This window comes from Limanda limanda, chromosome 4, assembly GCF_963576545.1.
Source record: "Limanda limanda chromosome 4, fLimLim1.1, whole genome shotgun sequence".
Taxonomy (NCBI): Eukaryota; Metazoa; Chordata; class Actinopteri; order Pleuronectiformes; family Pleuronectidae; genus Limanda; species Limanda limanda.
In genome coordinates this window covers 19,171,529-19,299,559 of record NC_083639.1, presented here as the reverse complement: position 1 = coordinate 19,299,559, position 128,031 = coordinate 19,171,529, and the positions used below count along the sequence as shown (strand labels likewise).

General features: G+C 42.3%; 3 protein-coding genes and 27 non-coding genes across 30 annotated transcripts; 1 reads left to right on the top strand and 29 right to left on the bottom strand.

Moving 5' to 3' along the window:
- Positions 1–13,065: 13,065 nt before the first annotated feature.
- On the bottom strand, positions 13,066–22,130 carry ppp4r2b (protein phosphatase 4, regulatory subunit 2b). Its single transcript, XM_061070169.1, has 9 exons — positions 22,028–22,130; positions 21,237–21,318; positions 20,727–20,897; positions 17,263–17,356; positions 17,136–17,173; positions 16,955–17,029; positions 16,688–16,828; positions 16,270–16,580; positions 13,066–14,645 (listed from the first exon to the last, which is right to left on the bottom strand). Exons 1-9 carry the CDS (start codon positions 22,059–22,061, stop codon positions 14,275–14,277), a joined length of 1,317 nt encoding a protein of 438 aa, XP_060926152.1. The 5' UTR covers positions 22,062–22,130; the 3' UTR covers positions 13,066–14,274.
- A 2,909-nt stretch (positions 22,131–25,039) lies between these two features.
- gxylt2 (glucoside xylosyltransferase 2) lies at positions 25,040–42,963 on the bottom strand. Its single transcript, XM_061070168.1, has 7 exons — positions 42,496–42,963; positions 33,967–34,165; positions 32,382–32,513; positions 29,939–30,190; positions 29,473–29,596; positions 27,462–27,634; positions 25,040–26,309 (listed from the first exon to the last, which is right to left on the bottom strand). Exons 1-7 carry the CDS (start codon positions 42,804–42,806, stop codon positions 26,133–26,135), a joined length of 1,368 nt encoding a protein of 455 aa, XP_060926151.1. The 5' UTR covers positions 42,807–42,963; the 3' UTR covers positions 25,040–26,132.
- Positions 42,964–45,288: 2,325 nt separating this feature from the next.
- Positions 45,289–45,360, bottom strand: trnae-cuc (transfer RNA glutamic acid (anticodon CUC)). The gene has a single exon. It is a non-coding gene; the product is annotated as a tRNA-Glu (tRNA).
- Positions 45,361–46,332: 972 nt separating this feature from the next.
- On the bottom strand, positions 46,333–46,404 carry trnae-cuc (transfer RNA glutamic acid (anticodon CUC)). Its single transcript has one exon. It is a non-coding gene; the product is annotated as a tRNA-Glu (tRNA).
- A 972-nt stretch (positions 46,405–47,376) lies between these two features.
- trnae-cuc (transfer RNA glutamic acid (anticodon CUC)) lies at positions 47,377–47,448 on the bottom strand. Its single transcript has one exon. It is a non-coding gene; the product is annotated as a tRNA-Glu (tRNA).
- Positions 47,449–49,638: 2,190 nt separating this feature from the next.
- Positions 49,639–49,710, bottom strand: trnae-cuc (transfer RNA glutamic acid (anticodon CUC)). The gene has a single exon. It is a non-coding gene; the product is annotated as a tRNA-Glu (tRNA).
- Positions 49,711–51,900: 2,190 nt separating this feature from the next.
- On the bottom strand, positions 51,901–51,972 carry trnae-cuc (transfer RNA glutamic acid (anticodon CUC)). Its single transcript has one exon. It is a non-coding gene; the product is annotated as a tRNA-Glu (tRNA).
- A 5,076-nt stretch (positions 51,973–57,048) lies between these two features.
- trnae-cuc (transfer RNA glutamic acid (anticodon CUC)) lies at positions 57,049–57,120 on the bottom strand. The gene has a single exon. It is a non-coding gene; the product is annotated as a tRNA-Glu (tRNA).
- A 972-nt stretch (positions 57,121–58,092) lies between these two features.
- Positions 58,093–58,164, bottom strand: trnae-cuc (transfer RNA glutamic acid (anticodon CUC)). The gene has a single exon. It is a non-coding gene; the product is annotated as a tRNA-Glu (tRNA).
- Positions 58,165–59,136: 972 nt separating this feature from the next.
- On the bottom strand, positions 59,137–59,208 carry trnae-cuc (transfer RNA glutamic acid (anticodon CUC)). The gene has a single exon. It is a non-coding gene; the product is annotated as a tRNA-Glu (tRNA).
- A 972-nt stretch (positions 59,209–60,180) lies between these two features.
- On the bottom strand, positions 60,181–60,252 carry trnae-cuc (transfer RNA glutamic acid (anticodon CUC)). Its single transcript has one exon. It is a non-coding gene; the product is annotated as a tRNA-Glu (tRNA).
- A 951-nt stretch (positions 60,253–61,203) lies between these two features.
- On the bottom strand, positions 61,204–61,275 carry trnae-cuc (transfer RNA glutamic acid (anticodon CUC)). The gene has a single exon. It is a non-coding gene; the product is annotated as a tRNA-Glu (tRNA).
- A 1,029-nt stretch (positions 61,276–62,304) lies between these two features.
- Positions 62,305–62,376, bottom strand: trnae-cuc (transfer RNA glutamic acid (anticodon CUC)). The gene has a single exon. It is a non-coding gene; the product is annotated as a tRNA-Glu (tRNA).
- Positions 62,377–63,348: 972 nt separating this feature from the next.
- Positions 63,349–63,420, bottom strand: trnae-cuc (transfer RNA glutamic acid (anticodon CUC)). Its single transcript has one exon. It is a non-coding gene; the product is annotated as a tRNA-Glu (tRNA).
- A 972-nt stretch (positions 63,421–64,392) lies between these two features.
- trnae-cuc (transfer RNA glutamic acid (anticodon CUC)) lies at positions 64,393–64,464 on the bottom strand. Its single transcript has one exon. It is a non-coding gene; the product is annotated as a tRNA-Glu (tRNA).
- Positions 64,465–66,648: 2,184 nt separating this feature from the next.
- trnae-cuc (transfer RNA glutamic acid (anticodon CUC)) lies at positions 66,649–66,720 on the bottom strand. Its single transcript has one exon. It is a non-coding gene; the product is annotated as a tRNA-Glu (tRNA).
- A 2,159-nt stretch (positions 66,721–68,879) lies between these two features.
- On the bottom strand, positions 68,880–68,951 carry trnae-cuc (transfer RNA glutamic acid (anticodon CUC)). Its single transcript has one exon. It is a non-coding gene; the product is annotated as a tRNA-Glu (tRNA).
- A 972-nt stretch (positions 68,952–69,923) lies between these two features.
- Positions 69,924–69,995, bottom strand: trnae-cuc (transfer RNA glutamic acid (anticodon CUC)). Its single transcript has one exon. It is a non-coding gene; the product is annotated as a tRNA-Glu (tRNA).
- Positions 69,996–70,967: 972 nt separating this feature from the next.
- On the bottom strand, positions 70,968–71,039 carry trnae-cuc (transfer RNA glutamic acid (anticodon CUC)). Its single transcript has one exon. It is a non-coding gene; the product is annotated as a tRNA-Glu (tRNA).
- Positions 71,040–72,008: 969 nt separating this feature from the next.
- trnae-cuc (transfer RNA glutamic acid (anticodon CUC)) lies at positions 72,009–72,080 on the bottom strand. Its single transcript has one exon. It is a non-coding gene; the product is annotated as a tRNA-Glu (tRNA).
- A 972-nt stretch (positions 72,081–73,052) lies between these two features.
- On the bottom strand, positions 73,053–73,124 carry trnae-cuc (transfer RNA glutamic acid (anticodon CUC)). The gene has a single exon. It is a non-coding gene; the product is annotated as a tRNA-Glu (tRNA).
- Positions 73,125–74,092: 968 nt separating this feature from the next.
- trnae-cuc (transfer RNA glutamic acid (anticodon CUC)) lies at positions 74,093–74,164 on the bottom strand. The gene has a single exon. It is a non-coding gene; the product is annotated as a tRNA-Glu (tRNA).
- A 972-nt stretch (positions 74,165–75,136) lies between these two features.
- On the bottom strand, positions 75,137–75,208 carry trnae-cuc (transfer RNA glutamic acid (anticodon CUC)). The gene has a single exon. It is a non-coding gene; the product is annotated as a tRNA-Glu (tRNA).
- Positions 75,209–76,177: 969 nt separating this feature from the next.
- trnae-cuc (transfer RNA glutamic acid (anticodon CUC)) lies at positions 76,178–76,249 on the bottom strand. The gene has a single exon. It is a non-coding gene; the product is annotated as a tRNA-Glu (tRNA).
- Positions 76,250–77,221: 972 nt separating this feature from the next.
- On the bottom strand, positions 77,222–77,293 carry trnae-cuc (transfer RNA glutamic acid (anticodon CUC)). The gene has a single exon. It is a non-coding gene; the product is annotated as a tRNA-Glu (tRNA).
- Positions 77,294–78,261: 968 nt separating this feature from the next.
- trnae-cuc (transfer RNA glutamic acid (anticodon CUC)) lies at positions 78,262–78,333 on the bottom strand. The gene has a single exon. It is a non-coding gene; the product is annotated as a tRNA-Glu (tRNA).
- Positions 78,334–79,305: 972 nt separating this feature from the next.
- Positions 79,306–79,377, bottom strand: trnae-cuc (transfer RNA glutamic acid (anticodon CUC)). The gene has a single exon. It is a non-coding gene; the product is annotated as a tRNA-Glu (tRNA).
- A 969-nt stretch (positions 79,378–80,346) lies between these two features.
- Positions 80,347–80,418, bottom strand: trnae-cuc (transfer RNA glutamic acid (anticodon CUC)). The gene has a single exon. It is a non-coding gene; the product is annotated as a tRNA-Glu (tRNA).
- A 2,194-nt stretch (positions 80,419–82,612) lies between these two features.
- On the top strand, positions 82,613–124,877 carry shq1 (SHQ1, H/ACA ribonucleoprotein assembly factor). Its single transcript, XM_061070167.1, has 12 exons — positions 82,613–82,680; positions 84,340–84,506; positions 85,423–85,487; positions 90,028–90,156; positions 90,292–90,455; positions 90,543–90,655; positions 90,755–90,852; positions 96,867–97,024; positions 97,559–97,612; positions 103,743–103,866; positions 109,131–109,251; positions 119,837–124,877. Exons 2-12 carry the CDS (start codon positions 84,364–84,366, stop codon positions 120,507–120,509), a joined length of 1,842 nt encoding a protein of 613 aa, XP_060926150.1. The 5' UTR covers positions 82,613–82,680; positions 84,340–84,363; the 3' UTR covers positions 120,510–124,877.
- Positions 84,058–84,129, bottom strand: trnae-cuc (transfer RNA glutamic acid (anticodon CUC)). The gene has a single exon. It is a non-coding gene; the product is annotated as a tRNA-Glu (tRNA).
- Positions 124,878–128,031: the final 3,154 nt, after the last annotated feature.

The following is a 128,031-nucleotide window of genomic DNA, read 5'->3' as shown; positions in this document are numbered from 1 at the left end:
GTCAGTTTACTGCCTGTGATTCAAGTCAGATCAAGAGAAAGGTATCAGTCAGTCAGTCAGTTTGGCTGGCGTCAACATGAAACAGTCCAATCAGCAGTGAATCCTGCTCTCCACACATAGAAGACAACAAAGCTTTGTATCTTTTCTTTCTTCCTGTGGTCATGGCTGCTGTTCCTTCACATTGATGTAACATGTTTCGCTTCATCATGGCTTACTGTTCTTCTCAGCAAGAAAAGAGGCCCATCCGTGTAAAACCAAGATCTGACAGCACACTGTGTGGTTTATGTTAGTGAAAGTTGTTAGTGAACATGGCATGAGGCCCCCTCACATGGCAACGTATCCTTGCTGAGCTAACGGTTTATTTATCTGACTCCAGTCTCCTACCATCTGGTGGAGGGACCTCATACCCTCAGTCCCATATGATCCTGCAATTATCACTTTAGTGCATCATTACTGAGGACAAAGGCAGCTCCATGTCTCTTCAGTCATCAGACACATCTTTTGTGTCTAATGAGGCAACAACAATTAGGGCAGCATTCAAATATATTTGGGGTATTGTATTCACACTCAAGTACTTCTACAAACTCAGGAGTATGACATGCTAATGTTTTTTTTTAAACATCGTACAAATAAATATGAACTATTTTAAATCCTCACTTGTAGTAACACAACTATTCTACGGATAATTTTACCATCTTTCATGGCCCACAACCTGCTGTTTAGGGTTTCTCTATTCACTGCACACTGCCTGAAGCAACAAATGGCACAAAGAAAAACATAGATTGAGAATAGAGCATTTAGCTGCTTACAAGATATTTCTCTCAGAAGTTTGAATAGACTATATATTGTATATAAGGATGGACATATGTGTTCTAAAATGAGTAAAAAAAGTATTTTTCTCGAAGAAGGTTTCTGTCATTTTTGATGGTTACAGTGTAGGTCCAAGTGCTCATTTTTCCTGTAAGTTTGCTTCAAGTAGCTATTTGATGCTTTAAAAAGGGGGGGGGGGGTCATGGTTGACACATGAGACTGACTCACGATCACTGAGTCAGTTGGGACTCACTACTGCATAGACTGGCTCCAAATGTACAAGATGTTGGTATCCAAAGTGTTTTGGTCTAATTTTTGGATAGTGGAAGGAAGTGTAGACTTGTCATCCATCTTTAAATACAGTCTCTGGTAGAGACCAAAAACAGAGCAAAAAGAGATTGAATATGGGACTAAAGGTCATCAGGTTGCCAGAAACACACCTCCGAATACATGCTAATTTTGTTCTTCTACTGCTGGATGTGTAAATAAGCTGTTCTTAGCTAACATGTTGGTCACTTTCAGCTTCTTTCACCACTGTTGAGTTTGCTTCTTGTTCTGTTGCCCAACAACGCTGTGATTAGATGAACTGCAAGTCACAGACAAATAAAATAACAGTAAAAACTAGAGCAGTTAAGGCCAAGTTGTATAAACCTTCAGTTCCTACAATGGATCAAGCTCCCAAACCCCGTATTCTACACTTCCCATGATGCAACTTGAGAACATATTTCATTAGACCCTGAATACCAGATTAAAGGGTTAACAGAGACATACAAATAAATAAATCAATAAATGATAGAATTGTACAAATTTAGAGTCTACAAATTAAAATTGTGGACATTGTCATTCTTGGCTAAGTACTTAAGTAAGTAATACAGCAAATTGACTTTGACATCTTCACACAATGTTGCAGGTTAATCTGTTGTTCAGCTTTGACTAGAAAATGTTCCTTTCATCTGTTTAATGCCAAAGGCCTGTAAATACCAACATACATTCAGCTTGTTTTAGTTTTCAGGTAGTTCATGATTTCATCCCGTCACATAAAGTTTGCATCAGTTAAGGGGGATGATTATGATAATGAAAGCAGCTTGGGGTGCAAATTCAGCTTTTTCCTCCATGTCTTGTCATTTTAAATTGATTACTCCTCCTTTAGTTTGACTGAACCCCAGCCTTGTGATTAATGTCTGGCTACTCTATACACAGTACTGTATTTTAATGGGAGATAAAAATATGGCATGCAATGCAAACAAAAGGCTCCCATAATCAACACTGGGACGTCCACCTGCCACCACAGACCGACAGGAGATTAGTCTATCACATATTTGGCTTTGCTATCCTCATGTATTTGTTTTATCTTTGGGATAAAGGTGGACCTCCCCCCACTGGTCTGGCCATCCTGTGTTTGAGCCGGAGAGCAGAACTCATCGCTTTAAATGTCAGAGCGGAGAACAGGCCGACATTCCTGTGTACTCATACATTAACTGATAAGGAGGCGCCACTGCTGCCTGTGAGTAGTGCTGATTCTGATGCTGTTTCACAACAGAGACTAAGATGCACCAAAGGGCTCGTAGCTGCTTAACAAGCCTGGACAACATTTTCTGCATTGCTTTATTTACCATCAGAGTCAAAACTCATTTTGACAGGTGACATCAGGAACTATTTGTGGCCCAGGTTGTTGTGCCTGAGTTTTTGCATGACCTACATAAAAATAAAAGAAAATCTTGGAGGCACCACAATGCTCCGGCAAGTTCAGCAGATGTGAAGACTGTGTTAGCACATCTCACATCTCAGATTAAAGAGAACAAGCTGCTGGATAAACAGAAAGAAGTGCTGAACCACATATTCATGTTCTCGCATCAGTCAAAAAGGTTGCTTTTAGATGTAGAGGCATGTCCTCAGAGCATTTAAGTCTATGAACTCTGAATATTTTCTTGCTCAGTTTTATTCCAAAAAGGTGAAATTAACAATAAACTCAGAGCTGCATCTAAAGAAATACTGCTGATGGGAAAAATGGAAAATGAAATGTTGCAAAATGTGACTTTACATGAGACAATGCATTTCTAGCACTCATCACTAAACCACATGCATAAGCTGATATTTGTTTTCAGAACAGCCATTCTGACCATGATTAGCATGACTATTCCATAGTTTAAGATACTGGTAGTAAGATTACTGTGATAACCCTGATATTTAAAACAATGGATTTATTGTCTGGTGAATCAAATTGAAGACAATAATAAACTGTTCTTTAAATTATCATAAATTCAATTATGGTTCAAAGACATCCCTAAAAGTATGTGAGATGAAAACTTAAAAAAGCATTATACTGAATGAGCTTTTGACTGGGACATTGCAAAGCCCAAGTGCTTATGAACAGCTCTTTGAAAACTGTAAATTTCTCTCTTCTTTATCTTTACACACTCTATTTTACTGATACCTTCTATTCTGTAACACATGGCAACAGTGAACTACTCATGTCTGATCAGCTGATATGGTTTTAAGTGACAACTGCGTTTGTATTTTTGCAGCGTTTTATCACTCTGATTTCAATGCAGAACAATGTGTTTGCTAGTAACTCGTACGCGACGGCCAGGATAAATGAGTCTCCAGAGGTAACTAAATATATCTTGTATGTAAAATGCATAATAAAACCCATGAGCTTTTCTGATTTATCACAAGTACAAGATGGAACAACACAGAAACATTACCGTGATTGATGGCAGGATAGGAACATTTTGTTTTCCTACGAAAGATGTAATAAAAATGTGCCATGGCCTGCACAACATGCACAAACTCATCTTAACAGTAATTTAGGTATATAGATTTATGGGGAGTAAAGAATTAATTATGGCCATTAACATACATTCCCCCTCTTGTCAAGCCAAACCATCATAGTTTACACGGGAAATGACTCATCTGTCTGTGAAAACATGATAGTGTAGTTTCAGAATATGTGTGTGCCATGTATGTGATAACGAAATCTTGTCAATCTTTCGGAGTACTAAGTATTTCATAAAGAAGTACAAGATGTAGGTTATTGTTTCAGGAAAGCAATCCTAGGGATATTGCTGAATGAAACTAAGGCAAAGACAAGGGATAGTTCTATTGTCTTTGGATTATTTGTCATTTGAATGGAACAAAAATACAAAAACACGCCTACAATAATGCTAGGATGTTGGTGCTTTGAAATAGTGCTAATTACAAAATGCTAACAAGCTTACAGGGCTAACATGTGGATGTTTAGCAGTAATATTTTTGGTAAGCCATCCCCTTGAGTTTTTGGTCATAAACTTTAAACTTTATACGAAATTTAAAAACTCTAAAGAGAGCCAGAGCCGGGTCTGTAGATAAGACAGAAAGTGATGATTGAAAGAGAGAGATGAAAAACAGAGTCTGACGTGAAGGCAAGACAGAAAGTATGACTTGAAAGTTCAAAATCCCCATTAACGTTAAGAGACCTTCTGTTACAAGCATACGGTGGCACCATGATTATCTGTAGCCAGGCCTGTATGTAAGCTGTCAATGCTTCTGTCTTTGAGGCGTCTCGCTGCACTTTGAGTTAAAGGTCAGCACAGGCAATAAGACAGCACGTATCCTGTCAGCTAGAGCAGCAGGTACGTCACCTTCAACATAACCACACACAGGGATAACCATCAAAAATGAAATGACATAACACTGTGGATACGAATGAAGCCAGAAATATAATTCCTCTCTCAACAGCATTATATATGTTTGTAATAAACACTGTATTCACGCAATACCTTAAAACTTACTCTTTTTGTTGAATTTAGCTTGTCTCAGCTGCCTTCATTTTTTTTCCATTCGATGTAAAATGCAAGCCAAACTCTTTGAATGCCAAAGACATAAATGTCTCTAACTACGTATTTGACCCTTGCGTGGTCTTGTTAGCTTCAAAGAACCCATTGCTTGTGTTTTGTTTATGGCCGAGCGAAGCCATAACTCACAGCGGTCCGTCCTCCCACAGCTCGTCCCTCCCTGCTCAACTTTTCTCACAGCGCAGTTTCCTGGGTCAAATCGCATGAACCTCCGTGGCTCCCTTTCTGCAGATTTATTGGTTGACAGCTAATTTATCCATTATATACATTCCAAATTTAAAGGCTTCGGTCAGCAGGGTGGAGGCAACAGAACGTGCAAAAGGAGAAAAGGAGAACGAGAGGGGAAAACATGCCGTCCTTCCTCTGTACCCCCGCATCTCCCACTAGATCCAAAGGATTTATCTCACCCCTGTGCCAACTGCATGAGCGCTCATGTTCAAAGAGTGAGAGTGAGGATAACACCTACATTCTGAAGTGTTAGGTAAAGCACTGTCACAACAGGCTGACTGCATGAGTTTAGAAAAAAGGAAGCCAGACTGGAGTTTCAGACACAGACACACAAAAAAAACCTTGGAGCCAACGTGGGTGTAAATTTTGGATCATCAGAAAATACTTGTCTACCTCTGTTCAAATGTTGAAGCAACTTTTTTGTACAGACTGCGCTAAAGCTGCACAAAGCTTATCAGCGTCGACCGCCAAGACATAGTTACACCATGTTACTCAGTGTAGAGATTTAGAAATCACAACTATGTCAGAGGTCTATTTATGGACGAGGAAAATAAAAGGAGATACAGCATGTTAAATGGTGACAAATTCTAGACATTTTATTCAACCTTGGACAGAGCCAAGCTAGCTGAAGTTTTCTCCTGCTCCCAGTCTTGGTGTTTGCAAAAAATGAGATTGTAGAAGTATAACGTAATTTCACCTCCTGGCCAAAGGTTTGCTTTTGAACATGTCCACAGCGTTTAAAAGACTGCAACGATTCATTTTACTTATTCCAAATAAAAAATTGGCATTCAACTGCGAGTCTGCATATCTGAAAGTCCTACAAGCAACAATGTAATGTGCCGCATGAAATGATTGTGGAATGGTCCATATTTTCAAAGAATCCCCCCACTGGAGTGAGGAATTAGAGTCTCAGCACGACAAGGTGTAATTGAAAGACTTCACAGGCATCACTTTCAGATGCAGAAAGAAAAAAACATGCTCAAACTACCGTCTAATTATAATAAAAGTTTTTCACTGGTATAAAATGAACACAATATTCATACAGTATATCAGCACTGTCTCCCTCTTACAGGACAGAAATGTGTTCATGTACGGTATACAGCTACATCCATACACCACGTTTTCGTCAGAAAAAAGACATCAACTCTGCTACAGATACACCTCGAATCCATGCTACGGTACAGAAAGTTTGGAAACTGCTGACCCCGTTTTAGTTCGGAAACTCTGGGGCTGCATTTTAGTCTGGATGGGCAGAACCCGACACGTTTGGAAACAATGACAAAGACACTGACAGCTGCTTGCTGATTGGGTCTGTTTGGTCATGATGTAGCCTTCACTGATTCATTAGGTCCCTATCACATGAGGCCCAATTGACATTAGCCTCAAATAGCAGTGTGGAACGTAACATGTTGCTGACCCAGTTACAAACACCAGTTTTTTTTATTATAATATGTATAAGAGACGTGTTATTATTTTAGCAATCTGTTTGCACAGACACACACACATCTACCTGTTTACAACAGCACGCACAGGCCCAGTGTACATGAGTGGTCATGTGATATGCGTTTTCAGGTATGTTATTATCGACGAGGATTAAAACGGATACAGAGCCAAAATGCTTGTGTGGACAGGGATCATTAATGTAACAACAATAAAACGTACTAGTATGACACAGTACTACAGTATTGTCTAACTTTGCATGTGTGCTGCAGTTTGTTTGGGCTTTTATTGACCATTAGAGGTTTAGTAGGATCTCTAGAGAGTATGAGGTAAGGCTGAAGTTCACATATTAGGAAGGCTTGATTTTTATATTTAGATGCTCTATACATTTTTACTATCTTGATCTTGCTTATCCATTTATAATGTATGCCATGATGTAACACAAGTAATTCACGTCCTGTCCACGTAATATGCTGCATGGTCTCTAGACCTCGCAGCCATGTGAAGGGCTTGGTGAGTAACTCTTCTTTACTGCCTATTGATTTAGAATACAACAAGCAGCTGTAAATGTGACATGAGGTCTGTTGTTGTGTTGAATGAACTGCGCTTATGACTCACAATTTTTTTCCGGCCTCCCACAGCAGCAGTTTTCCACCATCCGAGGCAGGCTACATTTCAACTTTATGTTCCTCCGTCTGAAAGACAGATCAATACAGTTTAAGTGGCCATCTCAAAAGAGTCTATTTCATTTTGCTGGATTTGAGGGGCTTGAATAAATAAACATTAACTGTGTTTAGTGCAAAAGAGCCCTGTAACTTTCTTATTTATTTATGACTTTATTTTGTCAGACATACTGGAACCACAGAGCTGAAAAATTCCAGCTCTCATTTGGACAGACAGCAGCAGCTCAGACAGACATTTCCCAATGTGCCTCTCTAGTGTGTTCTAACAATCCATTATCATCTTCATTGGAAAGCATCTAAGCAACTTGCCTTCTCAGCTGCAGGATGCACATCTACAATCCCACTCAACAGCAGTGTTGCCGCACACACATACAACTGCTGTAATTGCATCTTTATTATTCCCCCATTCACACTTATTACATCCCTGGGCAAAGAGCTGGTCGCATCTCTGGAAAAGGCCTCTGAAAGCCTGGGGCTGATATAAACAAGACTCTTCAGTGCCATTAGACTGAGTGGCTGGGGGAAGCAAATGGGCGCTGTGCTGCCAACACGGTGAGTTAAGTCAATTAGTGTACTTCATTAGAGTGTGGTAAACCTGCAGAGAGGCCATAACCTGATGAATACTGGTCATGTTTCCTGGTTTAGATGGATATTTTAGTATGGACATAAATAAAATGTAAATGTTGACACTGCTTGAGCACCAGAACAATGAAGAACTGGCGGGTGGTGGATGAAACCTGCCATCAGTGAGCTCCCTCAATGAATTAAAGATGTTAAAGAGTGGGTGTCACATTATTTCCTCCAACTTCACAATGGCAAAACAGAATTTCTTCTTTTTGGTGGTCAATCTTTTACAAATAATGTATTCCTACTCCTGCCATAGACAACATACATTATGATCTGCATTTGTTATGGCTTCTGTGAGGCTGAACATCCTCACCATGACAGTGCTGACATACTGATTTTTATCAGGTACAATATAACCCTGTTCGCATCTTAGTTTAGCATGTTAGCATACTACCATTAGCTAATTCAGTAGTTCAATTTTGCATGTGATATCTGTTTCAAGGTCCAAGCTCTGTTTTTTTTAAGATGTTGCAGTGCTGTGTCCCTTGTTGTAATGAACAATATCAGATGGTTGCATAGATTAAATATGATAAATCATGATAAATAAATCAATCAAATGTTATTTCCATAGCCCATTGTCACAAATCGGTTTGTCTCATGATCTTAAAAAGGTGCTTGTCATAATTCTGTCAGACTCTATACTCTTGAATAAGGAGTTTTGGGGGTTTTGTTGGACAGTTCTAAGTATGGACTCTTTTGGTTATTTGACTTTTACCTGTGATTCCTTGTTTTCAGATTTTCTTTCATTCTATGTTTCATTCCGGGCTAAGATTTATGTTTCATTCTGTGTTTCCTGTTTTATTTCGAAATTCTGATCTCCCTCGTGCTTCTGTTACATTTACTCCCTGCCTTTGTGCGTTTCCCTCCAGATGTATTTCCTCGTTTTGTTTGTCCTCAGTTCAGTTTGTATTTAAGTCAAGTCCTCAGTTCTGTCTGTGTACAGTTGTCTGTGTAGTTATGAACCTAGTCACTGCCAGTTTTGTCTCCAGTGTTCTCAGGTTGTTTTTTTTCCTGCCTTGTTTTCTTTTCTTGAACAGTTGGAGTTTTGTCCTTATTTGGAATAAATTGAATTGGATCTGCTTACTGCCTTGCTCCTTCATGTTGGGTCCCCCTTGCTCTCCACACAAACCTTGACAATGCTCCACCTTAACCCTCATAAATAGTAAGAAAAGAACTGGCAGAGAAAACATGTGTAAACCTCAGAGAGAGCCACATGTGAGGGATCCCTCTCCCAGGACAGACCGAAGAGCAATAGATGCCACTGCTACTCTAGACTGTCTCGGATGCTTGTTTGCTTATTTACTATTTGTTCAACAGTATTTCTATGAGCCTGAGAAGGAGTGTTTTAATGGACTTAGGGCCCCCCAGGCAAAATGTATCTGTGGCCGTACGTTGAACCATGCAGAACCCCCCTGACCACCACCATCACCACCAGCCAAAGAAACACGATACTGAGCCAAACAAATTCAATCCTCAGCAATAGTTTTATCATCAAGGTAATGCATACTGTGCAAAGAACAGACCCCCTCTCCCTGGCACATTAGACTTTTTAAAATTCCAAACCTCTAAAATTGCCTTGTTTTCAACCACAGTGTGGTTGCCGTCTCCTGTACATAACATTGAATTTAAGGAGGTTTCACTAAATTGTATTTGCTGTAAACATCTGTACTCAGGGGCCCCATCCCAGTTCAGGGCCCCAGGAAATTGCTTACCCTGCCTCCTTCCACACTGCTGTCATCCCCCCTGGCAGAGCTACAACCAGCATTTTATTGCTAAACATAAATGTCACCACTTTATTTCATGTATGCTGTCTGGAATGAATTTCTCAGCTTGGCACACATGACAGGACTGCAAGCCAAACTGATAAGGAATGATACAGATAGTCTAAATCAAAGCAGTCCTCCACTTACTTCCTCTGTGATGATGCCATTCGGACAGAGAAGTGGAAATTCAATAGCGTCCACGTCCCGCTGAGAGTCCCGCCCCCCCCCCTCACTGAGCTCCTCAAACATCACAATAATCCACTATTTCTTCACTGACCGTTTCAGAGCATTGCATAGTATTTCTCACTGTACCCACTTTGCTGAGCGGTTCTTGTGAAGCCTGTCTGGAGGCCTCCTGCGGTGGAGCCTCCCTGCTGCCTCCGTTTTTAGGTGTGCTTGATGTTCTTGAAGTGGAGGTAAATAAATATCCCGCCCTCCCAGACTTTGCCAGTGGGCCAACACACTCAACCGTATCCCACCCACTGCTGTTTGCCATTTTGTCAGAGTGGCTCAGAATGCTTCACCCTGCTGTGCCAGACAAATGTAACTTGACATTGGCACCAGGCCCACACCTGATCCAGGACCTGGACATCAGTTTCTGACTTTGTTTATTTTCTCAACACATTGCATTGCCTTAAAATCGCCATTTTCTAAATCATTCCAGTAAAAGCTTTTATTTCTCCTGTGAGAAGTGAGCACGTGGGACTTGATCTGATGTCTGTGGTTTATCAAGAGCTGTGTTGAATGTGTCACAGGTTAACTCCAGCAGCAGCAGCAGCAGCAGACACTAACATTCTCCTTGGCATCTGGAGAGTAAAGAAAAAGACGGCTATGTCATCTTCAGCTCATTCACAAGCGTTCACAGGCAGCGAGCTCTGACGTCCCCTCACACTAAGACAGGGAGACAATATAAGACACGTGTGGGTTCATCCTGCGGACAGAGCTGCACAGGGATGAAGGAGGATGCAGTGTCTGTGTGGCTTTTTCAGACAGCACATAAGGAGGCGCACAGCGTGTGTCACAGCCTGCATGCATTCACTGGCAGGAGCATGATGGCTCGGCCTGCATTCTGATTTCAGGGGCCACGTTTGGTCTGGCTTGGAAACTAAACAGTACCCTCTATTGGATGACAGGAAGACTGCGCGTGGCCTTGCCTGACCCAATCAGAGAGGACATGACTGGGAGCTCTCAGTCCTGCTCGGCCACAAAATATTTTCAAATCCCAACTAAGAGAGTAACTTCTGTGTTATAATCACTTTCTTTAAGATTTCATGTATTTCGTCCTTTAATCCTGTCAAAGTCATCGAGGGGAGAGCTTCCACTTAACTCGATGACTCAAGACTATTAGTGTGATTTGTTCTGCGCTGCATGCTGACCACACTTCCATTAAAAAGTTCTTCTCTGGAGGCGGCTGCTGATGCATGAAACCCGAGTGTAACGCCTCACAGCGGCCAAGAGGGATTTGAGGGGGGACCCGAGCCCCCCAGGGGTCCGCTGTCGGGGGGCTCTGGGAGAGAGTTTAATTTCATAGTTATTTTACTGACTGGTCTGATCAAAGACTTCAGTTCACTCACTGCAGCTTTCACTCCAGCTGCTATAGAGACATTTATAATATCATACCTGCTAACAATTTACAGTTGTGAGACAGAATTTTTGTAAGTGTAGATTTTTTCAAAATACATGTAAGGAAAAACCAAACACAGATTAAAAAAAATCGATATTTTTTCATTTTCAAGATCAGTTCTGTTGGGATATGAAGCTAATTCTATGCACGTGGTTATGTTCTTTTAGACACTTTTGGTTGCTGTGTAAAAATGTTATCCCCTGCTAATACAATCCTGCTCCTCGGTGCTACACACACAGAAGACATTTAATATTAGGACCCAAAGCAAATTATTTAATTGCATTAATGAGAAATGAAATAAGAAGTAACTGTGATACAGTGTTAATTGCTTTTATAACAAGTTTGAGCAGTCAAGAGGACATCTCTGGACACCTGATGCCTCTAATAAAAGTGTGTGAATCCTTTAAATTCATGAGGCTGGGGTCAGATTAAAAATAATTTGGTGTCGTGCAGCTTTTTAATATCCCTCCTGACCTGGCATTTGTTTCCCCGGAGACAAGTCTTCAAAGGCCACCATTTTAAAGCACCGCTGCGTGGATTAATGCAGTCCACCTCTTATTTCCTCTGAGAGCCTGGGCAAATTTCAGCAGTCAAACGACAGCAGTGACAGGTGCTTTTGTAAACTGACCAACAGGAGCATGATTTTGAGCCGAGCTGTTCAAGGGGACATGAAAAGTCATCTTTATTTTAATGGGCTATGCTTCGCCCCTTTAACTGTGACCAAAACCATGTAGCAGTCGCTGAGCTTTTACAAAAGCTGCCTCCTGAAAAATCTCCAAGTCAAATTGGCTGCCTTCATTAATTTTCATACATGGTTCCTCTGTCCTCTGTGTGTGACACAGGGGAGGGATGTGACAACAGTCGTGCTGATGGGTTCATTACTTCCATTAATAAGGAGCAACTACCCAGAGACGCTGAGAGAAAAGCCTTAAACAAACCTTTATTCTTTCAAATGCAAATAATTTCTGTGAGTGCATGTAATTGTACTGCATATTATGTTTGTAGGGAAGTAGTGTGCTGCTGGAGATCAAAACTGATCCAGACAAATTATTCCAGGAGGATTAATGTGGGAAATAACTTGTCAAAAACAAGTGCAGCTAATAATAAAAAAAGGCTGTTACCTTTATGGAATGTTACTTCTGCAACAGTTTGTGAAATCAAAGTACATCTCAGACAAGTGAAGTACTTTAGGTCCCAATTCCCAAGTCTTAAGTGTGTTCACATTGAAAGTGACTGAAAATTCACTTATTTTTGAATGCGTTAATACAAACTTTAATTAATTAGTGTTATATTTCCTAGTGTTAATATTGCAAGTTTACTTTTACTGATGTATTTTGAGTGTCTTCTCTCTGCTGCTTTAACATCGCAGATTTGACTCATATCATATATATAAATATATATAGAGAGAAAGAAAGAAATTCTGAGCAGCATGGTGGTGTTGGATGGCACTTAATTGTTGACCCTAAATTGACCATAGGTGTGAGTGTGAATGTTTGTTTATGTATATTTTAACCCTGTGATCTGCTGGCACCTTGTTCAGGGTGTTCCCTGCCTCTAGCTCAATGTCAGCTGGGATTGGCTCCAGCTCCACAAAGGATGAATGGTATAGATAATGGATAGATTTGTTAAGGGGCAGTGGTCCAGTTGGACATCCTTTGATTAACTTGTATCATTATCTGGAAAACCAGTATGTTGTTGCAAAACAAAAAATGATGGAACAGGCATGTGAAATTCTGAAAATATCTTTTTCATGGCAGATATTCTGAAGCACTGGTCGTTCTAATGACATCAAAGAATCTGCTTTGTTACGAGTCCCAGCTGCTGTTCCAGTGAAACTGTATAAAGCATCAGTTCACTGGAAGTTAGTTCCTGCATAACAATCACAATTGCAGTCATTAGTTACACATGTGCTTTTCAGCTAGGAGTCAAAATGTCTGTTTGACAACTGATGAGACAGCTACGGTATCCAGCAGTGTCCAGCATAATATAACACTATTAAAACTAATACTGCAGATAAATGAGATGCTGTGTGCAAGTAAGCAAGACCACCACGCATAAAAATGTTAACATTTATTGCTGATTCTGAATACCGCATTGAAAGCAAAAGCATTCAGAGTATACACAGAAATTATACAATTATATATGGTTTCACAAAGGCAGTGAACACATACTGTATTACAATCTACAAAAATCTACTTTACAGAAATTTAAAATCCTAAATATCAAAAAGTACAGCTGCAGAAAACAGGTGTAGAACTGGAACCAGAAACTGCTCTGGATATCTGTCGGTGAAACAACATGGTGACATCACGATACAAAGAAAGCAGAGGTCATCTTTGTACTTACAGCTGGTTTTGGAAACTACAACTGGCAGACAGAAAAAAAAAAAAAACATACTCCAAAAGAACTCATTGAATTGAAATGATTTTTTATAAATTATGGTGGTTTTATGCATCCAAAATATATAATTTTACAGAGGACATCTCTACAAGGTAGCATGTCATACTATTGTTCAGAGGGATTGGTAGTGTATCTTTGCAAAAATGTGGTTAAAATAATATATAAGGACACATTGGAAAAAAAGGTCTTGCATCTCACATTGATGGAGGTAAATTTTAAAACAATCAACAGCCTGGTGGAGGCTTGGTGGAGTAACAACATAGTCGTGGTGGGTGGGGTGCGGTGCGGGGTTAGGTTAAGGTCATTGCTTGACTAAAGAATATTCTACATGTGCTTCAGTCAGGAATTGAAATGGTGGCTGTAGCTCATGAGTGAACAATTTCATAAATAGTGAGGGCTGGTATGGCTCTGTTCTGATCCTGGTAGTGTGGTACACCGGGCTTAAAGGGTACAAGACCTACACCACCAATCGTGTCACGATGTCCCAAATGGCTGGAGAGAGTGGCTTTAGAACCAGACCACCACAGCACTCAAACAAACCCATAGAGCGCGAGAAAGAACAAAAGAAAATCCAGCCGACTAACTCGAGGCTGCCGAAACAAACCCCTTTTAAGGGTAAAATTAAAAATACAAGATAAGAAGATCAATAAAATATTCCAGTAAAAAAAAAAACCTTCAAATGAAAATTTATTTCTATGCCCACATCAAATGCCAGGTAGCCATTTTGGAGGAGTGTCCAAAAGAGGGACGAGGCGTTCGTCTTGCGTACGAGGTGCAGTTATCCTCAATCCCAGTGAGAGTCTAACTGGATTCAAGAACAAGCTGGTTTATGGTCACACACGGCTGCAGGGGGGGGACCTTGCAGTCTAGTCCTGCTCCATAGGCTCATCGGTGGTCCCAGTGTTCAAGGTGGCACTTTCCATGGCGCCCTCTGTGGGAGGTTCAGTTGTACTGCTGGAGGGAGCAAGAGCAACGTCTTCCCTGGTCGCTTCGGCACTATCCTCTATGCTACAGCTGCTACCACTGCTGCTACTGCTGCTGCTCACTGGGTCACTGTTGCTCTCCTCGCTGTCCCTGCTGGTCTCGGGGCTCTCCAGGACGCCTGCAGGTGCCTGCTGCTCGGTCTGATCCATGTCGCTGGCCTCGTCCTGGGAGCCACAGGGCACCTCCCGCTCGGCCTTCCCCCCCCCCTCACCCGAGCCTGCACACACCTCGGCATGCGTGCTGCTCGTAGGTTCTGTGTAGGAAAAGTGGAAAAGTGTTAAATCACAGTTGGGTATGAATCGTTTTAAGGCTATTTGTAATTTCTATCAACCTCAGGAGAATTAACGGACTGGTTTGGTTGCCTTCTTATCAGGCAACAAAGTGACAAGAAAGATGATATAGTATTACGTATTTTTGGTTTTAATATTTACTCTTACACACGTTTCCCTTTATTACTGCACAGATGCCAGATTTAATTAAAATTACACAAGTAATTAGGTCCAGAATATGACGAGGAAACATTGAGTGTTAAGATCATCTATGCCTCAGTACGAAGACAGCTTTTCAACTGCAACCACATTAATGTAAATGCATCAAGTCTAGTCCTAGAATCTACCGTCAGTCTGTGCATCTGATATAAGATACTAAAATAAAGACAATGGGGATTTAAACATCTGTGCTGATCTTTAGGCTCTGAAGCACATTTCCCCACAACAGCAAGAAAGAAAAAACAGTCACAGTTGAACTTGTGCTTGTTTTTACAGCACAAATCCCACTGAACTACAACATACAGCTGCCTTTTATAACACTGAAATCACTTGTTAAGAGCGAGTCTTAACCATACTGCACCTCAGAGACTAATTGTGATATGTGAAACATCATTAAGTCATTAATGTCATTAAGTCCAAACTTATCCCAGGCTGTAGATCAAGGAGACTGGGCTGCCATTTGTAATCGCATGAAAACCCTCAGGTCTTAAAGTATTGTTTTAGAGAGCATCTTTATTCTGCACCTAAGGTCTTGATGGGTTAAGCCAGTGGTTCCCAAATGGTGTGCCGTATGATTTTGAGAGAAATGTAAATTCTGATTGTTGCAATACTTCTACATAATAACAAATGCACCAAATAAGAGGTTTCCTTTGCACAGTTTACAGCTTCGCACAAATTTCTCAATGAAGAGGTTGGTTAGATTACATTATTGCTCAAATCATAAAAGCTTTGTTACCAGCTATCTACAGTCACCATTCACTTTTCATTCCTGGTTGCTGCACCTGGTGTACTGGTGTGTTTACTTTCCGTAGATAAATATGTAAATACTAACATACCTAGCGATGCAGAGTAAGTGACATTAGTTATAATTTCAATGAAACAATTGTTTTTTCAGCCCAACTGGTAATGATGGCTTGATGTCATGCCCTGTCACATTGTCCTCACTGTACACAAGTGATGTTGCTAATGCTTCACTGGCTCTAGTGGGAAAGTGTTAATGTATGTTTCAGATCTGAGGAAAAAACCCTAAAAGCTACTTAAACAAAACCTAAAAATGAAAACATCCTAATCAGATGAGATGGTGTAAAACACAGTGTTCACCCTCGCCTTTCTGGAGGTTTCCCTTACTACTCGACATTACAATTGGAATTTCGTTTTTTTAAAACTGCTGAGATATATACATCTACCACTGAGAATAACTGGGTTCATCATCCTGTATTCCTATCCTACCAGTGGTTTATATTTATGCCAACATTAAAGCCAGTGCATTTGTAGTATTTGTTTTTCATAACCTACTATGAACCCAGCTTTTCAAAACTATGAAGCCTCACATACCATTAACCGACAACCGGTAAAAGACATGAACGTGTAAGGGGAAGAAAAACCTGCCTTGGTCCTCAGTAGAAGCGGCACTGCTAGAAGCTTCATTGTCCTTGCTGTACCCGACCTTCTCCTCATCTTCCTCCTCCTCCTCCTCTTGGACCATGGCTTCTGCCTCTTTTGACAGACAGGAGGCATGCGAGGGCCTCAGTGTGTCCCCGTCCTGCTCTTCCTCTTCATCCTCATCATCCTCATCATCATCATCCTTGCTGAACTTCAGTCTCTTCACCTCCTGCTGCTCAGCTTCCATGTCCTCCTCTGTGTCTGGGTGTTTGTTCTTCACCGAGCTCCCGGGGGAGGATTCAGATGCCGAAACCTCACTGACAAAAGAAAGGAGAAGCAGGTGAAACACAGGTGATTCCAATGAGTTTATTTATGTTGAAGATGAATAATTCATTTTGTAGCTGTGTTGTGGCTCCTGACATACCCGGAGTCTTTGTCGTCGTCTGGCTCTGTGTCGAGGTCTTTGTTGTCTGTGCTGTCTGGCAGACCATTAGCTGCTAGTGAGTGTGCCAGAGACACCTTCGGTCGATTCAGCGGCCGCGGAGTTCCTGGACCGTTGACTTTCCTAATACACAGCAGACAGAGATTTGTTTTGAAAAGAGTGGGACAAGGCAATATAAATAACAAAATTATCATACAATGCTATATAAAATGTACAAATGTTAAAATCAAGGAAAAAATCTGTCCGAACCTCTCTGTAAAAGCAGATGTGTTCCCAGGGAGCATCACACCATTCATTCTATTGATGGTACTGCATCCATTTTTCCTGCACGTTGGTAAACAAAACAGAATTCTCAACCCAATAGAATACATCATTCCCAAACTTCAACATTATAAGTTATCATCACATTTTACATTATCATGTCACTTACTCTGAGGTTGGATGTACACAGCTTACCACCATTACATTCTAGAGCAAAACGAGAAGAGCAAAAATGAGTGGCAGAAAGTGTCATTGTTATATGAGAAGAAATAGCATCCACCACTGTTTAGACGTACCTTCTCCACCCCCCGAAGAAACTTATCTATTCCTATGTAGTTCCTCTTCGGTTCTGTAAGCAGCTCACACAAGCGTTGGATCGTAAACGGGATTCTAAAAATAAAGTGCAAAAGAGTCAATACACAGCAAATACAAAATGTATCGTTCAGGTCGATTTCTACTCCCCGAATGAGTATGAAGGAGAGTGATCACAGGTCCATTATATCTGTTGCCATCAGGACTCCACAATCTACACCCCTGCAGTACATTTCATTTTGTCTTATTGTAGACAGATGGTGTCAGACTCAGCAGTTGTACACCAGAATATCCCCTTCCAGGATCAATAAAGTTGTATCTTATCTCACTCATCTGCTCGTCTCAGCTGCTTTCAGACATGCACTGAACTCCAACACGGAGTTTCTGGGGCTTTCTCCACCCGTCACCCAAGTATTAAGTCAGCAGAAGCAAAAAGTTTCCGGAAATTTACCGGAAACTTTCCATGGGAAGTTAAGCTCGGGAATTTTGAAAAAAAATGAATACGCAAATAAAACGCTGAGCAATAAAAACATCATTCAAAACTCTATTTTAAAAGATGTTTGGAATGCAGCACACACTGCATGTTGAATTTCAACCCTCCACTGTGCATTCTTCCATCACATGCACAGATAACTCCCAGCATCCTTCACACTACAGCAGGGCTATTGAGGCCTGCTGTAGTGTGCAGGACTAGTCAGGTAAATTTCGATGATATTACTGGGCAAAATATATTAGCATGCTGATTGAGGATTGTTCATCCATTCATTTATCCATCAATTGTAAAATATTTTAACAGACGATTCCAATAGTTTGGCTAACTATTTATATCTCTGGCATTGCATTAGTGTTTTTTTACAAACTTTTTTCTCATCTTATTCTACAGAACAATGCCACGTGCACTATCTCATGTGTGGAGACATTTCACCCAATCCAATGTAGAAGGAAAGGCTGTGTACATTTGCAAATACTGTGCAAAGACCTATGTTAAGAATGACACAAAGATGCAGAAGCATATAGTCAAGAGCCCAAAGTTTCCTCAGGGCTCAAATCAGCCTATGACAAAACAAAATGTTTATATTTATGTCTGTATATGACAAGGTAAATACAGTTAGTATAAATTACCCACAACATTTCCTGTTAGTTCCCGTATATTCCTGTATATTCCCGTTTATTCCCATGGAATGTTTCCAACTTTGAATATTCCCGGAATTATGCAACCCTAGTGAGAACACAGCAGGAGCTGGATAAGTGACTGTAAAGTAGGGCGGCACGATATTAGGGAAACATGCGATAATGTTGTTGAATATTGCGTTGACTATATGAGCGATATATAAGCGGTGTTAAAGGGATAGTTCACCGAAAAATGAAAATTCCCTCATCTACTAGCCACTATGCCGATGGGAGGGGTGGCTGAATTAAGTCCACAAAACACTTCAGCAGTTAAACTTCAGGGGTCTACTTTGTTGCAGCAGAATCCAATACAATTGATGTCAGTGGCATCCTCTTCTTCAACACTGGAAGTGGACTTTTAGGCTTAAAACCCGGTGTAAATGACCTTGTTTCGAGTCGAATATGATCGTCTGTGCTTGTAGCCACTTTGATGACACCACACAAGCAGTATGGAGGGACATTATATTTTCTCCTGTTTTATTACCTCTGATGAAGAGGACACCATTGACTTCAATTGTATTGGATTCTATTGCAACAAAGTTTACCCTTTAAAGTCTTTCTGCTTTGGTTTCACTGCTAACATAGACCCCATAGAGTAAGTAGTCTATGCAGACACTGGGGTGTGTCTATTTAATGTCTATTTTTTTATAATTCTTTTACACACACACACACACCACCATATTTTTACCCAGTTTGAGTTTGCACGTGTCTGATCACAGTGTGTGTGTGTGTGTGTGTGTGTGTGTGTGTGTGTAAGAGAGTGAGGATCGATCAGGATGGCTGATGAACTTGCTTGCTGCTCTGAAGAAAGATTTAACACATTAGAAAAGTATGGATCATTATGTGATGATATTGTGGCGTCATTTTAAACAAATCAACGTTTTTTTATATAATCAACCGCTCAGAGTGATTAATTTAACCCTGGATAAACTTGATCACAAGAAGTTCCCACCATAGAATTTAGTCGGTGGAAGAGGCGGTGGCATGGGATTTGACAGAGCTGCCTCACAATTGTCTATTTTCTGTCTACTCTCCTTATGACAATGATTCATCAAACAAAAAACCTGTCAATGATCTGTATAATCTTTAATTTATTATCTAGGGCAGCAAGGCTCCATTTGATTGGCCAAATATACTGACATGCAGAGTGTTAATGCATGGCACATGGAGCACCACTTATCACAGTTCAATCTGTCTTTTTTGTAATACTAACAGCTATATTGTGCACCTGGGTGGGTGATATGGAAAAAATATCGTATGACGGCCATTTTTTTCATTCGATATTGATATATATCACGATATGTAATCAAATCACTATTTGTGTCATTTTAGCTTCCGATGGTAAAAAAGATTAGTGTGCAGTATTACCGGTCTTTGTGGGAACATGCTTGCGACACAATTTGCAGTGCACATTACTAAGCTTCTTTTTGGCCTTTAACTAGCCAAACTATCTCCACACTACCCAATTCCTCAGACCCTTCTTTTCAACATTGTCTTTGTCTTTTGAGTCTTAGGCTGTGTCTGTTGGGCTGTCTTCTTAAGTAATGTTGTCGCTCAAGCTTTTGTTAGCATTTTCTGTCTGTTTTTTAATCTTGCTCCCACTCCTGAAGTACTTGTGTGCACGGCTGCAGTAGCCCAAACATGAGCACGTGTGCTGCTACCGGCTGCTACTCCTACGCTTAGAGTTGTGTGCATCAACATAAGCTGGCATGTGGCATGTGGCTGTAACTCGTCTACAGCCACCTGATTGGTTCTGTTCTGCGCTATTCTCATTACCTCTTCCTGTTCTCTGTAAAAACATGAATAAAATGAGTTCTATCAAAGTATCGACCATGTCTGATATTTCTATCATGATAATTATGTTTATCGTTTTATCACTCTTGGCTGTAATGAAAAGTAGAAGCAGAGGTTGTGAACCCAGAAACAAAACAAGTTGATGGAAAACCAACAACAAAAAAAAAAAAGGGGAAGCAAAACTTCCCTTACAAGGGAGAAACATAGAGAGAGGACTTCACGTCATTCCTCAATTGGCCCAGCTGTGACAGTTCCTACATGTGAGTGTTTCAGCCCATTCACTCAGAGCTAGAAAAGCAGCAGTCATAACACATAATTAACACTCTATATTGTAGACTACACATATGTGTAGCAAACAGGAAAGCTATCCACAGAGTGTCTTTATCATGGGGAACCAAACGCATTCAGTGTGACAGCTCAATTTTTCCAGTCAGCTTAGTATAAACTGCTCTATTGAAATGTACTAATTTAACTCGGCACCTACCCATTATATCCCGTCACTATCTTCAGAATTCTCTCCTTCATATCTTCAAATGGAATTGACTCCACGTTGGGATTTGCAGGACCTCTTTGCTCAGGTGCTGAGGCTCTGAAGTCATCCATCACATTCTCCAATTTAAACAGGAAGTAGTTCTTGAATTGGGACCATTGCACCCTAAAGGACAAGTGTAAACACAATGGGGCTTTTGAAATACAACATTAGAAGACGGGACAAAATATAGAGCTAAAAAGCCAGGCAAATATCATCAAAGGAGTGACACTCGCATCATGACAGTCCACCACCACATTTAGAATGAAATGAAGTTCTGTTAAGGAAATATGAAATTACTCCTGAACTGCTCATCTAAATAAGCTATCCTTACATTTATAATAATAAAAACTCCTCCCAGAATTAACTAAACGTGTATTTGCTTGTGTGTGGCAGTTATAGTGGGACTAGATGTAGTAGTAAGGTTGGAAAATTGCATCAGGCCTTCCTTCAATGTTCACTTACATGGTCTCTCCAGTCTTGGCAACATGACATAGAAACTGTTCCAGAAGAGGACATGCCTCCTTCTTTGCCTTCTTCTCGAAATCTGCTCAGAGAGAGAGGACCACACAAACACACATGGACATAATGTTACAGTCAGACCAGAGGATAACAGATCATTAGACTTAGCTTCAGCCCCAGTTTGGAGAAGTGTGCTGTAAAGCCCTGAACACCTGCAGTGGCTTCCTCCTGAAGCGAAACACTCGCAGCTCGTCCGCACGTCTACGGACACATTTGGGTTCAAGGCTATCATAATGCCTCGTTAGTTATTTACACAACGTAGTGGGCTACAGCTGCTAACAATCTTGCTAGGTCGCTTGCTAGCCAGCTGGAACTAGCCTCAGTTTAGCACACTGGCTAGCACACTAAGTTAGCCGCAACAGCGTAGCCGGCAAACGGTCTCAGTAGCCGGTGACAGTGAGCAGCTACTTCCTCCCAGCCACCGCTATCCGTGAGAAAACAGTGGCAAATAGAGAATAAATACACAATCGTTAGGTGGATGTAATAAAGAGAATATCTGTATATTTAGTGAGCTTTCGTGGTGGGCCAACGTTACTAACAGACGGCTAACCGCTGCTTCCGCCAAACCGCCTGTACGGTTAGCATAAGCTAAAGCTAGTTCTGAGAAGCAGCTAGCGACGTTAGCCTGCGAGCTCCATTCCGTTTATTTTGTCACTGTACAACATCTACGGAAGAACACTTGAGACGCATCGGTCGCGACGACGAGAAAACCTGCGGGAACAAAGTGAAGTGACCTCTGAGCGCCTCTTGAAGCGAGTCAATTTCCATCACGTCGTCGCCCTCTGTCAGTCTTGTGGATGTGAAAAGCAGACTGGCGGCTAGCTGCGGCTGCTAAGCTACGATCTCACAGGCGGAGAGGAGGGAGTATTTTAATATGGCGCCGTGAGGTCACTGCCTGTTCAGCTGCACACAGGACACAGCAGCTCCACTCGTCTCAGGACTGACGGAGGATACACACCAACAGCGCAAAGGGAAACATACAACTACGAACACACAAGTTTAAAAATGACACACTATAAAAATATAGAAACACACTCTCTTCTTTCAAATATAGTACATATACCACATATACATATGTATGATAAGCAAAACAAACATCATTCATGTCTTTGGCAGAAAAGGCTTCAAAGGATGAAGACTTACTGTTTCCATTCTGTGTTTTTTCTTTTAATTTCTCAACTCCTTTTCTTTTTATTATGTGTTCTTATTTTGTATAAAACTAAAACTATGAGAGTTTTTTAATATATTTTATGGGTATCAGGCCCGAGGCAGCCTGGCAATCTCTACAATCAATGAAGTTTTCATCCCTTAGCCATCACATCTTAATTTTGTCGGTATTGATATTACTCCAGGTATTCTTTTCAACATCCCAGTAATTAATAACATTCCTATTTTATAGTATTTGTGATATGCTTTTGTCCCACTGTGTGGATTCCATCAAATTGTTCTTTCATTTATATATATATATAACAATCCATTTCTCTGTCTTTATATAAATATAATATATATATATATAATTTTTATATTTTTATATAAATATATTATATTATTTATATATCAGAATCAGAAGTATTTTATTGCCAAGTACGTTTACACATACAAGGAATTTGCTCTGGTTATTGGTGCATACAATGAACATAGAAACATAAAAACGCAATAAATACAACATACATAGGAGAGCAATAAAAAATAGGAAACCAGTATATAATTACTCACTGCTTACTTCTTATTTACTCACTTTTTACCAATATTTATACAAAGTAACATTTATTTTGACATAAACATTTCTGAATAAAAAAAGATAAAAGATATAAAAAGTGAAGTAAAAAGTGAAATGCTAAATGCAAAACAGTGAACAGTGTCCTATTATATTTCTATATATAAGTACATTTTCACCACTTTCTAACTATCTGCAAATTTTGGTAAGAAGTTGAGCATGGTAAAACCCTCAAAAAGCCAATTCATTTGCCTGAATAATAATAATAATAATAACTAAAATTTCTAGGGCTGCAAAGCAGCACTGGGTGGGCCCGAGCACATGCATTTTGAAGCATGCTTTTTGTCTGAAAAAACAAAAATAACCAGTTCTGAGAGAGAAAGAGACGTGACCTTTGCAAGACATAAAGTTTCCTTTGATCTAGGAAGACTGAAATCAAAGGATTCATGGTCCATATATGACCGCGTTACAGAACATCGTCTTTTAATGGCGTGTAATCAAACTTTGACGCCACGCCACGGTCACACCGTGTGAAAAAAAAAAAATTAGTCGAACAGTTTTTATCTCCATCTTGTTGTGATGACACTCATCTCAATTTGAAGTTGATCCGATGAAAACCCTGGTACAAGTACATCAAAGTAAAAGTGTGGAATATGGCCATAATGGCCACTAAATGCAAGATAGCAGGCTTCCTGTTGTGTTTTTCCAATTGCACCTAAATACTTTTTTTTTTGTCTGGTCATGATACACCTGTATATCGATTTTTGTGAAGACCGGTCAATGTGAACACGTTCCAGGGGTCTCGGGGGGCACCGTTGAGCCATTTTGCGGCGCCTATTGAAAATTCCTTCAGAATACGTCAATTTTCACCACTTTCTAACTTTCTGCAAATTTTGGTAAGAAGTTGAGCATGTTAAAGCCCTCAAAAAGCCAATTAATTTGCCTGAATAATAATAATAATCCTTACAATAACAATAGGGTCCTCCCTGACCTTTGATCAGTGCTCGGGCCCTAATAAATTTATATTGCACGGTATATATGCAAAAGTCTCTTTCTCTTAAGCGCTGGTCCTGAGTTTGTGTTGCTGTGCACAGAACTGACTGCACTCTTCTGCACTGAGGCTTCAGATGTTGTACCTGGATTCCGCTGGAGCCCCTCTCCCACTTGGGGGCCCCAGCAGCCCCTAATGCTCCTGCCACTACAGAGACCACTTAGGACTTCACCCTCCACATCTGTTTCAGTTGTTCTTCTCGGTCTTCTTGTGCTCCTACTTCCTGGTGCTGCTGTGAGCTGGGAATGCAACATTTATCCCCACAGCCCTCTTCTGCTCCTAGTTAACCACCACTGTCTCTGGTTGGTTAGCCTGCAGCTGTTTGTTAGTCTGGAAGTTGAGGTTCCACAGGATCTTATCTCTGTTGTTCTCAACCGCTTTGGGTGGTATGTCTCAGCAGAGATGTCCCTGTCTCAGCCTGCATCTTACATCCTGCCACTATCTGCTGGACTGTCTCATGGGCTTCTTTGCTCAGCCTGAACCTTGAGTCTTGTCTGCTCTGGAACCTGAGACTATGATCACAGTCTCTGTGCTGTCCTTCAGGCTGGCTTTTTGTTTTAACAATAGTAGGATTTCTCTATGACAGCCACTTCCTCTATCTGTCAGTGATACATCCAATGCATGGAGTCTTCCAATCTGCTTTGAAAATCATCAATCATTTACTACGTTATTGTGCATTTCCAAAGGTCTTGTAAGGACCCAGGAACTGAAACTAGGATTAAAGGACTAGATTTGTTTAATAAACCTGAAAGGACAGAATTGAGGGACTTTGTAACAACCGGTACTTATAGTGGTACATTCAGTTTATATCCAGTTTTAAAGCATTGGTAAAAAATATTGTCACAAAAACATATGAAACCAGAAGGTGGACATTCAAAATGCAATAATTATCCCCATATTGTTTTTTCCTAAAATACAGTTTTGAATTGCATTCCAATGAATTGCATATTTGTGTTAAAGAGGCAGAGGCAGACTCCGGACATTGCATTGTTTTATTTCAGAAACACGAGATGACTGTTCAGCCACTTTCAGTTTCCAGTTTGAATCATTTGATAACTATAGACAATTCAGCCACATTTAAAGTAATGCTGCTAAAACATATGACCCATGTGTTCACAACATACTTTATTTTACAAATTAAGATACCCACTCAACCACACACGTCTAAACCACTCATTTTCATATAATAGCAAACATGGCAGACATGAATATATGGCACATAATCTGCTGTAGAATGTCACTTCCCAAACGCTAGCACTTTTGGTATTGATTCAGTCTGACAGTGCGGCGTCTCATGTTGTGTGTGTACAAACAACAGTCCAGTCCTAATATCATTCTTGAAAGTGCATTTCAACATTCTGTGTGTAACATGAAAGTCCATTCTTCTCTGTTGACCTGTATTCAATACTGTCAGTGGCATTTGGCTCCTGCAGAACAGAGCAGTAACACACAGCTCCTCTCATTCACTCAGGCTCATGGTTCAAGTTATTTGCTGGTAAAACATTCACATGATTTTTAAAGGAGTGGTTTGTGAATTTACTACTCTCGGTAGTAAAGCGTTCCAAAGCCCAAAGTTGACCTTGTTTTGGTGGATACTATATTCATGAGGAAAAATAAGGAAGACAGATATTATTGTGAAACACTGGATTGACAAAAGCATTCTTTCACTTTCGCTTTCACACTTGAGATGAAGACCTGATGCTAATAATAATAATTCTTGAAAAATAATCCATTGTCTTTTCCTCCACTGTTACTTTCCAACATTCTCTTTCACTTCATCACCACTCATATAACTGGGATGAACATCATAAGACGGCAGTATGTGAAACCTATTCTACAGCATCACTGACCAGCACTGCATGCTTCTGTGTGCACAATAGTCTTATTCCCCACACCATCACAAGAAGGTCATATTGCTCATAAGACCATTTTTCCATGAAGTGTCATGTGTTGAATACACTGAAAAGGCTGAGACGCCAGTCCTGTTTGGGAGATGCTGGTTGGACACAAAATGCACAGCAGTCCTTGGCATTGTCTGAAAAAAAACAGAGGAGTCCTCTCTCTACATCTGTTATTGTCGCGGTCTGATTTGTTTGACCACTTTCTCCTCAAACATCTTCCTCATGGTCTTCTCTATCTGCTTTAGGAAAACCTGAGGGATTCTGCCGCACAGGGTGTTGACTGTGTCCAGGAACTTGCTCTGGATGGGGTAGAAGAGCGACTGAAACATGTTGTCCTCAAAGGGAAACTGCGAAGACAGAGACATCAAAGTTCTGTGTCAGTTCTGCCCCCAGAGCTGCTTCATTTCATGATTGGTTTTAAATGAACATATCACATAGTTTATACAAATTACTTCAACAGGGATGGGGTAGGGTGGCTTCTCTATTAATCATAAATTACGACACAGCTCATCTATAAGAGGCTTATCTCCGCAGAGCAGGGGGGAAATGACTCTACTCAAAGAGCAAACAAATTCTAAATTTAAAAACTGACCCAGATTGTTAAACGAGCAAGAGAGAAAATTCTCAAAGCTGCTCTTTTCCTGAGCTCATGTCTTTAAAGGAGCAGGTCAACATTAGCACATTTTTGGAAAATTTGCTTCTTGGCCTGGCAGAGTCAGATGAAAATAAATCACAGACAAATTCAAAAAGCCATTGGTATATGTGTCTTACTAAAATAGCAATATATTGTAAATTTATTATAATCCATTATATTAATCCTCTAATACACAACCTCAGTACTCTTTAATACCTTATAGGGCCAAAATGTAGCCATCTTTTAATGGCTACCTCCAGCATGACGATGAACCAGGTCGCAAAACAAAGGTCTCTTGGTTTTAATGAATATAAACATGACGTGAATCCTGTGGAACACCATTGGGATGTGGTAGAACAGGAGCTAGGCAGCTTGAATGGGCATCTGACAAATCTGCAGAAGTGATGTGATGTTTTTGCAGTCTTTACATTCTTGTTTTTTACATTGTCGCATTTAAGTCTTCTTAACTCTTATTCTTAATTTCTGTGATTTCTGTGTGTGCCTACGGCCCCTGCGGTTTCATACCCTTTTATGGGCAGTGGACAGACGTTGACCAATGCTAATCAGGAATAACTGGGACTTGCTTTCAATTTTCAAAGACACACGTGTCTGCATTTTAAGAACACGTCATTTATGTGATGTCGAGTTTTTCTTCAGAACAAATTAGAGAAAAACTCATTAGAAGATATTGGTAAATGAGGCCCAGTGTTAGTTTGGTGTTCCTAATAAAGTGCTCAGTGAGTGGACATAAAGTATATACACAACTACATCCACCTTGCACTGGGTTTGGGGTTTCAACAGAGGGCGCTATGCATCAGTACCACTTTGGGCCAGTGAAAACTGAATATCTTACTGGAATACTTACATCATGTATTGCATCATAGACTACTTTGAAGGCCGGCTGCTTGTCGTCATGGTAGACTCCGCGGTTGCCGTGGAGGATGGACACACCCTCCTCTTCAGCCCCTTTACAGTTACTGCCGTACATACAGTGATCAGGCCTGTAGTTCCACTGGCAGGGGAAGATGAAGAGACACTCTGGAAAAAAAGAACACAAAACACAAAAACACACAGTTATAGATCTGTTGAAACTTTCATTATAACTCGAGAAAATTCCAATGAGATTGCCAGGACGGCAAAGTGACTACAGTGGCTTATACATTTTAATTAAAGTGATTCCTCAGTTCACAAAAAAAAATCTATGTTGAAATTCTGAACAACAGCAGACAACATATCTGTCCTCACAGTAAACAGGGGTTAGATTCAAAACGCTTTCTTTATACGTAATGTAACCCTTTTCCTCATTTCACAAAGTACCAACATCAACCCGACTGCATTTGAATGACTGGAGAATATAAGATTTGTCAAACAAACCGTCTGTGTTGATTGTGAGGAGAAAACTCAAATATCCAGCCGGAAAATAGTAGAATATGTATGCACTGCACAGCCAAGAGCATATGCTGTCCCGCAGTGGATCTATCAATATGAAAACACTGTTCCAGAGTATCACCCCATTCATTCTAATGAGAGTTTCTCTCACAGTGTGAAACCCTTTTTCAGGTTTCTGCACTCTGCTGTTCAATGAGACTTTCTCTGGCTTCACCTGTCTGACTGGTCACACACATGTATAACACAAAAAACTATGTAATATGCTGAAGTATAACATCCTAATGGTTCAGTGGACACATTTACATGGACACCAATATGCTGATATTAAGCTGATAAAGACAATATTCTGGATAAGACACTGCCATATAAATAGACATTTTTGATTATTAGGACGAGTTGACTTAAAAATGACATGAGTCATAATCAGACTACGCTCTGTGACAGGCAAAGAAAATTCTATTTGCAAACTATACATCATGATCAAAACGTCTTTATAGCCCAGTCCAGTTACAGGAGTCTGTGTCCAACAAATTAACAGGGAAATCAATATAAAGAAAACAGAACAGAGAACGGAATATGGACTGTTAGGAAAAGCGGCATCATTCTCTTATTTATGGTCTCTCAGTCTGAATGTTTCCCTCTAATCTCATTTAGTATTTACACTAAACAAAGACAGTGAAAACCTACTGATCTGTTTACACTGTGAGATGCCTATGAGCAAAGTAATCAACTACCAACTGCTCCAGTGCAGCAGCTCATTGACTGAGGGTGATTAAACTGCACCTGCTCAGAGGGAATCTGTATTTACTGTAAGTATGAACATAAAATCTGACTGTCTGCATAGTTGCTCATATGAAGTTGCTCATTTGAGCCCGTTATATTGATACATCCTGATCAAATATGGGACAAATTACCTGACCAAAAGTGTCAAAATTAACTTAATAAATATACAGTTGTTTTTCTTACACTTAAAACATCACGAATCAAAACGCCAGCTCCATTTTATTCCCCATTTATTGCGAGGAGGCTTTCATATGTTTCCCTGATTGTCGAACAAGCCAAAAACGGTTCAGAACATTGTTTATGAACTGATGTGTCTTCCTCTGGAGACAGCATCGAGCTGAAAGCTATACCATGTAAAACAAACACAGTGTTGTCGAGCAAACACCAGCGCTGCCAGCTCTGCCGATGGCTCTGATCACTTAATGCCCACATCTGGCTGCTGCAGCTGGAACTTGTTTTGCCACTGAAGCGTGCTGCCACTTATGGCCACAGTGTTTACTGATCAACATTCATAGTGTAGGCTGGTATATTTAGAGTAAATAAGATGTAATTTATGCAAACACATTGACCTTTTGTGACACAAAGGTGTGTAGACTGGAATTTAACGTACACAGCTAGATGTGGTAGTTTGACTATAAATAGCCTTCATTATGCTTTTGCATAATGTGTTTCCAGTGTGCTCACAGTATATAACATGAATTCACCTGGGTTGTCGTGGAAGATAATGTTGAGCAGGTCCTGGTCTCCCCACGTGATGTGGTTCTTGTACTTCTGGTAGAGTGGATGTAGAAGATCCTCCCACGACAGGCCACTGGGGATCATACTGTTCTGAAAAACCAACAACAACGTTCGCTTGAAAAACAGCTCGAGAGCAGCCTTCTCCTTTTTTTTCTTTTTCAAAAACACATCATCAAAGGAGGAGCACATTTATATTCCAGCTTCCATTTGCAATCTGCTCGCAGCAGTCGAAAACTGGAGAGCTGCTAAACTGAGTTCCGAGGGCACAAGTCTGCGATGGTAGCGTGGTAATCAGAAAGCTTCAATCACAGCCCACTCAGAGCACTCAGCCTGTGTGAGTTCACCTCGGAGAGAAAAAAACCCTTTAGAATGCAAAAGAAACATCACAGCTCACTTCAACCGATCACAGGGAGCAGAAATACGACTTCTTACTTTGAACAGTGTGCCGCGGATCCTGGTGAGATTCATCAGCATGACACCGGAGTTCACCCCCGTGACGCCGTAGAAAGGGTGGCGTGCGAAGCGGCTGTACCAGCCAATCTTGGGGACCTCGTGCTCTGGAGCCATTGCTGCGAGCTGGCTGCTGTTAAAGGACTTCAGGAGGCTCCAGATGTCATCCATGGGCCGCAGGAAGAGGACATCTGTGTCCACATAGAGCAACGAGTCCACGTCCTTCAGGATGACCTGTGAGCACAAGCACAGGCATCAGCAGAATATTTATGACAAGTCTCCCATCTACAAGAACCGGGATGGACAAGATTACATGATGTAACACCCAAAAATTAAGTTACATGAACAAAAGTGCTGTTGGTACACACTCCCCGTCTGCACACAGCTTGCCAACAGCTTGCTTTCCCAGACAGTGACTCATATATTAATAAATCATAACTATAAAGTATGCAAAAGCATCATGAGGTTCACTTAAGCTCAGATCATCTAAATGTTTAAATGCAGATGAAGTAAGTTAAAAAACACAGCTTCAGTATTTCGGCAGAATTAAGAGTCGACAGCGCAGCTAGCAGCTCTGTGAGGCCGGTCCTCAGTTAATAAAACTCATCCTGAGGAGACCATGCATGTCTTTACACTACAAATGGTGGACAGTTAATAAGACCAAACCGAAATGTCAACCTCACGGTGACCTTAGATCAAGTCCACCAGATATTTGTTGAGATACTTCAACCTGGATCAGAGAGGTATGGCTAAAATAGAGCTAAATCAGCAAAATTTGTAGAAGGTAGCTGTACTTAAAATAAGAAAAGAATAGCAAAATTTTCTCTCTTTGTCATACTACACCTCCCTAGTTGCATAAAAAAGGTGGTTTTAACACTAACCAGTCAAATATTAACAAATTAGACCAAAATTTGATTGTGGAAATGTTCAAGCATTTCACAAAGAGTCGACAACTGAACAGTGTAGTTCATTGATGTTTATGACAATGTTGTGATTCACAATTTCTTTCTGATGTCAGTATCGAGACAGAGGTGGTCTGTGGAAGAGCAACAAACATTTAGGTTGTTGAGATAATTACTTCCAGTATCAACTGAGGTATTGAGCTATGACTTCAATGCAGACAAATAAAGTCTGGCCGAGATAAATATAGTTTTTATTTACTCCAACACTGCCAGGAAGCCAGTTTTCTGAGTGAAGAAACTTTTAGAGTTTAAACCAAGCAAAATAACTACCACTATGGTATAATGACAGAGTGTATTATGGTTATCTTCATAGTTTAAGCACATGCTGTCACACAGTGTTCCACTCACAATTTACCATTTAGAAAACGCAGCACAGACAGAGCTCCAGGCAGCCTCTGTGGCCGAGTTGGTACAATTGTAACTCGGTCGATAAAGTCTGGTGTGCTCAGTTTATACAGACAGAGCTACTGGGAGTACTGAACTCAGAGATAGTATTTGTGCTATGAGCTACTACTACTAATCCCAACAAGTCCAAACAGAGCAGCAGACCAATGTTTCAACAACCTAAAAATATGTGTGCACAGCTGTGTAATAACAGGTAATGAGGACTCTGTGTGAAGGAACACAGATTTTTCTGTCAGTATAAATGGTGCTTGGCAAATGGTGTGGTTGCACTAATGGATTGTAAACCACAAAACAGACCGGACGTACTAATTAGCTTCAAAGTTCCCTTAAAGCTCTTAACCTTTACACTAACTGTGGTGAAACAGACCAGATAAAGCATGATCTTTATGGAATCCTCAAGGTTCAGAATATGTGTGTACTCAAATTAATTGCAAAGATTACATATTATCGCCGTTTGCTGCATAACATGAATAAAACTTTAATGCATTAACTCATACTTAAACATGATTTGAGTCGCATTAGGTCGAGTTTTGTGGGCAATGATGGTCAAAACAACAACTCCTATAATCCCACACTGCTTCACCATACCATATCCAGTCCACTCTTTACATGATTTAATATAGAGATAAAAAGACTAGGTGGTTCTAATTAAGTGAATGGAAATTGTCCATTGATTGCCCTGCAGCAAGGGAAAAAAAACTATGGATCTATCTGACCTGCAATATGTTCATTAAATGCATAGTAAGCTAAGTGCTATTTCAATGAACCTAAAAAGGCAAAAGAAAAAGAAAATCAATAGCCAGGCACAACCTCCACTTGATGAAATTACTGGAATACGTCCCTGGAGACGGCTTATTTGTTAAGTAAATGAAAAGGTGTGAAATTACCACCTAACACGCCGATACTTAATTAGAACCATACGCCAGTAAAAGAAAGGGTAGGAAAATGCTGTTTGACTAGAAATGAAATAAATTAATGACATTTTTTTCTGAACCCAAGCTAATCACGTTATGCACGGTGACGGTGGATGTGAGAGGAGATAAAAGCTGCAGCCTTACGGGGAGGAAGAGTCTCTGAGCAGCGCAGGGTTTAAAGAGCTTCTTCCACTCGTCTGCGTTCCCCACGGAGAAGGTGATGGGGTAGATGGTGTACTGGAACCTGGCGGAGATGGAGCGGGGCCACTGCTTCAGCTGGAAGTAAAGCAGCATATCACACTTTATAAAGAGGCAACGTCTAATGGAATTCTTACCCCTGTAAACAATCATTATTCTGAAAGCTAATCTCTCTCTCCTTTCACAGAAGTATCAACATAAACTAGACCATAAATCCGGCCATTTAAAAGAATGAAGTCTGGCTCTGTGTTGAGCCGGTGCAGCTGCCAGCTGTTGTTTTATTTAAAAACCAACAGTCTAAACAGGGGGAGACACCCTCTTAGGCTACATCCACACTAAACTACATTAGCCTTTGAAAATTCAACATCTCTGCTACGGATATGTCTGGTGTCCAAACTTCTTAGAGTTTAATTAGATGCTGCATTTTAGTTTGAAACTCCTAAGCTGCGTTTTGGTCTGGATGGGCAGGAAATGAGACGCTTGCTGATTGGCTCTTTTGGGTCATGATGTAGCTTTTTTCTGATTCGTCAGGTTCCTAACACATGAGCCCCTTCCAGAAGACAACAACCAGCAGTAGTTAAGTGTTGAAGGCATCGATAATCAATTACAAGCATTGCTAACCCTGTTGTCTTTACTAACAGCTGTTCTGCAATAACATTCTAGCAATCTGTGTAGACGGGGTAAGGAGGGAGATTAAAACTGATTCGGAGCCAAATCACTCGTGTGGACAGAGATTTTAGTAAAATTTTAGTTTGAAAATGCTGCTTTCAAATGAGAAAAAATAGTAGTATGGATGTATTCCTTAAGTCAGCAGAGTATCACTAATAGATGCTGAATCCCTGTGAAATCAACAGTTCACCCGTTTGGCCCTGAAGAGAGTGAGAGTGCTGCGAGCGGTTGGTGAGGTTACTGCTGACAAGGACGAGAGATCAAAAGAGATTGCGACCAACCTTTTCTAAAACACACATCACGTCTCTTCACACTGCCTCTCGACATTAGCTCCCTGCTGCACGTGCTCTGTGTTATCTGGGCCTTGACTACCAAAAAGTCCCATCTTCCACGGGGGGAGGATTTTTCCACACATGGAAATAATTCACGTGCGCTTGACAGTAAGTTCACAGGTTCAGGGTTTGGATTCAAAGCAGTTTAAGGTGCCGTTTGAGGTCCATTAATTGGAGTCACTTTAACACACTGTTAGTTACCGTATCAGTGGAACTAATCAAAAACATGCCAGGCACCTCTTTAAAGGTGACTTTGAAGTGCACAGAGAAATTGCGGGGTGTCCTGGTGATATATTACTTCCCAGCCTTGAGGTAAAAACATTATGTGTCTGTACTGGGAGGAGTCGCGGAGGCAAAGTTAAAAGTGCTCTGATCCTGATGTCATGTATTGCAATGAGAGCGGATGCTTTTTACATGTGCTGCATTAAATCACAAATCAGAGCGTCCTCTAAAGAAGTGCACACTGAGAAGAAAGTCAGTGCTGTATTTAATCAAGGACTTCAGGCTTTAGTCTACTGAAGTCTTCTCACCCTTTCTTCAAACTGTGGGGCCAAGGGGTCCTCTGCAAAAATGTGAAACTTGATCTTCTTGAGGCTGAACAGGAGGGCTGATTTGACCATGGTCAGGGTCTCATCCAGACGATTCCCACAAGCCACCACAGCCAAGTGCATGAACTCCTCAGCCCGAGTGCGCCTCATCACAGGTCGGGCCACGACACTCCGTTGTTTACTAGAAGAGACATAAGCAAATAGAGATGTAAAGTGCAGTTAAGAACAAGGGAAAGAAAGAAATGTACAGTAAAGTAATAAACTGTACACTTTTACAGTGGTATGTCTTCTTTTCAACTCTTTGTAACAACAAGGGAAAAGGGATAAAAAAAATTGGCTTCATTTATCGAACAAATCATGTGCAGGATGTGCAGTTTTCTCCACCCAAAAGTACTGTCTGTTCTAAATGGGCCAAGGCCATGTGTGTGGGGGGGTATAGAGGGGGATCGGATCTGCTGACAATCACTTATTCTACAAACCTTGTTTCCATCACTCATCGCTTGTAAATTGGCTGCGTAGCTTGTTAAGAGTAATTTGTACTTGGCACAACAGATGTACTGGACTTTACTGGAGTCAAAACATACAGAATAAAAGTACTGAAAGATGAATGTAATCTGAAACCTACATGGACTTATATGGGATTTAGAATTTCATGTTACAGCTTTGATAATTCTTGTTTGATTAAGACAACAAATTCGGATATTTTATAGCAATATAGAACGCATTTACTTGTACTTTTTTTATACAATATACCCAAAGCTACACAGCAAGACAGCATGTTCAATCCTAAAACGTCCTGACACTGTGGTGAAAAAGCCCATAAAACAGCACTTGAACACGATGGGATACTAAAACCCTCCTCTGAAACTGCAGAAGGTTATTAACGTCTTGCATGTCTTCGCTTTGAATCTTTAAACTTACAAAACCTTTCATTAATCACCCTCATTGCAGAGATGTGTCGTGCTTGTACTTAAGATCACATTCAAACCCAAGGCACCATTTGTTGTGGATGCATGGTTCAAGTGGAAAATAATTTGTCGTGCACCATTCATACTTAAATGACAATAATAGTAATGATAACCTCTATTTGTATAGCACCTTTCATACAAGAAATGCAGCTCAAAGTGCTTAACACACAATACAAATATAAATATAAATTTAGCATCCTAACAAGGTGACTACTGACTACTGACAATTTCAATGAAGTGTTTCAACAAAGATCTGCTGCTCCCCAACATGCATTTACGTGGTAGAATTAGTAGTAGGTCTGAGCTATCCGGGCAATAATAACAATTTATCAGTCCCTATTTTGATTTATTTTACTTTTTTGTTTTTTATACTTCAGCCTATACAGCTGTTTTCCTCCAAAACAATCTTAAGTCATTTTATATAGACGTTCCATAGGAAAAATCACTTTAGTTCAACTTTATTGTAATAAAGTATTACATTCATAGGCCTATTAATTGGTAATTGGATTATCTTGAGCTAACATCCCAAATCAGAGATAGTACAAGGTTAAGCTCTAAATAGTGATATTATGTGCTTAACTGAAGAGTTCAATACCAACTACTGTTCACTAGGGTAAATGGTCTGTTTTATATATCCACTAGCTGGCATATTAACGAGTGTTAATATGTAGTAAAGTAGCAAAAGTACTTTACATTGCATGTAATATTCAATGAATGTAGGTAATAATGAAAGTAATAAGCTACAGCTCACTAGATACTTGTAAGTTGATAAAGCTGAAGATATCCCCACTTTTAGCTGGTCAAAAATGTTTTTAATACTGTAAGATAGCTTCTTCTGCATTTACAATATATTCATAAGAGTCGTAAAAAATGCTAAAACAACAACAATGTAGCACTGATATGATGCCTGCTAAAGTTGGCTAATAGTGGTCACCATAAAATGCTGTTCATATCAGAATAAATAAGGCTTTAACAGAAATAGCTCAAGAGTGTATTGATGTGAACAAGAATCCCAATGAATCCAGGTTGAGGGCTCTCCATAGACGCATCATTGCATGAATAAATAGAAAGCCTGTATTCATCCAAACTGAACACAGATTGGGGGATATAGCAAAGTATACTTCCATCCAAAGGCATCGAGTATCAGAGCATAGCAGCACACTTGCCAACATGGCACTGTTGTATATTAATGGCATGTCACTTCATGAGCATGTCAGCAGTGAAGACATTCATTTTGGACTTTATGAGACAAGGGACACATTCAGGAACATAGCCCATTCCCACACTCATCCTGCTGTTAGATAGATCAGGTGCAAAGTCAAGGACGTCTCAGAAAGACCTGACAACTGAGCCTTCGCACAATGCTCAACACTATCCATCCACACTGCCACACACACAGAACCAATTCTTCTTCTATTCTACCTCACTGTGCAAATTCCCATCAGACTTTGTTCTTCCATGCTCAAAGGCAGAGCGGTCATTCATGTGATGTGAAAACTTGCTCTCTGTGCAGCGATAGTGCTGCTGTTGAGTTAAAATACACTCAGTGGTGCAGAATATCTCCCACTACGATAACACACATACAATAGCAGAGCCTCGAGCTATAGGGCCAATATTATCTTCATGTCCTCCACACACGTACACACGCTACATGAAGCTGGCTGTAATAACATGTTCAACGTAAATATTTTCATAGCCCGAGGGAGAGAAGACAAAAAAGAACAGAGAACCTTTTGTTTCAGCGTGGAGCGTTTACTGGGAGCACAGTGGGAAGGCAAATGGTTTTACGTCTAAAGACCGCGCCATTCCTAAAGAAAATGGATTTCCTCTGAGCCTGGAGGAAGCAAAGAGTCAACCATAAAATGGATGGGAAGAGAAAAAAGTGAAATTTGACAGGTGGGTTACAGGGCAGTCTCCAAGCGTGACACTTCGTTTTCTGCTTGGCTAAGGGACAATGATGAACCGCAGATTAGGATGAATGAGAAGGTGCTGAGAAATCTGTCCGCCATGCTTCAAAGGCCGATGCGCTGTCAAGGTTGTTGAACACACATTCCTATTTTCCCCTCCACAGAAAACGCAATCCATATCTCCCACACAAATGTATTTATATTGCATTTAGTCATGCAAAATAGCTGCCCTGGAAATGATTTCGCCATGAAATTGGATGACAAAACAAAAAAAAGGGAGAAATTCCTTTGTTGTATGAAGCCTGGGCTGCAGACATGATGTTCTGTGTCATGGCAGTGCTCCCCACATCTGGAAGCAGTCAGAAAAAGCTCAGAAGAGGTACCAAAAGAATGAGTGCATTACTGGCTGCAGTGCAGAGTAAGCAAAAAAGAGGCCCACAAAGGACCAAGGGCGAGCCTTACAAATGATAGCAGGAAAGAAAAAAGTACATGTACATGAGAAAAGAGCAAAAGAGTACATTTGAGGTATCATATAACAGGTAACATATAAGTCATTTGGGGGAATTGTATCAAACTTGTACTAGTTGGAAAAAATGGATATCAAACAATAAGCTGCCATCGTGCCCTTCCTCTTTGTGTGAAGATTCTCTGTTTCGTAACAGATATTTCTCCAGACTGAGCCCAGATCTCACGTGATTGTTCGTGAGCATTTGATGACGTGGCCACAACCAGAAGACTAAAACTGCAGACAATCTGTTTTTCATTTACGTTACCCTGCTCGGTGATCTGCAATCATCAGGATGTCCAGCTAAATCACCTCAACCAAAAATGCCATATCAATCCAATTCATAATTCAGCCAAGACGGGCTGATGAAACCTGTTGAAATTTTGTAGGCACGTTTTAAAAGAGAGTTACTTTGATTTGCCTGGATTGTGTACCAAACAAATCTGATCTACGGTTCAATATCCAATTTCCTTTGGCTGATTACGCCCCGTGAACAAAATAATTACTGTGGAATTACGAAAATAAACTCTGAGGGCCAATGCTGCATGGTTCTTGCTCTTGCTCTTTGCAAACACGTGCAAACTTGGAAGCCTTTGCAGCTGTGTAGCATGTGGACACAGCACATGCCTCCCAAATTCAAATCATGCAACCTGCCAACACTGGCCGATCATTTTAAAAGATTGATTCATTGGTCAATTGTCAATAACTGATCCATTACTTCCCTCTTATTTGTCCTTCTCAAACACAGATTAGTAGACAACCAACATATTTATACATACAAGAAGATCGAGGACACAAGCAGAAAAAGTAAAAGTCGGAACCAAAATGGTCACGTTCTGCTTTTCCTGCTTTCTTCTTCTACAGCAGCCTTCCCACGTTCATGCAGTAAATCTATCGAGTCAAAACCAGAAGGGAAAGCTTCTGCAGGGGCACAGTTGTTTTCTGTTAGCTACACTCTGCTAGACGGCCCCTAGACGTATGGCTTATAAAACGAGTATTGTCAGTGTGGCAGAAGCAAATAAGAGTTTTTAAAGAACAAAACACACTGGTGTTGTCTCAACACCATCAAAGTGTAAATATACCCCACCGTCTCGTTTACTACGGTCCACAGAAGTCACCAGGACACCAATGATTTTTCAAATTTGCTCAGACTGGAAAATCCCAGTTACTGTAGCATAAGTGATTCATTGTCTCCAGGGAAACTAATGTGTATGCTATGGTTGTCAAAACATACCCTGATTGCTTTGTGAAATAAATGTGTTACACTTTAGAAACTATCATTTAGAAACTTTGTTTCTTTCCCAAGGAGGATACTCATCACTAAACAATCAGTGGAGTATCAGATGTAAACTGTGTCTCAAAACCGTAGAACCGAAGTTGGATATGTCCCAAGAAACATGACCAATCGATCTATTTTGCAAAAGGTCGTCAACGAAACACATCCTCTACAATGCCTGAGCCTCCCTTTAATGTTCTATCATGTTTGAATTCATGAGTCAGCTCAGAATAAACCAGAATAAGCTCCAAAGGTCCAAACACGGACAACAGACTGAACTGTGAACTACAAAGCAACAGCACCACCAGGTCTATGGTCTGCGACTTCTTAACAGCAATTAATCACCAACTATGTTTCCTTTCAATGAATTTCTTTAATCTATACATGCCACAGATTGGTTACAAATCATCAATTATTTTCCTTGTTTTGTTCCAAACCCCAAAATAGGAAGTTTCCAAACATATCTTTAACAGAGAAACCCAACTACAAAGGCTAATGTTTGACATTTTGCTAGATAAATTACTTTTAAGTGATCATACAAGTTGTAACTGAATTAGTTTCAGTGGCTCAGCTCTGTTAACAGAAACTGTTATTTTCATCCTTCCAGGGAAACACTTTGGCATGATTGGTCACTTTCTAAGCTTTGGCCTTCAAATCCTGCTTTACAGCCATGTTGGCTTTTACCCAAAGCAGACACTCTGTCTTTCTAGACTCTCCTTCCACATTATTCATGACTCATCCACCACTAACTTAAACAGTTAGTTAGCCAAGATAAGACACACAAGTGCTGCTGATGAGGCTCACACAAGCAGCCTCTCTGGCCAGGATACACAGGCGAGCAGGGAGATTTCACGCAGCGCGCCGAGAGAGTGTTCAGTCATGTACGATGACATTTTTACAGGTATGCATAATGCCACTGTGAGAGACAGACTCTTTTACTGAGAGGAATAACTATACAAGAAGTGACAGGCCAGGGGATTTGTTTCAACACAAAGTATCAACAGTCATCTAATCCTGCAGATGCAGACGGTAATTCCAAGTAACAAAGCAGACAGACGGTTTACGTCTGTATTACTCTGCATCTGCTGACAGTAATGAAGGGATCACTGTGAAGGAATCTGTATCCTGCACGTAAAGACTGCCAGTTTGTAAATTACGGTTTTATATCATTTTCCAATGTATTTATCAGCAGTCAATATTACATACATTTGACCAACATTGTCATTTAATATGTTGATATGTTTTATCAACTGATTATTCCTTCAGCACAAGGCCTCGATTTATCTGTTGGCAGATAAAAATTGGCTGATAAGAGCCTTTCCTGTTCATGTTTGCTGATATGACAACAATTACAACAATGCAGAAAGGATGAGATTATATCTTATGTTTAAAATGTCTGAATTCACGTTCTTTCAGGATTCATAGTTCCAAATCATGGTTTTAAAACATTTAAATTCTATGCGGTTAGGTTCTATTTAAAATCTGCAAAATCTCACATTTTTGATTCTGAAACCTGAAAAGTTTGTGGCATAGTACTTGATAAATGACAATTAATTGTTTCAGATGATTTGTGCTTGATTTGTTATGGATTAGTAGACTAATCCTTTGTCTGGTAGCCGGAGCTCTTCCTTCTATTTTTGGACACAGGAAGTAGTGTGAAGTGTCAAGAGGAAATGATATGATTAGGAAAAGCAGGGATGTTTGTCCATTAAGCACGCCACACAGGAAATCTGTCCGGTGCTCTGATTTGCAGATGTCCACAGTGTGTGTCAACAGATATGAGAGACATAATTAAAAGGCTTTCCCCAAAGTCACAGTTTAGCTCCCTATTTATATCCATTCCCGTGATGAATATTAGTATTGACCACTTTGCCAAGGCTTGTACGTCTCCAACCTGAAAACTACATCCTATTGTTCAGATTCCTCTGATTTTTATTCTCGGCAACAACAAAAAATGATCAGATTATCTCGGGCAGAAAAAGTTCTTGGAGGCTCTAGCCACATGCGTGCTTCCACCAATTGCAGCAGTCAGTCTTGAGCGTTTTCCAAAGCGGTTAAGTGTTTTCTTTCTTTCCTTTTTTTTAATAGCTACAGCCACTGGTGACCCCTTCCACCCCATTCCTCTTATCAGCGCTTAGCACACACGGGGGATTGTGGTTTCTGAGAGGACGTAAAGGTCCTTCCTCTATGTAACGCCTTGATGGCCGTTATCTACCGAGCAGTGTCCCCATCCTCCCCAGCCGGGCTCTGGAGCAGAATACATATTACCGGCTGCTGGCGGAGAAGGTATCTCCGACAACCACACTGTGGCTGCTGTGGCATGGCTGGCATTCGACCGAGGAGGAAACGCAGAAGGGATGTGTGAGGCTGAAATTAGAAAAGCGGCGAGACACAACAGAATGCTTCCATCCTTGGACAGAAATAGCACCTGACAGACTCTTGCCTTTGCTTGAACATTTGAGGAGACTGTGACAAAACGCTGTCTTCATCAGATCATCTGTCACAGAACAGCTTCACTTTTCAAACAGAAAAAAAGGAGAATCACACCTGACGAGCTCCTCACTCCACCACAGACACGTTTTGGCAGACTTTGACGCGAGAGCAGTCAACAGGATGGGTTTCCTTTTTGTGTCGCTTCCAATATCTCACAGATGCTGCAGTGAAACTATTCGGTGCATATTTACTAGGGATAGGGGAAAAAATCGATTCTGTTACAAATCGCGATTCTTGTGAATGACGATTTTAAATCGCCAAGCATTTTTAAAAAATTAAAAAAACATATTTATTGGTTTATATGGGGGGGGGGGTATATGGGGGGAGCAACATCACCCCAGAGCATGTTGACCAGTTCTTGTTTTTGCACAAGAATCTAAATATACCCAAGCACTAGCTTTGCATCTCCTACATGCAAACAACAATAGCCTACTTTTTGTTTATTTCAAAGTTTAAATTTTAAGTAAACTTTTATTCATTCTATTTAATTTACCTTTTATTTATTGTTTAAAAGTAGCCTAAGTGGCATACATTTCTTAATCTGTCAGTTTGTGTGCAGTTGACAGGGGCTATACAATAAAAGGGCACATTTTTATTTATTTTCTCTATTGGCTGCCCGGCAGTCATTAAGTTAATGTTAATATTTGAAATAAAACTTGTAAAGCTCTAAGTGAATTTGACTGTGTTGTATTGAAGGTGTGATTCAACATTTATCCATGGTCCAGTATTTAAAAAAATAAATAAATAACCAAAAGAAATCGCAGGAAATCGTACTATCGATCGCAATACTTACAGAATCGCAATACATATCGTATCGCCACCTAAGTATCGTGATAGTATCGTATCGGGAGGTCCCTGCCGATTCCCGTCCCTAATATTTACATCTATATTAAACATCCATTTACGTCTTTCAAGGTGACCTTTGGTAAATGGGAGGTCAGAAAATAGAGGCCTGAAACACCAAGGGTCAAATGATCCAGATTTAGAGGTCAGGTGATGATTTATCATTCTGCTGTGCTGCTGTGAGAATGGTGCCAACATTTCCAACATAATCACATTAGTCATGCTCCCTACTCACATCTATGCCACATATTTAAGCAGCCTCCTGATTATAATGATTCACGGAGCATTAAACCAGAGGACAGACAGTGGGTGTAAAACGCAGCCGAGCAGATGCACGTATGCAGGATGTGAAGTCTATCTGTTGACAGACGAGGCGTTTGTGTGGAGGAAGCATGAAACACTGACACTAACTAGAGGAAAGAAGCAAAGAGGAGTAGTAGATCTGCTGTGTTATTAGGCAGAGACGTGTAGGAAAAGATCACGACAGACAAGAGAGAGAGAGAAACTAACTCGGCTCACCTCTTCACATGCACGCTGCCGCCTCCGACCAGCGCCTTCGCCTCCCTCCGGACCCCGGGAGGATCCTCCCTCCGGACCCCGGGAGGATCCTCCGGGCGCACGCCGACTCCCGCGGCCGCTTTCCCGGCAAACTTCGCGGAGACATCGCGGCCGAGTTGAGCGGGCGCCGGGGAAGTCCTGCGGTCCTCCTCCTGCTTCTGCACAACTTCTTTCAGCAGCGGATCGAACGCGGCGTTGCCCCCCAAAAAGTACAAAAGTAGGAAAACTCCGAAGCACACGGCGATCACAACTACTTTGCAGTGGATCCGCATGGTGAGAGCGACTTGTTGCGGGCCGAGGAGGCAGCCGGGGGCCCGCTCATGTCTGCGGGAGAGGGGGAGCAGCCCGGGCGGACATTCTCTTCCCGTCCATCGCTCGCATTTTCCCGCAGATGATGATGGAGAGGAGCTGCTCACCGTCCATGGAGGATTACACAGGGGAGGCGTGGCCTCTGCTGCTTCACCGTAATGACGGGACTGTTAACGCACGACCATATTGTAATAACTACAGGGATGGATTGTCTGCTAAATTACATTTATCTTATACTGTATTTTTTTACCTACTTCATTTTTGTCTATGTCATACCTATAAAATGACATGGACAGCTGTGATGTCTTCATTAAAGTGATATCTTTTTTACCCATCAGTTTCTCACACAAGGAGTCGTATTTCTTCTGCCCTCAAGGCCAGCATAAGTATATTATAAGTTGCTTTCAGACATGCACTGAACTCTGGAGAATCTCTGGAGGGTCTGTAAGTGAGAACACAAATGTCCGAATGAGAGGCTCCACACTTTCTATGGAGTTTCTCCTGCCAGCTCCCTAGTAAGAAGCAACCTCCTCAGAAAGTCCGGAGGGAATAATGCTGACATACTCCACAGGTCACGTCTTAAAATGGAGATAATGTTCTAGCAAACAAATGGCATAGTGAAAAGTGGCTGGGTGTCAGCGGATATTATTAAGAGTTACAAGTAGTGAACAACAACCTCTAACTAGCAAGATACTTACCTGAACTAATTCCCTGAAAATGGTGATAAAGTCGTAAATACTTCAATTAATGATTTATGAGCTAAATGTGTTCACTGTTAGCAGGTATTCTAGCATCACTGCGATATTTCTCTGCACTGACTTTTGAGAAGGTTATTAAAACAGTGACTTCTTTCAGGTGACCATTCACTTAGCTTGAGTCGGTGTCAGACTACTACATTCTTCTTCATGAAGACAGATTTATTGCTTTATTGTACAATCTTATCTGTATGACACGTATCGACCTGGAACCCCATCATGTAGTAGAGGAGGTTGTTTAAGACATCGACTTTCAGCAAGCTACAAAGCACTGTCATGTTCTCTCCCCATTAGGCTCACACACCATTTACACCCCAACTTCTGTTGACCTAATTTCTCATACAATAGCAGGATGGATCTATGACTTACAGGCATCATCAGTCGTACACACCTTGACTCAGGACCTGTCTACTTAATATATGTAGGCAGTTGTATTCCAATTCAATAGATTAATTCCCTGACCGGGAATCAAATCAATCGGTTCGCTGCTCCTTCACTGCGAGCTCAACATTCATCAAAATCCCGACTGTTTGCTGTACTGGCTCCTAAATGGTTGAATGAGCTCCCCATCGACATCCAGACATCAGAAAGTTTACACATCTTCCGCCGCAAACTAACAACACACCTCTTCCGACTATACCTTGAATAAAATAAAAAATTGTTAAAAAACTAAAAAATTTTGAAACTAACAATTTAGTAGCACTTAAGCGGCACTTACTTATAGCACTTTGTAGTTTTGCTTAATTTTGGAAAAATTGTACTTTCTTGATTCTTGTTGTTCTGGGTTTGTACCCACGGGGTAGAATGCACTTATTGTAAGTCGCTTTGGATAAAAACGTCAGCTTAATGAAAAAAAATGAAGTGGTCTTACATAGTGTTTTAGCTAAGAAAATGGCATCGTGAAAAGGAACCTTGGATGCAGCCAGTTGATGGGTAACAGATGATATCAGTAAAGTCAAAAGCAGTGAAAAGGCAACAACCTCCAAATAACAAGAAACTCACTTGATCTAATGACTTAAAGAAGTACTTACGCGAAGACAGATTGTTTGAAGCAGGAGTGAAAGAGGACATCTTTGTCGACATAATATAACCATCATGTAAAAGACGAGCCTGTTTAAGATATCAACTTTAAGCAAGCTACAATGCACTGTCGTGTTCTCTCCCCATTCAGCTCACAAACCATCTACACGGCAACGTCCGGGGACCTTATTTCTCATAAAATAGCAGGATGGATCAATGAATTCCAGGAATCATCAGTTGTTCACACCTTGACTCAAGACCTGTCAATTTAACATATGTAAGCAATTTTACTCAAAGTATTCAATAGATTAATTCCCTGACCGAGAATCGAACCCGGGCCACGGCGGTGAGAGCGCCGGATCCTAACCACTACACCTTTACTCAGGTGACCCCAATAACCTGCCCATTTAACATAACTGACATGGATTGTGCATAATCTGCGGCGGATTCATTCTCACCTGGATGCTATCTTGTGTTGGCAAATTTGGCTTTTATTGACAGAATGCAATAGTTTAGTTCCGTGACCAGGAATCGAACCCGGGCCTCTTACCACTAGACCATCAGGGACATGTTGCTTACTACTTACTACTCATCATTCTTTCACACCTTGACTCAAGACCTGTCAATTTAACAATGTAAGCAATTGTATTCAAAGTATTCAATAGATGAATTCCCTGACCGGGAATCGAACCCGGGCCACGGCGGTGAGAGCGCCGGATCCTAACCACTAGACCATCAGGGACAGCTGGCATGCTCACGAAGGCAGCTGGTCAGGAATTTCTGGCCTTTAAAAGGAGCAGGAGTTAAAGTACCTCCAACTACTTCTAGCGGTGGTGGCAGTGCCCAGAAACATTGCTCGGGTCATGTGAAACTGTGAATGGAAGACCGGATGGGCTGTGTATGAGAACACAAATATTCGAGGGAGAGGCTCAGGATTTTCTCTGGAGTTTCTCCTGCCAGCCCCATATAAAAAACCGATGATATTGTCTGAATGAGCCAATGTGAGAAAAAAGCAATTCACACCTTTACTCAGGTGACCCCAATAACCTGCCCATTTAACTTAACTGACATGGATTGTGCATAATCTGCGGCGGATTCATTCTCACCTGGATGCTATCTGTGTTGGCAAATTTGGCTTTTATTGACAGAATGCAATAGTTTAGTTCCCTGACCGGGAATTGAACCCGAGCCTCTTACCACTAGACCATCAGGGACATGTTTTGATGGTTCGAAAGGCACCTGGTCATGAACCTCCGGCCTTTATAAGGAGCAGGAGTTGAAGTACCTCCAATTACTTCTAGCGGTGGTGGCAGAGTTCAGAATCACTGTTTGTGTTCCTGTGAAACTATGAATGGAAGACCATAGTTTTAATTATGAGCTTTCTAATAGGTTTCCATCACTGGCAGACATGTTTCCTCCATCTGAGTCCATTACTCAAACCTTTCACTTTGTACTACGAGTTGTACAGAAGAACAATGCAAACATTCATGTTTCTGCACATGTTGTAACTTCTGCAGGGCTTGATCTGTGGAAGCTGTGAAATTATCCCATGAACATTCTGTAATTCCTTTAGTATTCACCTACCAAGGGACAGTCATCAGAACATTCTGTGATTTACTTACTACTCACTACTCATCAGTCGTTCACACCTTGACTCAAGACCTGTCAATTTAACATATGTAAGCAATTGTATTCAAAGTATTCAATAGATTAATTCCCTGACCGGGAATCGAACCCGGGCCACGGCGGTGAGAGCGCCGGATCCTAACCACTAGACCATCAGGGACAGCTGGCATGCTCACGAAGGCAGCTGTTCAGGAATTTCTGGCATTTAAAAGGAGCAGGAGTTAAAGTACCTCCAACTACTTCTAGCGGTGGTGGCAGTGCCCAGAAACATTGCTCGGGTCATGTGAAACTGTGAATGGAAGACCGGATGGGCTGTGTATGAGAACACAAATATTCGAGGGAGAGGCTCAGGATTTTCTCTGGAGTTTCTCCTGCCAGCCCCATATAAAAAACCGATGATATTGTCTGAATGAGCCAATGTGAGAAAAAAGCAATTCACACCTTTACTCAGGTGACCCCAATAACCTGCCCATTTAACTTAACTGACATGGATTGTGCATAATCTGCGGCGGATTCGTTCTCACCTGGATGCTATCTGTGTTGGCAAATTTGGCTTTTATTGACAGGATGCAATAGTTTAGTTCCCTGACCGGGAATTGAACCCGAGCCTCTTACCACTAGACCATCAGGGACATGTTTTGATGGTTCGAAAGGCACCTGGTCATGAACCTCCGGCCTTTATAAGGAGCAGGAGTTGAAGTACCTCCAATTACTTCTAGCGGTGGTGGCAGAGTTCAGAAACACTGTTTGTGTTCCTGTGAAACTATGAATGGAAGACCATAGTTTTAATTATGAGCTTTCTAATAGGTTTCCACCACTGGCAGACATGTTTCCTCCATCTGAGTCCATTACTCAAACCTTTCACTTTGTACTACGAGTTGTACAGAAGAACAATGCAAACATTCATGTTTCTGCACATGTTGTAACTTCTGCAGGGCTTGATCTGTGGAAGCTGTGAAATTATCCCATGAACATTCTGTAATTCCTTTAGTATTCACCTACCAAGGGACAGTCATCAGAACATTCTGTGATTTACTTACTACTCACTACTCATCAGTCGTTCACACCTTGACTCAAGACCTGTCAATTTAACATATGTAAGCAATTGTATTCAAAGTATTCAATAGATTAATTCCCTGACCGGGAATCGAACCCGGGCCACGGCGGTGAGAGCGCCGGATCCTAACCACTAGACCATCAGGGACAGCTGGCATGCTCACGAAGGCAGCTGTTCAGGAATTTCTGGCATTTAAAAGGAGCAGGAGTTAAAGTACCTCCAACTACTTCTAGCGGTGGTGGCAGTGCCCAGAAACATTGCTCGGGTCATGTGAAACTGTGAATGGAAGACCGGATGGGCTGTGTATGAGAACACAAATATTCGAGGGAGAGGCTCAGGATTTTCTCTGGAGTTTCTCCTGCCAGCCCCATATAAAAAACCGATGATATTGTCTGAATGAGCCAATGTGAGAAAAAAGCAATTCACACCTTTACTCAGGTGACCCCAATAACCTGCCCATTTAACTTAACTGACATGGATTGTGCATAATCTGCGGCGGATTCATTCTCACCTGGATGCTATCTGTGTTGGCAAATTTGGCTTTTATTGACAGAATGCAATAGTTTAGTTCCCTGACCGGGAATTGAACCCGAGCCTCTTACCACTAGACCAGGGATGCCAGGGTGAAATTGGACAGGGGGCCAGATTTTTTCAAGCAAGACCTCAGGGGGCCGGATTACACTTTCGGACTGAAAAGGCCAAACACTGACTCAACACATGGATAGGTAGGTTATTTGAAATTATTCATGAAGGCCTACACATCAATAAGAAATTGCATCGGCACCAAAATAGCCTCACAATGAGGCCTAAAATTACATAGCCTAAAGCAGGAGACAGTTACCCTCTAAAAACGTTACATTTTCCTATCCATGCAAGTAGCCTACATTTATAAATTAGAAATGCAACAAAATAGACTAGGTGCCAACAAAACACATTTCCTATAAATAACACAAGTGTAAACTGTTAATTACTTTTATTATATTTATTGAAGGCTTGCACATGAAAACAAGTCAATGCAAAATAACGCCAATTAAAAGAAGGCCAGGCCAAGTAGGCCTAAACGAGTCACAGAAAGAAAGCGCCAGAATAAAGTAGTCCAACATTAGACCATGTGATTGAATATCCAGTAGGAATTAGTAAAACAAAACGGTTCTTGAAAAAATAGGCAAATATGAGCTATCTAAAAACTAAAATGACTCAATAACAGATGAGGCACATTAACTTTGCCAGTCATCACCAGTCACCAACCCATATTTCCACACACCCATGTGCCTTTAAGGCACTAGCCTGGCTATCAGTCAACCCCAGCCCCTTTTATTCCCTCCCCCCCATATCACAGTGGAAATTATAAAATATATCATACTCTCTGTATATTCTTTGTATACATAAGTCTATATACACATATTTATACATGTGTACATGTTATAATTACTATTATTATATCACTATTACTATTCGGGTCATGTGAAACTGTGAATGGAAGACCGGATGGGCTGTGTATGAGAACACAAATATTCGAGGGAGAGGCTCAGGATTTTCTCTGGAGTTTCTCCTGCCAGCCCCATATAAAAAACCGATGATATTGTCTGAATGAGCCAATGTGAGAAAAAAGCAATTCACACCTTTACTCAGGTGACCCCAATAACCTGCCCATTTAACATAACTGACATGGATTGTGCATAATCTGCGGCGGATTCATTCTCACCTGGATGCTATCTGTGTTGGCAAATTTGGCTTTTATTGACAGAATGCAATAGTTTAGTTCCCTGACCGGGAATTGAACCCGAGCCTCTTACCACTAGACCATCAGGGACATGTTTTGATGGTTCGAAAGGCACCTGGTCATGAACCTCCGGCCTTTATAAGGAGCAGGAGTTGAAGTACCTCCAATTACTTCTAGCGGTGGTGGCAGAGTTCAGAAACACTGTTTGTGTTCCTGTGAAACTATGAATGGAAGACCATAGTTTTAATTATGAGCTTTCTAATAGGTTTCCACCACTGGCAGACATGTTTCCTCCATCTGAGTCCATTACTCAAACCTTTCACTTTGTACTACGAGTTGTACAGAAGAACAATGCAAACATTCATGTTTCTGCACATGTTGTAACTTCTGCAGGGCTTGATCTGTGGAAGCTGTGAAATTATCCCATGAACATTCTGTAATTCCTTTAGTATTCACCTACCAAGGGACAGTCATCAGAACATTCTGTGATTTACTTACTACTCACTACTCATCAGTCGTTCACACCTTGACCCTAACCCTAACCCTAACCCTAACTCAAGACCTGTCAATTTAACATATGTAAGCAATTGTATTCAAAGTATTCAATAGATTAATTCCCTGACCGGGAATCGAACCCGGGCCACGGCGGTGAGAGCGCCGGATCCTAACCACTAGACCATCAGGGACAGCTGGCATGCTCACGAAGGCAGCTGTTCAGGAATTTCTGGCATTTAAAAGGAGCAGGAGTTAAAGTACCTCCAACTACTTCTAGCGGTGGTGGCAGTGCCCAGAAACATTGCTCGGGTCATGTGAAACTGTGAATGGAAGACCGGATGGGCTGTGTATGAGAACACAAATATTCGAGGGAGAGGCTCAGGATTTTCTCTGGAGTTTCTCCTGCCAGCCCCATATAAAAAACCGATGATATTGTCTGAATGAGCCAATGTGAGAAAAAAGCAATTCACACCTTTACTCAGGTGACCCCAATAACCTGCCCATTTAACTTAACTGACATGGATTGTGCATAATCTGCGGCGGATTCATTCTCACCTGGATGCTATCTGTGTTGGCAAATTTGGCTTTTATTGACAGAATGCAATAGTTTAGTTCCCTGACCGGGAATTGAACCCGAGCCTCTTACCACTAGACCAGGGATGCCAGGGTGAAATTGGACAGGGGGCCAGATTTTTTCAAGCAAGACCTCAGGGGGCCGGATTACACTTTCGGACTGAAAAGGCCAAACACTGACTCAACACATGGATAGGTAGGTTATTTGAAATTATTCATGAAGGCCTACACATCAATAAGAAATTGCATCGGCACCAAAATAGCCTCACAATGAGGCCTAAAATTACATAGCCTAAAGCAGGAGACAGTTACCCTCTAAAAACGTTACATTTTCCTATCCATGCAAGTAGCCTACATTTATAAATTAGAAATGCAACAAAATAGACTAGGTGCCAACAAAACACATTTCCTATAAATAACACAAGTGTAAACTGTTAATTACTTTTATTATATTTATTGAAGGCTTGCACATGAAAACAAGTCAATGCAAAATAACGCCAATTAAAAGAAGGCCAGGCCAAGTAGGCCTAAACGAGTCACAGAAAGAAAGCGCCAGAATAAAGTAGTCCAACATTAGACCATGTGATTGAATATCCAGTAGGAATTAGTAAAACAAAACGGTTCTTGAAAAAATAGGCAAATATGAGCTATCTAAAAACTAAAATGACTCAATAACAGATGAGGCACATTAACTTTGCCAGTCATCACCAGTCACCAACCCATATTTCCACACACCCATGTGCCTTTAAGGCACTAGCCTGGCTATCAGTCAACCCCAGCCCCTTTTATTCCCTCCCCCCCATATCACAGTGGAAATTATAAAATATATCATACTCTCTGTATATTCTTTGTATACATAAGTCTATATACACATATTTATACATGTGTACATGTTATAATTACTATTATTATATCACTATTACTATTCGGGTCATGTGAAACTGTGAATGGAAGACCGGATGGGCTGTGTATGAGAACACAAATATTCGAGGGAGAGGCTCAGGATTTTCTCTGGAGTTTCTCCTGCCAGCCCCATATAAAAAACCGATGATATTGTCTGAATGAGCCAATGTGAGAAAAAAGCAATTCACACCTTTACTCAGGTGACCCCAATAACCTGCCCATTTAACATAACTGACATGGATTGTGCATAATCTGCGGCGGATTCATTCTCACCTGGATGCTATCTGTGTTGGCAAATTTGGCTTTTATTGACAGAATGCAATAGTTTAGTTCCCTGACCGGGAATTGAACCCGAGCCTCTTACCACTAGACCATCAGGGACATGTTTTGATGGTTCGAAAGGCACCTGGTCATGAACCTCCGGCCTTTATAAGGAGCAGGAGTTGAAGTACCTCCAATTACTTCTAGCGGTGGTGGCAGAGTTCAGAAACACTGTTTGTGTTCCTGTGAAACTATGAATGGAAGACCATAGTTTTAATTATGAGCTTTCTAATAGGTTTCCACCACTGGCAGACATGTTTCCTCCATCTGAGTCCATTACTCAAACCTTTCACTTTGTACTACGAGTTGTACAGAAGAACAATGCAAACATTCATGTTTCTGCACATGTTGTAACTTCTGCAGGGCTTGATCTGTGGAAGCTGTGAAATTATCCCATGAACATTCTGTAATTCCTTTAGTATTCACCTACCAAGGGACAGTCATCAGAACATTCTGTGATTTACTTACTACTCACTACTCATCAGTCGTTCACACCTTGACCCTAACCCTAACCCTAACCCTAACTCAAGACCTGTCAATTTAACATATGTAAGCAATTGTATTCAAAGTATTCAATAGATTAATTCCCTGACCGGGAATCGAACCCAGGCCACGGCGGTGAGAGCGCCGGATCCTAACCACTAGACCATCAGGGACAGCTGGCATGCTCACGAAGGCAGCTGTTCAGGAATTTCTGGCATTTAAAAGGAGCAGGAGTTAAAGTACCTCCAACTACTTCTAGCGGTGGTGGCAGTGCCCAGAAACATTGCTCGGGTCATGTGAAACTGTGAATGGAAGACCGGATGGGCTGTGTATGAGAACACAAATATTCGAGGGAGAGGCTCAGGATTTTCTCTGGAGTTTCTCCTGCCAGCCCCATATAAAAAACCGATGATATTGTCTGAATGAGCCAATGTGAGAAAAAAGCAATTCACACCTTTACTCAGGTGACCCCAATAACCTGCCCATTTAACTTAACTGACATGGATTGTGCATAATCTGCGGCGGATTCATTCTCACCTGGATGCTATCTGTGTTGGCAAATTTGGCTTTTATTGACAGAATGCAATAGTTTAGTTCCCTGACCGGGAATTGAACCCGAGCCTCTTACCACTAGACCATCAGGGACATGTTTTGATGGTTCGAAAGGCACCTGGTCATGAACCTCCGGCCTTTATAAGGAGCAGGAGTTGAAGTACCTCCAATTACTTCTAGCGGTGGTGGCAGAGTTCAGAAACACTGTTTGTGTTCCTGTGAAACTATGAATGGAAGACCATAGTTTTAATTATGAGCTTTCTAATAGGTTTCCACCACTGGCAGACATGTTTCCTCCATCTGAGTCCATTACTCAAACCTTTCACTTTGTACTACGAGTTGTACAGAAGAACAATGCAAACATTCATGTTTCTGCACATGTTGTAACTTCTGCAGGGCTTGATCTGTGGAAGCTGTGAAATTATCCCATGAACATTCTGTAATTCCTTTAGTATTCACCTACCAAGGGACAGTCATCAGAACATTCTGTGATTTACTTACTACTCACTACTCATCAGTCGTTCACACCTTGACTCAAGACCTGTCAATTTAACATATGTAAGCAATTGTATTCAAAGTATTCAATAGATTAATTCCCTGACCGGGAATCGAACCCGGGCCACGGCGGTGAGAGCGCCGGATCCGTGTTACGTGTGGCCAGGAGGTGGGGCTCTGTGTGAGAATGTGTGTGTGTGTTTGTGCCTCTCTCCACCTTTCTCTCTCTCTCCACGCAGCCAGTCCTCAGGTGAGACTCATCACCTCGTCAGCTGGAGCTGACTTAAGGAGGCTGTGAATTTCTTTCTCTCTCTCTATTCTTCCATGCAGGTGAACGGGTGAGGAGACCGAGGCTCCGTTTTCCCCCATGCCAGAAGTCCTTTTGAGCTTTTGTTATGTTGGTAGTTGGTTCGGGGGTTCCCGGTAGTCCTGTTTTCGGATAACCTTTTTCTTTCATTTAGGTAGTGGGTTATTTAGGCAGACTTAGTTCGGGGGTGAACACTGACTTCGACGGCCGATGGCTGGCTCAGTGTTCCTCTCTCTTTTGTTTGTTTTGGCCGGGAACCTCCAACCCTTTTTGGTTTGTTGCCTTTCTAAATATTTGTTTGTTTCAACCAATAAACATTTGTTATTATTTAGTGGCAACAGTTGTTTCTGATTCGTTTATTTGATGTGTTCCGGGCCTCACGAGCCATTTCTTATAGGTCCGTAACACAGCACCTGGGTCTGAGAGGGCACATCAGAGAACAGTGACATATGTGAACCAATCAAACGGACCACATCCTCACCCTGAGACGGAGGCAGATGCGAAACACAACCATCAAGATTAACCAGCAGTTCAGAGTTCTTCAAACGCCCATGAACAACAGCACTGGACAAGGCAACAACATCACCATCAAAATCCAACTCCTCAGACTCCGGCAAATCGGCACCGGACAGCGCCACAGCCGCCTCACCCTTATCAATCACTTCAGCACCGGACAGCGCCACAGCCGCCTCACCCTGATCAATCACTTCAGCACCGGACAGCGCCACAACAGATTTCAATACAACAGGGGAGGGTGAAACAGACCCTCGCTCCAGATAGGGCTTCAACATGTTGATATGACAAAGCCGACTTCGCCTCCTGCGGTCCGGGGTCGCGACCACATAGTCACGAGCGCCAACCTTCTCCCGGACAACATATGGCCCACTGTAACGTGCCTGTAACGATGAGCCAGGAATGGGCAACAGCACCAACACTTTGTCCCCTGGGCTGAAGCTACGGCTCTGCGCATCTTTGTCGAACCAACGCTTCATCTTGCCCTGGGCAACAACCATGCTCTGTTTAGCCAGCTCACAAGCACGATGAAGTTTTGAACGAAAATCACACACATAGTCCAGCAGATTCTGTGGTTCTGCACTACCAACCCATTTTTCATGTAGCAACTTAAGCGGACCGCGCACCGTATGGGCAAACACAAGCTCAGCAGGACTGAAACCAAGCGACTCCTGTACCACCTCACGCACAGCAAAGAGAAGCAGGTGGACACCCTCATCCCAATCCTTACCATACTCGAGGCAGTAAGTGCGCAGCATAGATTTTAGGGTCTGGTGAAACCGCTCAAGCGCACCCTGACTCTCTGGATGGTACGCGCTGGAATGACAATGAGAAATGTCAAGCTGCTTCACCACCTGTGCAAAACCTTAGACATAAAATTCGACCCCTGGTCCGTCTGCACCACCCGTGGCAAACCAAACAAGGAAAAAAACTTAGTCAACGCTTTAATGACTGCAGGGGCGGTGATCCTCCGCAGAGGAATAGCCTCAGGAAAACGAGTGTTAACGCACATAATGGTCAGGAGAAACTGATGACCCGCCTTTGTACGGGGAAGAGGCCCTACACAGTCTACGATAACACGTTCGAAAGGCTCCCCTACAACAGGAATCGGATAGAGTGGAAACGGGGGAATGGTTTGATTGGGCTTACCAGAGAGTTGACAGACATGGCAGGTCCTACAGTGCTGACGCACATCGGCTTTAAGACCCGGCCAAAAAAAACAACGCAACACTCTATCATATGTCTTATTTACCCCAAGATGGCCAGCCAGAGGATTATCATGGGCCAGCTTCAAAACTTCTGGTCGAAACAGCTGTGGAACTACAACTTGCTTCACAACCCCCCAATCCTCTTGAAAACCCAAACGTGGTGGCAGCCACGCACGCATCAGCACCCCGTCCTTCAAGAAATACCTGGGAGACCCACCCCCATCATCATCATTCAAACCCACAGCCGCAAAAAGAGAAACCAGCGTGGGATCACGCTGCTGTTCGATAATAAGCTGTTCACGTGACATGGACAATTTAACATCAGAACTGTCCAATATAGAAAGGGGAGATGGCGGGCTACTACCGTAGTTTTTGTAAGAACTTTTCTGCGGTAGCTGCTTCCCTCACTGACTTGTTGAGCCCGAAGGTGTGTTTTCGCTGGACTGAGGGCTGTCAGCGTGCTTTTGACTGTATTAAGGCTTTGTTGACTACGGCCCCAGTCCTGTGTGCCCCTGTGTTTGATCGTCCATTTAAACTGTCTGTTGATGCCAGTGATGCGGGTGCTGGTGCTGTTCTGCTTCAGGAGGGGGGGGACGGGGTTGAACATCCCGTCTCTTACTTCTCCAAGAAGTTCAACAAACACCAGCGCGTGTACTCTACTATTGAGAAGGAGGCGTTGGCCTTGGTCCTGGCGCTGAGCCACTTTGAAGTTTATGTGGGTTCCGCGAGTTCGCCAACTGTTGTGTATACGGACCACAATCCTTTAGTTTTTGTGAATCAGATGCGGAACACTAACCAGAGGTTAATGCGCTGGGCGCTCTTCCTGCAGTCCTTTAACGTGATCATTCGGCATGTGAAGGGGCGGGACAACGTCCTGGCCGACACGTTGTCACGGTGTTAGGTCTTGTGAATGTGTTGTTTTTTTTTCCTTCCTCCCTGGTCTTCACGTTTGCCCCCGGCTATTCACAAGCTCTGGGTGGGGGTGTTACGTGTGGCCAGGAGGTGGGGCTCTGTGTGAGAATGTGTGTGTGTGTTTGTGCCTCTCTCCACCTTTCTCTCTCTCTCCACGCAGCCAGTCCTCAGGTGAGACTCATCACCTCGTCAGCTGGAGCTGACTTAAGGAGGCTGTGAATTTCTTTCTCTCTCTCTATTCTTCCATGCAGGTGAACGGGTGAGGAGACCGAGGCTCCGTTTTCCCCCATGCCAGAAGTCCTTTTGAGCTTTTGTTATGTTGGTAGTTGGTTCGGGGGTTCCCGGTAGTCCTGTTTTCGGATAACCTTTTTCTTTCATTTAGGTAGTGGGTTATTTAGGCAGACTTAGTTCGGGGGTGAACACTGACTTCGACGGCCGATGGCTGGCTCAGTGTTCCTCTCTCTTTTGTTTGTTTTGGCCGGGAACCTCCAACCCTTTTTGGTTTGTTGCCTTTCTAAATATTTGTTTGTTTCAACCAATAAACATTTGTTATTATTTAGTGGCAACAGTTGTTTCTGATTCGTTTATTTGATGTGTTCCGGGCCTCACGAGCCATTTCTTATAGGTCCGTAACACCTGGATGCTATCTGTGTTGGCAAATTTGGCTTTTATTGACAGAATGCAATAGTTTAGTTCCCTGACCGGGAATTGAACCCGAGCCTCTTACCACTAGACCATCAGGGACATGTTTTGATGGTTCGAAAGGCACCTGGTCATGAACCTCCGGCCTTTATAAGGAGCAGGAGTTGAAGTACCTCCAATTACTTCTAGCGGTGGTGGCAGAGTTCAGAAACACTGTTTGTGTTCCTGTGAAACTATGAATGGAAGACCATAGTTTTAATTATGAGCTTTCTAATAGGTTTCCACCACTGGCAGACATGTTTCCTCCATCTGAGTCCATTACTCAAACCTTTCACTTTGTACTACGAGTTGTACAGAAGAACAATGCAAACATTCATGTTTCTGCACATGTTGTAACTTCTGCAGGGCTTGATCTGTGGAAGCTGTGAAATTATCCCATGAACATTCTGTAATTCCTTTAGTATTCACCTACCAAGGGACAGTCATCAGAACATTCTGTGATTTACTTACTACTCACTACTCATCAGTCGTTCACACCTTGACCCTAACCCTAACCCTAACTCAAGACCTGTCAATTTAACATATGTAAGCAATTGTATTCAAAGTATTCAATAGATTAATTCCCTGACCGGGAATCGAACCCGGGCCACGGCGGTGAGAGCGCCGGATCCTAACCACTAGACCATCAGGGACAGCTGGCATGCTCACGAAGGCAGCTGTTCAGGAATTTCTGGCATTTAAAAGGAGCAGGAGTTAAAGTACCTCCAACTACTTCTAGCGGTGGTGGCAGTGCCCAGAAACATTGCTCGGGTCATGTGAAACTGTGAATGGAAGACCGGATGGGCTGTGTATGAGAACACAAATATTCGAGGGAGAGGCTCAGGATTTTCTCTGGAGTTTCTCCTGCCAGCCCCATATAAAAAACCGATGATATTGTCTGAATGAGTCAATGTGAGAAAAAAGCAATTCACACCTTTACTCAGGTGACCCCAATAACCTGCCCATTTAACTTAACTGACATGGATTGTGCATAATCTGCGGCGGATTCATTCTCACCTGGATGCTATCTGTGTTGGCAAATTTGGCTTTTATTGACAGAATGCAATAGTTTAGTTCCCTGACCGGGAATTGAACCCGAGCCTCTTACCACTAGACCATCAGGGACATGTTTTGATGGTTCGAAAGGCACCTGGTCATGAACCTCCGGCCTTTATAAGGAGCAGGAGTTGAAGTACCTCCAATTACTTCTAGCGGTGGTGGCAGAGTTCAGAATCACTGTTTGTGTTCCTGTGAAACTATGAATGGAAGACCATAGTTTTAATTATGAGCTTTCTAATAGGTTTCCATCACTGGCAGACATGTTTCCTCCATCTGAGTCCATTACTCAAACCTTTCACTTTGTACTACGAGTTGTACAGAAGAACAATGCAAACATTCATGTTTCTGCACATGTTGTAACTTCTGCAGGGCTTGATCTGTGGAAGCTGTGAAATTATCCCATGAACATTCTGTAATTCCTTTAGTATTCACCTACCAAGGGACAGTCATCAGAACATTCTGTGATTTACTTAATACTCACTACTCATCAGTCGTTCACACCTTGACTCAAGACCTGTCAATTTAACATATGTAAGCAATTGTATTCAAAGTATTCAATAGATTAATTCCCTGACCGGGAATCGAACCCGGGCCACGGCGGTGAGAGCGCCGGATCCTAACCACTAGACCATCAGGGACAGCTGGCATGCTCACGAAGGCAGCTGTTCAGGAATTTCTGGGATTTAAAAGGAGCAGGAGTTAAAGTACCTCCAACTACTTCTAGCGGTGGTGGCAGTGCCCAGAAACATTGCTCGGGTCATGTGAAACTGTGAATGGAAGACCGGATGGGCTGTGTATGAGAACACAAATATTCGAGGGAGAGGCTCAGGATTTTCTCTGGAGTTTCTCCTGCCAGCCCCATATAAAAAACCGATGATATTGTCTGAATGAGTCAATGTGAGAAAAAAGCAATTCACACCTTTACTCAGGTGACCCCAATAACCTGCCCATTTAACTTAACTGACATGGATTGTGCATAATCTGCGGCGGATTCATTCTCACCTGGATGCTATCTGTGTTGGCAAATTTGGCTTTTATTGACAGAATGCAATAGTTTAGTTCCCTGACCGGGAATTAAACCCGAGCCTCTTACCACTAGACCATCAGGGACATGTTTTGATGGTTCGAAAGGCACCTGGTCATGAACCTCCGGCCTTTATAAGGAGCAGGAGTTGAAGTACCTCCAATTACTTCTAGCGGTGGTGGCAGAGTTCAGAATCACTGTTTGTGTTCCTGTGAAACTATGAATGGAAGACCATAGTTTTAATTATGAGCTTTCTAATAGGTTTCCATCACTGGCAGACATGTTTCCTCCATCTGAGTCCATTACTCAAACCTTTCACTTTGTACTACGAGTTGTACAGAAGAACAATGCAAACATTCATGTTTCTGCACATGTTGTAACTTCTGCAGGGCTTGATCTGTGGAAGCTGTGAAATTATCCCATGAACATTCTGTAATTCCTTTAGTATTCACCTACCAAGGGACAGTCATCAGAACATTCTGTGATTTACTTACTACTCACTACTCATCAGTCGTTCACACCTTGACTCAAGACCTGTCAATTTAACATATGTAAGCAATTGTATTCAAAGTATTCAATAGATTAATTCCCTGACCGGGAATCGAACCCGGGCCACGGCGGTGAGAGCGCCGGATCCTAACCACTAGACCATCAGGGACAGCTGGCATGCTCACGAAGGCAGCTGTTCAGGAATTTCTGGCATTTAAAAGGAGCAGGAGTTAAAGTACCTCCAACTACTTCTAGCGGTGGTGGCAGTGCCCAGAAACATTGCTCGGGTCATGTGAAACTGTGAATGGAAGACCGGATGGGCTGTGTATGAGAACACAAATATTCGAGGGAGAGGCTCAGGATTTTCTCTGGAGTTTCTCCTGCCAGCCCCATATAAAAAACCGATGATATTGTCTGAATGAGTCAATGTGAGAAAAAAGCAATTCACACCTTTACTCAGGTGACCCCAATAACCTGCCCATTTAACTTAACTGACATGGATTGTGCATAATCTGCGGCGGATTCATTCTCACCTGGATGCTATCTGTGTTGGCAAATTTGGCTTTTATTGACAGAATGCAATAGTTTAGTTCCCTGACCGGGAATTGAACCCGAGCCTCTTACCACTAGACCATCAGGGACATGTTTTGATGGTTCGAAAGGCACCTGGTCATGAACCTCCGGCCTTTATAAGGAGCAGGAGTTGAAGTACCTCCAATTACTTCTAGCGGTGGTGGCAGAGTTCAGAATCACTGTTTGTGTTCCTGTGAAACTATGAATGGAAGACCATAGTTTTAATTATGAGCTTTCTAATAGGTTTCCATCACTGGCAGACATGTTTCCTCCATCTGAGTCCATTACTCAAACCTTTCACTTTGTACTACGAGTTGTACAGATGAACAATGCAAACATTCATGTTTCTGCACATGTTGTAACTTCTGCAGGGCTTGATCTGTGGAAGCTGTGAAATTATCCCATGAACATTCTGTAATTCCTTTAGTATTCACCTACCAAGGGACAGTCATCAGAACATTCTGTGATTTACTTAATACTCACTACTCATCAGTCGTTCACACCTTGACTCAAGACCTGTCAATTTAACATATGTAAGCAATTGTATTCAAAGTATTCAATAGATTAATTCCCTGACCGGGAATCGAACCCGGGCCACGGCGGTGAGAGCGCCGGATCCTAACCACTAGACCATCAGGGACAGCTGGCATGCACACGAAGGCAGCTGTTCAGGAATTTCTGGCATTTAAAAGGAGCAGGAGTTAAAGTACCTCCAACTACTTCTAGCGGTGGTGGCAGTGCCCAGAAACATTGCTCGGGTCATGTGAAACTGTGAATGGAAGACCGGATGGGCTGTGTATGAGAACACAAATATTCGAGGGAGAGGCTCAGGATTTTCTCTGGAGTTTCTCCTGCCAGCCCCATATAAAAAACCGATGATATTGTCTGAATGAGCCAATGTGAGAAAAAAGCAATTCACACCTTTACTCAGGTGACCCCAATAACCTGCCCATTTAACTTAACTGACATGGATTGTGCATAATCTGCGGCGGATTCATTCTCACCTGGATGCTATCTGTGTTGGCAAATTTGGCTTTTATTGACAGAATGCAATAGTTTAGTTCCCTGACCGGGAATTGAACCCGAGCCTCTTACCACTAGACCATCAGGGACGTGTTTTGATGGTTCGAAAGGCACCTGGTCATGAACCTCCGGCCTTTATAAGGAGCAGGAGTTCACAAACACTGTTTGTGTTCCTGTGAAACTATGAATGGAAGACCATAGTTTTAATTATGAGCTTTCTAATAGGTTTCCACCACTGGCAGACATGTTTCCTCCATCTGAGTCCATTACTCAAACCTTTCACTTTGTACTACGAGTTGTACAGAAGAACAATGCAAACATTCATGTTTCTGCACATGTTGTAACTTCTGCAGGGCTTGATCTGTGGAAGCTGTGAAATTATCCCATGAACATTCTGTAATTCCTTTAGTATTCACCTACCAAGGGACAGTCATCAGAACATTCTGTGATTTACTTACTACTCACTACTCATCAGTCGTTCACACCTTGACCCTAACCCTAACCCTAACTCAAGACCTGTCAATTTAACATATGTAAGCAATTGTATTCAAAGTATTCAATAGATTAATTCCCTGACCGGGAATCGAACCCGGGCCACGGCGGTGAGAGCGCCGGATCCTAACCACTAGACCATCAGGGACAGCTGGCATGCTCACGAAGGCAGCTGTTCAGGAATTTCTGGGATTTAAAAGGAGCAGGAGTTAAAGTACCTCCAACTACTTCTAGCGGTGGTGGCAGTGCCCAGAAACATTGCTCGGGTCATGTGAAACTGTGAATGGAAGACCGGATGGGCTGTGTATGAGAACACAAATATTCGAGGGAGAGGCTCAGGATTTTCTCTGGAGTTTCTCCTGCCAGCCCCATATAAAAAACCGATGATATTGTCTGAATGAGTCAATGTGAGAAAAAAGCAATTCACACCTTTACTCAGGTGACCCCAATAACCTGCCCATTTAACTTAACTGACATGGATTGTGCATAATCTGCGGCGGATTCATTCTCACCTGGATGCTATCTGTGTTGGCAAATTTGGCTTTTATTGACAGAATGCAATAGTTTAGTTCCCTGACCGGGAATTGAACCCGAGCCTCTTACCACTAGACCATCAGGGACATGTTTTGATGGTTCGAAAGGCACCTGGTCATGAACCTCCGGCCTGTATAAGGAGCAGGAGTTGAAGTACCTCCAATTACTTCTAGCGGTGGTGGCAGAGTTCAGAATCACTGTTTGTGTTCCTGTGAAACTATGAATGGAAGACCATAGTTTTAATTATGAGCTTTCTAATAGGTTTCCATCACTGGCAGACATGTTTCCTCCATCTGAGTCCATTACTCAAACCTTTCACTTTGTACCACTGGCAGACATGTTTCCTCCATCTGAGTCCATTACTCAAACCTTTCACTTTGTACTACGAGTTGTACAGAAGAACAATGCAAACATTCATGTTTCTGCACATGTTGTAACTTCTGCAGGGCTTGATCTGTGGAAGCTGTGAAATTATCCCATGAACATTCTGTAATTCCTTTAGTATTCACCTACCAAGGGACAGTCATCAGAACATTCTGTGATTTACTTAATACTCACTACTCATCAGTCGTTCACACCTTGACTCAAGACCTGTCAATTTAACATATGTAAGCAATTGTATTCAAAGTATTCAATAGATTAATTCCCTGACCGGGAATCGAACCCGGGCCACGGCGGTGAGAGCGCCGGATCCTAACCACTAGACCATCAGGGACAGCTGGCATGCTCACGAAGGCAGCTGTTCAGGAATTTCTGGCATTTAAAAGGAGCAGGAGTTAAAGTACCTCCAACTACTTCTAGCGGTGGTGGCAGTGCCCAGAAACATTGCTCGGGTCATGTGAAACTGTGAATGGAAGACCGGATGGGCTGTGTATGAGAACACAAATATTCGAGGGAGAGGCTCAGGATTTTCTCTGGAGTTTCTCCTGCCAGCCCCATATAAAAAACCGATGATATTGTCTGAATGAGCCAATGTGAGAAAAAAGCAATTCACACCTTTACTCAGGTGACCCCAATAACCTGCCCATTTAACTTAACTGACATGGATTGTGCATAATCTGCGGCGGATTCATTCTCACCTGGATGCTATCTGTGTTGGCAAATTTGGCTTTTATTGACAGAATGCAATAGTTTAGTTCCCTGACCGGGAATTGAACCCGAGCCTCTTACCACTAGACCATCAGGGACGTGTTTTGATGGTTCGAAAGGCACCTGGTCATGAACCTCCGGCCTTTATAAGGAGCAGGAGTTGAAGTACCTCCAATTACTTCTAGCGGTGGTGGCAGAGTTCAGAAACACTGTTTGTGTTCCTGTGAAACTATGAATGGAAGACCATAGTTTTAATTATGAGCTTTCTAATAGGTTTCCACCACTGGCAGACATGTTTCCTCCATCTGAGTCCATTACTCAAACCTTTCACTTTGTACTACGAGTTGTACAGAAGAACAATGCAAACATTCATGTTTCTGCACATGTTGTAACTTCTGCAGGGCTTGATCTGTGGAAGCTGTGAAATTATCCCATGAACATTCTGTAATTCCTTTAGTATTCACCTACCAAGGGACAGTCATCAGAACATTCTGTGATTTACTTAATACTCACTACTCATCAGTCGTTCACACCTTGACTCAAGACCTGTCAATTTAACATATGTAAGCAATTGTATTCAAAGTATTCAATAGATTAATTCCCTGACCGGGAATCGAACCCGGGCCACGGCGGTGAGAGCGCCGGATCCTAACCACTAGACCATCAGGGACAGCTGGCATGCTCACGAAGGCAGCTGTTCAGGAATTTCTGGCATTTAAAAGGAGCAGGAGTTAAAGTACCTCCAACTACTTCTAGCGGTGGTGGCAGTGCCCAGAAACATTGCTCGGGTCATGTGAAACTGTGAATGGAAGACCGGATGGGCTGTGTATGAGAACACAAGTATTCGAGGGAGAGGCTCAGGATTTTCTCTGGAGTTTCTCCTGCCAGCCCCATATAAAAAACCGATGATATTGTCTGAATGAGCCAATGTGAGAAAAAAGCAATTCACACCTTTACTCAGGTGACCCCAATAACCTGCCCATTTAACTTAACTGACATGGATTGTGCATAATCTGCGGCGGATTCATTCTCACCTGGATGCTATCTGTGTTGGCAAATTTGGCTTTTATTGACAGAATGCAATAGTTTAGTTCCCTGACCGGGAATTGAACCCGAGCCTCTTACCACTAGACCATCAGGGACATGTTTTGATGGTTCGAAAGGCACCTGGTCATGAACCTCCGGCCTTTATAAGGAGCAGGAGTTGAAGTACCTCCAATTACTTCTAGCGGTGGTGGCAGAGTTCAGAAACACTGTTTGTGTTCCTGTGAAACTATGAATGGAAGACCATAGTTTTAATTATGAGCTTTCTAATAGGTTTCCACCACTGGCAGACATGTTTCCTCCATCTGAGTCCATTACTCAAACCTTTCACTTTGTACTACGAGTTGTACAGAAGAACAATGCAAACATTCATGTTTCTGCACATGTTGTAACTTCTGCAGGGCTTGATCTGTGGAAGCTGTGAAATTATCCCATGAACATTCTGTAATTCCTTTAGTATTCACCTACCAAGGGACAGTCATCAGAACATTCTGTGATTTACTTACTACTCACTACTCATCAGTCGTTCACACCTTGACTCAAGACCTGTCAATTTAACATATGTAAGCAATTGTATTCAAAGTATTCAATAGATTAATTCCCTGACCGGGAATCGAACCCGGGCCACGGCGGTGAGAGCGCCGGATCCTAACCACTAGACCATCAGGGACAGCTGGCATGCTCACGAAGGCAGCTGTTCAGGAATTTCTGGCATTTAAAAGGAGCAGGAGTTAAAGTACCTCCAACTACTTCTAGCGGTGGTGGCAGTGCCCAGAAACATTGCTCGGGTCATGTGAAACTGTGAATGGAAGACCGGATGGGCTGTGTATGAGAACACAAATATTCGAGGGAGAGGCTCAGGATTTTCTCTGGAGTTTCTCCTGCCAGCCCCATATAAAAAACCGATGATATTGTCTGAATGAGCCAATGTGAGAAAAAAGCAATTCACACCTTTACTCAGGTGACCCCAATAACCTGCCCATTTAACTTAACTGACATGGATTGTGCATAATCTGCGGCGGATTCATTCTCACCTGGATGCTATCTGTGTTGGCAAATTTGGCTTTTATTGACAGAATGCAATAGTTTAGTTCCCTGACCGGGAATTGAACCCGAGCCTCTTACCACTAGACCAGGGATGCCAGGGTGAAATTGGACAGGGGGCCAGATTTTTTCAAGCAAGACCTCAGGGGGCCGGATTACACTTTCGGACTGAAAAGGCCAAACACTGACTCAACACATGGATAGGTAGGTTATTTGAAATTATTCATGAAGGCCTACACATCAATAAGAAATTGCATCGGCACCAAAATAGCCTCACAATGAGGCCTAAAATTACATAGCCTAAAGCAGGAGACAGTTACCCTCTAAAAACGTTACATTTTCCTATCCATGCAAGTAGCCTACATTTATAAATTAGAAATGCAACAAAATAGACTAGGTGCCAACAAAACACATTTCCTATAAATAACACAAGTGTAAACTGTTAATTACTTTTATTATATTTATTGAAGGCTTGCACATGAAAACAAGTCAATGCAAAATAACGCCAATTAAAAGAAGGCCAGGCCAAGTAGGCCTAAACGAGTCACAGAAAGAAAGCGCCAGAATAAAGTAGTCCAACATTAGACCATGTGATTGAATATCCAGTAGGAATTAGTAAAACAAAACGGTTCTTGAAAAAATAGGCAAATATGAGCTATCTAAAAACTAAAATGACTCAATAACAGATGAGGCACATTAACTTTGCCAGTCATCACCAGTCACCAACCCATATTTCCACACACCCATGTGCCTTTAAGGCACTGGCCTGGCTATCAGTCAACCCCAGCCCCTTTTATTCCCTCCCCCCCATATCACAGTGGAAATTATAAAATATATCATACTCTCTGTATATTCTTTGTATACATAAGTCTATATACACATATTTATACATGTGTACATGTTATAATTACTATTATTATATCACTATTACTATTCGGGTCATGTGAAACTGTGAATGGAAGACCGGATGGGCTGTGTATGAGAACACAAATATTCGAGGGAGAGGCTCAGGATTTTCTCTGGAGTTTCTCCTGCCAGCCCCATATAAAAAACCGATGATATTGTCTGAATGAGCCAATGTGAGAAAAAAGCAATTCACACCTTTACTCAGGTGACCCCAATAACCTGCCCATTTAACATAACTGACATGGATTGTGCATAATCTGCGGCGGATTCATTCTCACCTGGATGCTATCTGTGTTGGCAAATTTGGCTTTTATTGACAGAATGCAATAGTTTAGTTCCCTGACCGGGAATTGAACCCGAGCCTCTTACCACTAGACCATCAGGGACATGTTTTGATGGTTCGAAAGGCACCTGGTCATGAACCTCCGGCCTTTATAAGGAGCAGGAGTTGAAGTACCTCCAATTACTTCTAGCGGTGGTGGCAGAGTTCAGAAACACTGTTTGTGTTCCTGTGAAACTATGAATGGAAGACCATAGTTTTAATTATGAGCTTTCTAATAGGTTTCCACCACTGGCAGACATGTTTCCTCCATCTGAGTCCATTACTCAAACCTTTCACTTTGTACTACGAGTTGTACAGAAGAACAATGCAAACATTCATGTTTCTGCACATGTTGTAACTTCTGCAGGGCTTGATCTGTGGAAGCTGTGAAATTATCCCATGAACATTCTGTAATTCCTTTAGTATTCACCTACCAAGGGACAGTCATCAGAACATTCTGTGATTTACTTACTACTCACTACTCATCAGTCGTTCACACCTTGACCCTAACCCTAACCCTAACTCAAGACCTGTCAATTTAACATATGTAAGCAATTGTATTCAAAGTATTCAATAGATTAATTCCCTGACCGGGAATCGAACCCGGGCCACGTCGGTGAGAGCGCCGGATCCTAACCACTAGACCATCAGGGACAGCTGGCATGCTCATGAAGGCAGCTGTTCAGGAATTTCTGGCATTTAAAAGGAGCAGGAGTTAAAGTACCTCCAACTACTTCTAGCGGTGGTGGCAGTGCCCAGAAACATTGCTCGGGTCATGTGAAACTGTGAATGGAAGACCGGATGGGCTGTGTATGAGAACACAAATATTCGAGGGAGAGGCTCAGGATTTTCTCTGGAGTTTCTCCTGCCAGCCCCATATAAAAAACCGATGATATTGTCTGAATGAGCCAATGTGAGAAAAAAGCAATTCACACCTTTACTCAGGTGACCCCAATAACCTGCCCATTTAACTTAACTGACATGGATTGTGCATAATCTGCGGCGGATTCATTCTCACCTGGATGCTATCTGTGTTGGCAAATTTGGCTTTTATTGACAGAATGCAATAGTTTAGTTCCCTGACCGGGAATTGAACCCGAGCCTCTTACCACTAGACCAGGGATGCCAGGGTGAAATTGGACAGGGGGCCAGATTTTTTCAAGCAAGACCTCAGGGGGCCGGATTACACTTTCGGACTGAAAAGGCCAAACACTGACTCAACACATGGATAGGTAGGTTATTTGAAATTATTCATGAAGGCCTACACATCAATAAGAAATTGCATCGGCACCAAAATAGCCTCACAATGAGGCCTAAAATTACATAGCCTAAAGCAGGAGAGAGTTACCCTCTAAAAACGTTACATTTTCCTATCCATGCAGGTAGCCTACATTTATAAATTAGAAATGCAACAAAATAGACTAGGTGCCAACAAAACACATTTCCTATAAATAACACAAGTGTAAACTGTTAATTACTTTTATTATATTTATTGAAGGCTTGCACATGAAAACAAGTCAATGCAAAATAACGCCAATTAAAAGAAGGCCAGGCCAAGTAGGCCTAAACGAGTCACAGAAAGAAAGCGCCAGAATAAAGTAGTCCAACATTAGACCATGTGATTGAATATCCAGTAGGAATTAGTAAAACAAAACGGTTCTTGAAAAAATAGGCAAATATGAGCTATCTAAAAACTAAAATGACTCAATAACAGATGAGGCACATTAACTTTGCCAGTCATCACCAGTCACCAACCCATATTTCCACACACCCATGTGCCTTTAAGGCAATAGCCTGGCTATCAGTCAACCCCAGCCCCTTTTATTCCCTCCCCCCCATATCACAGTGGAAATTATAAAATATATCATACTCTCTGTATATTCTTTGTATACATAAGTCTATATACACATATTTATACATGTGTACATGTTATAATTACTATTATTATATCACTATTACTATTCGGGTCATGTGAAACTGTGAATGGAAGACCGGATGGGCTGTGTATGAGAACACAAATATTCGAGGGAGAGGCTCAGGATTTTCTCTGGAGTTTCTCCTGCCAGCCCCATATAAAAAACCGATGATATTGTCTGAATGAGCCAATGTGAGAAAAAAGCAATTCACACCTTTACTCAGGTGACCCCAATAACCTGCCCATTTAACATAACTGACATGGATTGTGCATAATCTGCGGCGGATTCATTCTCACCTGGATGCTATCTGTGTTGGCAAATTTGGCTTTTATTGACAGAATGCAATAGTTTAGTTCCCTGACCGGGAATTGAACCCGAGCCTCTTACCACTAGACCATCAGGGACATGTTTTGATGGTTCGAAAGGCACCTGGTCATGAACCTCCGGCCTTTATAAGGAGCAGGAGTTGAAGTACCTCCAATTACTTCTAGCGGTGGTGGCAGAGTTCAGAAACACTGTTTGTGTTCCTGTGAAACTATGAATGGAAGACCATAGTTTTAATTATGAGCTTTCTAATAGGTTTCCACCACTGGCAGACATGTTTCCTCCATCTGAGTCCATTACTCAAACCTTTCACTTTGTACTACGAGTTGTACAGAAGAACAATGCAAACATTCATGTTTCTGCACATGTTGTAACTTCTGCAGGGCTTGATCTGTGGAAGCTGTGAAATTATCCCATGAACATTCTGTAATTCCTTTAGTATTCACCTACCAAGGGACAGTCATCAGAACATTCTGTGATTTACTTACTACTCATCAGTCGTTCACACCTTGACTCAAGACCTGTCAATTTAACATATGTAAGCAATTGTATTCAAAGTATTCAATAGATTAATTCCCTGACCGGGAATCGAACCCGGGCCACGGCGGTGAGAGCGCCGGATCCTAACCACTAGACCATCAGGGACAGCTGGCATGCTCAAGAAGGCAGCTGTTCAGGAATTTCTGGCCTTTAAAAGGAGCAGGAGTTAAAGTACCTCCAACTACTTCTAGCGGTGGTGGCAGTGCCCAGAAACATTGCTCGGGTCATGTGAAACTGTGAATGGAAGACCGGATGGGCTGTGTATGAGAACACAAATATTCGAGGGAGAGGCTCAGGATTTTCTCTGGAGTTTCTCCTGCCAGCCCCATATAAAAAACCGATGATATTGTCTGAATGAGCCAATGTGAGAAAAAAGCAATTCACACCTTTACTCAGGTGACCCCAATAACCTGCCCATTTAACATAACTGACATGGATTGTGCATAATCTGCGGCGGATTCATTCTCACCTGGATGCTATCTGTGTTGGCAAATTTGGCTTTTATTGACAGAATGCAATAGTTTAGTTCCCTGACCGGGAATTGAACCCGAGCCTCTTACCACTAGACCATCAGGGACATGTTTTGATGGTTCGAAAGGCACCTGGTCATGAACCTCCGGCCTTTATAAGGAGCAGGAGTTGAAGTACCTCCAATTACTTCTAGCGGTGGTGGCAGAGTTCAGAATCACTTTTTGTGTTCCTGTGAAACTATGAATGGAAGACCATAGTTTTAATTATGAGCTTTCTAATAGGTTTCCATCACTGGCAGACATGTTTCCTCCATCTGAGTCCATTACTCAAACCTTTCACTTTGTACTACGAGTTGTACAGAAGAACATTGCAAACATTCATGTTTCTGCACATGTTGTAACTTCTGCAGGGCTTGATCTGTGGAAGCTGTGAAATTATCCCATGAACATTCTGTAATTCCTTTAGTATTCACCTACCAAGGGACAGTCATCAGAACATTCTGTGATTTACTTACTACTCACTACTCATCAGTCGTTCACACCTTGACTCAAGACCTGTCAATTTAACATATGTAAGCAATTGTATTCAAAGTATTCAATAGATTAATTCCCTGACCGGGAATCGAACCCGGGCCACGGCGGTGAGAGCGCCGGATCCTAACCACTAGACCATCAGGGACAGCTGGCATGCTCAAGAAGGCAGCTGTTCAGGAATTTCTGGCCTTTAAAAGGAGCAGGAGTTAAAGTACCTCCAACTACTTCTAGCGGTGGTGGCAGTGCCCAGAAACATTGCTCGGGTCATGTGAAACTGTGAATGGAAGACCGGATGGGCTGTGTATGAGAACACAAATATTCGAGGGAGAGGCTCAGGATTTTCTCTGGAGTTTCTCCTGCCAGCCCCATATAAAAAACCGATGATATTGTCTGAATGAGCCAATGTGAGAAAAAAGCAATTCACACCTTTACTCAGGTGACCCCAATAACCTGCCCATTTAACTTAACTGACATGGATTGTGCATAATCTGCGGCGGATTCATTCTCACCTGGATGCTATCTGTGTTGGCAAATTTGGCTTTTATTGACAGAATGCAATAGTTTAGTTCCCTGACCGGGAATTGAACCCGAGCCTCTTACCACTAGACCATCAGGGACATGTTTTGATGGTTCGAAAGGCACCTGGTCATGAACCTCCGGCCTTTATAAGGAGCAGGAGTTGAAGTACCTCCAATTACTTCTAGCGGTGGTGGCAGAGTTCAGAATCACTGTTTGTGTTCCTGTGAAACTATGAATGGAAGACCATAGTTTTAATTATGAGCTTTCTAATAGGTTTCCACCACTGGCAGACATGTTTCCTCCATCTGAGTCCATTACTCAAACCTTTCACTTTGTACTACGAGTTGTACAGAAGAACAATGCAAACATTCATGTTTCTGCACATGTTGTAACTTCTGCAGGGCTTGATCTGTGGAAGCTGTGAAATTATCCCATGAACATTCTGTAATTCCTTTAGTATTCACCTACCAAGGGACAGTCATCAGAACATTCTGTGATTTACTTACTACTCACTACTCATCAGTCGTTCACACCTTGACTCAAGACCTGTCAATTTAACATATGTAAGCAATTGTATTCCAAGTATTCAATAGATTAATTCCCTGACCGGGAATCGAACCCGGGCCACGGCGGTGAGAGCGCCGGATCCTAACCACTAGACCATCAGGGACAGCTGGCATGCTCACGAAGGCAGCTGCTCAGGAATTTCTGGCCTTTAAAAGGAGCAGGAGTTAAACCTCCAACTACTTCTAGCGGTGGTGGCAGTGCCCAGAAACATTGCTCGGGTCATGTGAAACTGTGAATGGAAGACCGGATGGGCTGTGTATGAGAACACAAATATTCGAGGGAGAGGCTCTGGATTTTCTCTGGAGTTTCTCCTGCCAGCCCCATATAAAAAACCGATGATATTGTCTGAATGAGCCAAGGTGAGAAAAAAGCAATTCACACCTTTACTCAGGTGACCCCAATAACCTGCCCATTTAACTTAACTGACATGGATTGTGCATAATCTGCGGCGGATTCATTCTCACCTGGATGCTGTCTGTGTTGGCAAATTTGGCTTTTATTGACAGAATGCAATAGTTTAGTTCCCTGACCGGGAATTGAACCCGAGCCTCTTACCACTAGACCATCAGGGACATGTTTTGATGGTTCGAAAGGCACCTGGTCGAGAACCTCCGGCCTTTATAAGGAGCAGGAGTTGAAGTACCTCCAATTACTTCTAGCGGTGGTGGCAGAGTTCAGAATCACTGTTTGTGTTCCTGTGAAACTATGAATGGAAGACCATAGTTTTAATTATGAGCTTTCTAATAGGTTTCCATCACTGGCAGACATGTTTCCTCCATCTGAGTCCATTACTCAAACCTTTCACTTTGTACTACGAGTTGTACAGAAGAACAATGCAAACATTCATGTTTCTGCACATGTTGTAACTTCTGCAGGGCTTGATCTGTAGAAGCTGTGAAATTATCCCATGAACATTCTGTAATTCCTTCAGTATTCACCTACCAAGGGACAGTCATCAGAACATTCTGTGATTTACTTACTACTCACTACTCATCAGTCGTTCACACCTTGACTCAAGACCTGTCAATTTAACATATGTAAGCAATTGTATTCAAAGTATTCAATAGATTAATTCCCTGACCGGGAATCGAACCCGGGCCACGGCGGTGAGAGCGCCGGATCCTAACCACTAGACCATCAGGGACAGCTGGCATGCTCACGAAGGCAGCTGGTCAGGAATTTCTGGCCTTTAAAAGGAGCAGGAGTTAAAGTACCTCCAACTACTTCTAGCGGTGGTGGCAGTGCCCAGAAACATTGCTCGGGTCATGTGAAACTGTGAATGGAAGACCGGATGGGCTGTGTATGAGAACACAAATATTCGAGGGAGAGGCTCAGGATTTTCTCTGGAGTTTCTCCTGCCAGCCCCATATAAAAAACCGATGATATTGTCTGAATGAGCCAATGTGAGAAAAAAGCAATTCACACCTTTACTCAGGTGACCCCAATAACCTGCCCATTTAACATAACTGACATGGATTGTGCATAATCTGCGGCGGATTCATTCTCACCTGGATGCTATCTGTGTTGGCAAATTTGGCTTTTATTGACAGAATGCAATAGTTTAGTTCCCTGACCGGGAATTGAACCCGAGCCTCTTACCACTAGACCATCAGGGACATGTTTTGATGGTTCGAAAGGCACCTGGTCATGAACCTCCGGCCTTTATAAGGAGCAGGAGTTGAAGTACCTCCAATTACTTCTAGCGGTGGTGGCAGAGTTCAGAATCACTGTTTGTGTTCCTGTGAAACTATGAATGGAAGACCATAGTTTTAATTATGAGCTTTCTAATAGGTTTCCACCACTGGCAGACATGTTTCCTCCATCTGAGTCCATTACTCAAACCTTTCACTTTGTACTACGAGTTGTACAGAAGAACAATGCAAACATTCATGTTTCTGCACATGTTGTAACTTCTGCAGGGCTTGATCTGTGGAAGCTGTGAAATTATCCCATGAACATTCTGTAATTCCTTTAGTATTCACCTACCAAGGGACAGTCATCAGAACATTCTGTGATTTACTTACTACTCACTACTCATCAGTCGTTCACACCTTGACTCAAGACCTGTCAATTTAACATATGTAAGCAATTGTATTCCAAGTATTCAATAGATTAATTCCCTGACCGGGAATCGAACCCGGGCCACGGCGGTGAGAGCGCCGGATCCTAACCACTAGACCATCAGGGACAGCTGGCATGCTCACGAAGGCAGCTGCTCAGGAATTTCTGGCCTTTAAAAGGAGCAGGAGTTAAACCTCCAACTACTTCTAGCGGTGGTGGCAGTGCCCAGAAACATTGCTCGGGTCATGTGAAACTGTGAATGGAAGACCGGATGGGCTGTGTATGAGAACACAAATATTCGAGGGAGAGGCTCTGGATTTTCTCTGGAGTTTCTCCTGCCAGCCCCATATAAAAAACCGATGATATTGTCTGAATGAGCCAAGGTGAGAAAAAAGCAATTCACACCTTTACTCAGGTGACCCCAATAACCTGCCCATTTAACTTAACTGACATGGATTGTGCATAATCTGCGGCGGATCATTCTCACCTGGATGCTATCTGTGTTGGCAAATTTGGCTTTTATTGACAGAATGCAATAGTTTAGTTCCCTGACCGGGAATTGAACCCGAGCCTCTTACCACTAGACCATCAGGGACATGTTTTGATGGTTCGAAAGGCACCTGGTCATGAACCTCCGGCCTTTATAAGGAGCAGGAGTTGAAGTACCTCCAATTACTTCTAGCGGTGGTGGCAGAGTTCAGAATCACTGTTTGTGTTCCTGTGAAACTATGAATGGAAGACCATAGTTTTAATTATGAGCTTTCTAATAGGTTTCCATCACTGGCAGACATGTTTCCTCCATCTGAGTCCATTACTCAAACCTTTCACTTTGTACTACGAGTTGTACAGAAGAACAATGCAAACATTCATGTTTCTGCACATGTTGTAACTTCTGCAGGGCTTGATCTGTAGAAGCTGTGAAATTATCCCATGAACATTCTGTAATTCCTTCAGTATTCACCTACCAAGGGACAGTCATCAGAACATTCTGTGATTTACTTACTACTCACTACTCATCAGTCGTTCACACCTTGACTCAAGACCTGTCAATTTAACATATGTAAGCAATTGTATTCAAAGTATTCAATAGATTAATTCCCTGACCGGGAATCGAACCCGGGCCACGGCGGTGAGAGCGCCGGATCCTAACCACTAGACCATCAGGGACAGCTGGCATGCTCACGAAGGCAGCTGGTCAGGAATTTCTGGCCTTTAAAAGGAGCAGGAGTTAAAGTACCTCCAACTACTTCTAGCGGTGGTGGCAGTGCCCAGAAACATTGCTCGGGTCATGTGAAACTGTGAATGGAAGACCGGATGGGCTGTGTATGAGAACACAAATATTCGAGGGAGAGGCTCAGGATTTTCTCTGGAGTTTCTCCTGCCAGCCCCATATAAAAAACCGATGATATTGTCTGAATGAGCCAATGTGAGAAAAAAGCAATTCACACCTTTACTCAGGTGACCCCAATAACCTGCCCATTTAACTTAACTGACATGGATTGTGCATAATCTGCGGCGGATTCATTCTCACCTGGATGCTATCTGTGTTGGCAAATTTGGCTTTTATTGACAGAATGCAATAGTTTAGTTCCCTGACCGGGAATTGAACCCGAGCCTCTTACCACTAGACCATCAGGGACATGTTTTGATGGTTCGAAAGGCACCTGGTCATGAACCTCCGGCCTTTATAAGGAGCAGGAGTTGAAGTACCTCCAATTACTTCTAGCGGTGGTGGCAGAGTTCAGAATCACTGTTTGTGTTCCTGTGAAACTATGAATGGAAGACCATAGTTTTAATTATGAGCTTTCTAATAGGTTTCCACCACTGGCAGACATGTTTCCTCCATCTGAGTCCATTACTCAAACCTTTCACTTTGTACTACGAGTTGTACAGAAGAACAATGCAAACATTCATGTTTCTGCACATGTTGTAACTTCTGCAGGGCTTGATCTGTGGAAGCTGTGAAATTATCCCATGAACATTCTGTAATTCCTTTAGTATTCACCTACCAAGGGACAGTCATCAGAACATTCTGTGATTTACTTACTACTCACTACTCATCAGTCGTTCACACCTTGACTCAAGACCTGTCAATTTAACATATGTAAGCAATTGTATTCCAAGTATTCAATAGATTAATTCCCTGACCGGGAATCGAACCCGGGCCACGGCGGTGAGAGCGCCGGATCCTAACCACTAGACCATCAGGGACAGCTGGCATGCTCACGAAGGCAGCTGCTCAGGAATTTCTGGCCTTTAAAAGGAGCAGGAGTTAAACCTCCAACTACTTCTAGCGGTGGTGGCAGTGCCCAGAAACATTGCTCGGGTCATGTGAAACTGTGAATGGAAGACCGGATGGGCTGTGTATGAGAACACAAATATTCGAGGGAGAGGCTCTGGATTTTCTCTGGAGTTTCTCCTGCCAGCCCCATATAAAAAACCGATGATATTGTCTGAATGAGCCAAGGTGAGAAAAAAGCAATTCACACCTTTACTCAGGTGACCCCAATAACCTGCCCATTTAACTTAACTGACATGGATTGTGCATAATCTGCGGCGGATTCATTCTCACCTGGATGCTATCTGTGTTGGCAAATTTGGCTTTTATTGACAGAATGCAATAGTTTAGTTCCCTGACCGGGAATTGAACCCGAGCCTCTTACCACTAGACCATCAGGGACATGTTTTGATGGTTCGAAAGGCACCTGGTCATGAACCTCCGGCCTTTATAAGGAGCAGGAGTTGAAGTACCTCCAATTACTTCTAGCGGTGGTGGCAGAGTTCAGAATCACTGTTTGTGTTCCTGTGAAACTATGAATGGAAGACCATAGTTTTAATTATGAGCTTTCTAATAGGTTTCCATCACTGGCAGACATGTTTCCTCCATCTGAGTCCATTACTCAAACCTTTCACTTTGTACTACGAGTTGTACAGAAGAACAATGCAAACATTCATGTTTCTGCACATGTTGTAACTTCTGCAGGGCTTGATCTGTAGAAGCTGTGAAATTATCCCATGAACATTCTGTAATTCCTTCAGTATTCACCTACCAAGGGACAGTCATCAGAACATTCTGTGATTTACTTACTACTCACTACTCATCAGTCGTTCACACCTTGACTCAAGACCTGTCAATTTAACATATGTAAGCAATTGTATTCAAAGTATTCAATAGATTAATTCCCTGACCGGGAATCGAACCCGGGCCACGGCGGTGAGAGCGCCGGATCCTAACCACTAGACCATCAGGGACAGCTGGCATGCTCACGAAGGCAGCTGGTCAGGAATTTCTGGCCTTTAAAAGGAGCAGGAGTTAAAGTACCTCCAACTACTTCTAGCGGTGGTGGCAGTGCCCAGAAACATTGCTCGGGTCATGTGAAACTGTGAATGGAAGACCGGATGGGCTGTGTATGAGAACACAAATATTCGAGGGAGAGGCTCAGGATTTTCTCTGGAGTTTCTCCTGCCAGCCCCATATAAAAAACCGATGATATTGTCTGAATGAGCCAATGTGAGAAAAAAGCAATTCACACCTTTACTCAGGTGACCCCAATAACCTGCCCATTTAACATAACTGACATGGATTGTGCATAATCTGCGGCGGATTCATTCTCACCTGGATGCTATCTGTGTTGGCAAATTTGGCTTTTATTGACAGAATGCAATAGTTTAGTTCCCTGACCGGGAATTGAACCCGAGCCTCTTACCACTAGACCATCAGGGACATGTTTTGATGGTTCGAAAGGCACCTGGTCATGAACCTCCGGCCTTTATAAGGAGCAGGAGTTGAAGTACCTCCAATTACTTCTAGCGGTGGTGGCAGAGTTCAGAATCACTGTTTGTGTTCCTGTGAAACTATGAATGGAAGACCATAGTTTTAATTATGAGCTTTCTAATAGGTTTCCACCACTGGCAGACATGTTTCCTCCATCTGAGTCCATTACTCAAACCTTTCACTTTGTACTACGAGTTGTACAGAAGAACAATGCAAACATTCATGTTTCTGCACATGTTGTAACTTCTGCAGGGCTTGATCTGTGGAAGCTGTGAAATTATCCCATGAACATTCTGTAATTCCTTTAGTATTCACCTACCAAGGGACAGTCATCAGAACATTCTGTGATTTACTTACTACTCACTACTCATCAGTCGTTCACACCTTGACTCAAGACCTGTCAATTTAACATATGTAAGCAATTGTATTCCAAGTATTCAATAGATTAATTCCCTGACCGGGAATCGAACCCGGGCCACGGCGGTGAGAGCGCCGGATCCTAACCACTAGACCATCAGGGACAGCTGGCATGCTCACGAAGGCAGCTGCTCAGGAATTTCTGGCCTTTAAAAGGAGCAGGAGTTAAACCTCCAACTACTTCTAGCGGTGGTGGCAGTGCCCAGAAACATTGCTCGGGTCATGTGAAACTGTGAATGGAAGACCGGATGGGCTGTGTATGAGAACACAAATATTCGAGGGAGAGGCTCTGGATTTTCTCTGGAGTTTCTCCTGCCAGCCCCATATAAAAAACCGATGATATTGTCTGAATGAGCCAAGGTGAGAAAAAAGCAATTCACACCTTTACTCAGGTGACCCCAATAACCTGCCCATTTAACTTAACTGACATGGATTGTGCATAATCTGCGGCGGATCATTCTCACCTGGATGCTATCTGTGTTGGCAAATTTGGCTTTTATTGACAGAATGCAATAGTTTAGTTCCCTGACCGGGAATTGAACCCGAGCCTCTTACCACTAGACCATCAGGGACATGTTTTGATGGTTCGAAAGGCACCTGGTCATGAACCTCCGGCCTTTATAAGGAGCAGGAGTTGAAGTACCTCCAATTACTTCTAGCGGTGGTGGCAGAGTTCAGAATCACTGTTTGTGTTCCTGTGAAACTATGAATGGAAGACCATAGTTTTAATTATGAGCTTTCTAATAGGTTTCCATCACTGGCAGACATGTTTCCTCCATCTGAGTCCATTACTCAAACCTTTCACTTTGTACTACGAGTTGTACAGAAGAACAATGCAAACATTCATGTTTCTGCACATGTTGTAACTTCTGCAGGGCTTGATCTGTAGAAGCTGTGAAATTATCCCATGAACATTCTGTAATTCCTTCAGTATTCACCTACCAAGGGACAGTCATCAGAACATTCTGTGATTTACTTACTACTCACTACTCATCAGTCGTTCACACCTTGACTCAAGACCTGTCAATTTAACATATGTAAGCAATTGTATTCAAAGTATTCAATAGATTAATTCCCTGACCGGGAATCGAACCCGGGCCACGGCGGTGAGAGCGCCGGATCCTAACCACTAGACCATCAGGGACAGCTGGCATGCTCACGAAGGCAGCTGGTCAGGAATTTCTGGCCTTTAAAAGGAGCAGGAGTTAAAGTACCTCCAACTACTTCTAGCGGTGGTGGCAGTGCCCAGAAACATTGCTCGGGTCATGTGAAACTGTGAATGGAAGACCGGATGGGCTGTGTATGAGAACACAAATATTCGAGGGAGAGGCTCAGGATTTTCTCTGGAGTTTCTCCTGCCAGCCCCATATAAAAAACCGATGATATTGTCTGAATGAGCCAATGTGAGAAAAAAGCAATTCACACCTTTACTCAGGTGACCCCAATAACCTGCCCATTTAACATAACTGACATGGATTGTGCATAATCTGCGGCGGATTCATTCTCACCTGGATGCTATCTGTGTTGGCAAATTTGGCTTTTATTGACAGAATGCAATAGTTTAGTTCCCTGACCGGGAATTGAACCCGAGCCTCTTACCACTAGACCATCAGGGACATGTTTTGATGGTTCGAAAGGCACCTGGTCATGAACCTCCGGCCTTTATAAGGAGCAGGAGTTGAAGTACCTCCAATTACTTCTAGCGGTGGTGGCAGAGTTCAGAATCACTGTTTGTGTTCCTGTGAAACTATGAATGGAAGACCATAGTTTTAATTATGAGCTTTCTAATAGGTTTCCACCACTGGCAGACATGTTTCCTCCATCTGAGTCCATTACTCAAACCTTTCACTTTGTACTACGAGTTGTACAGAAGAACAATGCAAACATTCATGTTTCTGCACATGTTGTAACTTCTGCAGGGCTTGATCTGTGGAAGCTGTGAAATTATCCCATGAACATTCTGTAATTCCTTTAGTATTCACCTACCAAGGGACAGTCATCAGAACATTCTGTGATTTACTTACTACTCACTACTCATCAGTCGTTCACACCTTGACTCAAGACCTGTCAATTTAACATATGTAAGCAATTGTATTCCAAGTATTCAATAGATTAATTCCCTGACCGGGAATCGAACCCGGGCCACGGCGGTGAGAGCGCCGGATCCTAACCACTAGACCATCAGGGACAGCTGGCATGCTCACGAAGGCAGCTGCTCAGGAATTTCTGGCCTTTAAAAGGAGCAGGAGTTAAACCTCCAACTACTTCTAGCGGTGGTGGCAGTGCCCAGAAACATTGCTCGGGTCATGTGAAACTGTGAATGGAAGACCGGATGGGCTGTGTATGAGAACACAAATATTCGAGGGAGAGGCTCTGGATTTTCTCTGGAGTTTCTCCTGCCAGCCCCATATAAAAAACCGATGATATTGTCTGAATGAGCCAAGGTGAGAAAAAAGCAATTCACACCTTTACTCAGGTGACCCCAATAACCTGCCCATTTAACTTAACTGACATGGATTGTGCATAATCTGCGGCGGATTCATTCTCACCTGGATGCTATCTGTGTTGGCAAATTTGGCTTTTATTGACAGAATGCAATAGTTTAGTTCCCTGACCGGGAATTGAACCCGAGCCTCTTACCACTAGACCATCAGGGACATGTTTTGATGGTTCGAAAGGCACCTGGTCATGAACCTCCGGCCTTTATAAGGAGCAGGAGTTGAAGTACCTCCAATTACTTCTAGCGGTGGTGGCAGAGTTCAGAATCACTGTTTGTGTTCCTGTGAAACTATGAATGGAAGACCATAGTTTTAATTATGAGCTTTCTAATAGGTTTCCATCACTGGCAGACATGTTTCCTCCATCTGAGTCCATTACTCAAACCTTTCACTTTGTACTACGAGTTGTACAGAAGAACAATGCAAACATTCATGTTTCTGCACATGTTGTAACTTCTGCAGGGCTTGATCTGTGGAAGCTGTGAAATTATCCCATGAACATTCTGTAATTCCTTCAGTATTCACCTACCAAGGGACAGTCATCAGAACATTCTGTGATTTACTTACTACTCACTACTCATCAGTCGTTCACACCTTGACTCAAGACCTGTCAATTTAACATATGTAAGCAATTGTATTCAAAGTATTCAATAGATTAATTCCCTGACCGGGAATCGAACCCGGGCCACGGCGGTGAGAGCGCCGGATCCTAACCACTAGACCATCAGGGACAGCTGGCATGCTCACGAAGGCAGCTGGTCATGAATTTCTGGCCTTTAAAAGGAGCAGGAGTTAAAGTACCTCCAACTACTTCTAGCGGTGGTGGCAGTGCCCAGAAACATTGCTCGGGTCATGTGAAACTGTGAATGGAAGACCGGATGGGCTGTGTATGAGAACACAAATATTCGAGGGAGAGGCTCAGGATTTTCTCTGGAGTTTCTCCTGCCAGCCCCATATAAAAAACCGATGATATTGTCTGAATGAGCCAATGTGAGAAAAAAGCAATTCACACCTTTACTCAGGTGACCCCAATAACCTGCCCATTTAACATAACTGACATGGATTGTGCATAATCTGCGGCGGATTCATTCTCACCTGGATGCTATCTGTGTTGGCAAATTTGGCTTTTATTGACAGAATGCAATAGTTTAGTTCCCTGACCGGGAATTGAACCCGAGCCTCTTACCACTAGACCATCAGGGACATGTTTTGATGGTTCGAAAGGCACCTGGTCATGAACCTCCGGCCTTTATAAGGAGCAGGAGTTGAAGTACCTCCAATTACTTCTAGCGGTGGTGGCAGAGAAAACTAAAAGAATACAATTTTCACAGGAGGGATCACTAGTGTAGAAGACCATGACAAAGTTGTGAAGAGAGCTCTTAGTGATAAGGACGGACACTAGAGTTGATCTGAAAAACACGTAAACCCTGCAGAAGAACTTTTACATTATGTCCTCACTTCTGTTGGCTGCGCCACCCATCACCTGTCCTGACCGCTCCTAAGATTTCTATGTGGGTCTCAATGCATCTGGGTGGAGAATGGCCTGCTGCGTAATTCATACGTGAGGGGCAAACTCCGGAAAAAAATACGGACCCAATAGTCCAGACATCCTCCGGAGTTCAAGTCTAAAAGCGGCTTAAGAGGATAAACTAGCTTTAAAAGCACCATAATGGCCTCTTTATTATATTTCCTTTATGACTTTTAGGCCTCTCTTTTTTTTTTTTTTTTTTTTTTTTTTTTTACAGTTTACTCATACACTTTTTGCACCTAGAAATTATAACACGTACATCTTTTTTTGGATCTTGCTTCATCACCTTATATTGCCGTTCTCTCTTTAATGTATTTATTTTTTAGTGCCCAAAGGATGTGCACTCTTTGCTGGGGTCAATATGGCTGAGAATAGGTACATTTTCCCATATTTGTTGCATATAAGCTTATAAGTAGCATTTTTTTCAATTAAATTTATTTCAATTCGATGCAATTAAATTAAATTCAACTCCTTTATTGCAGCTGAACAGTGTAGAAAAAATTAATAGTTGCAGTGTTACAAAGCTGGTTGAGCTTCTAGTTTAAATTTCTTTTCATGTCTTATCTTCTAACGGAGCTGAAATCTGATCTACGATTAATTCTTCTTCTCAGTGGAGAAAAAAATAAACCGTAATCATTTTATTTCTTGATTGATCAATTAAGTCATGAGACAATTGGAGACATAATATTAAATAATGCCATGTCATATGTCATGTCATATATCACATCATATAATTTCATGTATCACAAATCATATCATGTGATATAATACATCACACCATATATATATTTCTACTGTACAGATCCTATTTATTATTACTTTATCACTTTAATATGCACAATACTCATATACTTCTTATTGCCACACACTGCCACACACCCTCCTCCAACCACTGATCATTGGAACATTTGTACATTTGCACTACTGTTAATTTTTTTTTGTACTACTGTATTACCCCGCCTATAGTGTATTCATATTTATATATTTATATTTTTATCCTGCTCATAGTGTATTCATCGTTCTTATATCATACAATTCCTGTTAATACTGTAATATTCCATTTATATTTCTACTGTTCAGATCTTATTTATTTACATTTTCACTTTAATATGCACAATACTCTGCACTTTTACTGCCTTTTTTGCACTTCTGGTTAGACGCTAAACTGCATTTCGTTGTATATGTACCTGTACTGTGCAATGACAATAAAGTTGAATCTAATCTAATCTAAAAACCATACCACATCACATTTGGTATCAGGTCATGTTGTTTATCTCAAATCATGTCATGTCATCATATATCACATATCACATATCGCGTATCACGTATCACGTATCACATCATATCACATATCACATATCAGAACATTGAGCTGCCTGTTTACACTGTGTAGTCCGGTAAAACATGGCCGCTGCCACACTGTGTATCTGAGTGTGGTTAGTGAGAAGAACTCTGTGTTTCTGAGGTGAGCGACTGTTTATTGCTGTGAACTCTGTTAACCCGTATTGTGCTGTGTTGTGTTGACCTCCGCCGATGTGATTCAGACAGACAGGTTCTTCCGCCTGCGGAGAGGAGAGGATTGCTTCAGTAGCGCTATGTTAGCATCACTAAGCTAACACTGCTGCTGTGCTGCTAGCGGACACACACGAGGAGACCTGTCATGTGTTAGCTTAGCAGGCTAGCAGCGAGCTAGCCCTGAAACTTTATTGCTCCGTTAAGTTTGTGTGTGTTTTATCCTCAAATGGGCTCGGCTCACAGATCCCCTCATCATGTCATGTGGTTGTGAGTCTGTGGTTTAACCCTGGATCATTGTGAGACAATACACAAACCGGATTTCCACTGAATGTATCATTTGAGAGGTTATATATTCGCTAAGTCCATACATTCACGGAAATAATCACACAACCTTTCAGGAGATTGATGCTGCTTCAACCAATTCATTTCCTCTTAAGATACTGATTATGCCGGAGATAATTACAGGCCTTTATAATTAATAAAACGGGCTCCGTGAGGTTTTGAGGCTTACACATTTTGTCAATGCGCGATAACTTTGTAAATACCTCAGATTCCCACTTAAGTCTGGTATGAAACAATAAAGAAAGGCAGGACTGTTCCCAGCTGATTGAAACCTAAAATAAATTCACAGTTAGTAACTTGCTGCAGTGGGAAAAACCTGTTGTTACGTGTGACACGGGGTTTGTTTACAGTTGTCACCATCTGTGTGGCACGTGTGGGCTGCTGCTGCTTCCGGACACGTGATCACCTACAACAACATGTATCAGAGTCAGCCACCAGGTGGCGTGCTGTAGCCAGGTGGGTCAGGATTCGTGATCCATCCTGGCTAACTGCTGTGAAATGTGATTCCCATTCAGACTAAGTGGATTTTAACATTATCCCCCTCCTCAGAGAACATTGCTCGGGCCATGTGAAACTATGAATGGAAGACCGGATGGGCTGTGTATGAGTCAAAAGCAGTGAAAAGGCAACAACCTCCAAATACCAAGATACTCACTTGATCTAATGACTTAAAGAAGTACTTACGAGAAGACAGATGTTTGAAGCAGGGAGTCAAAGAGGCCATCTTTGTCGACCTGATATAACCATCATGTAAAAGAGGAGCCTGTTTAAGATATCAACTTTCAGCAAGCTACAATGCACTGTCGTGTCCTCTCCCCATTCAGCTCACAAACCATCTACACGGCAACGTCCAGGGCCCTAATTTGTCATACAATAGCAGGATGGATCTATGACTTCCAGGAATCATCAGTCGTTCACACCTTAACCCAGGACCAGCATATTTAACATATATAGGCAATTGTACTCAAAGTATTCAATAGACTAGTTCCCTGACCGGGAATCGAACCCGGGCCACGGCGGTGAGAGCGCCGGATCCTAACCACTAGACCATCAGGGACAGCTGTCAAGTTTTTGAAGGCAGCTGCAGAGGAATTTCTGGCCTTTAAAAGGAGCAGGAGTTAAAGTACCTCCAACTACTTCTAGCGGTGGTGGCAGTGCCCAGAAACATTGCTCGGGTCATGTGAAACTATGAATGGAAGACCGGATGGGCTGTGTATGAGAACGCCATCTGTGGATTTTAACATTATCCCCCTCATTGACTCCACAGGTCTGTTTTACATCCGCATTCACAATGATAACTCCTGCATTTGACCTGAGCCAAGACCCTGAGTACTTGATCCTCAGCATCCGTGTGCCCTACACTAGAACATCGGAGTTTGACCTTTACATCGACGGATCAGACTTCAAGTTCTATGCCAAGCCTTACTTTCTAAGGTGAGTTGCCCAATAAGCATAAACTGATGTAGCTTTAGATCCGTGTTTAAGCTTAGGTTGGATGAAAGGGGAGCAGCACTGTTAAAGGTAGGTATGTTTATGAGTGGCTGAGCTCGGTGTAAATAACTCGCAGGAGTAGTTGGAGATTCAGGTAGAAGAGGGGATTTTATTATTCCCACACATTAAGGCCGACAAGGCAGAATTATGAAAGAAAATACAAAATAAAACAAAAGAGCGAAAAACAAACACTACGAAATAAGAAAATAAATAGGCACCATGGCCAAACAAATAATTACAATAACACTATACTGTTTTCAACAAACACTTCCTCGAGAGCTCTCAGACTTACGTCCCTCTTACAGCAGCTCTCCCCGACTTACGTCCTCCCATGTCTCTCCCCTCAACTCAATGATCAGCCCGGCTTAAATGGACCTAGACCACGCCCCGTATAATTGGAACATTCCAATATTACATTAAGCACAGGGGTGTCCCAGGTAAGGCCAGCTTCATAGCTTTAATCAGCTTAAACACTAAAACTCAATATGGCTGGTAGCATAACCAGCAACATATTGACACACAATTGTTCCCTGAAGGCATAGCCTACTAATACTAGAACAGATTGTATATCGACACAGACCACAGACACGTAACACACACAGACAACATTTATACATATAACACGTGTCAACATGACAGTATATTGGTGCGGTGACGGTCGCTGCGCGCACCGATACACAGGTAAACGGGTCAGTGCCATCACTGCCATGACGGGCACCGTGCGCTCCGTCACAAGCACCAGCTGACTCTCATATACAGGCATTTACTCAATATCTGCAGTAAAATATAAAAGTGAATAGGAGGATTGTCTATGCTTTTATTAGTTATCACCATTTATGTATATATATGTTCTTTACAGATTAACACTTCCTGGAAGAATTGTGGAGGATGGGAGAGAAAAGGCCAAGTTTGACATTGATAAAGGTAGGTCACATTATTATATGATGACAATATGCACAATGGCTATAAAACCGCATGACTCATCACAGTAGTTTCATGAGGATATTACAAAGCAAACTATCAGTTGACATATTTCACCAAAGGTACTAAAAGCTGCTGGAGTAAAGGGAGACAGATACTTGCAGTCTTGCAGCTCCCGTTTAACAATCTGAGCATGTTCACAGTTTGGAATGACCAACGTTTACTTTTTACCCACAAATAAACAACATGATTTACCAGAGATTCTCTGAGGAGGAAAGTAAACAACTTAAGAGTTCTGTTGGAGGATGAAATACCTTCCAGCAGTTTGCTTATTTTCTATTAAACTACATAGTGACACAGTGGTTTCCTGGTTAGATCTGTTCCTTCCCAAATCCTTTGTCAGAATGAGCTACGCTGTCCTTCAGGCGGGAAAAAAGTTATTTAGAAATGAAGTGTCAGTTTGAAAAGACAGTCACCAGTGTGTAATGTTGAAGGTAAATTAAGGTTCAGAATTGTAAATCTGCTCCATACACTTTAGACCATGAAGTGGACTTTTACTGAGGCTGTTGACTCAATAGCAGGCTTAACGTTAGCCCTATTAGAAGACACTTCATTGAGGTAGTGGCTAGAAAGCCATGTAGCTAGCTGCACTTTACAAAATATAATTTAAATCTGACAACACTGACATGATCATACCCTCACAGCCTTGTTGCTGTGTGAAGGTCTGCTGTGGTTTTTTAAAATCTGCTATCAAATTTGTTTTCAGCAAAACAACACATCTACTAATGCTGAGTCTACACAGTTGACAGGCTACTCCTAAATAATGGATCACAGGTTCCAGTGTGTTTTTGCTCAACACTGATTTTCATGGCCGGAGGCATTATGTTTTCGGGTTGTCTGTCTGTCCCATTCCAGTGAACACGATATCTCAAAAATGCTTTGAGAGAATTGTAAAAAATGTTGTACAAACATTCACTTGGATTCAAGGATGACCTGAATATAATTGTGTGGTCAAAGGTCATGGTCACAGTGGCCTCACACAGCAGAATTTTGCCTTGTAAGGCTGATCTCTCCGGAACGCCTTGAGGGAATTCTTTGACATTTGACACAAATATTCACTTGAACTTGGATTTCCTTCTGGTAGCCAAATGTCAAAGATCAAGGTCACGTTGGCCTCATGAAGTATCTTTATCTATTTCTTGAACATGATATCATGAGGAAATGTCTTCAAATATGGTTGAAACGTTCACTTTGACTCAAAGACGAGGTGATACATTTTTGGTGCCTGGAGGTCAAAGGTCAAGGCCACAGTGACCTCACGTTTGTCCGTAGGGAATTTAATTACATCTGGGACAATCAACTTTGAATTATGGATCAACTGATTAGATGATCAAGGCCACGGGTCCCTCTGACCTCTTGAACACCTTGGGAATGTGATATTTCAGCAACATCTCAAGGGATTTTTTTTTCAAATTGGACAAACATGTTCACTTGGACTCTAGGACTGATGAACTGATACAATTTCAGTGTTTAAAGGTCGAGGCCTCAAAAACTTGTTTTTGGCCTCTTCAATGTGAAATATAACACAGACTTAAGAGAATTTCTTCAATTTTTGACCAGTTGTCACTTGGACTCAAAGATGAAGGGATTACGTTTCAGTGGTCAAAGGTCACAGTGACCTTATATGAATCAAGAAAAAAAGAAATATGCACATGGAAACTGCACTGGTTGGCACAGGCACTGTACTTGGTACTGGACTTGGTACTGGCTACGTTTCATTGGCTGTGACTTCATCAAATAATTGAGCTGTTCGATTCTCAACACAGTGTTTGGATGTGTTTGATCTATTGTTCCCATCCTTGCCAAATTAGTGAAAAGCTTCACTATACAAGATGTAATTTGCATCAGGAAAGGATGGATAATAACAATGAGAACAACTTCAACAGTGTTATCATAATGATGATAAAAATAATGACATCCCTGAAATTTACTGTACACTTCTCTTTTGTTATGTACAATATAAAATAAGCATCAATTATTAGGAAAATATACAAGGGTCGGTAAAACTCTAATCTACTTGTCAAGTGGGCCAGTTCGGGAAAAAGTTATGCTGGACAGGACTCTGCGTCTTAGTCACAAGACCACTCAGGTTTCCCAAACTGGTTTCACCTGGCTGGGTTTCCTGCATTATTCTATCAATGTTCAAAAGATGTGTATACATTTTCAGTATACATTTTTTAAACGATGAACAGTGGTGAACAGCATCATAGACATGACGTTTCTTCTTGAGAGCTTGCAGCAGAGACGTGATGAGGAGGCACAGTGTTTCCCATTAACAGCATCACCCAAGCTGCCTGCACAGCTCTCCTGCTCAGGGGCAGCTCACACAGCCGCGGAGGGGACCCAGGGACCCTGGACAGCTCCACTGGCCCAGCTAGTGTGCACAGCCTGGCCACAGCACCCCCCAGACTGCCGGAAAGCACCCAGCTCACCCAGGCATCTCACAAGGTGCCACGGGCAGTGTTGGTTGCTAAGCAACATCCTAGCAACATTCTGATGCCCAGGCCTCATCGCAGTGTCTCTGAGGCTTCTCAATAACTCACCAATTCATCATTATGAATGATTATGTGGCCCTCGAGGCGCTTGGTGCCCCACACACAGTGCATGATGCATGTGGTGGGAGCAGCGGCCCTGGGTATGTGTTAATGTGACCTGCCACTGGTATGTGTCAGACAGAGAGCAGGTGTGTGAGTTGTTACAAGTTGGTTAAAAAGCAATATCAGTTTTAAAGCATTTAAAAACCAACAGATTTGAAGTAGCCCGTATACATTTGATGAAAATTAGAATCCATACACATTCACGCAACACACCCCGTTTTAAAACCATGGCTGCTTTTGCTTTGCATGTTAATAGTGACCAGTCAAACAGTACTGCAAGACCCAGAAGCATGGCTGTAATAGCTGTCAGTGATTGATCCCCGGGGAGCCTTCAGTTTGTACTTGAGTCAATCAGCCCGAGTAAATGAACCCACTGATCATGTTATTTCATCCCATTTGAGGAGCTGCTGGAACCATCTGTAATGTCATAATGATTACCGCCTGCAGGCTGTCGCTACTATCTCTCTTCACTGTGACAATGACGGGCAGCTCACACAGAATTTTCTTCAAATATATAACAAGCAAATGAAACATGATAATGACTATTGGCATGATGTTAGCCATTGTCTCTACATTACTCTCTGTCACTTTGATCTGCCTTCGTCTTAATCAGTTGTAATGAAGTTGTCTTTATGGAGACGTCTGCCTTATGGACTCTGACACCTCGTCGCCCGTCTGTCAGCATGGCCCCAGTTAACACGCTGTGTCTAAATAAGCCTTTAACATCTGCTAATAAAGCGCCGCTAATGAGTGTCCTTGTTTAGACTTATAATGAGCCATCATTAAGATCTGTCTTCCAGGCGCTCCATTCTGCGAGACCTGCAACTCAAGCACTTAGTCAGCTTCTATCGTAAAGTGCTTGTAAGCTTTAACACTTGGGTGCATTGAAATTTTATGAGGTCTTTAGGCGACTATCAGATTATCGCTGTGGCGCAGGCAAATCATTTTTATTCATCTCTTCAGTTTTAATAGCAAGGGCTTAATTTTTGTAGTATTGCACGTGCAGGTGGCTGATTTATCTGCTGCTGATTGTAATAAAGATAGATTTATTTTCAAATTCAAATATGGGATTTGTCAGAAAGTCATCAATCAAATTTTTCTTTATAGAGTCAATAATTATTTGTAAAGTTGGTGATCATTCAATGGCCTAATAGTCGGGTACGTAATTCTCATGTTCTCTTGTCTCCCGTGAAAATCGTTGAAAATTTCTTATCACACATCAGTTTTTGAGTGCTTAGTCTTTTTCATTTGCTTCAAACAATCTCAGTTTTGTAAAAAATGAAAATCAGAAAGATTAAAACCGGTGCCTTTGTTTGCATACAATTATATTTGTATTCCAAATGGTATAAAACTAAATATCTAATCTTATCTTTCTTTGTTGTCTTTGATAAAAAATAGCCTATTTTCTCATAGCCGCTTAAAAACTAATTTGAGAAAGTGCAAAGCACCTCTAAAATAAGGAATCGATTATCAAACAGGCTGACAGTCTAACATTTATTTGTTCCAATGCAATAAGTGTATTATGAACATTGTATCTGCAGGTTTAAGGTCAAAATTGTAAAAATAACTTGTTTCCCTTACAAAACAGGCATTAAAATTGGTTTAAAAGCATTTACCTTAATTTACTTAACTTATTTTCTCATTTCTGTTATGTAATTGTGGTCTGTAGGGAGATGCCACACTGCTATAAACGGATCATTGTATGTAGAGATTCAGTCAGCACCATCAGATCTGTAGTAAATTCTTTCACCACTACAAGCTACAGTAACTTCACAGATCATTGTCTCTTACTGGCCAAATTTGTATTTTAGAAAAATCCTTGTTTCATTCATCATTTTAATATGTTAATGTATCCATTTTATTGATCACGTCCCATCTTGCTGCAGGTCTTGTCACTCTTCGGGTTCCGAAAGAGACACATGGGGAGAACTTTGAAGGACTTCAGATGCTGACGAGTCTCCTCGCACCAAAGGGCTCCCGTTCAGCAAAACCGTTGGTGGAGGATTTAAGCTTAGGTAGGTCAATTTTATACACTGGTTTAACGTGTTAATTTACTGAAATCATTCATTGGAATACATACACAAGGAAAAATATTAAGAATGAAGCAGTTTTAATCTAGAACCAACAATACCTTCTGAACATTTTTAAAGGATGCAGTGAAAGTGTCGGAGATGTTGAAGAGGAGGATGAAGAAGAAGAATTTGACTGGCAGGTTGAGCAGGAGGCGTACACAGAGAGCTCCGAGGAGGAACTGAGAGCCCAGCAGAAATATGGCTTCGCCAACCAGAGGTCTGGAGTGTTTGCCAGATTACAGGTAACATCTATTTCTGAATGAGATTAGACAAACTAATAATGTTAACATGACACCACAAGGCCATTAATGCTGTGAACGTTCTGACAGGAGGAGCTCAGCGATTTGATCGATATCAAGAACCCAGATGGAACAACCGCAGCAGAGAGGAGGCAGGCGAGGCTGGAGGCAGAAGCATCTGCCTTTTCACCTGACCACTACCTGTGAGTTTATCCAAGAAAAAAAAAGAAGCTCTGAATCTGCTGAAGATATGGAGCTGTGTTTTCTAAGATATTTTTACCATCCTCCATGTGTCATTGCAGTGCTGATTTGTTTGAGGACGATGAAATAAAGGGCCTGCTGAAGTTCAAACCATGGTGGGCAAAGCTGAGTCCTTCTACAGTTCAGGATGGAGAAGCTGGTGAGTTCAATTCATCTTATTGTAATGTTTAAAAATGTAGTTAATCCATTGTTTGCTAGAATCAATCTCAGGGTTGTCTCCTTAACAAAGGTTACACAACTATGTATTTTTTTATTAAATATTTCCAGTGCACAAATATAAAATGAGCACAGAGTTCAGGGTAGCAGAGTAAGTTTCCTTTAAGCAGGAAAATAGTATAATTTTAATTATTTTTATACAATATAATTAGGTTGTTATTACTGATGCATGCATTTAAAAGTGTCAGAATAGTAGTTTTTCAGAATTAATAGTTTAACTTCTGGTCCTCAGGAGTCACAGGAATAATCTAAGTCACGACATAATTTATTTGATAGAATTATAATTTAATTAATTATAATTGTATAATTTGGTCTTTATGAGCAGAAGAGGTAAATAATTCTCCATTGGATCTGCTAACAACTCAGAAATCTGTGACAAAGTGCCTCAACTGGACACTAACTCATGTAATTTATCACAGAAACCACTTGTTTAATCTTAAAATTATATTTTCATTGTATTTTATGAATGAGTATTATCCTTTGATGTAAAATCATGTGAAAAGCAACAACTTAGTATGGCTATCATATAAATGTAGTAGAGTGAAAAGTATAATATATACGCCTGAGACCAATTGGAGCCGAATTTTAAAGTAGCATTGAATAGAAATATTCTAGTGAAGTACGGAAGTCCACAGATCTAGAAAGATTTGAGCAATATAATCAATGGAGCACAGTTAACATGGGTAGAACACATGGGAATATTCACTTTTAACCCTTATGCCCAATGATTTAAAAAAACATCACAAACATCACATTTATTCTTGTGGATCATTGGATTTTTAAAGCAATTAAGTAAGCAGTGACCAAAGGCAGCCAGAGGGGGGCAGGAAGTTGCAAAACATTTGAGTGCAATCATGCATTGTTTATTTTGATCAAATTGAAATACTGCTTGTTAACCATTTTATTATCTCCGTGTGTATACCACTTCAAAATTCAAAACTCTTATGAATAGCAGAAAAACTGTATAATGAGAGATCTAAATGGTAACGTGTTGGCTAAGCTTGATGTGTGTCAGGCCCTGACATTGTTCTCTGACGATCTATTAATCCCCAAAGGGCACATGAGTCTTTTTACTGCCCCGTAGCAGAGGAAGGTCAGAGCTCAGCTCGTCGGCTAAAGCTGCACGCCCCGACAAACAGCCTCAGGGCTCTTCCACCAGAAAAGACACTCGCATTATGAGAGATTGAACTTCGACCTTCCCTAACCACTGCCTTTCTCTGGTGCCGTTTGACCAATTTAAAAAACCACAACTGATGAGTTAGAGACAACTCAAAAGCATTTTGTATTTCTACCATCTTGCACTTACTATAATTTCCCCCCAAATGCTTGTTTTCTTATAGCAAGTCATTTCCTGTCTATTTCAAACCAATGGCTCATTTACTCAGATTGAAATACGTTGCTTGTTGGCTTGAGCCTCCCAGTTTCATTTCTCCAGCTTCTTGTACAGGAGCGATAGCCTGTGAGGCCTCCGCGCTGCAAGAGTCTATTTAATTGTGCCATCCCGCTCCTCTAACAGCCCGCTAATTCTTGCACTTCCACTGTTTAAGCGAGCACCGGGCTCACAGCCACAGCTTATGTGCAGTGCATGGGTGCCGTACGCTTGAGAGAGGATTTAGATTAAACAGATAGCATTATCGCAGGAGGGAGTGAAACCGGTCGCGTTTCCACCGGCACCAGAGCCCGACCGCTGAGGAGCAGCCATCAGTCAGCAAAGCAAAGGCCATTAGCTGCACTCTTGGGTTTAGCCTCCGAGGAACATTGCGCTTCCCAGTAGCCCCGGCGGCTCCCTCGCCTCATTCCGCATTCTAAGACTGAGTGGCTCAGTCGGGAACCCGGGCGTAGATAAATGGGCCAAATTAAACTTAATGGCTTGATTGACAAGTGGAATAGCATTAGCCACAGCTGAGTGTGAAGAATGGCGTCGGTCAGGAGATTTAAGCGGCTTGCCATCAAATCTTAAAGGCTGGCTTGTGAGTTTAACTATTTGTCATATATTTAAAATGGGGGACTAAAACTCCCCTCCTCCCATGTGGGTTTTTAGGCTTTTTTCCTGCCGTCCTTCGCTTCTGCTAAGTCTGATATATATGTCACCTGACAGATGGATGTGGTCACAAGTGCTAATGAAGTAGAAAGTGGCCCCTTTGTGCTCTCCAGTGTTGGGGGGGGGGGGGGGGGGGCAGCACATTGACAGGCCACAGCTGCCCACTGGAGGCCTGTGTTCACCCACTGGTTCAAGCTAAATGGTCCTGACAGCTCCGTCTCACTATCTGCTCCACTTTGTTTTGGCTGAGTTTTAGAAATCTGACCTTTTGACCAAGATCGTCTTCTGTGAACATTTTACGCTACTACCACTTCACCCAAGTTTACACTTTGAGCAGATCGTGCCATTAGTGGCGTGTGAAAGCAAATGTCAGAGTAAGACATATTCCAGGAGAAGTCGATGTGTGAACACAGCACACGGACACGTAAAATGAAAACAAATAACATCCAGTGAAAAAGCGTTGATACACCAATATAAATGTGACACCAATGAAGATGTTAAGAGAGTTTGTGGGGATGAGAGCTGACGACGGTTTCGGGTGCTGTAAACAAAATCCTGTGATCTATGCAGCGGAGTTAAGCGTCCCTTCCTGCCTCTGTCTGCTGCACCCGGCTGCTCCACCCTCACCTGAATAATGCAGAGGATTTGTTGCTGTTGTGAACGCCTCTGTGCAGAAAACCTCCTGCATGTGCTAAAGGAAAACTCTGGGTAAACTATGTAGCTAATTCTCTGGATTTCACCCGCAGGTCATGTCTGAAAACGGCTATTAAGTTCCCCTCTGATTTATACTTGAAATTATCACAGCGTGTGCGTGCACAAAATTAACCGTATCCGCCATCCAAGGTCATCCGTTGCATTTGTGAAATTCTGGGAGCGTTTTCAAACCCTCAGCAGTATTGTGAAGAAGCATATTTACTCCATGCCATCAGGCCATCTGGACCTGTAGAGAGCATTGACAAGCCAGACTGCCCTGACTGGAGGAATTAGCTCCGAAATTAATTTGCAAGCAGGAGAAGTGCACATCCACTGTGCTAATGTCTGCTAGAATTGATTGGCTGCATTGAGGAAATGAATGAACGTGGTGTTGGGCACATCTGTCAGCTCTGCTCACCTCACCTCACCTCACCTCACCTGACTGCATTGGCTCCAGAGTTAATAGAAAATATATCAGCATCGTGTGGCTGCTGTGTCCAACTCCCAAGAGGGTGGGTACTCCGTTTCAATTTCGATTTTCCCTGTATTTGTTGTTTTTAATTACTGAATCTGAGTGTGTTGTGCAACATAATTTCTCCAGCACAGATGGCACTTGTCTCGCTGCAATCTCTACGATCCTTTCTGTGTGAACAAGGAGCCGTTAATACATTTTCTTTGTCAATATTTGCACTGTACATAAATCTTTTCTCCAATGTTTTTTATCTCAAAGCACATAGTCACGAATGGGGACTTGTTTTCCTTTTGGGGACAAAATATCGTCATAAGTCGTCATAACTTTATCATTACAATTTAATGTGAAGACATGTTTTAAGGTTTAGGTTACGTTAGATTTTGTTTAAGGTTAGGGTCACAGTTAAGTTTAGGGTTAAGTAAAGTTTTGGTTTAGGTTAAGTTGTGGTTTAAGGTTAAGTTTAAGGGTAGGGTTGGGTTAGTTCTCTTGAAAATCAATATCAGTCAATGTAATGTCCTCAGAAGGTGTGTGTGTGTGTGTGTGCGTGCATGTGTGTTTGTGAGCTTGTGTGTACCTGCGTGTGCCTGCGTGTGCGCTGAGAGACAATCTGTGCACGTTTTCTAGCTTATCTGATGCTTGTGACTCTGCAAGTACACAGTCTTTATGTTAAATTTTCATCCCCTCTCTCAATCTATCTGTCTTTGCATTGGATTAAAGAACAATGCGTGCAGATGTGGGGATGTGTGCGTCTGTCTGTGTGTCTTCTCCTCAAACCGTGCTCTCCTGCTGCAGCGTTGAGAGACTCGGGAGGCACATGCAGGGAGCTAGCAACTGACGTAATGCAGCGGGAATCTCCTTCCCAACAGAGCCAAGTTACCGCTGCAGCCAGAGAGACAACGTTTTAAAGTGCTGTGTGTGTGATTGTGTTCCTGCTCCAGCCAATACGCGCGTGTCTTGCTCTCCGTGATTTCAGTGCAGAGTCTCCTCTCCTCATGCAGGGAGACGAAATGCTTTCAGCTATTTCATTAGGTGCTGGGTGAAAGGATGAGAACAGCTGAGTTACAGCATGTTCCTGCAGACATTCAGTGCACCTTTCAGCACTGAACGCTGCAGATAGCTTAAATGGGATTGAAGTCTGTTTGTGTCGCTCCATTAGGCTTGCCACAAATCCCCATTAAGCAGATGTCTCTTTCAAAAGGCAACAGTTAGTGACTTTGCAGTGAGCAGCAAAGCAGAGGTTTTGAGATATTTTCATATGATGGATGGAGTTGTGTTTTCTTAACGCAGAGCTGTTCAGCTGTTAAACACGTAGATGGGATTGAATTTACTTATTTTGTGAATTTCATGTAGGAGTATTTGGCGTATTTTGCTTCTACTGCTTATCAGGCTCAGTCAGGTGCCCTTTAACAAGGCTCTTTGCCCCCAACTGCTCCAGAACAACAGCTCATCAGCCAACAGTGGAAACAGCTTAACTATACGAAAATGGCCATGTCTCCTCTTCCTTTTCCTTTTATTCTGCCCCACACACACACCCACACAGAGTCACACACACAGACGTGTCTACATGACTTCACAGGACAATACATTGACTTACATTAGCTGCTTTCAGACCTGCTCTGAACTTAAGAGAATCTCCGTAAATTCTCCGGAGGGGCTGTATGTGAGAACACAAATGTCAGAGTGAGAGGTTCTGCTGCGTTGTTCATGTGTGAAAGGCAAACTCTGGATTTCTCTAGGAAATGTGGACACAATTGTGTGGACACACACACACACACACAACTGTACATCAGGGGAAACATCTGGTAAGGTAAAAAGCTCTATACTGGGACTCATAGATTCCGATTCCTACTGTGATTTTTAAAACGAGGATGATGCATTTTCACATTCACTCAGTGTGGATGTAATTTCTATGTAGGCCCTTTATTAAGCTTCTTTAATTCTATCAGTGTTATAAGGCGACACTGCGCAATTAATCTTCATACATGTTGGTTTCAGTCATTAGTTTGTATTTCTGCCTCGTGGCTGAAATGTGTGTTTAAAGGATAATGTGGAGAAGATCAGACACTTCCTCTTTGCATTCTCACATACAGCTCCTCCTGTATGTGAAAACACAAAAGTCCAAGTCAGTTGCAGCGGAAATTCTCAGGTGTTTCACTGCCAGCCCCTTGTGAAATGTCCAAATAATGTCCAAGTGTGCCCTTTGAGAATACACAGGAGATTATACAGAGAATTCACAGTGAGCGTGAGGGGACAAAACTGAAATAAACAAAAAGAATATAATTATCTGAGGCTGAGGATGCGGAGCCATACAAGTACATGACACTGACGAAGATGTCAACTTGGAAAGAAAACAAGATTCCAGAGTTTTTGGTGATTGACGGCCGACACCAGTGTTTATGTGCTGAAAACAAAAACGTGATCTCCTCAGCAGAATTAACACATTGTGTCCTGCTTCCTGTTCTCTACTCAAGCTCCACCCCTCACCTGAACACTTTCTGTGTTGTTGTGAACGCATCTGAGAGGAGAATCTCCTCCTGCTGCGTCATTCATATCTGATAGATGTGCAGATATTCTCTATAGTTCATGTCTGAAAATGGCTTATGTGTTCAAACAAGTGTATGCATTCCTTCCTTTGCAAGCCACAGGCCAGTTCTGTGCTCTTTCTATACCAGTAATACTTATAGTGACTTTGAACTCCACATCTAACTGTAAAATCCTTGTCCCCGTGCAGCTGTATCATTCACCGATGACGAGAAGGAGCAGCTGAGAAAGTTCACAATCCGCTCCTTCCTGCTGGACAAGACATCCCGTCACCAAGCGTGGCTCGGCCTGGCGGACGTCCTGCTGGCTTATTGCTATGACGTGCGCTCTACAGAGGGAGAGCACAATGTGAGTGTGTGTGTGTGTGTGTGTGTGTGTGAAGAGGCAGCTCCTCATGAGCGGCACTTAGCCTTGGTTGACAAAGCCCTCAATCCTCAAATCCTTTAGACCCCCTTCCATTTCATTCAGAGCCTTAAGAGATTACCAGCAGATCCGAGGGCTCAGTTCAGACCTCATTGTGTCATTGCTCTGAGGTAGCTGACTCGGTAGGTGCAGAAAGACAAGGTGAGAGAGGCTGACTTCTTGAATAGAGACGCCTCGTAGCATGTGTGATTCAACTTGTACAGATATTTGATACAGCATTGTCGAATTAAAGCCCAGCTGTGAAATCAAAATCTATCAAATGTGATCTTTTAAATTTCCATTTGCTATATTATAATCCAAAACAAGTCCCTCTTTTTATTTCACCTTGTATTCTGTTTGAGGCTTTGAACAGGCATCTGAGCAGCTGCTCTTCACGCAGAATTTATTGTGCTGTATTTTCCATCTCTTATTTCCTGTACGTTATTGTTGTAAAGACGAGTGGTTACCTCCTCCCTGCAGGTGGAGTCACCGTGGACAATCAGAAAACTCAGCGGAACTCTCTGCTGGCTGGAGGTGAGTTAGTTATTGCATGAGGAAATACGATTGTGCCGCAGTGAATGATTCACTCTGTGTGTCAGGTTTGTTGTCATCTGCAGCTCCGGGTTGGTGAGATTGTTCTCTAAAACCTCTCACACATTACCATCAAGAGCAGAAAGTCCTCTTGAGGATTTAGATTGAAACTGCAGATATGAACAAACTCAGCTGCAGTTTATCTGAACTGTATGAATAAGATCTGATGCCGAGTTGTTTGAGAATTGTCCGGTGAGAAGAAAGAGTGAACCGATCCAAGGGAAGATACTTCTGAAACTGCATGTGTCAATTAATCTCATTTCGTCTGAGGAAATCTGTATTAGCCTGATGTTGTCGGCTCATTTAAAAAGACCTTTTAAAAATACAATAATCATAAACTTGGTCATTCGGTTGCCCCTCCAGAACAATTTTAAAATACAATAACATCAATATATATATATTTTTAATGCTCTTCATATGAATGCTCTAAGGCTTATATGGTGAAAAAAACTAAGTATGTTCTTTGCTGCTTTTTGTTCGGATAAAGTTATTTCACAATGCATCTTTTGATTTGTGTCCTCTCTCACTGTCTCTCCTGGCGATACTCCCACTGCTGCAGATTTTAAACCTCCTTTACACAGATGGAAACATTTTGGTGGATATCAGCAGTAGTCAGAAGTAGTAGTAGCGATAAATCAGGTGCTCCGGGTGTGCGTCTTAAATTTCCATTTCCTCCGCCCATATTTTGGATGCTTTAAAATACATCTTGCATCAGACCAAACTGGAGTTTCACCAGTGCTGGTTTTCTTCCAGACTCCAAACCTTGGTGCAGTAAAAATAATAACAAACTCTTTATCGTTAAGTACCTAAAAAAATTCTCCAGTCAAAATCCCCCCTGATGTTGATCTGCTTCTCTAGTTCAAGTTACAGAATTTAGAAAAGGCGCAGGTCTTCACACCACCCCGCTGAGAAACATTTGATGATCTGTTATTCCTGAGTACATACTTAACTGTAATCGTCAATCAACGTCAGCTGAGTAGGTGGTCCTTCATACTGTATGTGGCCCGGGACACATTTGGATTCAAAGCAAAAAGAATGTGGTCACGTGCGTTACAGACCACCTCTAAATGTGGTTTGAGTGATCAGGTCTCAGGATGCATTTGAGTGTGTTCAGACAAGAGCGCAGTGCTGACCTGTTGTCTTCGGATCCCTCAGGACGAATGTTAATATCAGGTCTGAACGTTGTCATAGAGACAGGTTATAAGAATTACACTAGGATTCCAGTATCTTGTGTTATCTCCAATATGCCCTTTTGTAGAAGCAGCTATAAGATGCTTGGAGTCTTCTTCCAGTATAGTTTATACTGAAAGTCTTGCTGGAGCTTTTAACTAACTTTAAGACTTTCCTCTTGACACCTTGACATTCTCACTGAGTCCTTTTGTTCTTCGACTAAGGTTTGTGTAGGCAAAGAAACGCTTGAGAAAAAAAAGTTATTGAATAATGTAATTATAGCTTTTGTTCTTTAACTAGAACTACAGGTTTTATGCTGACAAACTTAGTAATAAATCAGAGTGCATTGAGGTGTGAGCCTTTTAAAATGCCTGCAATGTGAACCTGACAAAGAATATCATAAGATATAATTGCTCAGCTCCTCTTTTATTCTCCTCTTGTAAGTATACGACTTGTGAATGAGCAGCTGCCACCGAACACACTTGCTTTGACTGGCTCCTGTGACTGATGTGTTCTGAGGTGATTAGAGAAGCTCTTGAAGAGAATGTCAGTTTCACACATATAAACTCTGTGTAAATATGTTGACAGTTGCCGTAATGTTTGAAGACACATTAGAGACTGCTCTGAAATAAACGGCCCAGGTCTGTGCGCTGACACGAGCCTGTAATGTGACCTGCAGGGAGTTGTCAGTTGTTGGACTTGGCACGTAACCTGTATAATAGCACTAGCAGGTGTTCCCAATTCAAAGAGTAACTGAGAGGTGCTGTGTGTAGCCTGCTCACAAACTGCCATAACACAATCCTGTGATTTTGTGCGTGTCTGCATGTAGGTGTGTGTTTGGCAGGATAAGCCACACGCTAACGTTTACACTTAAGATTAGTTAATTGGGGGAGAAGCTAATGCCTCTTTTTACATCAAAATTATGTATATGCCTTTTTTTAAATGCTAAAAAACACAATTGACCCTTTTCCCTGGGCCAGTAGTTTGCCTTTCTGTTTTTACACACCAATGCCTGGAACCTCATAGTGCATCATATTGCTGTGCAGAAAAAGTGCAGCCTCAGTGTCTATATTGCTTAATAAAGTAGAAGAAGAAGAAATGAGCGTGTTCACTCAGGTGTCATGTTTCCATCACTGCTGATCAGAGGCAGAGCCGATAAAAACCTGTCATTTGACCTGGGAGTGATTCATTCTCATTACAGATAAAAGACGGAGTTAACAGGTGTTGGTGGAAAAGGGGCTTAAGTCTCCACTAAATTAATGGAACTCTGTAATATCTTCAAAAACTGACTAATGTGTGATGAGAATAGAAATATTCTTACATCTTATCCCCCCATCAAACATGAGGTGAAAATTGAATGCATGTGGGAAGTAATGGATAATTTTCTCTCTCTCTTACACTGAAGAGCAGAAACTGCAGGAAAGTAGTTCGGTCACCATGACAGTTACTCTCTCTGCTCTCGGCTCATTACATCTTTGTCCTGCTGCTTCCTGCTCTCTATGATCCCCTCTCTTAGTTTTTCTGTAAAGTCAAACAGACTTCCGGACTCCTCAGTGTTTCCCTATTGATTTTGTCTGACCAAATATCAAACAATGGTTCAATTGATAACCATTTCCAGTCTAATATCATGAACATGAATGCAGATCAACTATGACTCTTGGTGTCTATTCACAGAAGACAGTTTACTGAGTACTTTGGATAATGTCACTGAGGTCTTTTTACATCGGACCTGAGGATGTTTTGTGGTTTACTAGGTAAACTTATTTAACAATGTGGAATTTGGCTTCTTAACATTTCTATGATATCGTACTTTTTGCAGGTTTAGTTTTGTAAAATCAGTGTAGGTTTTATGTCTTACTTGTAGATCTTGTTGCTACAAATTGCATTTTGTGCCGGGCATCTGAATGAATGTTAATCCTAATCCTAGTGCAACAAGTTAAATGGGGACCCACCTCCCCTTTAGGTTTTGATTTATGGTTAAACGTGAGGATTTCAAGGTTGATAACACAACCACAGTACGAGGTAGAGAGTTGGAGTAAGTGGGAGAGGTTGTTGGTTGAATATGTTTTCCCCATTCTTTATTTCCATTTTCAGTATTTTATGTTGCTTAACATTGAACATTGTATCTCTGGAAAAAAAATGACCCAAAATGGTTCCTTCCACTTTGTCTCTATAGCCAAGGTCTGTCCAAAGTATAGTGTGTATAATCACATCACTAACACATATGTACAACCTTAAATAATGGTGAAATCTCAACTGACAGTTAATAGAGGCTACACCACATCTTGTTCAATTGACCATGCATGGTGTTCATTACATCCATCCATCCATCCATCCACTAATTCATTCATTCTCTATAATGCTTATTCTATGATGGTCTCGGGGGGCCTGGAGCAAATCCCAGCTGACATTGGGCGATTAGTGATGTACATCCTGGACAGGTCATCAGACTGACCTCCATCATAATTAATTCCATTATTTGGTTGCTGTTGCCAGTTGTTTCATGCTTTAGGCAACAACAGGGCACCTCTAAATATTTTCTGACTGATTGTGTCCCAGAGCCTTCTCGTTAGGTGCTGGGCGTGAACACAAGATCATCTCCTGAAACCAAATCATCTACGACACATTTTGTCGCTAATTACAGCAAAGCCAGTGAAGCAGTGAAGAGTCTGCTTCATCAATGGATGAGTTTGAGACCTTGACCCCAATTTGAGAGCGAGTCGTTGTCTTGCTGTGGATAATGTCACTGAGTAAAGAATAGTCTCCACCTGCCTGGCAGCTTTTTACTGCTCGTCACTCAGTCAGCAGTGCTGTCAGCTCCTATTGACACACCACCTCGCTCAATGCTCTACTCCTCCTCCTCCTCCTCCTCCCGCTACTCCTCCTCCTCCTCCTCCTCCTCCTCCTCCTCTCTCATCCTTTACTTTCTGCTCTACAATGGCTTCCTCTCTGTCTTTGACGGCCTGTCTGTCTTTGTGTCACCGCCGATATCAGCTCTGCTTCCTCTCTCCATTCTCCCTCTGTGCTATCTCTTCCTTACTCTCCCACTGTCTGCCTCTCTTGCATCGCTTATGCCCAACATTCTCCCTCCCCCCACCACCTACCCCCCCCTCTCTTTTCCATCTGCTGTATGTTTACTTGTCCTCAGTTGACTGCACTGGTGTGACTGCGATCCCCTCCTCCCCATCCCCACCCAGAAGCAGCAGACCTTATTTACACTCATACTAAACAAGCCCAAGGGAGAGCGTGATCCTCAATGACACACACGCACACTCACACGCACACACACACTCACACTCACACTCTCACTCTCACTCTCTCACACACACACACTCACTATCTCCCATCACATCCCTAACTAGCCACAAAGAAAAGAAGAAACAAGGGAGGAAAAATATCTGTGTCTGTCTGCAGGCTGTGTGTCCATTAGTGCAGAGAAAATCTGAGAGTGAAGGCAGTGATTAAAGAGAAGCAGCTATTAATTGGCCAGGGCTGCAGAGGTGTTTAAGAGTTGTGAGCCCCTGTTTTGCCAGCTCTATAATTGAGGAGTTGTTAGGAGTAATTAGAGCACCAACCACTGTAATGCACTCCAATGGGAGCCAGACTTTAAACTCAGTAAAAAAAGTGGTAAACTCCTGGGCTGTGAAATATGATCGAACTCAACCATGACTGCCAGTTTTTTCCAGAGGTCGACAGATGGTGGATTTCCGATATCTGATGGAATAACTATAGTTTTTCTTATTTTTATATTTTGTATTCTTATTATGATGGGTATTAAGCTGCCACATGCAACTTTACCACTTTATGTCACTAAATTCTACAGACTGCAACTTTAAGTATCAATTGAAATATGCAGGAATGACTCGTTTAACCTACCTCCCACCATTGAAAATTGGTAGTGCATGTCCATATTGATAAAACTTTATTTCCTATTTGTTAATACATCGTGCATCGTCAGTGGGTTTATTGTTCCTGTGTTGATACTGGTGTGTCTGATGGTTTTGTGAAGTTTTAACAATTCATCTTTGTGTATATTCCCAGTCAGAGGACAATCCTAAAATGTTTTATTTAACTAATGCAAAGTTAAGTGGTCGAATTATTTGCAATTTTACTTCCTGGTCTGCCTGTATTGTATCACAAACAAAGAACTGATGGTAGAAACAAAAGCATGTAAAAGTGAAAAATGAAAACAGGTGGGTAATGACATGATCACCACTGGTCAGTCTTGCAGGGGGGGGGGGGACTTAGATATTGTTATATAAGTTATAACTTAGATATTATTGTCACTATCACCAATCTCTGCACCTTAGCACAGCACGTGCCCATAACTCTGTTACTGTATGTACTTTATTGTATTTTATTTTATTCTATTTCTTATATATTGTTGTGTTTTACATTGTTGTTTTATGTTCAGTGCACCAATGACACCAAGGCAATTTCCTGTATGTGCAAACATACCTGGCAAATAAAAGAATTCTGATTCTGATTCTGCTATAAAATCAGCTGTTCCAATGTGCACCCTGTGCTGCAGAGGTTTATTCCACATTTTCCAACCTGAATGCCAAAATCACATGTTGAAGGCTTTTTCATGGATTGGATATTTGCTTTCAGCAGATACCATCTCTAAAGTAGTCTACATATAAAACACAATTTATTTGTTTTACTGATTTATGGCAGCTCGCTGAGGGAGTGGAGCTAATCAATGATGTACATCAAAGCATGTCTAAGGAAGCAGCACAGTCTTACCGATTAATCAGCCAAACCCATTAATTGTTCAAACCTTGAGTTTAATTTCCATGTGTTTTTTCATCCATTTTGTTTCTTTATTACTTTGTCACATTGAACTAAACCACGGTGTGATTTTATGCTGGATAGTCTGAAAGTCGTGTTTTCTCCTTTCCAGACGTACGGCTCCTTCCAAGAGGTCCTGGTGTCGTTTGGACGGAGGGCTTTGAGCTACCCACTCCACAGACACTTTGCATTGGTCTCTGCAGCACTGCGTGACATAACTAAGATTTTTCAGTCAGGTGAGTGTTTGCTCCAGCCACACACATTACCACAGTGACCTTTGACTTCTGCAGACTGATTGTAGCCCTGCAGCGTTTGCCACAGGTCTGTTAGTTTGGAGTCTCTGTGATCTTTGTGGTTTCTGCACTAAAGCCATCAGCTTCAGCTAAATCAAACCTCTTAATGTGGAGGAATTTCACTCCCCTGTGAACACATGATCTTTGCTAATTAGTGTGAATTGATTTTGTCCACCCTGTGGTTTCTTCTGATGGATGTTTAATATACATGTAAATAAGGCTTAGAGTCTGCCGCCTGCCTGGAGGCAGTGGGATGCAGGTCGATTGTGAGACAGTCAGCATGCTTTTGTGGTACATTGCTTGGTAGAAAAACAGCCTTCTTACACACGGTTTTGGAGTTAAACATAATTAATGAGCATCAAATTAATATTGCTCAATCTAAGTGAGAGAGTGGCCCGTTTCGCACCTCCTCGAGGGAGCAAAATGTGGATTAGTTGAGAACGGCCTGTTGACTTTGATATCTTGAAGCCAAGAGTAATCTTTAAATCAAGAGTCCCCACGGACAGATGAAACTCTGCAGTGTAAACACACTCAGGATGCGTGAGGGCTGAGATTATCCAGCTTTTGATGAATTTAATGCTGGTAAATGACAGCAAATTAAAGGCCTTTTAAGCTCCAGATTAGCATTTCCTCGCATGATTAAGTAGGAAGATCAGATCAGGAGAGGCAGTGAAACAGCAGTGTGAGCCGCTCTCTTCTTACCTTCTATCTTGTGCATAAGAAACACTGAGACAATACTTATCCTTATTCTTGTTCCAGTTTCCAGGATATATAACATCATACTCAGGCTCTTGTCTGTTCAGCTGATAAGATATGACTGTTTATATATATGTCAGCGCATTAAGGGGGAAAAATATTATTTCTCTATTATTTTTCTTAATGACAATACCAGACTCATTAACGTTATTACTTACAAGTGTATGAGTAACAAGTATTTTCCTTAATGAACTGAAACCCCAAACAGACTCGGCCTGGCAAGGGCGGGGGTTTCCTCACAGCATTATTTCACGCACTAATTAATTTGTCAGGATAAGGCAAATGGAAATGCACGCTCCATTTTTGAGACACTTCGTTTAAGTGGCTGTGAAAGCAAACATTCATAGGAATTAGTAAAACAAATCCATTAATGGCAGCGTGAAGGTTAAGACCTCGGAGGAAATGTTTTCCGTGGGTAAATATTTGCACAAGCCTCCGGCTGCGTGGCGAGGATTCTCCAGGAGCTCCTCCACCTGCCGCCTAAGTGTCTGTAACTACAGAACCAGCGGGTAGGTGCAGCGGAGCAGAGGGGCGGGCAGGGAGGACCTCAGGGTCACGCTGCTATCATCATCACACTGACATGACGAGATGAGAAATGTCAGCAGAGACGCATGGTGGATGGATCTGTAACAGGGGACCACATCTGTCAGTCATCCACAGAATTTATGCACCGGTAATGGAATTTCTTCTGGGAGAGCAGGGAATGTTTAGTGCAGTTAAATGAGTGGAATTCAAATTTTAGGTCAAATAAGCTCTGTGACCTAGATATGGAAAATCAAGGGAGAGTGATGGCGATCTTTAATTGGATGAGATGCATGGATTTTGTGTGTGTGTGTGTGACGGAGGAAAAATGACAGAATGAGAGGAATAATATATAAAAAGAGTGCTGATATTGAATACAGTTATTTGAACTAGATATACTGAAGTAGACAATTGAATTGCAGTGAGCGAGACAGTGATGTCAGTTGGCAGAGCTGCAATGGCTGAACTTCCCCGGCACATTAGATCTGACACTGGATGAAGATGTTTCTCTCTTACCTTTCAAGCATACTATCATTAGTGGCAGAATCAGATGAATGCAGAACTCCTCCTGCTGCTATTTCTGTTCTGTCAAAGACGCCTCTGCTCTTGCTCTTAGAAACTGGAAAGTGAGAATACTTAAAATTCAGAAAAGTATATTTCCGATCCCTTAAGTTATTTATTTTATCAATAGAACCAACAGTCAAGACACTAGGGCTGTGTTCAGTCATTAAACCACTATGCATAATAGTTTTTGCAGATTATGTGCTTTTATTCATGTCCAAATTGCTGATGTGGTGACTATTAGAAATCATTAGATAAAAAATATTAAGCACTAGAAGGTATGACACATCCAGTTAGCCTGGATTTCAGAAATTGAAATGAATGGTCTACCCAGAAGAAAATTCAAATTTCCATGTTATTTTTGTCCCCTCCACCGAAGTACTTCAACGAATACAATCTTTCAGTTCACATTTCCAATTGGACTAAGAGAACCAAACCTATTCACATTATTCAAAGTATTTGATAATCAATAAAAACTCCAGTGTGGTCCAATTACAGTGTGGATATTTTACGTAAGATTGAAAAAATGTGATTCAGATGCCAAGCTGGCTACACTTTAACATTAATAGCCTCTTCTCATATTTGATGTGTTGGTCCCACTCACTACGTGTTCCATATATTAATATAAATAGAATATAAATATATTAAGCATATAATTTTAAACCGCATAATCCTTTACAGATGTTTTGGAAATAAAGCTCGGAATAAATGAGAGAACAATTTCAGTAAAAGCAACTTTCACTTTGCTGCGTCTGCAGTTTTTGGAATCGCTACAGTTTTGTCCAGAAGACATAGCAACCTTTGTTTTCGGTCCACCCCACACTGCGTCTGTTCCAGCCTGCTCTTTCAGCACTTGTGGACTGCACGTGCTCACCCCCCGCTCATTGAATAATCTGCTTTTGCCTAATAAACACACCTTTCCCACTTGTCATGTGCATTTCACCAAGAACCACAATGGTGAACTGGTGCAGAGAGCAACCTTTCCTCTAATTTTCTACTAACAACTTCAGCGTTAAAAAGTCAAATCTTGGAAGCGAGTGTGTTTTTTCCCCACATGATTTAAGTCCTGAAGTTGAGAGCAGATCTCCCTGCATATGATCCCACACTTAAATGAGAACCAAATGTTTGCTTAAGTTTTCCTCGCTGCAAGTGTGCTGTTTATTTTGATTGGCCTGGAATGTCTCTGGACAATGCCAACCAGCTCTGCGGAGGTGGAGAGAGGCATTTTCTCTTGCCCTCAGTGGATTGTTGGCCACATCATAATACTATTTATATGCCTGGTTGGAGGGAGAAGTACTCTGGGAGTTTGTTTGGTTGTAAACTTTTGGAAAAAGTAATTTGTCAGAGTTAAAACTGGAGATTTTGTGCAGTTCTGCATGTGTGATGCATTTGTGGTGTTGAAGGCTTGCTAAAACAATTTCTAAACACAGTGCTGAAGTGCAGGTGACAGCAATAAATCCTGTCATGTGAATCGTAGCTAAAAGCCCGCCATCATTGTAGACATAAACATATTTGATAGTTACATTGGCTGGCAGATGATTTATTTATTTCAAGCCTTTATGTAATAATTTTAATTTAATTAATTGCATTAATTTGTAAATCCCATGCTGAATACAAGTATCACATGGAATATCCATTAATTTAAGACACAGCTTTTAACAACAAGATTTTAACAAACTAAATATTTGTCCGTGTAAACAGTTACCATACTCGCTATTAAATCCCCAAAAGAGCCTGAATATCCAGAAGAAAGCAGGATCAATGTGTTCAATTTGTTTAACACATGTTCCAAATGTTCCCAACAGCTTTTGTGCAAATCTTAAGCCACAATCACACATGAACTCCGGAGAATGTCGGCACAAAGACTCTTTCTCTGGAGTTTGTCTATCATGTATGAATAATGCAGCGGGAGATTCTCGGCTCAGACGCATTCACAACACAGAAATCTCAGGGGCGTTCATGTGAGGGTTCACGTTTTTATTTACAGCACATTGACACAGGTGTCGGCCCGAATCACCAGAGGGTCTGACAGCAGCTTTAATGTAAGGTAAATATTTATTCACATATCATTTGATGATATGATTTCCCTATATTTGTTAGCTGCAAACAAACCAGAAAGTTGTATTTGGAGTCTCTGAAAAGCATATGCTTCCTTACTCATCTAACTCTACATATGCCCGGTTTATGTGCAGAGGTTTTTGAGATATTCATCACAATTTCCGTTGCCTCCACCCAAAATTACATGGAGGTGAATGGAATTTTGTTTATGGTGAAACACACAAACACATGTTCTTTGGCATAAGACATTTGCATTCAACCAGAGGGTGTGGCAACAAAGTAATCCCTTTAATCTGTTTGTTTTCTGGACAATGTTTTTTGGCTTCATGGCATCTCGGGTCATTGGTGCAGCCATAGCCTTATTTTGTCTCCTAAATGTTCTAAATCAAAATAAAGCATAAACTGAATATCACATTTCAAAACTATTTCAAAGGCTGACTCAGAGAGCAGACTTTTAGGCAGTGGCTGTGTCCATATTTCTTACTACATACTAATGCTGTGCAGCTGTAATGTCTTCACACTAGAGAAGTGGCACTCAAGTAATTAAAAGGCTTAAGCTGTAAAACAGATGTGGCAAATCTACACTAAGTGCTTGAGCCAGAGAGAAACACATAAGATTCACAAACTGCTCATGAATATTAAAACAATACTCCTCATTTAGGGCCACACAGTAGTTTTGATTTGATTTTCTTGAGTGCCAGACAAAAATACAGATGACTTTTACAGATGAACTGTGTGGATAAGTGACCTGGTGCCATTCACAGTTGAAATATCATTCATCACCCTGCTAGATTGAATTATTGACGTCTTTGAAATGTGTGAACCAGGCTCTCGTGATTGTCAGATCACAGGAAAAGTGGATTCAGATTAGGACGATTATGATGCTGCACAATGGCTGAATTGATGGACTAGAATAGATGTCAAGTGGAAAATCATCCAAAAACATTCAGTGCTATTTTTTGACAGATGAAAGCAAACGCAAGTTTGAAAGAAAGTCTGAACAGAACCATCATTAAATTGACAGAACGGATGCCAAAAATATAGTTGTCTCTTCTTTCGCTCCTTTGTCTCAGATGAACCATTTCCTAACCAGGAACCCGTCTTAAAGCGTATGGATCAAATTACTGTGCAGCTCACTGGGGTTTTCCTCTGATCCTGTACCTTTTATGTATGGAACAATGACTGAAGGCTTTTAGATTCATGCTGCGTCTGCCAGCAGCTGGAGTACATTGTCATCCTTAATACTGAGCGAGAATAACACTGTTACACTGTTTTTCCATTTGCCTGCCACGGTGTGTTCCTGTGCCCAGGGAGAGCTTGTGTCCTCAAATGCCTGCTGGATATCCACAAAGTCTTCAGGGAGAACGAGCCGGCCTACATACTGAACGATCTGTACATCACAGACTACTGCATCTGGATCCAGAGGGTCAAGTAAGTTCACACTTGAATCAATGCACACACACACACACACACACACACACACACCTCATAACTGCAGAGTCAGAGTCAAGGGAAGTGCCGCTCAGCCCCCATGACGCATCAGTGCCTTAGAGGAGAGGATTAGACAAGTCATTCGTCATAGCAGGGACAATTGAGAGACCAAGCCAGGGATAGATGCAATCGCCATCGTCTCCATTATCTTGTGTCAAAAAGTACTATCAGTGAATCTCAAAGAGCCAGCTGCACTCTGCAGATTCTCTTTGTGCGGAAGTTGGGTGTGAGTGTGTGTGTGTGTGTACTGGGGCCTCTCAAATTCTCCCTTCTTGTAATCCTCCACTTGCATTTCAAGCCAATCTTGCAAAATCTGCACTTTTTCCGCCGATGATATAGGTTTGATGGCTCTCTCCTCCTCCCTGCACATATTTTACAATTACTTACACATTTCAAATCTGAGCCTTCGAGCGCATTACTCAGTAATGAGCTCTGTTTTACTCTTGGCAAGGGTTCAGCCAAGTGGTGTGCTCGTCTGGAAAAAGCCCAGTTGAAAAATGTGTGCCTGATGTTGTAGGCTCGGCGCCCAGATGCAGACACGATAAAAGGGCCACTGGGAGTTAGTGCCGTTTTTCTCTCTCTCTCTCTCCTCAAATTCTCATTTCTACATTCTTCCAGCAGAAGTTTTGAATTCTGCTCTTGATGGATGGATGGATAGAAACTATGGATGCCAGTGGTCATAATGTGTGGGAGAAATCAGCAGCTCAGTTTAGGGTCGTGTGATCTCTTTTCTCTTTAGGACAGGGACCGTGGAGAAGACACACCCTTAATCTTCCTCCGTAGCTGCACAGAGCTCCTGAGTCTCACTCGCTCACGGAAATTCTCAATCAGTCTCTTCCGAGCTGAGGGGCATTGGAGCACTGCCTGTCCTCCCTCTGTCTCTTCTCTTTTCCATTGCGGTGCGTTGGAACTAAATGTCAGCTTGACCTAATGTGCTGACATCCTACTACACCCCCGCATCGATCATTAAATGGATTAGTCCGCGCTCTGGTAGCACTGACCTGTGATTGAATTGTTACATTTCCATCTTTCATGTGTTGTTTCTTCCTTTCAATAATGAAAGCGGAGTAACGTTTTCTTTGTAGGCCCTCATGTTAACTGTCATTTTGTGAAAAAAGACATTGAGATCAGTAAAACCACTTCTATCACCTCCCACCAACCGAGAGAGACACCAAAGCTTGTATTGATTTCTGTTGTACGAGTATGAGTGTTCTGGTTCCATAGACATTCCACGCAGTCTCCAGTTGTGGTTTGTGAAAGTATGTTCCCATGTTTGTTATAGCAGTGGCCATTGTAAACCTGCCTGTTTGGAATCGACTGATCTCTCGTTCTGTGTTGATGCTCTTGAGCTACATCAGAATAATTCCTTGTCATTAGTGAGTCCTCCTCCTACACTTCTACAATTTGCTGTCACGTTTTATAGTTTGTTTGCTTTGGTGCAGACTGAAGTTTCAATCAAACTTTCATCAGACCTGGTTTTTCTGCAGTGAAGATTTTATAGTCAATGTTTTTTATACAATGAAACTGAATTTACTTTATTTCTGTTCATGTGTGGTTTATATATACGTTTCAATGCTTTACTGAACGGAATACATTTTTGCATACATTGCATATTGGCTATTACAAGGGTCTGTTAAGCAAATCGAGACAATCTTTAAACCCAAGTTCACAACTTTTAAATTAAGAGCTCTTTTTAATTCAGCTCAATATTTAAATATGTATAGCAAAACATAAATTGTTATAATTTCACTTAGAAGACAATTTGCTAAAGAGGAAGTGATTCTTTGAAGGTTGTCGCCATAATGGAAATCAGCACCATCAACTCCTGTGAATGTCTGTCATTCCCATATGGACAAATACAAATTATGAAATCATTAAAATGATCTGGCGGTGATTTGACCAAGTTGCCGACCGCTTCTGTAGATTATCTGAGTTCACGGAAAGAAAAGTTCAAATGTATCGGCAGACTGAAGGCACATTGCCCCGCCCCCACTGCTGCTACAGAGCTGTTTGTTCAAATCTTATTAATACTGGAAGTATCACATGTTCAAATCTCACCAAATTCAACACTTTCCTTCCACTGGACATTAAGAGTACACGTACCAATGAAGAGAATAAGAATGATTCACAAAATATGTGTTCCACAGACAGTTGTTTGTGGAATTGGTAAGATGATGATATAAAACATTTTATAAAAACAACGCAGCACAAGAGAACCAGGCCCGTTCTCTGATGTTTGGAACGACAGGTATCGGACAATCTCCGCCTCTCACACATGCGGTTTGTTGTGGCAGCTCTTTTGTGTCATCTGACAGGTTTAATGACAGATTGTGTAGCCATTGTTTCCTTCAGTGTGACATACTCCCCTGTGCAGGATTTGTCATACTCGGCTAAGTGATTCTTATCTGTGAGAGGGGCGGGTAAAATGAGATGTAATCTATACCCTCCCCCCCCCCCCCCCCCCCGGATGCAATCCCTGTATCTTGTCACTCCCTGCCAGCAGCGAGACAGACGTGATCAGCTGTGCATGATGGACACAGCGATTAATAGGTGTTTGTTGGCTCAGGGATTGATTTATTTAGTCTCCTCGCTGTCCCACAGGCATTTCAACTCCTAAAGTTCCTCTGACTGCCGAGACATCGGTCTCAAATTTACAACCTCATAAAGGCTTCAGCGTGATTTAAGCCCCGAGGCCGGCGCTCTCCTTCACTCTCCCACACAGTCAGAGGAGAACCCTGCGCACAGGAATCAGAGTGCAAACTCAAACCAATTTGCTCTTGCATTGTCTCAGTCATGTGGAACTCGAGTTTTGTTTTTTTCACTGTGGTGGTGATCGTTCCAGTTTTTAACACACTCTTCCCTCTGTGGAAACAGTTTTCACTTGGCCCTCGCACACCCATCCCATCCTAATTATCTCCGAGTTGTTAGCAGAGAGCATAATTCCAAATGGAGCAGCAGCGTCTCCAGTCCATTAGCCTCGGTGTATCCTTTTGAAGGTCCTCAGATGCCAAAGCCCCTGCAGAGCTGCTGGACTGCAGACAAAAAAAAAAAAGCGAGTAGCCTCACTTTCTCTCTCTTTGTCTTCGCTCCCTTTATCAAATAAGCTTGGAGGGAGGCCAACATAGATTCATGGCAGCCAGCACAGACAAAGCGTATAAGCCTGGTGTTGTGTTACAGTACCTCGCCTACAACCAGAAGGGCTACAACTTCCTTTTTCAGTGCAGCTTCTCTTAAAAACCACCCACCCACCCTTATTAAATGGGTCAATTAGATTCTAACTGAAAAAAAACATGGAGGCTTAGAAGTGATGTGCTCCAGGGTGAATCTGAGAGAAGGAACGTGAGGTGAGTTTCCATATGATGTCATCGTTGCATGGGGAAAACTGACTCTGACTGGGTCTTTCTTTTCTCTTTTATGGATTGAATTTGTGACTTTTGAAACTGTGTGATTTTGACATTCATACCTTGTTCTTGTGGCTGGGAAAACTTTACAGATGGATTGAAAATTAAGTACTTAAGTAGTTGTGAATGGTAGGTGAGTGAACAATGGGTGTTGTCTCCAAGGAAGAGATGGAGTACAATGGGAAAAAAACGAAAGAAAAAGAATGTGTGTTGTACCACATGCAAACAACTAAAGAGGCTGCCAAAACTGATGTTGTAGACATTCATTCTTTCCCTTCTTTTTGGAGTATGAAGCAGCCCTCAGGCTTTCTACACGCTCTCTCTCTTCCTCCCTCATCTCATTCATCCTCTGCATTGTGTGCGCGACAATGCCTTTGGTGAGAGTTGTCGGCAGCTCCCCCGCAGGGAAAAGCATCTGGAGCTGTAATAACTGGGAACGTCTCGGGGCAACAAGGTCAAACTCGGGGTCAGCGTGTCAGCTAACACCGGTGGTCAAATGCCTTGAAAGTGCACTGGTGCGTGCTGGCGTGGTGTAACACCCACCCACCCCCCACAGAGCGAGGCTGTTCAGTTCACCTCAGTACACCTCTTTGTGTGATTGTAAAACACAAGTCGCTTATTACCGCAGATTTTCCCTTCAGCTACTTAGCGCAATAGGTGTTTTCAATTGTGCCCAAAGGGCTTTTTACTGGAGAATTAAAATGAGCCGTTTGAGGCTATTTCTGTGGTGTAATGCTCCCTGTGTGGAAGGACGTGGGGGATTTGTGCTGGAGCCAAGCCTGGCAGCTTTTCTGATCCCCCTCCCAACCGCACAGCTGATGTGACACCCAGATGTTCCCTGGAACCAGGCGTCCTCACACAGCTGTCAAACGCTCGTCCTGGAGGCTTTGAAACAGATAATGGGGCTGCTCTATCTGATGTTAGCCTCAGTGATGAAGGAGAGCCTCGAGGCCCTGCTGGGGAGAACAAAGACACAAATGTCTCCCAGCTAACGGGGATAAGTAGTACAGATTTCCTCCCAGCATGATGCCACTCCAGCTTTTTGTCTTGAGTACACAGGCTCATCTTAAACACAGACTTACACACCATGTTTGCATAATTTCCTCTATCCATATTTCGAGAGCCCACTCCACTTATTACTGTCAATTATATTGTCTGGATTTTTACTGTCTTTGGGAGGCCTATGCATTTAGATGAGGCTCAATTAAACACCAGCCTATAACCTTCATAGAGATATAAACAGACTGAATAACTAATGATGCAACTCTAAAGACCTTATTGTCCAAGGGACTTCATGAATCAAAAGATGAGAGCAATCCCACGATCCCAACAGTAGAGCAACTCCGACCTGAAGATTTGAACTGCAAGCTGTAGTGTTTGTTAAAAAAACAAGAGCTTTCAGATCCAAGCCTGGGGGCTTTGACTTGTTTGTGCACAGACCAGTCCAGTACCTGGGATAAGTGGAAATACTGTGTGTTGATGAAAGTTTCAGCCCCACTGTTAAACTTAAATGATGAAGTGGTAAATGCAACAAAACCTTGTCTGTTGAGGGACATTAAAAATTCTACTACATTCTGACTTTTGTTCCAACAAACAGCAAATGCCTGGAAGGAAAATGTCGACAAACTGACTTTCATCTTCGTAGTTTTGCCCTTTTTCCCTTTGATAATATAATAATATTGTATTCACCAATGCAATAGCCAAGATCTGAGAGCTTGGTAACATCTCTACAACAGTGGTAAGACAGTCAGGTGATTTGTTTAGATGATTTGTCTAAACCAGAAGTAAAACTAAACCAGTGCACCCTAATAGTTGGTCATAGGGCCAATTAATACTATAAAAGAAGTAGTTTGTGTGACATGTTGTTCGACCTCGTCAAAATCAATTGTGTCTTTTGTTGTTCTCAATGGTTACATTCAAATTATTGAAAAAGCAGCTGTTCTAGTGAGAGGAGAGACACATTGCTGTGTCAGCAGGCAAATCTTTGCAGTATTGCTGATGCTGATGGGAATGTTGTTAATTTTACGTTATTTATCTTGATGGAAAACATGAATTGTCTGAACCAAATTTCCTGGAAATCAATTTGATAACTGTTGAGATAACTCAATACAAAACAAAAAATTTAGCTGCAAAGAAAATCTTGGGAATCATCAAACGCTGTATGGGATTCATCCTCTGGGCACCATGACTGCTAATGGGCTGACCAGCTGACATTACCATTCAAAGAGCCACGATGCAAGCAGGACAAAATTAAATGTGTGCATGTAAGACAACTGCAAGTACAGTATATGAACCTGTAAGTGTCAGATGCCCTGTCTGACATTTTGAATGATTGAGTTTATTTTCCAGGTAAGCAGTGTAAAACTGAGGCATGTCAGATGCTTCTTTATTGTCTATCCCAGAGCCATCAGATCTAAGGGTGCTTCTCATACCTGCAGAGTCATAGCCAAAGCTACAAAAATAAGATTTTGTTTATAAAAAAAAAAACATACAGTATGTCAGCAGATGTTTTTGTCACAAGTATAACAAACTGTGTGTCAGTGTTTCTACAGTACAGTAACTCTTTTCTCATGCAGCTCTAAGTATAATCTCCAGCTCTGGCTCGCTGAATAAATACATCTGTGTTTCTCATTTCTGGAACTGGAGTTGCATCCAGTGCCTCGGACTGTTCCAGTGTTCAGTCTCACTGACGGATCACGTCTCCCTGTGTCCGCTTTTATCCCCCCCAGCTGGTGAACGATGCCTTTTGCGAGTTACACAGAGGAAATCTGGTGCTCGTATTACACAGATTTATTCATCAGAAGACAAGCTTTATCTGAAATGTCTTCAAGAGCGCAGACACGCTTAATGACTCGCCTTACTCAATGAACACGAATCCGATGAAAGAAATGTGAGATTGTAATTTAGCTTGGCTCTGTGACACGCATGCACACAGAACCTACACATACACTCGCTCTTCCCATTTTTATCTAAAGACTCTGGCAGATGGAGGTGTCTTTGTCTCGCCAGAAGTTCTCCAACCTTGAAAAAGCCAGCCCTCCTCAGTTTAATGAAGGCAAGCCACAACAGCGGTGTAGTAATGACTGGATTGTGTACAACATTATCCCTCCCCCTCCTGGACAGAGCCCTTTGTATTCACCGCAGGCTGAGCTTCTCCCACCACAGAGCAAGGGAGGGGAGAGAAAACAAGCGCGCCTTTCCAATGCTAACTCAATAATGACTTCCCACGGGGGAAAGAGAATACAGGGCCATCTTTGAAGTGGCTGTGCTGCAGGAGGCTCTTCTGCCCCAGTCTCTCTGCAGCGAGTTCTCACATGGATTTTACAGAGCCTGGGACCGAAGCAGTCTCCATACAGCCTGTAGACACTCATCCTGATCAGTCGAGGTTACATTAATGTCTTCATATCCTGTAGTCAGACTAAAAAAACTGTTTAAGTTGTGCAGAACTTGTGAATCTTCGCTTTATCAACTTAACACACTGAAGCCACAAATTGTTGGATCTGATTGCCTAAAGAATGCAGTGGTTTCGGTGGCAAGTCACCTCTTCAGACAATCTCTGTTGACACATGAGACAAGTAGTTTTGATTGATTTTGAAAGTATGTTTAATCTGAAAATTCCGTTTCTTATCAGTTCACTTATGTGGATTAGAAATGCTTCAACAACCACTGACATCAAATTCGGTGCAGATATTCATGGTGCTCTCTGACTTTTCATGTAGTGCCTCCACGAGGTTGGCATTGAAACTTTGCATTCATGTCCCATTAGGGTAAATAGTTTTAACAGCTGTGGATCAATTAAAGTTTCCTACCAAGCCAATCATCAGATTAAAGTCTTTATTTGTCCAGATCTAATGACATCTCCATCAGCCTCGGCTACACTCTGTGTTTAGTAATAACAGCTATGATGGTGAATTTTACATTCTGATTTTATACTTGCTTGCTGACAGTTGTGTTTAGCTCCAAGAGCCGGGCTATCAGACCTTAATCCACCCTGCATCCCAGACCTGTTGCTTCAGGGACCAGTGAGACGTGGGATACAATCCAGGAAGTAAAGTCTGAGTAACATCTGTGAATGTGAAGTCGTGTCAGGCGCCAAATCAATGCACAGCCCTTTATAATACTATTGACCAGCCTTTACAACTGAAACCCTTAAGCTCATTGGTTCCTACACAATATGTACATCTTTAAAAAACATTTTTTATATATAATATATACTTGAAAATATATCGACAACATTCATGTTGTGAACTGTAATTTGCCGTCTGTTAATTCTTCAATTAAATGTTATAGATAGATAGATAGATAGATAGATAGATTACTTTATTCATCCCCGAAGGGAAATTAAGTCGTCATAGCAGCCGGTATATTTGAATACAATAAAATACAATACAATAGAATAAAATAAAAAATATTGAGGTAGAAAGAATAAAAAACAGAAACACAAGATAAATAGGTAGATAAAGTGCAGTGGCAAGATGATGGTAATAGTACTGATGATATGATGGTAATGTTATTGTTAGACAGTATATAAAAATAGAACAGTATATATAGTATATAATATAACATAATATATATTAATATATGATAGTAATTATACCAATATAATAGCAGTATATAGTAATAATGGCAGCAACAGTATATATAATAATAATAATAACGTATATATATAGACTTATATATACAAAGAATATACAGAGAGTATGATATAATATATGATATATAGTAGCGGTATAAATATAAGTATTTGACTATATAATAGATAATATAATATACTATATAGCTTTAAATCATAATATGCATGATCTCAAAGCACTTTACATGGAAGGTCGATAGGTGGACATGTCTTATTTATTTTTTGTCCTATTGGTTTTATTTGAAGGAGTTTACAGATTTCTTGGCTTTAGTGTTGTGCATTTCACTCACAGCTCCATGATTGAAACCACAGGACAGAAAAATCCCTTCTTGGTTCTGTTTGAGCTGGCGAGTTGCCGAAGCGTCTAAGCATGATGGACTTCAGTGGATTTCAGCTACTGTTTTCAAATTCTGCTGCAATGTGACGGAGAAAAACGGCCAGAACATTTTTGGATGAAGGTGAATGTCAGAAAGAGAGAGTCTCCCCCTCCCCTCCCTCCTCCCGTTCCCTCCTCATTCTTTTCTGTTTCTCAGTGCACGGAGACAAACGTGTAAGACGATACATCACATCTATGAGATCTGTTTACACAGTCCCTCCTGAGGTCTTAAATGAATACACAGCCTCTCCATGCTGCTTCCATAAACACTTATGGCTCCGGAATAGGGAGCTCATTAGGACTGCACGGTAATGAGGAGCCATCCTGGTGCTCAGCAGTGGGTTAATTGGGCCAGAGAGGGCAACAGGAGCCGAGTGTGAAAATGTGAATGGCAGCGGAAGAGTAGCCTCTCCACACGTACACACACACCCCCCTCTTCACATTAACACACGCACACACACATACCAGTTTCGCTCACACATCTCATCCCACCCTGAATGGACGTAGTCTGAATCGCAGTGACCCACGGAGGTCAGCTCGTAATCACCATGGCAATGGGGGCGGCACACAAGCCCGGGCCGCGCTGAGGGACGAATAGCAACCACTTAAGTTTTTTGGCAGCATGGCGGGCATTCCCAGCGTGAATAATGTGCAGACAGGGGCCTCCCAACAATCTGATGGCTTTACACAAATGGGGCCTTGTGGGAGGACATTCATCAGCAATAAAACACCTCTCTCTTCAAGGAGTCTGTTGTGTCGTCTGCGGTGACACAGCTACAAACCTGAGGCTGGCCGACAGGAACATTGTTTAATGCACTGCTTTATGAGGGCTTTCTCTTAATCTTAATCTTTGGAGACGTTTAGCTGCGAGACTGCAGGTTGGAGCCTTTCTCTCTCCAGACTCTTATTGACTGTATTGCAGTCAGACTTTGTGCACAGCTGCAGACTCTTTGGCCTTTCAGGGTTACCCGGCTTCTTTTCACTGGGTTCCTTCAGTTCGTTCCCAGTGCTGCCTGATTGTTAAGTCAAAACTGTTCTGTTTTCTTCTCTCAGGCTTCGTTGGCTGCTCTTGAAATAATTTTAAAAGTTTTAAAAGCATCTGAGCTGTTTTCACACATGCACTTTGGAGAAGTGTACAATGGGGAGTTTGCCTTTCACACATGAAAAATGTAGCGGGAGATTCTCTGCTCAGACGTGCTCACAACAACACAGAAAGTTCTGGAGCATTTAGGTGAGGGGTGGCTTGTAGAGGCAGGACACAATGTATTCCGGTGGAGTTTCTTCTTTACAGCACAAGCACGTCGGCACTCCTTATCTTCGTCAGCGTCCTCTACGTGCGTGGCTCGGTCACGTGTTAGAAACGTCATCAACACGCCCACTCACTGCCTGTGAATCCTCCTTCCTGTTGGCTAGAGAAACTCCAGAGAAACTCTGGAGCTCGGTCACTTGGTCATTTGCGTGCAGCTCCTCCGGAGAATGGCAGAATGACTTGAGTGCAGGTCTGAAAGCTCTTGCCTAGTATATAAATGTGCCCCTGCTCAGTTTTATCCTCCTCGAGTAAAATCTGGTTGTTAAATCTCCTCTTGCACTGTGCTGCAGCCTCTAACTGTTGCCATACACTCACAGAATGTGGCGGCGAAAGTGTGTGTGTGTGTGTGGTGCGTGTGTGTGTTTGCATGTGTGGAGCGGTGTGGAGGAGGAGGAGGGGTGCGCCGCTCTCTGTAATCCCTCTCAGTCTCTTATCACCTCTCACAGGGAGAGCAGCAGTGGGGGGAGGAGAAGAGCTCTGTGTATCAGCAGCGCTCCTCTCCCCTACATTATTAAACATCCATATTTCCATACTTCATTGAGCCCCCCCGCGCCTCGGCAGAACGCGGTCTACTTAGCATTCAGATGAGAATGGGATCTGTTTAATGGGTATTAGATTTGTAGATGGTTATCCTGTGGCTATGTCTTCACCACGCAGATCCAGTCCATCAGTCCTAGTGCCACTAATGAAGTTGTACTTCGATGGTTCTTTTGTTTCACTCTGCGTACTCGCTTATCAGATTAATTAAGAAAACTGACGCAACTTTTTAATTTCCTAATCCCGCTTCTACCTCCTTATCCTCACAGGTCGAAGAAGGTGACAGCCTTTGCTGCAATGTTACAGAAAGCCTCTCTGCGGAAAAAAGACTTGGAGCTGGAGCTGGAGGAGCTGGAGGAGGCGGCAACGATGGTGGCAGAGGAAGAAGAAGAAGAAGAAGCCGAGGAGCAGGGAGCTCCCAGGGGCGCTTCGACATCCCGCGGTGACAGCAGCAGCGCTTCCAGTGACAGCAGCTGCAGCAGCAGTGGCTCATCTGATGAGAGCGAGGAATCTGAGGCTGAAAGGCAGGGATGCACCGACTCCAGCAGGAGGGGAGGAGGAGGAGGAGGAGGAGGAGAGACGTCTAAGGACAACCCTCCCCTTCCCCAACCCACCTCCACTGCCTCTCCCATCCCCCAGGAGCCGACACGCACGCTCCTCTCGCTGGAGAGAAAAGTGGACGCCCTCCCCTCAGCTTCAGAAAGCAGCAGACAGCTGATCGAGGAGCTGGGGGAGCGGGTGGCCGAGGAGCTGAACGTCTCTCAGGGCTCCAGCTGCAGAGAGGAGAGGAGCCGTTCACAGCTGAGCAGCACTGAAGCAAAGACTGAAGGAACATCTGTGAGGAGCAGCGGTGGGACTCTGCTGGAGCCGAGTCCTCGGAGAAACCCTCTGCTCATTGTCCAACCAGAGGAGCATCCTGACGACAGCGACTTCATCAGCTAAGAGGAGCTGAGGTGGAACTTGAAAGACTCTTATTAAACCCAAATGAACTGTTCACTCCATTCAAGTGTAAGAAAACCTGTTGGACCCTTTTTCATCTAATATTTTTCTTTCTACTTCTGGAATTTTTTTCAAACATCTGCTTTGTGCGGCTGGGATTTTGTTCCTTAACCTTTTTCTAAAGGACTTTATTTCCCGTCTTGAATTACATTTTCTTAAAAGATGAACTCGAAGCCTCATTAAATTCCTTATTACCTATTTATACGGTTGCTTAACGAGCATGTGTAGGTTTTATTTCTCCCTATTTCATTGAGGGACACCCCGCCTCCTCCTTCTGTGTCTTGTCTGGTCTTATCTTTTTTAATTTTTGCTCCTCTCTCACTCTCATGCTCTCTATATGTATATACGCCTACTTGCTTTACAACTATAATCTCTCAGCTCCTATTTTGATTATTCAATGTAATTCAACAGCATCTGCCAACATCTGACAAGAGTGTCAAACTCCTCAACTCCCCCAAGTATTTACCCATGCTCATATTAACATATTGAGCCTGTTTATTCATGTTTGGCTCTCATAAACGCGACAGGAATGTCATTCCAGGAAGCTGACAAACATTTCTCATTGTTTGTCGCTGTATATCACTCGGCAGAGATGCCTGGCGGAGCTACTTTGAGGGAGCTATGCTTTTCCTAATAAATAGCAGGAAAAGCTCTAACCCCTTTTCTAAAGCCCCGGCATTGATTGAAGTGGAAAAGACTCTGTCGGCACTAAACGGGGCCGTGGAGCACACGGGAGGGATTGATTGGTCTGGCATGAATGGAGGAGCGCAGTCAACGCAGCTCAATATCATCAGGCGCGTCGAGCAGGCGAGAGAAAACAAACAAGGAAGCACATGTCAGGCAGATAGATGAGGGCTGCGAGCGAGGCTGCGGCACGGCAGCCGTTTGTGTGAGAGATAAGTGCACCATGGGGCCCGGGGGGGGCGGCGAGATAGAGGAGCACAAGTGCAGCGGAGAGAAGAAAACCGACACTCAGGTTAGGCTGGCTCAGTCGAGTCCATGGAGTGTCAGCAGCACCTCAGGGCTAAGAGGGGGATTTGAACTTCTCCTGAGTCCACGTGTGATGATTACCATAAGATGATGGTAGAGAAGAAATACAGAAGAAGAAGAAGAAGAAGAAGAAGAAGATGCACTTTATTTATCCCACACACATGCACAAACATGCATAGACACACTCATGCAATGGGGAAATTAGTCCTCTGCATTTATCCCATCTGGTGTGATCTTTGGACAGACACACAGAGCAGAGCAGTGGGCAGCCATGTACAGCGCCCGGGGAGCAGATGTTGGGGGAGTAAGGTGCCTTGCTCAGGGGCACTAAAGGACCCACATTAGCAGAGTTTCTCAGGTTGTGTGATCTTCCGGGTCAGAACTAGTTGAGGGAGTGACTGATCAAGCACAGCCACAGGTTTGCCTCAGGCTCTTCCATCCTCCGCTGAATGAAGGCTGCCAGGGAGACGGCGGTGATGATGGATCCTCTGATGGGCAGTGTCGGCAGTATTGTGTTACCGAGATGGATGGTGTTGTTTGGCACCTCCCAAGCAGAGACAACCTCCTTGCATGAACCCCCTTTTGGGAGCGAGCGTCACCATCGCAGTGACGGAGATGAGTTACGCCGTGAGACTCAGCCCATTTACCCCCCCTCACTCCGGGGACACGCGTGTGGGGACTGTGCGTGCCCCAGCAGGCGGCTGTCCCCTCCATCCACTGCACATTGATTAAGTGACACTGGGCTCCGTTGCCGTTTTTCATCTTAAAGTGGCCTCCATATTCTGCCATTAGCACAGCCGTCTCGGAGTCTGACCGAAGGCTCAGCACTTCTCCGGAATCCTCTGCAATTAATACTCCTCACCAACTGACATTTTTCAAGGGACTGGGCCACATTTTAATGAACGTAGCGTATGAATTATACAAGGCAGTAATGAATGGGTCTGGGCTCTATTTTGACTCCGATTTGATAAATCAGCCCCTTATCCATGTACAGGGTGTGCCCTCTGACCCCCGAGGGCCTAGGAAACAGGAGTAATGTGATCAGGCGCTCGTGTATGCCACCTTGGAAATTAGCCCATTAGCAACAGCACATGTGCAATAATGAAGGTAGGTTCTACCACGCCTCATGATAGATTGGCTTTTCACCAACCCATCTGCAGCGTTTCCCATTTAATACCTGGACAGCAGCAGAGCGTCATAATGAACCAATGGTTTGTAGACGTCTAATGATGATGTCATCACTGGACCGACCAGTGGGAGGACCTCACTGGGAAAGAAACATCCACAATGCTGGGCTATCAAAAGATCCATAATTGGAAATCGTTTTCCCACCTAATAGTTCAACTTTTTGCTCTGTATTTGCTTCTTGTCAAAGGTTAGATGAGCAGATAGAGAACACCCTCAGTACAAAGCTACAGCCAGTAGCAAGTGCAAAGAAGGGGAAATGGACAGCTTGATTGCTGCCAAACGTAAAAACTCATATGACTCCCTGCACCCGGCGGAGAATATATAATGTTTTAAGTGATGATCTTTTGTGGTAGTGGAAAATAGATTTGTTTTTAGCTGTTGGACAGAGCCAGGCTAACCGTTCCCCCAGCTTCCAGGCTTCATGTTCAATGGACAGATCAGAGTGGTATTGATCTTCCAACCGAACTCTCAGAAAGATAGAGCGTTCTGAAGCTCTTTTCAGACATGAACTCTGGAAAATTGGGTCCAGACATTTTGAAGAACGCAGCCGGACCTTGCATCCGTCGACACTCTCTCGCTCACATGGGCTCACTCATGGACATAATCCAGACGGGCTGGCAGGAAAAGTTCTCGAAAAATGTCTGGAGTAACTGCCTCAGGCATTTGGGTTATCACTTACAGACCCTTCTGAAAATGTTCAGGAAAATGTCCAGACTTCAGTGCATGTCTGAAGGCAGTTTATCTTCCTTTCAATCAGGACCCACTGACAAGTTTTCCACTTTATCCCCAACATATGGACGTTTAGATACAGAACTGTAAAAAACAAAGTTAGAGTTTAGTTTTCGCCTTGGTGTTACTAGTTCAGTGCTCCTTCTAAACCTGCCTGTGTGTAATTTACTGTTCTCTGGTCCTGTGTTGAAGCTCTGGAGCTACTTCAGAATAGTTTCTTGTTAGTGAGTCCTAAAACTGTTCTGCCTTCTCCACCTGTCTCCTCCACTTCCTCTAAACAATATCCAGCTTGTTCAGGTATGCGAGGTAGGATTTAGTGGGAGGTTGATTTTCTTGGTTTCTCTCTTAAGCAACTCCTCATGTTGGACCTTCCTCTCAAGTGTTATCTGTTCACTTTTCATTTCGTGAACTTGCTCCTTTAGAGACACTTTTTCGTTTTTGATGGCCTGCACTTGAATCAACTTTTTACTTAATTCTTTCATTTGGAGAAACCCTGACTCTCTTCTCTGTCTGTAGGTGCATCTGTAACAGAGAAGACATGTTTATAAAACCAGGCAGATGAAACTACGTGTTTATTGAGCAGGTGTTTTTAGTGAAAACACATTTTTTGAATGAAAGGAGAGCCCTTCTTTTTATTTAGTCTACAAATTGTCCTGCTTCAGCTCCATACAGCACTCACAACAAGTTATATGAAACCACAGACAAAGTAACACAAAGCATTAAGAGCAAAAAGAACAAACAGATAAAGAAAATGTGATCGTCAGATTGAGACAAACTTCAGCAAGAGGATGATCTACACATTCTGTTCCATTATGTATCCTTTCAGAGTTCCATTCAGTTTTTGTTGATTAAATGTCAAACATGTTTTCTGTTACTTTGTACAGTTTTTCTATAAACTGACAAATTTCACGGGGATATTTTCTGTTTCTAACTGTTTTTTAAATAAATGTTCTCTTACGTGAAACAACTTTTGGAAAAGGTTTTATTAATGTAGCAGTTTTGACCTCGACCAGATCTTTGAATTAAAGTGCTCTTAATTTGATGAAGCGTTGGTTCCTTGTTTCCCTATAAGAGCTTTTATTCATTTATGATTCATAAGGATCTCATTTGAATGATGGAAGAGTCATTTTGTTTCCCCAGAAGTCCACACAGTAGGTATTATATGGATAAGAATAAAGGAGTGGTACAAGTTGTAAAATGATGCTCATCATCTTTTATGAATTGAAAATTATGTAATGAGCTCCCTGCTCGATATAAAGCATTGCAGCAAGAAAATGAACATTGCGCTCTTACTTTGAAGGCAAACTGCCAAACAAGAAGTGATTCTATGAATGTTGCTGCCATCACAGAGATCAGCACCAGCTGCACCCATGACTGTTCATGTCAGTGTCACCATCAGTTCAATGTGTGGAAATAAAAACAAAACTTTCAAAATTATCTGGTGGTGATTTGACCCAGTTCCTGACCACTGCTGTAGTTTATCTGGGCTGAGGACGTAGAAGAAGATTCAACTGGTTCTGCCAACTAGCGATCCCCACGCTGCCCCCCCCACCCATACTCATACACACAGACGGTTGCAGTGAGCTGATCGCCTGTTTATTGACTTTTAAATTAACATATATTGAACCTATCGTGTGTCCAAACTCACTGCAGTTCTAATGAGCACTCAGAATTCACATGCCACGTGTGAAGTGGATTAGATGCACAGTTTGCAGGATTTGTGTTTCACATTCAGAGCAACAGACAGACAGACGTTTGTGGAATTAGTCGGTCGATTTTGTCCAGAATCTGCTGCTGACCTTCACATCCTGAGCGCTCACCTTCACTCTCACCTGGCGGACATCTTCATCCTGGGCACAAGTGCATGAAATATAGCCTGGGTGCCAGACGAACTTAGCCCCACAACATTTTCGGTCGGGAAGTTCGGTCTGGAGTCGCTCCGTTGGGGAGAAATTATCTCTGAACAGAAGCTGTTCGGACCAATCACATTGTCAGGGCGGGCTTTATACGATGATGGACAGATGATCAACAGATACGTCATCAACTACGTCATCAAAGAGCGCTTAGGTTGACTTTGTTTTCCACAAACATGCCTGCCGCTGGAGAGCTGAGATGTGTAGATGCTGCCATTGAGTCTGTTTTAGGAGACATCAACAGCGCATTCGATTTGAAAGAGGAACAGAGAAACGCGATCAAGGCATTTGTAGATCGAAAAGATGTTTTTGCCATCCTTCCTACGGGATTCGGAAAAAGGTTTAATTTATCAGCTGGCCCCTATGGTCGCTTACTTAACATACGGCACATACTGCGTTGCTCTGATTGGTTGTAGGTCTATCCAATTGAGCGAAGAGGCATTTTTTTCCCTGGTGCGGTGGAAAAACGCCCCTTAATCACAGCCCAATGGAGCGGTCTCAGACTCATACTCTGACTAGAATTGAGTATGACAACGTCAGGCTACATGAAATACTCAAGAGGAAGCACAGGATACTCAAGGGATCTCTTCTGCAGAACCTACACAAGTACATGTGCTACAGTAAGAACAGTGAGAGGCTTTCGACTTTATAACTATCCGTTATATGTATAGAGAAGGAGTTTGACCGTATGAACTAACACGTTGACTCATTTGAAATCATTCAGGTTGCTGTCTGTGAAGGTTAGGTGAACCACTTGGCTCTTTCATATGAACTATCACCTTGCTCGTCTCACTGTGAATAGAAATTTCTGAATTATCACTAATTTGATAATGTCCCCTCCTTTGCTTTTGTTTTGAGTGAGAAAAGCCTCAGCAAGGACAGAGTCTTCAACGCCCCCCCCCTCTCCCAGCAGCACGCTGCCTCTGCTTGATTGTGAAAGAAAACTCAATCTCCTCTCCCGTTCCTGAGAGGCAAAGTGATTCTGGTGCTTGAAAAGATTAATAGCCCTCCAGACGAAATGAATCAGGTGCTCTCCAAGGCCTGACTCGTCCAATGGGTGCGCAAATAGAAATCCCTTTGTGCACCCTCTTCCTCGCGCAGCTGTGTCGCGGCTCGGCTCTCTCTCCCTTTTTTGTGGCCTTCGTACTGTGTCATGTCGCTCCAGGCTCGGCCGGCGCTCTGCCGCTCGCCACAGGGAAGCAGGTGGCCGCTCCCTTCAGCTCATTCTTCCGGTGGCTTTGTAGTCGGCCCTCTTGAAATGACTGTCGTATGATAATGAGGGAACGAGTGCATGGGATGTGTCAGTGTCTCTCAAGCTGACAGTGCTGACGTGGGGGGGGGGGGGATTATCTAAATGGGCTATTTTCATGCTCTTAATCACAAAAGAAACAGTGAAATAGCCCTTTTCCGCAGTGTGGGTGGCTGTGTGTTGACGGCGGCGGCATCCACTTGTCGTCAGCAGCGTTGCCTGGCTGATTCCCTCTAATTGGTGTGAGCAATGTCCGTTAAATCACTCCTCAACTCTCAGTGGACATGTGCTATCAGGCAGCTTAATGCTGCAAATTGCTTCCGCCATGGTAGAGCTTTGCATTTGTGTGTGTGTGTGTGTGCGTGTGATAGAGAGTGCCGAGCATCGTTATACCACCTTGTAAGGAGCGCTGGGATTACAGGGATGTAATGATAGAAGAATCATCCGAAAGAGCAGTCACACACGAGACCTGACTCTTTCAGACTCTGACCTGCTGATATCTGTACGAACATTACAAACTACAATATACACTCTTCCATTTAGTTCTCAACCACACTACTACGTTTTCGTTTGAAAACACATCAACTCTGGTACAAATACTGATATGGTCTTTTCAGAGCAACGCTATAGAATGGAAGGAGACTTTGTGCAATGCCATGCTGCTCTGGAGAACATGACAGCTGAGATGCAGTACGCCTTGTCATAATTTCACACTGCCTAACAACAGCCCATTTCTAATGAGCTGTTGTTAAGCAGTGTGAACAACACCACATTCCTAATGAGGCTGCTTCCATACTGTCGGAGTCTTGAGCCTGTTCTAATTTTGCACACACAACAGTTGTTCCTTATCTGAGCCAGTCCGCGTCGGAGCGTATGTCTCCACACTTTCCCAAAAAGCGCCGGTCTCATGTTTGTTTTCGTAGCTAAAACAGCTGTCAAACACGATTAATATTTCAGTGCAGACGGTGCCGGAGGGAACCTCTAAGTGCTAGGGGAGTTGGAAACAACCGTCCAACCCTGTTGCTTTCTGCCGTTCTCCCTTCTCGGCTGCTGTTCATACATATACACTTATATATGTATATATATATATATATATTAGTCTCTCTCTTGCTCAGCTTTCATGGAGATAAGCAGCTCTTTTATGACTCCTGAAACGGCTGCGCAGGATAGGAATCTAAATAAACTGGGTAATACTCTTCACTGGTTGGTGTCAAAGAGCCGTCGGTGTACCGCTTCATTTTCAGGCTGCTTTGGATTGAGCAATAATCACACAAGCTTTGTATTTCTTTTTTCAAAGGAACTTTGTGAGGAGAAAAAAACGCTGGAACCTGGAGCAGTGGCTGTGTTTGCTCAGACGTATGTCCATGGGACAGTGCCCTTTAGCCTCTGTGTGAAG

Bases quoted from the DNA above. Each gene is read 5' to 3' on its own strand.
- ppp4r2b (XM_061070169.1), bottom strand. From the start codon at position 22,061: ATGGAAATTGACTCGCTTCAAGAGGCGCTCAGAG. The intron at 17,030-17,135 runs GTAAGTGACATG...ACCAACGTGCAG, and splicing joins TGTGTACATCCAACCTCAGA to GAAAAATGGATGCAGTACCA. The intron at 14,646-16,269 runs GCAGGTTTTTCT...TTTCCTACACAG, and splicing joins CGCTTCTACTGAGGACCAAG to AACCTACGAGCAGCACGCAT.
- gxylt2 (XM_061070168.1), bottom strand. From the start codon at position 42,806: ATGCGGATCCACTGCAAAGTAGTTGTGATCGCCGTGTGCTTCGGAGTT. The intron at 30,191-32,381 runs GTAAGGCTGCAG...TTGTGCTCACAG, and splicing joins CTCAGAGACTCTTCCTCCCC to GTCATCCTGAAGGACGTGGA. The intron at 29,597-29,938 runs GTAAGAAGTCGT...TTGGTTTTTCAG, and splicing joins TCCGCGGCACACTGTTCAAA to AACAGTATGATCCCCAGTGG.
- shq1 (XM_061070167.1), top strand. From the start codon at position 84,364: ATGATAACTCCTGCATTTGACCTGAGCCAAGACCCTGAGTACTTGATC. The intron at 85,488-90,027 runs GTAGGTCACATT...ATCTTGCTGCAG, and splicing joins CAAGTTTGACATTGATAAAG to GTCTTGTCACTCTTCGGGTT. The intron at 90,157-90,291 runs GTAGGTCAATTT...ACATTTTTAAAG, and splicing joins GGTGGAGGATTTAAGCTTAG to GATGCAGTGAAAGTGTCGGA.